Genomic DNA, 144179 nt, shown 5'->3' with positions numbered 1-144179 from the left:
AAGCATTTATGACCACATACAGTAATAAAGTGAATACACTACAAATGGACACGACACAGTAGTATTATAAAAATAAGGATTTTTATATAAGGTTTAGCACAAGACCAAATAACGACAAAAATATACCCCAATCTTAATAAATACTCTTGGAAGGAAAAATAATAGTTCAAGCACGGGTTCTTCTTAGCACAAAAGTCTTTAGTATCAAAAGCAACTCTTCTTCTCTAAAACACAGTTCTTGGCAACAATGTAACCCACACGGGAGTCACACGACGTCGAGGCAAAGTTAATCCAAAGGTTCGGCGTCGACCGCGAGGAGCGCTACGTCGAGCCCGGAGTCGCACAGACCCCAACAACACAGTACCTTGGAAAAGTGAAGCACTCGATGATCAGCGGCGTCGAGATGTCCGGCGTCGCGTCTTTGGCGTCGATCGGGCCTCGGAGTCGGGGCGATCTGCAGCGGCGTCGACCGAAGTCAGGCGGGAGCAGCGCTCACGGGATGAAGCAGGATACGACGTCGTCGATGTCGATGTTGCAAGAGTGAGCAGCGCTCACGGCGTCGAGAGGGCTCGAAGTCGATGCGATCAGCGGCGGTGCAGACACGAGGTCACTTGGAGCTGGAGCCGAACTCACTACTCACTGGCGTTGCTGCTGGCGTCGATCGGGCCCGGCGGCCGGCGTCGAGGAAGCGGGACACTGGAGCCGTTACTCACGATGTCGAGCTGGATTCGGCGGCGTCCGTCGGCGTCGAGATTGCTGGATTCTTTCAGACGTGCTGGATTCACAAACTCCAGCAAATAGCACTTTAAGCAGATGAAGTCCTTTAGCCCTGTGACTTCAACAGGAGACTGGCACTCTTCCAGCCCTTGGAGATTTTCTCAGCAAAGAGTGAGAGTACACACACAGTTCCTCTCTCCTGGTTCCTTGGCAAAATAAAGAAGCAATGCAGGATTCCCCCAACAAACAGCACTCTGGCAGAAGGGGTAGGCAGTCCTTAGATCAGCAGGCTTCTTGTCCTTGGTTCAGGTTTCCTTGTCAGAAGTGATCTGAATTCTTAGTTCAGGGGTCCTTCTCTTATACCCCTTTTTGGCTTTTATCCCTTTGTCCATGCAAGGGAATTTCCCCCCATCCTGGGGTTGTTGTGGGTGTTGCCAGGCCAGAGCACCTGGCCTATTCACTGGGCAGGGCAGAGTCCTCAGCCGCTCAGCAGGAGCGGAGCCAGCATTGTCACTGGCAGGGGCAGGGCCATCAGCTGCCCGGCAGGAGGCGGGCCAGGAAAGTCCCAGGCAAGCACAGAGTCATCAGTCGCCTGGCAGGGGGGCGGAGCCAACATTGTATCAGGCAGGGCAGGCTATCAAGAGCTACTCTCCCCTACTCTCAATGCAAATGCCCCACTCATCCCACACTGACTCATTCAGACTCTCTGGAGCCACCCAGCTCCTGTCACACGCACACCAGAACCAGCAGAGACCGGTAGACAGTTCGACAAGAAAATAGCTACTTTCTAAAAGTGCTATTTTCAAACACAGAGTCCAAAAACCATCCACACAAACGGATGCGTTATTAAACCCTGAGTTCAGGGATACCAAACTCGACATTGCACCATGCTCCCCGAGCCCGCTAGGATTATAGCATTAATAATCCTGGCAGCCCATTCTAACTGATGGAGAGCAGGTTACCTTACAATAGTGAAAAACGACTATGGCTGTAATTCACTATTAGGACATGCCAACCTTGTCAGGCTTGTCCTACCTTATGCTTACAATGCACCCTGCCCGTGGGCCTACCATAGGGGTGACTAACATGAAGTTAAGGGAAGGTTTAGGGACTGGCAAGTAGGTGTACTTGCGCAGTCCTCGTGACAGTCAGACTGCACGTGGTCTGGCAATGGCAGACCTTCAGACATACTTTTACTAGGCCGCTCTTGTGGGTGGCACAACATGTGCTGCAAGCCCACTAGCAGCATTCGTATTTACAAGCCCTGGCACTCCTGGTGCACTCTACTAGGGACTGACAGTAAACCAAATAAGCCAAACATGGAAGTCAATCAATACAGCAATTTCACATAGGGAGCACTTGCACTGTGGCACTGATCAGCAGTGGCACAGTGCCCAAAGCATATACCAGCAAAAACATTGTAAACAGAGGAGGCAAACAGAAAAAACGGAGGAGAGACTCGTGCCAATGATGCCAGGTCTAACACGTGTCCCCTCCAGCTGAAATGTGGGGAGAACTACCCTTACCCTAGGGAGTCCTCATCACTAAGGCGGAAAAATCTGGACAGACCATCAGCATTGGCGTGATCTGTGCCAGGGCGGTGTTCCACCGTGAAGTCCATCCCCTGTAGGGAAATGGACCACCTCAACAGCTTTGGATTCTCACCCCTCATCTGCATCAACCATCTGAGGGGCCTGTGGTCTGTCTGAACCCGGAAGTGAGTCCCAAACAGGTAGGGTCTTAGCTTCTTCAGCGCCCAGACCACAGCAAATGCTTCTCTTTCTATCGCACTCCACCTCTGTTCCCTGGGAAGTAACCTCCTGCTGATGAAGGCTACAGGTAAGTCTCGGCCCTCTTCATTCACCTGAGCTAGAACAGCCCCCACGCCATGCTCTGAAGCGTCCGTCTGGACAACAAATTCTTTCGAAAAGTCGGGTGCCTGGAGTATGGGTGCTGTGCACATTGCAGTTTTCAGGGTGTCAAAGGCCGTCTGACAGGCGTCAGTCCAGTTCACAAGTCGGGGCTGCTTCCTGGAAGTCAGCGAAGTCAAGGGGTGCACAATGTTACCATAATCCTTGACAAACCTCCTGTAATAACCCGTGAGACCCAAGAAGGCTCTCACCTGAGTCTGGGTTTTGGGCGGTGCCCATGCCAGGATGGTATCAATCTTGGGTTGCAGGGGGGCCACCTTGCCGCTCCCTACTTGGTGCCCCCAGTACACCACTGAACCCTGCCCAATCTGGCACTTACTGGCTTTGATTGTGAGGCCTGCTCTGCGCAGGGCCAACAACACTTCCTGGAGGTGGCACAAGTGTTCCTCCCAGCTGGCGCTGAACACTGCGATGTCGTCCAGGTAGGCGGCACTGAAATCCTCCAGTCCAGCCAAGACCTGGTTGACCAACCTCTGGAAGGTGGCAGGGGCATTCTTCATCCCAAAGGGCATAACCCGGAACTGGTAGTGCCCATCTGGTGTGGAGAATGCTGACCTCTCTTTTGCCCCATCGGTCAAGGCGATCTGCCAGTACCCAGACGTTAGATCAAACGTACTAAGGTACCGGGCAGCCCCTAACCGATCGATGAGCTCATCAGCTCTGGGGATGGGGTGCGCGTCAGTCTTGGTGACTGAATTGAGTCCTCGGTAATCCACACAGAACCGAAGTTCCGGTGAAGCACCAGGCGCTGCAGCCTTTGGAACCAAGACCACGGGGCTGGCCCAAGGACTGCTAGAGGACTCAACCACCCCTAGGGCAAACATCTTGGAGACCTCCTCCTTGATGTATGCTCTGACCTTGTCAGTCACTCTGTAAGCCTTGTGCTTGACAGGAGTGCTGTCCCCGGTGTCTACATCATGGACACACCACTGAGTAACACCAGGAATCAAGGAAAACAGATCAGGGAATTGCCCCAACAAATGGCGACAATCCTGCTGCTGTTCAGGGGTCAGTGTGTCAGAGAGGACAACACCATCCACTGACCCATCTTGCTCTTTTGCATACAGGAGGTCAGGAAGAGGCTCACTCTCCTCCTCCATTCCAGCATCTGTAGCTAGGAGCATGCCCACTTCGGACCTTTCTAAGTGGGGCTTCAAACGGTTGACATGCAGGACCCGCAAGGGGTTCCTGGGAGACTTTAAATCCACCAGGTAGGTGACATCGCTCTTCTTCTCCACAACCTCAAATGGTCCAGTCCACCTGTCCTTGAGCGCACAAGGTTCCACAGGGGACATGACCCAAACTTTCTGTCCAGGCTGAAGCTCTACCAGAGTGGCCTTCTGGTCGTACCACCGCTTCATCTCCTCCTGGCTGGCCTCCAGATTTGCCTGAGCAAGATCCCTGAAGCGCCTAGTCTGGTTCCTAAAGGCCAGCATGTAACTGTATACATCCTGGGGAGGTTTCCTGGGAGATTGCTCCCAGCCTTCTTTGACCAGACTTAAAGGTCCTCTTACCGGGTGACCATACAAAAGCTCAAAGGGGCTGAACCCTAGAGACTTCTGTGGCACCTCACGGTAAGCAAACAACAGGCATGGCAAGAGGACGTCCCATTTACGCCTCATTGGTTCTTCAAGACCCATGATCATGCCTTTAAGGGTACGGTTGAATCTTTCAACCAACCCATTACCTTGAGGGTGGTAAGGAGTGGTGAACTTATAAGTTACCCCACACTCCTTCCACAGAGACTTCATATAGTTGGAAATGAAGTTGGTGCCCCGGTCTGACACCACCTCTCTGGGGAACCCCATTCGGGAGAAAACACCCATCAGTGCCCGTCCCACCACGGGGGCAGTCACTGTTCTGAGAGGGATGGCTTCCGGGTACCGTGTGGCATGGTCCACCAAGACCAGGATGAACCTGTTGCCCAGGGCTGTCTTGGGGTCCAGGGGCCCAACAATGTCAATCCCCACCCGGTCAAAGGGGGTACTGACCACGGGAAAAGGTTGGAGGGGAGCCTTCTGCTTCCGCCCGCTTTTCCCACTTGCCTGGCAAGTCTGACAGGTCTTGCAATGGACATCTGTGTCCCTTCGCATCTGAGGCCAATAGAAATGGGTGACAAGCCTGTCATAGGTCTTGTCCTGCCCCAGATGTCCAGCTAAAGGAACGTCGTGAGCCAAACCCAGTAGGAAGGCTCTGAAGCGCTGGGGTACCACCAGCACACGGGCTGACCCAGGCTCAGCAGCCTTAGGCTCGCTATACAGGAGGTCGTTCTCCCAGTAAACAAAATGTGACCCTGGCTGATCACCTGAGGTTTGGGCTGAGGCCTGCTGCCTCATACCCACAAGAGAAGGGCACACTTTCTGTTCTGCACAGAATTCCTCCCTGGAGGGACCACCATCCTGCTGCCAATGGGTCAGCTCGGGCAGGTCTCCCAGTTCAGCAACTTGTTCCCCTGTGGGTTCCAGGGCATACCCCTCAAGGTCTGCCTCCTCCTGGACCACGGGAACTACGGGGGACGGTTTCCCGCGCCCCCTGCCTCTTCTCTTCACAGCTGGGTCCTGGGCCATACTTTCAGGCTCCAGAACCCCATCAACACCCTTACTTGCTGTCATGGATCGAGTGGTTGCACACACCCACTCTGGCACACCCAAAATTTTCAAATGTGTCTCCCTCTCCACCTTAGCCCAAGGGGAGTCTTCTAAATCGTTGCCCAGGAGACAATCAACAGGCATGGCGGGCCTCACAGCAACCTGAAGAGTACCTGAAACTCCCCCCCATTCAAAGGAAACTTGAGCTACCTCACACTCTCTCTGGGAGTTGTCAGCAGCTATCACAGGGTAGAATGCGTGGGGAACAACCTGCTCTCTGGACACCAAGTGACACTTGACAGCTGTCACACTCGCTCCGGTGTCTCTGAGAGCTTCCACTCTATGGCCATTAATGGTCACCCACTGCCTATATTTTTTAGTGTTACTAGGCATAGGGGGTGGCGGGACCAATTCCATGTCTCCTAGAGAGACCAGGGACATCTCTGCGGGACCCTCCCCACCATGGGCAACCATCTCCTCCCCTCCCAGAGCTACACTAGCCAACTGACGGGGGGCGGCACGTGGTGGTGCACCGGGTGGTGCACTAGAGTTCTTCAAGGGACACTGAGGATCATAAAAACGGTGTCCCACCTGCTTACAAGCGAAGCAAGCCATGGGGCCCCTACGACCAGGTTTACCTGTCGGGGCCTCTGATTTCTTATCTGGGGGAGGCTGGGAACCCTTCCCTTGGTTCCCTTGGGGATTACTTTGGGGCCCTTTCTGGAACTCCTTCTGTTTACCCTTGTCCCCCCCACTCTTCTGCTGGGGACCCTGGCCACCTTTGGCTGAGTCTCCCACTGGACCCTTGTGGACCCTGGTACTGACCCAGCGGTCCGCCTCTTCAGCAAGTTTTCTAGGGTTAGATATCTTGCTATCAATAAGGTGCTGGCGCAGCTCTGGAAAACAGTTATTAGACAAGTGCTCCCAAGCAAATAAATCATAAAGAGCATCATAACTTTCCACTTTGCTGCCCTTTACCCAACCATCCATGGCTCTGCAAAAATATGACACATACTCCACCCACGTGGTACCAGGCAACTTCTTACATTCTCTAAAGGCCTGTCTGTACTTTTCTGGGGTGAGGCCATACCTTAACATTAAAGCATCTTTCATATGAGCATAAGACGTCCTATTCTCAACAGGCATGTCTAACAGGGTATCTCTTCCCTCATTCACAAAGCGACCCCACAACCCCGCTCCCCAATCCTTCTCAGGGACCCGGTGGGCCAACAATGCTAACTCATAAGCTTTAAACCATTGACCAATATCCTCATTCTTCTGAAAATCTTTGATCACATCTTTGGGAAAATAAAACCTACTTTCTGCAGGCACAGATGGGATGCTGCCACCAGAAGGATTCAATTCTAACTTTTTAGCTTGGAGCTCCAACTCCCTCAACTTGGTATCACGCTCAACAGCTAACTTCTCTCTTTCAAACTCTAACCTTTTGATCTCCAAATCAGCTTCTCTCCTGCCTCTTGCATTCTCTAACTCCAACTGCCCATTTATCTTAAGTTTTGCCATTTCCATGTTGTATGCTCGCTCCTTCGCCCTTTCTTCTCTTTCTTCAGGAGAAAGACCTTTGGAGGAAACACTGCTGCCAGGAGGGGATACAGGCTCATTCACGGGCACTTCCTCCTCCCCTTCCCCTGTCGGTACCACCACCGGATCAGAGGGATCTCTGGCCTCTAACCAGGCCTGCAATGCTTTGAGAAATTCTGGTTTGTTTTTGCAGCCTGTGGTAGGAACTTTAAATTGCTTGCAAAAGGATTTCAGATCCTGTAACTTGTAATCCTTTATCTTGCTCCTATCAAACTCCTCCACAACAACAACAACAGGGGCAGTGACTCCGGCGTCACTCATGGTCAAAAACTGGCAGCTTCAAAAATCAAGCTTCAGGAAATTGGAGAACAAAAATAGAATATCCAACCAAAACAGATTGTGGCTGCGCTATGGTCTGCTTTCACTATGTAGCGCACACTAATCACTGCACATGGGTCATAAATGCAAAGTTCAAATCCCACCGCTGACCCACCAATGTTAGAAGCGGCTGTCTCTAGTTGGCAGAGGTATACACTTCTGACAAATAGGGACACACCTTTTCTAGTCAGGGCAAGAGGATCACACACTTAGATAACCCCTGCTCACCCCCTTGGTAGCTTGGCAAAGCAGACAGGCTTATCTCAGAGGCAGTGCGTTAAGCATTTATGACCACATACAGTAATAAAGTGAATACACTACAAATGGACACGACACAGTAGTATTATAAAAATAAGGATTTTTATATAAGGTTTAGCACAAGACCAAATAACGACAAAAATATACCCCAATCTTAATAAATACTCTTGGAAGGAAAAATAATAGTTCAAGCACGGGTTCTTCTTAGCACAAAAGTCTTTAGTATCAAAAGCAACTCTTCTTCTCTAAAACACAGTTCTTGGCAACAATGTAACCCACACGGGAGTCACACGACGTCGAGGCAAAGTTAATCCAAAGGTTCGGCGTCGACCGCGAGGAGCGCTACGTCGAGCCCGGAGTCGCACAGACCCCAACAACACAGTACCTTGGAAAAGTGAAGCACTCGATGATCAGCGGCGTCGAGATGTCCGGCGTCGCGTCTTTGGCGTCGATCGGGCCTCGGAGTCGGGGCGATCTGCAGCGGCGTCGACCGAAGTCAGGCGGGAGCAGCGCTCACGGGATGAAGCAGGATACGACGTCGTCGATGTCGATGTTGCAAGAGTGAGCAGCGCTCACGGCGTCGAGAGGGCTCGAAGTCGATGCGATCAGCGGCGGTGCAGACACGAGGTCACTTGGAGCTGGAGCCGAACTCACTACTCACTGGCGTTGCTGCTGGCGTCGATCGGGCCCGGCGGCCGGCGTCGAGGAAGCGGGACACTGGAGCCGTTACTCACGATGTCGAGCTGGATTCGGCGGCGTCCGTCGGCGTCGAGATTGCTGGATTCTTTCAGAGGTGCTGGATTCACAAACTCCAGCAAATAGCACTTTAAGCAGATGAAGTCCTTTAGCCCTGTGACTTCAACAGGAGACTGGCACTCTTCCAGCCCTTGGAGATTTTCTCAGCAAAGAGTGAGAGTACACACACAGTTCCTCTCTCCTGGTACCTTGGCAAAATAAAGAAGCAATGCAGGATTCCCCCAACAAACAGCACTCTGGCAGAAGGGGTAGGCAGTCCTTAGATCAGCAGGCTTCTTGTCCTTGGTTCAGGTTTCCTTGTCAGAAGTGATCTGAATTCTTAGTTCAGGGGTCCTTCTCTTATACCCCTTTTTGGCTTTTATCCCTTTGTCCATGCAGGGGAATTTCCCCCCATCCTGGGGTTGTTGTGGGTGTTGCCAGGCCAGAGCACCTGGCCTATTCACTGGGCAGGGCAGAGTCCTCAGCCGCTCAGCAGGAGCGGAGCCAGCATTGTCACTGGCAGGGGCAGGGCCATCAGCTGCCCGGCAGGAGGCGGGCCAGGAAAGTCCCAGGCAAGCACAGAGTCATCAGTCGCCTGGCAGGGGGGCGGAGCCAACATTGTATCAGGCAGGGCAGGCTATCAAGAGCTACTCTCCCCTACTCTCAATGCAAATGCCCCACTCATCCCACACTGACTCATTCAGACTCTCTGGAGCCACCCAGCTCCTGTCACACGCACACCAGAACCAGCAGAGACCGGTAGACAGTTCGACAAGAAAATAGCTACTTTCTAAAAGTGCTATTTTCAAACACAGAGTCCAAAAACCATCCACACAAACGGATGCGTTATTAAACCCTGAGTTCAGGGATACCAAACTCGACATTGCACCATGCTCCCCGAGCCCGCTAGGATTATAGCATTAATAATCCTGGCAGCCCATTCTAACTGATGGAGAGCAGGTTACCTTACAATAGTGAAAAACGACTATGGCTGTAATTCACTATTAGGACATGCCAACCTTGTCAGGCTTGTCCTACCTTATGCTTACAATGCACCCTGCCCGTGGGCCTACCATAGGGGTGACTAACATGAAGTTAAGGGAAGGTTTAGGGACTGGCAAGTAGGTGTACTTGCGCAGTCCTCGTGACAGTCAGACTGCACGTGGTCTGGCAATGGCAGACCTTCAGACATACTTTTACTAGGCCGCTCTTGTGGGTGGCACAACATGTGCTGCAAGCCCACTAGCAGCATTCGTATTTACAAGCCCTGGCACTCCTGGTGCACTCTACTAGGGACTGACAGTAAACCAAATAAGCCAAACATGGAAGTCAATCAATACAGCAATTTCACATAGGGAGCACTTGCACTGTGGCACTGATCAGCAGTGGCACAGTGCCCAAAGCATATACCAGCAAAAACATTGTAAACAGAGGAGGCAAACAGAAAAAACGGAGGAGAGACTCGTGCCAATGATGCCAGGTCTAACACTCCCTCTGCCCCTTGCTCAAATCAAGACTATGAAGGGTGTCCCCTCCTCACCGGTTATACAGTATTGCACTCTCCCTTGGACAATGTGACCACGCCAAAGACTCTCCTCGGGCTCCACCAGACACGGTCTGAAGCTTCTCCGATCTTGCAGCAAAGCCTCCCGCACAACGCTCCTCCTGAGAGACCAAGAGGGATCGCGAGCACCACAGGATTTTTCCCCTTTGCTCTGGTAAGGCACCTGGGCAATTAGAGGCATATTTTAATGCATTATTGGTTTCATTTAAGCATAGACCACATCGTGTGGACAGCGGAGTGATTTAAAAGTAACAATGGAAAACAAAATCCTTGTAAAAGTAAGAGGAATTTGAGTAACATATTAGTATTTAAGATGGGTCCAGAAAAGATGATTCTTTAGATCTATCCGGAAAGTGGGTTTTAAGTCTGATGTTTTCAGATAGGTGATTTCATAGTCTTGGGGACTTTACCCAAGAATGTTTAATTGAGGGTTATAGTTCACTTTGTAATTTCAGTTTTTAAGAATAGGAAATACCCCCTCCAGTACATCTTTCTCCAGCCCTAGTTCACAGCTTATCCTCCATTGACCTGGGTAAGGCAGTGTATAGTGATTTTTGTGCAACACAGTTTATTTTAAATTCAATTATTACTTAACAAGACAGCCAGTGAACTTTCCTCAGGTTAGGTGTGATATGATGTTTTAAAACCCATGACTAGGGTTAAGGATTAGGAGTGCATTTCCACTGTAGATAAATGATAAAGATGCAAAACCTGAAGTGCTGTCCTGAATTGTGTGGGAGGCATCATAGGTTTTATTGACTTCCAATTGGAACTTCAAAAAAGTTCTGAAACAACCATGCTAAACATAACCGAAGAACTCTGCATGACCCGTGATCATGGTCATACCTGTGCTCTAATACTACTTGATCTCTCTGTCACATTCACTCAATAGACCATAGGCCATAAGGTGCCTGTTGGACCTAGCTCTCTATGTAGAGTCGCACCCAGATGTTAAGCCTTGCTCCCTTCACTTTTTGCAGAATTTGTTTTTGGGGTCTTAGAACTCTGCGCACTTTACCACTGCTAACCAGTACTAAAGTGGTTGTGTACACTTTCCTAAACATGGTTTAATTGGCCTGTACCTAACTGGCATATTTGATTTTATGTTTAAGTCCCTTTTAGAGTGTTATACCGTAATCCCCGGCCTGTAAATTAAATGCTAGCAGCGTAGCACCTATTGTTCTGTTACTTGAATTAGAAATCCTTTAAAAAGAGACATTTGGAAAAACAGGATCAGTTTGTTTAATTAAACATTATGGCCAGATGAACAGTTACAGGCACAGGATCCGAGGAGTGTCTCGATGTACAATCAATCTGTGTCCTTCTTTTATGCACGATGTGATGGGTTATAAACACTTTTGGCGTACAATATATGGTGAGGAATGTTGGTTCCTCACCATATATGGTGGGTCTCGAACTTGCGTGGACACAATGTGGCTAGTGGATAATGTGTCCAGAAGTCCGGCATGGGGAGCTCGTGATCACTGCAAATACTAGGTCCTGATTGGCTATGTGCTCCTAAATCATGTGGCATCTGACCTTTTATGGTGTTTTAGAAGTGTGCATACTCTCCGCCCATGTGTGCTTTATTGGGCCAAGCTCCCTTGACCCTTGCAAAGTTGCTGCGCCTATCCGTGGGATTGTTTAAGAGTTTCCTGCCTGAGAGTTTGCCAGCCAGCTACGCACCCTCCCACCTGTGACCTATCAATAAGCAATTCCGGGCCTTTGTCTCAGGGACTACTTGACTACATAGTTGCGAGTCGAGGTTCATGTGGAGTTCACAAACGGCGATTCTACTAATAAGGATGAGATTTCATTTTGATTGATGAATGCATCAATTTCCATATTAACCGTGCCACCCAACCAAGAAACACTTTAAAACATTGCCATTGCAGCCTGAATGCAGTTTTAAATTGCAATATTGCTTGGTATTTAAACCCCAATGCCAAGCCTTAAATCTCCCTTTTTATTACATATACGTTATCTCTAAAGTAGGTCCTAGGAAGGCCATACGGCAGGGTGTTGTGTAATTAAAAGGTTGCTCATGTACTTTTAAGTTTTACATGTCCTAGTAGTGAAAAACTTCTGAATTAATTTTTTACTGCTATGAGGCCTACCTCTCCCATAGGATAAAATTGGGGATTCCTTATTACATTTAATAAACCGTAATATCCAATTGGGATCTGGTAGCTATGTCATGTTTGTTATCTATCCTTTATAGGTAAAGTTGGATTTTTCATTGTAATTTTGAAAGTGCCACTTTTAGAAAATTTGTATTTTCCTATCCTTAACCCTTTGTTACTGCAGTATATGTATATCTTGTGTCACCACATGACTGTGTGTAGCTGACAGTTAGACTTTGTGAATTCCTCCAAGATAGTCACACAATAGAGGGATTACTTGTGCCTAAATTCCCACATCTGCTGGCAGGACGAGGGCGGAGCTGAGCACAGCACCACTTTCACCTAAATAGCCTGTGCTCAACCTCCACACAAAGGGCATAATAACTCTATATTGTCACTGCAGTCAGGTTGAAGCCAGGGTAGGGTAGTCGTAAAATGCCATGCACTTCCAACGGACCTTTCCAGAATCTTCTCCAACCTTCCAGAAAAATGGCAACAGGGTATAACAATAGGACCTTCAGACCAGCTCTTCAGTCCACTTCTGGACCTGTGGATACTCTGCCAGGAAGAAGAACTGCTGTGATTCTTAAAGGACGCTGCTCTGCTGGACTGCCACTCTGGGAGACTGCTGCTCTGCTGAATTGCTGGCCTTTTTATTTTAAAACTTTTTGAAATCACAGTATACCTGCTCAGGACAATACACAATGTAGGAAATTGCCAATAGGAAAATAGAAAAGGGAGGAAGTAAAGAATAAACCTCATGCTAGAACAAGACCACGCTTCACATGTGCAGGTGGTCAGAGCACCTACTACAAATTAACAACAAAACGGAGATCCAGAGCAGGAAGCAAGACATAATCAACGGTAAATAGGGAAGCTGAAACAACCCACTAGGGAGGTCAGGGAACCCAGCGTGCAATACCCAAGGCGGAGCCGCCAACCAGTAGAGATGCCTCTAAAATGTGCAAAGCGGTACAAAAGGGGGTGGTGATGGACGGAGCAGCTGAGCCAATCAACGATCACACCCAGTCAACAGATCTGGGTTTGATCCATCACCGTTCTTTAGCCCACTCTGCCACCCCAGTTCAGACATGGCCATATGCAAATCAGTCTGACCCTGTGCCTCATGGGAACAGTCCAGCCCGAACTGCCAAGCTATGCCTTCCCTGGACCGGAAACAAGCAACCGAGGACCGGCTTCTGGCATTTCAGGTTTTTTCAGCCCCGCAAGACACAAGGGTGTGGCTGATAGAATGAGCACTGGCTGTGAGTGACCCATGCACCCCAACAGAGGGATCGAGGGAGGGGGCCAGGAAGGGGCATGTAGAATAGGATGGAGACAAGGGACTACTATGGGATAGTGAGAAGGAGTGTCAGAAAAGAACTATGTGGCATGGTACCACAAGAACCAAGTTATCTGGATAAAAAGGGGGGGGGGGGGGAGCTGCTCATGGTCACGCGGGTGAAAAGCAACTCTGTCGTGCAGCAGTGGTGTGCCCTCTAGCAGGTTCAAGAAGGGGGACCAGATGTGTTTAAACATCTCTTCCTACTCCTGGAGCCGGTAAACTACCCTCTTGTAGGATGCTACTATATATATATCTCAGTCAGCCACTCATCATGGGTGGGCAGAGGAATCGTGCACCACTTACACAGTAAACATAGCTTTGCCATGGTCAGGACCATTGAAAGCAACCATCTGCATGCATCAGGAGGTTAGAGAGGTCAGCAAAGTAATGCATCATAATCAAGGTTTTCTGCAGTGGTGGAGGATCAATCATTCACAAGGCCCAGGGTAGCACCTACACAAGCCCAGAGGAGGAAGATGCCCAGAAAATCGCAGAGGATATGCGTGATGGTGCAGTCCAGCTGCTTACACCTCCAGCAGTGTGTAGGGTGGAGTGGGCAGGAGGCCATCAGTTTTTGAGGGTTCAAATACGATTGCTGTACTGTTTTCAAGAGACCGAATTTCATTCGCTCTGCTCATGTTTCACTGCCCAGATCCGCCAGCACCTCCCTCCAGACTTCATCTGTGTACTGAACCTGTAAGATCTGGTGCCAGTTTGTGTTCAGTGGTGCAAGTAGTGGTTGGGAGTGGAGATTATCAGATTATAGAATCCTAACATCACTCCCTTGTATGTTCCCCAGGTCATTAAATAGTGATGTAGGGGAGAGGGAGAAACCTGCCATGATCGGGGTCCAAGATGCTGTGTAGGCAGTGTCGCAGTTGTGTGTAATGCCACATCTGTGATGCAGGCAAGTGGAATTCCCCATGTAGGAAGGAGGGCCAATAAGTATAGTTGGGTAGAAGTATGCAGAATTTTATGGAAATGGCTCCAGGTCCTTACCATTGTTAGAATGACAGATTTAGGGGTCTGGACAGCAGGTGTTTTATTGTGGCACAAACCTGGGCCACAATGGATCATGGCTTACTTCAGTTGGACCCAGAAGGGAAGGACCGTGGATTTCGGGTCCATGTGTACGAGTTGCGGCATATGTAATGTAATGTAATGTGATAGTAATGTTCTATACTGGGTGCCCCAAGTTCACCACACCTCGGTGCCAGCTGTCTTGTTTTTCCAGCTTTCCTGCTCCCTTCTGCCTTGTTACAGGGACTGGATCTTCATCTGTCCCAGGACCTCCAGAGTGCCTCACAAGGGCTATTTTGCTAGTCTCCTATTCAGAGCCACAGTGACACAAAAGGCTCCCTCCATCTTGAACGCACATCTGTACCCAGCCTGAGTATGTCTTAACCCTAGAAGTGGTGCCCCCCAGTTCTAGACCCTTGGAAGTGATGCTAAAGGTGGCCAGCTAGCTAAAATCCAAAAGTGAGGGCACAAAAAATATTGGTTAATAATTGCTTTGAGAACCAGGAGTAGATTGGGACCAACCTGCTCGTCTATCTGCCCAAGGTGCAAGGTCGGATTGACTTTGCAGCTTCTCCCACTATGTTTTTCTCCACAACAGCAGTGGTCCTTCACCAAAGGGTTATCTTACCTCGTTGAACTGTTTTCGGATACAGCCCTCAGCCTCCTCCTGCTGGAGATTTTTAACTTCCATTTCAGAGACTCTGAGGCTCATTTGCGAGATTGTGGCGCAGCGCAGCAAGTCACCATGCTGCACCGCACTGGGAGACAAGGAAAGGGCAATGTGGTGCATTCTTTTTCTTTCCCTTGCACTGGCGCCTTTTTGGCAACCTAGGGCCAATGCAGGTACCCTTGCACCATAGTGCAAAGGTGCCTGTGTTTCAAGCAAGATTGTGGTTTTTTTGCAGAAATACAATTCAGGGAGGCATATTCCTCTTTCTGTGTGTGCTGCAAAATGCCAATTCAGAAACGTATTCCAAAAGTATTCACCTCCGTGGACATTAAGGGTAAGGCACTGCTATTGTTCACAGCCTCCTTATTAAGACAAATGGACTCCTTCATATCAAAAGCAGCCAATATACTTTGCAGTATGCCCTTGAGGATTTCCCTTATCTCCTATACTATTTAACATCTACATGACCTCCCTTATATCCATCTTGCCTTCCTAAAATTAGGTACCAATTGTAGGTGGATGCTATCCAGCTCTATCTAAACATTGGTGATGAACCTGGATAAACTAAACAAGATGTCACGTTGCCTATGCAATATCTGCTGGATGTAGTATAACAGCTGTGTCTTAGTGAAAAAACTGAATTCCTGCACTTTGGTCTGGTAAGCCCATCCGCCTCCCTTTCATGGCCAAAGCATCTGGGTCATCTACCAGCCCCAGTAATCAATGCTGATGATCTAGGTGTGGTTTTAAATAACAATCTTTCATTCTTTTCATAGATAAATGCCCTATGAAAATCAAAATTTTTCAACCCATGATAACTGAAAGGAATTCTGCCATTCCAACATTTTGCCCAGAAAACCACACTGATACTGGCTGTTGTTCTGTCCTTACTGGAGTGCTGCTGTCATGTCCTCTATGCATTCATTCCAAGAGCATCTATTACCAAGCTGCAATGAGTACAGGACCAGGCCGCTTGCATGGCTCTGGGTCTGAAATGCCCTGTTCATATTACCCAGGCGCTCAAAACCCTCTAATAGCTTCCTGTTAAATAAACATTTCCTTTAAAACTCTCTGAATTGTTCATGAGTCTGTACATGACTAAAATCCGAAACACATCCCCAGTGCCATAATACAAAATTATGCCCCTTCTATAGAATGTGAAGTGTGGCCTCTGAGTCTCCTATATCTCACAGATATTCATTGGCCCTGGGCTGAATGGGTCCCTCGTGAATGGTTCAGGCCCCCTGACCAGTTACCCTTTGTTAGACCTGTCCACCTTAGAGCAGTCTTCTCCAAAACCATTTGCCTACTCCCCTCCTGTTTTCTGAAATTTGTTTTTGTTGGCTTTAGGACTTGTGCACTTTACCACTGCTAACCGGTGCTAAAGTGCTCGTGCTCACTCCTTAAAACGCAGTACAATTGGCCCATACTAGATTGCCACATTTAATTTAAGTCCCTAGTAAAGTGGTACAACACATGCCCAGGGCCTGTAAGTTAAATGCTACTAGTAGGCCTGCAGCACTTCTTGTGCCACCCACTTCAGTAACTTTTCAAAACATGTCTCTGGTCGGTCATTGCCGTTGCAATCAGTATTTTCTAAAGCTTTGCGTTGGTGGTCCTCATGGACTGTCACTGCTGTAACATGAAGGGCAGGTCTTGCCGTGCCAGTTGCTTTGGACTGTTGCTGTCCTTGTCGGTGCGGAGAGAAGATTTCACCAGAGCGTTGCGTTAATGGTCGTCGTGGGTGGCAGAGTCTTGGTGCAAATGAGTTTGTTTACAAGGAGCCCAAACTTCAGAATTTTCACCTTTTCCTCAGGAAGAGTACACTCTTCATGCCAGCCAATGGTGCAGGTCCTGAAGAGGTCCCTCTTATGATCATGACTCACTCCAGCAGAGGCCAGCAGGCCCAATTGCAGGTTCAGGTAGGTCCAGTTACAGCAGGTCAGCCTTGCAGTAGCAAGGAGGCCTCTGAAGCCTATAGTGTCCTTTTAGCTTCTCATGAGGTTATCCAACTGACCCTTCGCATTACTCTGGGTAGCCTGGGATCAAGCCAAACAAGTCCACACTTCCTTTTTAAGACAGTAAGGCAGTCCTTAAATCAGCGGGTCGGTCTTTCTTCCAAATCTCCAGAGTGCCAGGAGTATTCTGATAGTGGTTTAAGAGGTCCTCTTTTTATACCTGTTGCCAGCCTTTGTGGGGGAAATTCCCTGACCTACCCACAGAACTGGGGGTCAGTTCTTTCCCTAGTCTAGGCTCCAAATTGTCTGGAATGACAAGCAGGTCAGGTCTGGTGTCAGCTTTCTTTGTGTGTGCTATAGATATGCAGAGTCCTTTGAAGTCTAAGTTAGGCTGGTTACAACTCCTCCCCAGCCATCCTGCCAGGATGACCTATCCTGTCCACACCTAAAACTCCTTTGTCTCCCTGGATGGAATACACAAACCCCAGCAGCAGTTCCATTCACAGTCATGTGACCCAGGACACTGGCTCTTCAGCTGAACTAACCTTGTCCCTGTTTCCGACCCATACTCAATCATGGACGGCCTGAACTTTTGACATTCCCACGGTCTACTGATCACCACTGGGTATGGGCTCCCAAGCAGTAAGGCCAAACCCTGCCTTAAATTGTGTGACACAAAAGATGCCAATACTGCTAATTTTGAGTTCTGAAATGTTATTTCATTCTTTACATACGAACAAAACACTATGTAAGAGGAATTTTTCCATAGAATCAATCTTTGTCATTTTTGCATTTTATTTGCACATTTCTGATCTCATTTATTTTTAGATATTTAATTATTTTAACAAAATATTTCGAAGCACATCACAAAAACAAACATAAAATAAATTCTATCTTCATACCTCATTCATACTCATTCATACTGGGGGACTTATCTATACATACTCGATGCAATCATGCAACTAGCAATCTGAAACAACAAAGTGCTATATTTTTATACAATTTATATACAATTTTTTGAAAAAGAAACCATAGAATCTCATTAAAGATGTAAATCGCTGTAATCAAATTGTTGGTCTGTTTTCTTATGGTTTCAGTGTGACGACGTTACAAAGGAAGGTCTACGCGTTTCGAACTCTTTAAGTGTAGAGTTCTCGTCAGGACCATAGACTGTGAATGGAAAACAGGGGAACCTCTGTTAGAATATGTCATTTATGTCACAGAAGCTAATTTGGGCTCAACACCCGATTCTCTGCTTCTTACCTCTCTGAATGTCAGGTGGGATGTGTTTCCTAGCTTTGTCAACGTCCGCGGAGCGGGACCACCTACATGATAAATGCACACGCTATTTAAAATGTCTAACAGCAAGCGTTCAATGTCAGGCACGCTCTGAGGCATACTTACTTAAAGATGTTGCCTTTTCATTTCTTTCTGTGAACAACAAGGATAAACATGTATGAGGGGGTTGATCTCTATGTTGTTACTCCCTACGTGGTCTAGTGTGGCAAGTTTAGAGTCTTACCGGATTTTTTTTACTTGTTCATTAGACGCTGTACGTGGAGAAATCAGCGGATTGGCTTCCAGATTGGCTTCCAGGGTTCACAGTGCACCTGGGAAAGGGAAATGAACCTCAAGTTATCATCATTGCTTCTTGTTTTGAAAGTTTTGCATCAAGATCCCCTCCTCTTGGATCTTGTTCAACTTTTGTGATCACAGGACCCAGCGAGAACACGCCACAAATGAAAGGTATGACTCACTAGACAGTCGAAAGGGTCTCCAACTCATCTTTAGCCCCCACAATCTCGTAACGGATAACTTGAGGTTCATTTCCCTTTCCCCGGTGCACTGTGAACCCTGGAAGCCAATCCGCTGATTTCTCCACGTACAGCGTCTAAAGAGCAAGTCAAACAAATCCGATAAGACTCTAAACTTGCCACATTAGACCACGTAGGGAGAAACAACATAGAGATCAACCCCCTCAAACATGTTTATCCTTGTTCACAGAAAGAAATGAAAAGGCAACATCTTTAAGTAAGTATGCCTCAGAGCGTGCCTGACATTGAACGCTTGCTGTTAGACATTTTAAATAGCGTGTGCATTTATCATGAAGGTGGTCCCGCTCCGCGGACGTTGACAAAGCTAGGAAACACATCCCACCTGACATTCAGAGAGGTAAGAAGCAGAGAATCGGGTGTTGAGCCCAAATCAGCTTCTGTGACATAAATGACGTATTCTAACAGAGGTTCCCTTGTTTTCCATTCACAGTCTATGGTCCTGACGAGAACTCTACACTTAAAGAGTTCGAAACGTGTAGCCCTTCCTTTGTAACGTCGTCACACTGAAACCATAAGAAAACAGAACAACAATTTGATTACAGCGATTTACATCTTTAATGAGATTCTATGGTTTCTTGTTCAAAAAATTGTATATAAATTGTATAAAAATATAGCACTTTGTTGTTTCAGATTGCTAGTTGGATGATTGCATCGAGTATGTATAGATAAGTCCCCCAGAATGAATGAGTATGAATGAGGTATGAAGATAGAATTTATTTTATGTTTGTTTTTGTGATGTGTTCCGAAATATTTTGTTAAAATAATTAAATGTCTAAAAATAAATGAAATCAGAAATGTGCAAATAAAATGCAAAATTGACAAAGATTGATTCAATGGAAAAATTCCTCTTACATAGTGTTTTGTTCGTATGTAAAGAATGAAATAACATTTCAGAACTCAAAATTAGCAGTATTGGCATGTTTTGTGTGACACAATTCCCACGGTCTAGGCAAGATGATCGTGAGTGGTGATTTGTTGTCCTATTAGGCGCTATTTTCGCTAAGACATTTATAATTCAATATCTCTGGTTGTGCTGGATGGATTTTTGTCATTCAGTTATCATTCTATTTATTACAATTTACTCTATTTTTCTATACTGGTCTAGGATTTTTCTTGTGTTGTGTTTTCACTTTATTTTTGTTTGTGCACTGCATAAATTCCTTAAACATTGCATCTACGTTAAGCCTGACTGCTTTGTGCCAAGCTAGTTCGTTAAGCACAGGTTAATTTAGTGACTTTTGTGGGTCATTCTGATTGTGGCTATTGTCAAGTGAGGTTTCCACCCCTCTCCACTAATAACCACTTTTCATACAATATTATCATTTAATGTGGGTAGTGAAGGAAGTAAGGTGCAGATAATTGTGTAAGTAACATATGTCTTCTAATTTTACTATAATGCAAACATATACCATGTAAAACAAGATGCTCTGGAAATTACTAGCAGACATAGCCACAGTAAGGATTCAGACTAGAACTTACCCATTTGACTTAGTTCTCAATTAAAGAACCAGTGATTGAAAGGCAGATTAGTCTCCCAAAGCGTGTTGGATGAAAGCCTGATGAGGAAGATAGCAAGCTTTACTAATGCCTTTTAAATCTAAAGACTCTCCCCTTTAAATAAAAACTTCATGAATAAGATTGCTTCTCTACTTCCAGCTACCACTGCTTCAATAGTGCTCCCCTGCATGACTCCTTTGTCTATTCTCTATTGTTTTCAGTCTCCTGTTGTGCACCATTCTAAAAACATTGTGCTCTCATTGACTAGTAAAACTCCCTTTAAAATCCCTGCTGTAAATACATATGTATATATGTGTGTGTGTGAGCATCTCTCTCTCTCTCTCTATATATATATATATATATATATATATATATATATATATATATATCTATATATATAAACCGGAACTCCGCATTACCACCTCCGATCACCCAGGACCGGCGAAGCAGGAGACAGACCACAAGTTCTCTCAGGTAGATTTTATTTTCAGTTTTTCGTGAGCCAACTAATCATGACGCGTTTCGGGCTTTACAGCTGTCTATATTGTCACATTGATCTTTAAGGTTGAGCGCTTCAATCGTTAACGGCTCTGAAAGCAGCTTCTATTTACTTGAAGATTGATCAGTGCAATCTGGTAACTCACGCCGCGTCTCTCGATAGAAATCACAGGGGAGTCTTGACAATATAGACAGCAATTGCTGCAGAAATTAATGAAATAACATTTTCCCATGACAGTGATCTACTGTCATCAGACTGGTTTCCTTGTCAGCTTCAAAGCAAATTGTCCTGAAGATGGTCTGAGAGACGAAAGCGGAACAGACCGAAACGTCAACCTCTGCATCTATTTCCAAGTGGAAATCTACTTTCCTGAAAGTTACATATTTTCAGTCCTGAATTTTTGTGACTTTTGTTACTATATGTGGAATAGTTGTTTTATTTATGTACTGTTAGCACAATCTGATTTTGGCCTCCTTACATAATTTTGTTGCTGTGAAAAGCCTTTATCCGTTCGTTTTGTGTACCCTATTTTTATTGAATGCCTAAATAAGATTGATACTCTTTTTCAAAATACCAAAGGTTTCCCGTGTTTCTTTCATTCCTCTGTTTCCATTGTTGTTTTGTTGTCTGCTGACACTAAGAAGTTATCTCCAGTTGGAGTGACATTCCTGACTAAGCCATTTAATTCAGTAGAGTTTTTCTGCTTAAACAAAATCAGGTATTGTTCAAATTGAGCACTGACACAATGAATTAGCACATAAGCCACTTTGATAGGACCGTAGGATGAGCCGGGGTTACTAGTTACCTTTTTAATTTTTTATGTATTAATTGCAGATACTTCCATAGGGTGGGCCTCACATCAGGCCAGTAGAATTCTTCACATGTAACAACAGTGTTTAGCCAAGTAGAGCAACAACAGAATAAAGGAAAATGGGAGGGGTGGGGTCATTCTTTGACCTTCAGAGTTCCTTTTGAAATAACTAGCATGTTGGAACCAAGTTCTTCAGGGAGGAAAGGCTCCGAGTTAGCTTAAGCCACTAATGAACTCGAAGGCTGTTTAACAACACCCAAACTAAAGAATTGTAGACATTTGAACGAGTGGTACTTGCTTGCAAATGTCAAAGAAACTCAGTAAAGCTTTCTTTCCTCTGGATGATTATCTGAGCTGTTGTGTTACAATTGACAGCTTTTAAAATGTGCTCGAAATGCAACACAAATAGTGGGTGAATTAAATGTCTTTCTTTCATCACCTAAATTGTGAATGTAGTGATTCGTCGCACTCCTTTGTTATTGTGATTAATGTTAACCTGAAAGATGAACGGCTGTCCAACTGTGCTGTAAATACTCCCCAGCCTGTCACGTTCAGTACATAATAACCTATTTTTCAGTGTTTGTGTACTTTGTAATGCGCCTTCGCAGGAAGGAACAGTGTGTTCGTGTTATTGACTGGTGTGCAAATACGATGTACGAGGTTTCGACTGCTGGGAGCTGAGGCTGGACGCTTATACCAACAATGGCTAGCAAAATTTGAATGTTGTTAAAAGGCTCAATTTCACAGCTTCTGAAATGTGCAGAGTTGTAACGCCACTGTTGGTAACAGGCACTTATCTGCAAGGCGGGCTGGCTTGGCAATAGCTCGGGCAGGGCAACCATTTTACAAGGCTGAGGGTATGGGGAGGAGGCCCTGTAGCCATAAATGTGTACTAGTAGGTCTATGCACCCTCGCATAGGTGCAATTTTACGACTTCCAGCAAGTCACGGAACTTTACCAAGTTAAACATAGAAAGCTCTGCCAGTTTCACACTGTTTTGCATTGTGAATTCTTAGCTCTGGCTGAGCACTGACATTTCTGCTCGTGTAATTGTGTGCAAGTACATCAGTTGTGGTGCCAGCAGTTTAGCGAAAAAGCGCAGTAGGTTTTTCTTTTCTGATGTGGTAAATCCTCGTGTTTTACACACCATCGATGTTTGTGCGCATTCCGTATCCCGTCCTGCCGTAAAAATGGATTTAGTCTTGCTCTTAACAAAAGTTAACATCTGCGTATTTTCGTGGAGGGAAGAGGTTGAATAGAAGTTTGTGAGAACTCAAAAACTAACGTTTGGATGTACGCACAACTTGACATCAAACTACTCTTGCTTTGGAGTGCCCACTTCTCACAAGCCTTTGCAATATTACACCAATTTGTGGTAACGTTTAGGCTGGGCGGAGTTCCGCTATATGCGGAACTTCGTGAAGTGACCAAAAAGCACCTCCGTGCTACGCGGTGTTCCACAAGCAACGGAATGCATTAGGTCGCACAATTTGCATTGATTTTTTAGCACATGGTGTTTGTCCAGCACAAACGGCACCATACGCAGCGCAAGAGGGTGCTGCTTCTTTCAGCTGCTTGAGTAGATGTACAACTCGAGCGGCTGCTTCCTCAACGCGAACAAAAAAGTTTCTCAACGCGAGCGGTTGCCACCATCCGCGACCGACCGCATTGAGAAATCTCACTGGGAGGTGGTCTAGCGTTAGATCTGCCTCACTTGCCAAACTGACTTTGGAGAGCGAGGAAAAAACTACTGTCCGCGACATGGAGCAGAGGTTTTCGGAACGCTGCTCTCTCTGTGTAACGCGGAGTGCAGAAAACTCTACAAACTCCGTGAACAGAGCGCCTTTCATGACCAGGCCTAGTAAAATTGCATGTAGGTAAAAAAGTTTCTGACTGCAGGGTCACCTTCTGTGAATTGCTCTCAGCCAGAATTGTAAACGTATAATCACAAATAGCTTTGAGAATCAATCGTAAAGGATTTACGATTGAATTGCCTTACATAGTGATTGCAGAGTACAGAACTAGCGTTTCCTACATGGGACAGTTGCACCTCTATGACAATTATCATGAAGACAATCTTATAAGTAGATCAGAAATCAGTGATAACACATTAGGTGTCATTTTAAAAACTGAAAAAATGGTGTAAAAATATCAGGTGGCATTTATAAATAGTATCAAAAACACATTTTAGCCACCATTTAAAGTACAAGTTCAAGCATAAGAAGACAGGTCAGAAAGGAAAATCTAATTTGAGAAACATAATGATGTATATTGAAGTTTCTTGAATATGTTCAAGTGTATTGTTCAATCTTTCTTCCATCAAATCCAATTTCATTCGTCCTCTCAGGAAAGATTGTCCTTTGATAAATACCATGGCTATGAAAGAACAAACTGATCTTTTATTTTTGACACAAATGATCAGTAGAGGCTGCCTCTGAACAGGGGTGGTGGAGAGCGGGGGGACAAGGAATGAAAAAAATAAAAGATAAACGTACCTTCTTTTTCACTGGCGTACGTCTCTCCTCTGTCTTCTTCTCTGCTGCACCTGAAGCACGAGGCTCCAGGACTCTCCCAGACAATTCTGATGCTGCATGAGCAGCGTCGTGATTGGTCTGATTGGCCTGTTTGCCCGCTCAGGCAGTACGTGGGCAGCTGGGCATGTTCTCCACTGGGCTGTGCAACACAGTCTAGTGGAGAACATGCCAGGTGGGCATTACCTGGGGCCGGCCAAGCTGTCACGCGCACTTAGAGAGGAAGTTGAAACTACACCTGCTCCCTCTGATGGTGGGGAGCCCAGCCCGACCGCGCCCCTCCTGACCTGGCTGGATGTTGCAAAGAAAAATAAAATTATAACTTCTTGGTGATCTAATTTTTTTTGATTTTCCACTGCTCAATCAATGAGCAGTGGGACGACGCTCCTCCACCTTAGCGGAGGTGCTGCCACTGGAAATGATGCGACTTATGGCCTGATTGTCATTCATTTTTGCGAGCATGTTTTATTCTGCTAGTATTCTAATGACAGAGATGCAGCATGTCATATTGTTTTGTTTTATTTCAGTGTTTAGCATCAGTACAAGTGATTTCCTAAAACAACATGTATGTACATGGGCTTCAATTGAATGCACATGTCCAATAGTTTGAAACAGTTTATATTTATTTGTGGCTATTTCTGGGTGCAAGTGTGCTGCCAGCTTGCAAGACCAACAACTGTAAATTTGCTAATTATCACTCTGGGACCTAGTTTGCCGTCATTGATGCTCTCAGAGTCCATTCCTAAACAAATTCGTAAATCTGCACCCGGAAGTCGACAATCTTACATAGGTGCAGGTTTTTGAATTTCAGGGGTTTGCACAGTGTTCAGAAGTAAAGCTAGAAAGCTTCCACTGTCATAGAGGTTTGTTGTAAAGTTTTGCATGGGTGGAAATGCTGTCTTCGTCGTGCAGTTATACCGAAAAAAAAGTGTTCTGGGTAATAATAATGATTCACCTTGGTGAATAACCTAAACCCGCTTTGGGAGTACCCCTTTCCCCACGGGAGAGAGATGTACTCGTACTCTTGTCATTCTTTTACAGAGATCATAGAGGTCGACAGAACTTTGTGAATACCCACAAACATACAAGTTTGTGGGTGTAGGCAGCGCATTCCAACCCTCAGATATCCACTCCCTACTACCCCCCATCCTTGGGAGTAGATTTGCGCATTAAAGAACCTTTGTGTAGTGAAGTAAGTGCAAAGCTAACATTTGTGAATTCCAGAAATGGTATTTGCAGTCGTAAATAGGCTATTTGCCTGGTCAAGCCAAAAATACAAATTTTAGTGCCATCAGGAGATCAGCTTTAGTTATTATGTGCGCCTGCTACAGACTGTAGAATCCAGAAACTAAATATTACATCACATGGACACTATTTCTTCTGTGGTCTCGCTGTTTCTCTTCTATACATCCAATGCTTCTTCTGGGAACCAGATCCTCTGGACGGCACATAGGCTTTTTTTTTCTCTGCAGGGTATTAATGCTCTTGTGTTTTGTGGAAGACCTAATGGTTTTGAGCAGTTGCATGAGTTTACCTTCAGTATTGTTTCTAAAATATACAACTACTTAGGAAATATATTTTACAAAATATGTATAAAGAAACACTGTTAAGACATGTTTTCTGTTTCTTCTATCGAAGTTTCTCTTAAGAAGCCTTGATTTGAACACACATGTACTGTACTCTCTGTGGGACACAGTGCTGTCTACTAACTCTTGGATTTCAATGAAGATAGTCTAGTATCCGCAAATGGCTACGTGGGATGAGATAGGACAATGTAGACGTTTTTAAATGTCCCGAGTTAATACAGGTATGGAGAACTATTCATGTTAGAAATCTCTAACGTGGTTCATTGTCGGAATAGCAAGTCTCGCCTTTACAAATAATGTTGAAACGTATACTCAACAAGGAACACACAACGCTCACGTTGGTTTTACAGCCAGAGAAAAGTCACATGGTGCAAAAACAAGCTTTATGTATTTTGAAAATATATTTAGAAACATTAAAAATGTCTATATTTAAACATATATTATATGTTAATTAGTACACTTAAATAGCGTAATTTTATTTACAATATGCTTCAGATGCTTTAAGGAATAAATGCCAGTTTCAATGCGTCAATAACATCATTATATAAATATACTCGAAATACAATAAATATTTATATTACACTTGGTGGATATATATATATATATATATATATATATATATATATATATATATATATATATATATATTCTTTTTCATATTGAGAACAAGGCCACAGACAGTAACTTACATTTTCAGAGAGTCTCACTTTTAACAAAGCAGTAGGCCTGTCGACATGCATGAAGTACCTTTGCCACAAACAGACCACAGCAAGACTTAACAAAAGTGACATGGAGATACCTTTCCTTTATATCTCAGTGGTGCTAAAACTGCTAAGGCTGTAATCAGCAGTGTCCCAGTTTGGGTGTCTGGATGCATTGCACTACACTGTTAGCTTGCTCTCCCGCTTGCAGAAATGTTAAGCTCAACTCAATGAATTACTTTGGGAAATGGTGGACAGAACTAATCTGTCATATGCATCCCTTGAAAAGGACCAGTCCATTTATTGACAGCCCTGAAAAGTAATACAAAATAAGAGTGGAAGTGTTTCCGCTAATGCTTCTTAATGTTAGTGGGGAACAAGTTGTGGTTGAACTTCCATCAATTTTTAACTGGTCTTTGACATTACCAAAAGGGAAAAACCTTGTGCCAATCAGCCCCTTTCCACCTCCAAATGGTGCAGCCTTGCCCAGTCTGATAGGTCACACCCTCTCTCGAAAGAGACAACACAGAACCATTAAGGTGTTTCAACCTAGGTTGCACTTCTATTGGTTAAGATTTAACCAAATCACGGCCTTCCTACTTTTGGTCTCCATAGAGACTTTCTATGTTAAGGTTACTAGAAGTCTTCAAATCACCCTTAATACCTTGTTTTACTTCAGCCTTTTCCTCTACCTTTCCTCAGCATATGGAACATTAGCCCAAATGGTCCAGTTTAGGTGAACCCTCGTTGAAGGTGTCCTGGAGGACATTGCCTCATCTGGTAACCTTACCCTAAGTTAAATAAAATTAGTTAAAATAATTTGTGATGTGTTGTCTGTGTCTCTAGGCACAGAGAGAAGTTAGGTACCTATCCTTCTCTACTAAAAAAGGTACATTGCCTACCAATTCTGGGCAGACTGCTTGTGTTTCTTCTGCAAGATATGCAGATTTGCTCGACCTTTCCTCTAGAAAACATTATAAAATGTAAATGTTGTCCTTTTGGTTCAAGAATGCATTGGGTTATTGGTCTCCTTTAGAGGGTACATGGCCTACCGGTTTAAGATAGACTGCTCCCTTTTTTTCAATGAAGATATGCTGATAGTGGGCCATAATATGGCCAGGAGTAATTTCCATTCGCCGAGATTCATTCAATCATACCACTTATTACTTTTTTTATTTATTTTTTATTGTCACAACCTAGATTGATAGTTATGTTAAGACAGGGGTTATGTTGATCACTTTGACTTGAGATTCAAGTTGGGTTACCTTTGTTATACAGAGGGGACTGGGCCTGAAAGATAGTGCTGCACTGTTCCTATTGGAGAAGGACTGAGGCTGATTTGCATATGATTGTTCCTTGTCCGTAGCACAGATACGAGTCAATGGACTGGGATGCAGCCCAGAGCATTACCAATGGCTTAGATTAATTGTGGGTGAGATCGTCACGTCAATTGTTCGAATTCAAGCAAGATTGATGAGGTCAGTAAGTGAGTACCAATTTTACTTGAGTGAAAATAACTGTATTTTTAAAGTGGTCTATGTGAAGCACGTTCGGTAAAACACTATATAAATAACAAAATCGTATTCAAGAATTCTACCCATCACTTTTTTAATTTTTTTGCATAGAACTAAAGCGGATAACAATGAGCCAAAATACATTTGAGGTTGCCTTATATTGAGCCTAATGAAATCATCACTTGTTTTTCTTGCGGGCAATTGCTGCCTTACGGTCAGTGTGGATTTCATTATTTGTGCCTGGGCTGATGCCACAATTTTATAATCATTACAAAACGAAATTTCCTCTGGGAATCTTTGCTTCCCTTTATTGTTTTCCTGTGAAGTTAAATGTTACCCACTGTTTTCTCCATGTGGTCGCCAGACCAGTGGTGGTACGGTTGCTATGGTCCCAGAGATGGATGGGAGACAAGGCAAGACAGATATAAACATTAAAATATGTCTGAATTTTTTCCTGTTGCTTAAGTTGGTTTTCTAGAATGCGTATCGAAACGCCGTGGTTTTCTGCACTAAAAACATTGAAAAAATAGTTTATCTAAAAAATAACGCAGTGAAACCAGGTGCTTTCTTTATATAATTCTACCTGTAACTCAATAGTAAAGTCTGAACTCTGGGTGTCATTTTTGTGAAACAATCTATTGGGCCACGGGTGTCCAATGTACCACCAAGAGTGCTGGATTCAGGCCAGATTTTCACAATATGTATGTAAAATAAATGTACATACTCTGACTCAAAATCCAACTTATTTACGTAATTAAATGTTAAGCTGTAAATCTGGAATGGATCCAAACTGCCTGTAAATATTTCACACATTATTGGTTTTGATCTTGGATTTGTTGTAAAAGCTTGGATCTAACTTTTGTTCATGGTCCGTCAAGTCAGCTGAGCTATGGTGGGAACTCTAGCACAAGTAACCCCACCTGGCTCACTTTGATACACTGTTGTTGCGACAGTTCTCCCAACTCTTTTCTTCTACACATAACATTTCTCACATTTTTCAGAGACCCATGGGATCATATTTCTAAAGTCCATGATACATACACAGAGGGAACTCTAACTAGTTAATGTACACATCGTACACTACGGCCTCATTTTATGCTCATTGAAGCGCTTGGTTTTGGTCACAGATGACCCACCCTGCCATCTCTGTTGCCGTTTGTTCAATCGCTGCAAACCCCATTGCTAATAAATGCTTTTGGAAGGTGGTATGTAAACTCCACACTAACAGCAGGCCCATTTGTGCTGCCATCTAAGAAGGCACTCTGTGAGTCACCATGGTATTCCAAGGAAACCTAGGGTGCTAATGATTCCAACAGAGTCACATTCTGTCTGGAAGCCATTTTGAAACTGGAAGGCTGAGGCAGATTTGATGCCTTTGGAAGATCATTAGAAGAACAGTATTCTGGTTGCAGAAACCATACATGCTATGGGTCACCAACTGATGAGTCCATTGCGTCAACCTGAATTTCCTGTCCAAACTTGCAAAAGAATTTCAGCGACATACCACCCCCCAGACCCTAAACTATCACAACATGGTTACCAACTAAAACGTAGGGCTGTGCATTGATTTAAAAAGCCCAAGAACATGAAGTTCCTTGTCAAATTGGCCAAGGCCACATCAATCTACTTATTCTTTGCATTTAGTTCACTGTTTTCTTTTAGAGGTCCTTAATCAAAACATTTGACCTGGTCATCCACGCCATTTTGTATTTCTTGCTGCATACACTATAATCATTATCATGCGGTGTTTTCTTCATTTTTTCACAAATTGCTGTGCTTGATTTGGATAACTTGTGCCATATCTTATAAAGCTTCCATAAAATGCTTTCCAACGCAACAAAGGAAACACACATTTTTTTTAAAAAGTTACTCCACAAGAATAAACATAAACAGCGTGATGCATACGCAAACGCGTACAAGAAATGCTGCTTGCAAACCTGTAGGATGCAGGCCGGAACATTTAACATCAGCATTCTTTTTCGGTTGCCTTACTTTTTTTATTATTTTTTTTTCAGTAGTCTGATTTGATATTGCAAACACCTTCACAACATACAAAATGAGTTAATTCTTGTCCAGAACAAATCTCGATGATTGTGTTAACCTTTTGGGAATAAAAAAATAAACAGTAAAGCTATGACAACAGCACCGTGACATTGTTTTAATTCCAACGCTATCCGAAGTTAAAAGCAGTAAACAGATAGACCACTAACAGGAATAAAGATACTGTCTAAAATGTAAACGGAATGTTTTGGTTCAAATTTAGCCTGAAAGAGGACAATTGATCAATTCACAATTGAAGCAGCATGCAATTTAGTCGTTTCACTTTTTTTTTACGCTTTCAATTCTTGGCAACGGCAACAAACCACAATGTAATCGAGGAATGTAATGCGGACTTAATTTTAAGTTGTGCGCAGATGACTTTTGATTCCCTCAAGGTCATGGATATGTTCAATAAATAGAGTGTAGAACCACTGTACTGTATAAACTTCATTTATACATGCAGTCCATAAAATAATTTTCTCGTTCTGAATAATTTACCCTGTTATGTATATGTACAAATAGATATTTTCTGTCTCAATATAATCTATACATCATAAATTCACTATCTTCCCCTTTTAATGGTCAATGTACATACACATGAAGTGTCTATTCTGATGAACCGCCAGCCCACTTTCTTCTTGTTATCCATGGTGAGCGCGCGCACATACGACTGAGTAGTTCGGCACTGGGAGTTCCAGTACCTCTTGTCAATGCCCCTGCAGCCCTCCTTCATGTAACCCATAGGGTTACATTTGGTCTCGTAGAAGTATTGCTTCAGTTGGCCTTTGGGTACTGGGACCTTCTCCAGGACAGTTACCGTCTGCCCTGACATGTCCACGGCAGTCTTTTTGTCAGATGCCGTCACCCACTCGCTAATACTGTCACACACGCTCAGTTCCCCGCGGCGAGCGGGGTCGGAGTGACGCCGGACCCTCATGGACATATTTGCAGCATCCAAGTAGTTTTTGTACTCCTCGAGCAGGAAGAGGAGAGGGGGCTCCAAAGGCACTTGACTGCTCAGCATGACTCGAGATGTAAACATGTCCGCGTCCTTGTTCTCTTCGCTGGGCCTCATGCTCTGCTCATCTTCAAGCATCTCCTCGATGACTTGTTCGAAAGTGTCTGCTAGCGATGGCAGCCCCCCTCTTGAACTGCCTTTGGGCCCACCTATGCTCTCCAGAGTCCCGTGGGTCCTCAGCCCTGGGTACACCAAGCTGCCTTGTCCTCTGATGCCGGCTTCTTTCATGGGGGCAGCTTTCATGCAACTGAAGTATGAAATAACCATAGTCAGGAAAAGGATGGTCATCACTCTTCTCACCTGGTGGAACTGCAGGAGAAGAAAAAGAACAAGTAGTTTTTAGTCCAAAGCATTTGTGAAACATCAGCAAATTTTTATGGCAATAAAGTTCATAAACACAAATATCGCAGATACGAAATGCTGCTGACACGTCAGGGTCTGAGCCCTCCCCTCACCATGCCTTGCTGTACCGCAAATTGCTAGGGTATTTGCAAACACCCGGATTTTTCTGAAACACTTTTGCTAAAAATTCCCAAACCGAACCCCTTTTTTACAACTATGAATTTCTTCAAATTCTAGATCACTTTTTTTGTCGGTGTGTTGTAAAAGCATTTTGCACAGTTCTGCACACAAGATGATATATTTGAAAGTAGGCTTTGAATCATATTTAAGGGTAGGCTGAGGTTTTGGCAAAGCTTGGTAATTAGGGCAATTCAGGAGGTTTAAGCCACCTTCAAGGATCTCGCATTTCCTAAGTGCTTCCCCTGAGCATTGCTGAAATGTCAATATTGGGGTCTGCACACTGCATTTTATAGCATAGGGTGTCCTGTGGGAGGGATATCCTGTTTAAGAAACCCCAATAACAGGTATAGAGTGTGTGGGAGAAACTGACAGTAAGGGTTGGTGATCAGGGCAGCCCGGAGCTCTGGCGATGGTGGGGGAGGGGGAGGGAAACATGGGAGCAGGGATGAGCAATGGAGATGAGGATGATACTTTGTACTTTTTCCAGGGCAGTGGGCATGAGCTGGGGAGGGCGTCCGTGTACTGCAGAGTGGTTGTTTCCAACTTCTATCCTGCACTGTCTTTTGCTACAGCAGGAACGCTTTCCTCATATAAATATGTACCTAGGTTTATATTCTACATCTACTTTTTTATTATAAAAACGCTGCTGCACACAAGTCTTCGGTAGATATTCACTAGTTTATTGCATTCAGCAACCACCAACGCGTTTCAACTCTTACAAGTCTTACTCATGGTATATTCTTCGCTGAAAAAATCAAAGGTTACAGGATCTTTATAGTTAGGCTCAGATTTTACACGCACAAAAACATCGAAATGCAGCAATTATAGTTACCCGAGCTAACTATAACTTATGCACCTGCAATGCACTGCTTATGACCACACATATCACATCACTGATAACATGGTCAGTGACATCCCTGATGACATCTCAAATTACATCACTGATGACAGACATATCTATAAACCTTTTTTTCTTTCATAACTCAAAAAAATACTGAACGGATTTACACCAAATTACAAAAAGGGCTCGTTCTGGACCTAGATCTAGCTTTCTACTAAATTTGGTGTAATTGCATCCATCGGTTTGGGCTATAGTTGTGTTCAAAATCCCTATGGGAAAATGCATTTTAAGACCCCCTTCTTTCTTGGTCCCCACTTCCTTTCCAAGTAGTACTAGGCAAAGAGGACACTTTTTTTTTTTAGAACATTTTGTGAAGATTCGTCAAATGGCGCCAAAGTTATTAGCAAACCAGAAAACGCTTTCTCTATGGAAACTAGGTCCTAACTATAACATAATAATAAAAAACTATTTGACAACATACATATATATATATATATATATATATATATAATATATTATCATCGATATGCTTATTATTATGCTATACATATATATCTATGTGGACTTAATTATTATCAAGTACTTATGAACATATGTGGGGAGTATATGGGAAGTAGTAAAGCTATGCTTATCTTTATAAGATTTATATTTACTTTCACTTTATATTGCTAGGGGATACTGTGGATTGTGGCTACAATAGTTTGGCAGCATGATATTAAAATGCATTCTTTTGTTAGTATACCTAAGGATGATGGTGGGAAGGTCTTGAAAATTGGTAGAAGCTTTAGTGAGAACAGATCATGGCGTTGAAATCGATGCTCATCCTGCCATTCCTATAACACTCATATTGCCAAATTAAGATAAACTGAGCACTTGGACAAATACAGTTACTTCTTGCTATACTAGCTTAACCAAATAATGTTTTATCCCTCCAGTAATTACTCAGTGATATAACAGAACCAGGGCTTAATAGTTCACTGTCATATGACTTTATAAGCTTAGACCCTAAAACCTTGCATCATGATAGCAATATTTGACCACTGTATGGCACTTCCTACTTCATTTTTATGATGTCATAGTACTCCAGAAAACAGTTTTTATTATTGCCTACCTTATTATTAGTTGGCCAGAAAGAGATGCAACACCTAAATCCAGCCATTATGAGTTTACTCCCCAGAATGGGCAATAACTCTGTGTACCCACAAATACCTGATGCAAATCTGCATGTTTTCCCCATTCAGGAGACTTCAAAGGTGACACTTATGCCCTCTTGCATCAGCAGCAGTGATTCAGAGGGCGGGGCAGGCTGTAACCTGGCTTGTGTGGGAGAGAGATTATTCTGCTCCCGGTGGTACTTTGGATTCGGGTATGGGCTGGGCTATGCCTGTGTCGACATTCCTTTTTCTGTGGCTTTACCATATATAGGTCCACAGTCAGTAAACCTCGGCTCAGTGTTCCCGCACAGGGTAATAGCGTTGCAGGAACAACTGGCCAGATGAGCCGGAGCGGTATCCAACAGAGAAACCCCTCCCGACCACTCGGAATGAGGCCCTTAATGGTACATAATCTATTGAAGCGCTACTGCTAGATGCTATCGATATTATAATTATATTCATCATTATTAATGTTAATGTTATGATTGTTATTAATATTAGCATTACTGGTATGGCCATCATCTTTATTACTTTTATCAGTAGCATAGAATGTGTATTATTATCAGTAATAGTATAACAACAATGATGTTGTTCTATAAACGTACACTATTACTATACCACGTTTCTAGTGCAATTTAAACAGCTTCAGCGTCAAAATATGATTTACACATAGCTACTGACTGCAATCACTATCACCAGATAGAAGACTATAGTAGTTGATGGGTAGGTAGCGAGAAACCCATAGCGTGCACCAATGTGATGGAAGGTTTACTTTCTAACAGCATGATTTCTTGGTCATTGCCATGCCTGTGGTGGCTAGCTCTTTCCACTATACACATGCATCCATGATTCCAAGTGTGGAGTCTCGAAAGTGTGCCTAGAGCATTAAGAAGTCTGTGCTTCATTTGAAACAGAACCACAGCAAGTTATTTTAGTGTTGGCTTTGAAATTTCCACAAGCCATACTGCATATGAGTCCATATTATTGCACAGATTCTGAATGCACCCGTTCATAAGCAAGTAACCAAAGTCACTAGTTCTTGTTAAAGGGCTTGTGCTAACTGTGTAGTAAGAAAATTGTATTAAGGAAAGTTGTATTGGAACCTCCTAACGAAATTATGCGGCTGGGCATATTGAAACTTGAAAAATGCCATGGACCAGCTGTTCCCAATCTCAGAGGCACTTGGAGTTTTATCAAAACTTGAGAAAAAATAACTGAGGTGGTATTTCTTCAAAATGGAAAGTGTATGCCATGATACGTCAGCCTCCAATAGAGACTGGTGCCAAGAAAGGTAGAGTTTCAAGTTTTCCTTTAAATCCAAGAAAATATGATCGCATGCACTAGGAATGATAAACTCTAATAGAAAATGTGGCTGTACTTCCCGACCACCCTTTTCTTAAAAGTTGCAAGAGATTGAGATAGAACGTGTGTGTAGCAAAGAATTTCAGAGCGAGTATTACTTCTGCCTGCGCCTTGCAGGAAATGTTGTACTAAAGATACGTTTGGTACAGTGCACATGGTTCAAAATGCTATGTATGGGACACAGTACCTTTACTGTTGCTTGCAGGAGTTGTATTCCTACTTTTAAAATATATGTGGCTATCCAGTACGTGTAAATTATGAGGAACTCGAGAATTAGGAGGCTAGAGAGACAGGAAAACTGACAGACAGGGAAAGTGATAGACTATCAGGCAGACAGGAATTGATATGTACATAGGACACTACACCATTAACTAACAATCTCACCCTTTCTTGTCATCCAGTCCTTTGTGGAAAAAAAATGAATAAATGATATAAATGTTAATGGGATAAACAATTATGCTGCCTGCGCCAAGACGCTTTTCCAAACCCAGCTGCGCTCTTTATAAATGTTATTGTATTGTATAAAAAAGTCTGGCTTGACGCCCTAATTTAAATACATCTCTGCCTTATCCACAATTGCAGTTCCAATGTTGTATGTTACTTTCCAGTGCACTCCCTTGAGCATACCATCAATTGCAAACCATTGATGCAAATATAAACCGTATACGTTGTGGTTGCATGTTTAGATGGTGCCCTTATCTCCCAACAGCACTTATGGCTCCCCAAAGAGTCCCTAAAACTTTTCCTCAGACCCTTGTCATTTGCTTTTCCACCATACAAAAATATAGCACCCATTTTCCTCTTGTGTACCAATTGATGCTACTCCAACTGTAAAAGTAAGAGAATGCATGGACCTTCAGTGGGTTATAATTGACCGGTCTCGTGCCTTCAAGCTTACTCGTTTTAAATATCCTTCATTATGTAGATCCATCCTACATAACTACTTCACTATAGTTGGACTCCCATCATTTTTCAGAAATGGTGAGTGGGTTATTGTGGACTCATATCAATCAGGATTTGCACTCAGACAGCATCAAAGCCGTTCTCTTCTTGGTTTGTGATTACATCCTCACAGACCAGAGCTGCTTTACCATTTATTCCTTCTGGACCTCTCTACTGCTTACCACAATAATACCACCCCAACCACCCAGAGAGACTGCTTAGATGCCCCTAGCTCCATGCTAACATGTTTTCACTCTTTTGTAACATCTGGAAACAACATGCCAATATTTGGTTTTCCTCTATAACCACAACACAGTTACTCATGGCTACTCTTCCTCAACACTACACTACAACACTACTCTTTTACAACTTCAGTCAGCCCTTAGGATTTCTGTCTGACTGATTGATTGATTGACTGACTGACTGATTGATTAATTTCTAACATGCCTAAATCTATTAGGTAGCTTCAAAGGAATCCAGGTGCTCGGCAATGCCATATCTTTAAAAAGTTCAGATCCAAAACCTCACTCCGGCTGGAGTAAATTATTTTCCAGAGTAGGAAGAGGAACGAATCACTCCCAGATTTAGTGGAGATTGGGTTTCGCCATTAGGAAAAAATATGTTCCCTGTGAAGGAAAATAAACAAAATAAATGTACATTTGCACAGGGATCCTATTCCCCTTATGTGGAGGTCTCGGCTATGGAGAACTCTACACAAAGGCTCTCTGGACAGCAGCATCATAGCATGTATATGAAAACATAGACTGCGAATGATTTTTTGGAAACAACAAAGATCTCAAAATTTCGCCCACACATAAATGTATCCGTACGACCGGTACCTAAATTCATTATCCAGACTTTGCCTTATTTGTTAGGCCTGTAGTTACAGAAGTAAATGTATCCAGTCCTAGCGTTTGAGTAAAGTGGGTTTGGAATATTTAGGCATTAAAAAAATGTTGCCTCTTATGTAAGGTCGAAGATTTGCCAATTTTTATTTTGGATGTTTTGCTGAAAGTTCATCCTGTTCCACAAATTCAGCAAGTGTGTACCTTCAGAGAAGGCTAGATCGACAAAGGGACACATTTTGCTGGCTCTGAGCATTTCCCAGATCGGCAGTGACATGTTTTAGATGTTGACATGTCTCTCACTGGCTAACTAATAAAACTTGAATGTTCGTTTCTGATATTCACATTGGAAGTGCATACATTTCGTTAAGCACTACTCCTTTAACTCTTCCCATACTGCCCGTGCTTTTGTGTCTGTTGACATTCTTGCTTTGCATTTTCTTTTTACACTCTCCATCCAACACTTTTGTAGAAGGGAGCAGCCATTTCATTTTTACAGGATTTACTTTCAGGGGACTATTTAGCTACACAGAAGAATGGTTAGCTGTCCTGGGCAGATGGACCTCTGTTTATTTTGCTGCCACATACACATGTTTGTGTTTACCTTCCTCAATGCACAGGCCCCACCCACATGTCTCTACTTGTTTAAAAGCATTAAATATCCAACAGTAAATGTATTAACAAATGCTAAATGTACTGTTTGGATCTAGAATATAGTGAAATGCATTTGTTATTTGGCTTACAGGAGAATTGTAAAATAAAATATTTAAGGAGTGTAATGTTGTAGTCAGGGCATCTAAAAAATTTAAAAGACAAAACAATTCATTAAATTACAGCCACTCTGCAACTATTAAAGCGTTATTGCACTCTGTTCAAGATAGTATTGAATGCCCTCTGTCGAGGGTTTAACTGCTGTTAATTGCTCTCCCTTCAATATGGATCTGGGTGGAAGGCAAGATTTTATTTAATTTTGGTTTATAAAGTGTGTGGTTAACCGGAGTTATCCTGTAGCTAATGAGGTTACATGAAATTACCAGAGACAGACACCTGTAAGATTGAAGCCAGAAAGGATATTGGGCCTTAGCTCCTCCTCCTACACAACATATGCTGACACTCGCCCACTCTTGTCTGCCTCTTGTCTCCGTTCCACATGGGCACTGAAGTCAGAGCGCAGGCGAACAACAGTAGTTGATGTCAGCCTTTTAAGCATTATGATTGGCTGCGTCAATCAGACCTTTCCAAACATGGTGCAGGTCAATGCTTAATTAGCTGCTTGTCGTTCTAACAGGGCGATCAAAGATGTAGACTATGTCTGGAGCTAATGTCCTTCTGTACCAAGATCTGGAATGATATCCACTGCCGCCGCTCATCTGAGAGTGTAATGAGAAATGTTACCTAGCAACCGTGATACAACTGCAAAAACAAGCCAAGAATTTCAAGGGACATCTACTCAATGTAGGAATGCGAGACTGGAACAGTAGCAACATGAATATTTACACAGTGCTCCATTGAAGATAGACACAATATGCGATGCTTGGGCCTCTCGCCTCGTCAAGCGGGCATGCCATGGTGTACACACCGTCAGGTCCACACAGGCCTGTTGAACAGCAGGAGAAGCGTTGGCTTAACTCAAGTAGTTGTTAAAATAACACGCGCTACAGCCTGACTTAGCGGGTCATTATCTGCAGAACACAGACAAAAATGTTAGGTCCACGATTGATGACTGTGTCTGCCTAGAAATTATTCAGTCGCTGGAATATATGTATTTAGCTTTCAATGTTAAAGAAGAGTGCTTTCAGTTGATTTTGTCCTTAGAGGCGTGGTCCCACAATATCATTGTCAGAAATTTGCCTGAAGTAAACATTGTGTTCTAAATATTTTCTACAAAATATAGCCTCTTTGGAGCAAATGACAGAAAATCTACACACAAAAGTGAAACTTTTTGTAAATGTTTAGAATGATGTCATTAATATTGTGTGACCATAAGAAGGCTCAAGTTGTGATGTTTGTACTTTTCACCGTTAAAAACTTTAATAACAATTTACAAAATATAATCACTTTTAGGATACAATATTAGGGCACTATGTTTATATCTGGCGCTATTTCTGTATACCATATTCCCAATGATAAAAAAAGGATATCAAATATTGTGCTCATTGTGGAAAATGACTTAAAGTGGTATTTATTTATTTATTTTGAGAGTTTATATAGCGCTGGCTAGACCCAATGGTATATATTTTTAGAGGACACGTGTTGGGTTTAGATTGCCTGGTTGAATTTGTTGCACCTTGTACACTAAAAAGCAGCACCTCTACTAAAACTAATTTTCTTGACAAGCTGCTCACCAGCCCGACCACTGCTAAGCATTATGAAAGAGTTAAAAACTCTCTTGCGTGGCACTGGAGCTATATCATCATTATTTAGAACTACCAATACTTTCATCCCAAACTATCTCACCCATCCCGATCTGCAAACATAAGTACATCATGCAATTGACCTTTCTTCTCCCAAAAAAACTGCACCAACAAACTGACTAGGAGATGTGGTGAAAAGAGTTCTTGGTTTCGAATCCTAACTTTGCCACTGGATTACGATGTTTGATCCTGAGCAAGTGAATTTAACTCACAGAGTCCTATGCATACAAAGGGTCGGACGGGCACTCGCGTGGCCCTGCGGAATACTGGTCGGCACCTACAGGATTGCATAATGGTAATGATATATACGGCTTTGCACCCGTACACAACCTAGGGGGAAAACATCTATGGTATCAGGGTCATTTTGTTCCATAATTTGGAGGGGGTAGTAATGGCAAACGTATTACACTTCTCATGTATGAGGGTTCAAGGTAAAGTTGGTAGTTATGTTTATCTGCAAATGACGTACCCCTTTTATTTCCCAACTTAATATATCAACTTGAGACCACAGTTCGGCTGAAATGAGCCACGGCACCCGCGATTTATTTCATTTTTGTAATTTATTTGGTGGCAACGTTTTCCACCTCCGTTTCTCCAAGTGAGAGAAGACCCTGACCTTACTCGCCGTGTACAATGTTTTCCTCACAAAAGAGCAGTTTGGGCGAGCATAACAAGCATGAATCAGTAGCACGGCCCCGCGCGCTGCCTCTCCCGCAGCCCCCTCACTTCGTGAAGCAACAATGAGCCCCCATGCTCCCCGGTTAGGGCAGGGGCCTCTGGATGAAAGCGCCGAGCCCGGGCGCCTTTCTGGGGGAATTCCTGCCTCCTGCGTCACGGGGGCGCCCCCTCCGCCTTTATGACTGAACCGCTGGCTGCCTTGTGACACTGTCCTTCGTGAGTAATCGTCCTTTATAAATCAGGAACAACATATTTCTATAACTCTTTGTAATTTCTCCACTGCAGAAACAAATAGCCCGGAGGCACTCGACGCACGCTTCTATTTCATGAATTACCAATAACTTTCACCCACGCGTGTCACGAGTCAATGAAAGCGTCAATCAGCCGAGCTGCGGAGCCCTTCGTAGTGTGCTTGGAAGCGGAGGGCGAACTTACGTGCTCCGCGTTTTATGACTTGAGAATGACTGTCTCTAATCGGGCTTTGTAACAGTTTTAAACCGGAACACTGCGAACCAGATGTTATAGCGCCCTACAGGGAATGGCGTGTCAGGTGCCACAGCCCGTGCAAGAGTCATCGAAAAGGCATCAGACTATTTCAACTACCTTCACTTTAAATGCACACACTGGCTCTGGAATTTGCCAAAGAAATTGTTTTCAGGCACCACTTAATCCAAAAATATTTCTTATTTCTCATTTCTATTGGCTACTTATGTTAATGTATGTATTAGGCGTAGCATGTCAGTCGTTGGAGGCTAATTCATTATTAATGTAATTAATAAAGTATGTAATAACGTATTAGGTAACAGTAATATACGATGAAATGTAATCAAGCACGTCTTCAAAGTACATACATGTATATAAATCTATAGCAATGGCTATAGATATATATGTTTAAAATATAAAAATAAAGAAAAGTGGGCAGGATAGGAATACACTGACCCCCTATGCCTTGTGCTGGGTTCCCCCAGGGACTTTGCCATGGCAAAAAGAGCATTATTAAAAAAAAATATTTAAATTGCAGCAAATTCATGAATATTTGTGAATTCGATACACAATAAAAAAAACAAGTGTCGTCGTCTGTGCATGTTTATACTTTAGCCCTCGGGTGGGCCAGGCCCTGGGGCATGCTTAAAATTGGAATGGGGTGCATGGTGCCCCTCTCCTACAGATGTTTTGGGCCCCGGGGACCAACACCTCCTTGGGGCTTTATGTAAATAATGGAGGGGGGACACCAGGACTTCCCTCTTCCTACTCGTAAGAGCCTTGGGGACCACAGCCGCCCGGGCTTTAAAGCATAATCGGAGGGGGCCGCATGGACTGCCCCTCCTTGCTACATTAGGCCCCCGAGGACCAGGGCTAGATATTGAAACTAAAGAGGGATGTGTGCCACTGGCTATTTATGCTTTATGCGCTATTTTCACTTACATTTTTAAAAATCCATATCTCTGGCACCCCTTATTGGATTTTTATTGTGTTGGTGTATTTTTCATTAATACGTTATTCTTTCATTTTATAAATTAGAGTGGGATTTTTATTGATTTATGTGTTTGACTTTTTAACTATTTTGGTACTTCTAAATGCTTTACACCTTTTCTCTAAATTAAGCCTGGTTTTCTGTGCTATAACGAACAGGTGTTGAGCTCAGGTTTAATTTACTGAAACCTTTGACAGACCTAACAGGTTAGTAACTTTTACTTGTGATAGACTATTGCCTTCCCAATAAAAATGTGCTTTATTGCAACTTATTTTTACGAAGCCATTTTAAATAAATGTGGCACAATAAAACATGATTTTTACAAACACAGATTTACAATTATTATTTATATAGTACCTATCGCAGTGCAATCTGTTTGACCTGACAAAACACTTCTTGCTGCCTCATACAGTAATACATCATATACTGTATTCTTCATTTTCATGCATACTGTACACATACTCTCACATACATGCATGCATGCACTCAGGCACACGTAACCACCCACACAGTTTCGAGTCACAGGGATTTAATAATCAATGTGCAGGTCTGCATGGAGAAAGGTATACTTTTGATTCCTGGTTTGTGCTGGCAGAGTTGCCTTGTTTATAAAACAAATCAGTACAAGAATGGAGGAGCATATACCACGTGTGTACCAGTTTTACCATCAAAACGTATGCAGTATGGTCTTGAATGGCAGTGGCAGGCCTGCTTGTAAGAGCAGGACTCCATTTTACCCTGAAACAAGTAGATTGTGGAAAGGAAAACTTTAAATGACTACTTTTCATGAAATGCGTTCTTACTTAGAGGACCCTTTGCAGATTGTGTCCTTGTTCCAGCCTATGCGCAGTAGTGAGAAGAGATGAAATGACACAGAAATCAGCGTCCATGGTCGGCCATAGTGCACTTTGAGTTTCACCTGCACCAACAAAGCGCGGTGTGCATGAAAGGAGAGTGTAGTCCCTTTGGGTGAGTAGGTGTTGTCCTTCCCTTTTTTGTGCACCTACACTGGTTATATCCAGGGCCAGAGTTGGCATGAGCGAGCTGGGCCCAGGCCCAAGGAGTCAATCTTCAGAGGCACGCAGGAAGCTGCCAGCAGCGCCCCTCGCACACAGTTCTAATGATTTAGACTAAAACACTTTGAATTGTTACTTCTTCACCTGCCACAGGTGACATCCTCAGACCCCATCAACCTACCACCCCACCACCCACGAATAAGCAACCACATATGCCCCACAAACAACTTGTCTAAGTGGTGGGTGAATCAGGCGAGCCGGGGAACGCCACTGAGAGAGACTTGAGGCCAGCCACGGCCTGATGCAGCGACCCACCGACTGACCCGTGAACAAAAAAAGGGCTCATTGATGCCTTACCCCAATCGCCAGCAGCAGTGAGAACATCACATTTCTTTCTGCCAAGGGCGCCACCGAAGCAAGGTCCAGCCCGAGGTACATCTTTAATTCTGGACTCTCACTGATGATCGGAGTGCGCAGCACCAAATCAGGTTTTCAGTATAACCAATGACTATGCAAATATCCCGATTCAGATGATTCAATGTATGCTGATTCATGACATGCATGTTAAATGTAACAAAATGCCTGACTGAATGTAGCTATTGATTATTATCAGCTAGAACTAGTGTCTAGGGGTTGCCTAGGAACTACTGAAGCGACGATCCTTTAGCGAAGCGTAAATGAAAGTTGATAAAACGTTAATTTCATTTAGGTTTCAACAGTTAAGTAAATTCACGCAGTATTTACAACTTGTTTTCAGCTCTCATCAGCACACATTGTCCGGAAACATAGCCTACTTGTGACTGCCCAGAGCACGAGATCGAGCACTTCTTTGATATCCTCACATGTCCATCATTGTGGGAAATTGCTTGAGTGTAGCACCAGCTTTGTGCTGGTATCATCCACATCTCTTCTGTTCAAGCTTTCAACAGAGCTTAGTGATCAGAACTAGCCCTACAGCTTCTCAGACTTAGCATGCGAGATCTCACATAATGACACATCATGCTTTCCTGAGCTTAGTTTAGCCGAACACTCACATTGTGCTGGTATCATCCACATCTTTCCTGTTCAAGCTTTCAACAGAGCTTAGCGACCAGTACTAGGCCTATGGCTTCTCAGGCTTAGCACAACAGATCTCACATAATGACACATCATGCTTTCCTGAGCTTAGTTTAGCCGAACACTCACATTGTGCTGGTATCATCCACATCTTTCCTGTTCAAGCTTTCAACAGAGCTTAGCGACCAGTACTAGGCCTATGGCTTCTCAGGCTTAGCATAACAGATCTCACATAATGACACATCATGCTTTCCTGAGCTTAGTTTAGTCGAGCATCAACAAAATCTTTAATCCCCTTTAAATTTCTTTTATTTTCAGATCCAACATATCACCATTTCTAATTATGTTTTCAAAGCTGTTGAAGCGTCTGTTTTAATTTCAAGAAAAAAGTCAGGAACTTGACCCAGCTCCATCCTTGGAGAAGCAGCCATATGGACCAAGTTCATTTATTAGCTTTTCCCTATGCTGCCTCTATGACAAGATCCTGTGAAGCAGAGGTATCCTCTAAGCTTGCGGCGTCTATAACAAGATCCTGTGAAGCAGAAGGATCCTCTAAGCTTGCGGCGTCTATAACAAGATCCTGTGAAGCAGAAGGATCCTCTAAGCTTGTTGCCTCTATACCAAGATCCTGTGAAGCAGAGGTATCCTCTAAGCTTGCGGCCTCTATAACAAGATCCTGTGCAGCAGAGGGATCCTCTAAGCCTGCTGCCTCTATAACAAGATCCTGTGAAGCAGAGGGATACTCTAAGCCTGCTGCCTCTAAAACAAGATCCTGTGAAGCAGAGGGATCCACTAAGCATGCGGCCTCTGTAACAAGATCCTGTGAAGCAGAGGGATCCTCTAAGCTTGCGGCCTCTGCAACAAGATCCTGAGAAGCAGAGGGATCCTCTAAGCTTGTGGGCTCTGTAACAAGATCCAGTGAAGCAGATGTATCCTCTAAGCCTGCTGCCTCTATAACAAGATCCTGTGCAGCAGAGGGATCCTCTAAGCCTGCTGCCTCTATAACAAGATCCTGTGAAGCAGAGGGATACTCTAAGCCTGCTGCCTCTAAAACAAGATCCTGTGAAGCAGAGGGATCCACTAAGCATGCGGCCTCTGTAACAAGATACTGTGAAGCAGAGGGATCCTCTAAGCTTGCGGCCTCTGCAACAAGATCCTGAGAAGCAGAGGGATCCTCTAAGCTTGTGGGCTCTGTAACAAGATCCAGTGAAGCAGATGTATCCTCTAAGCCTGCTGCCTCTATAACAAGATCCTGTAAAGCAGAGGGATCCCCTAAGCTTGTGGCCTCTGTAACAAGATCATGTGAAGCAGAGGGATCCACTAAGCTTGCAGCCAATGTAACAAGATCCTGTGAAGCAGAGGGATCCTCTAAGCCTGCAGCCTCTGTAACAGGATCCTGTGAAGCAGAGGGATCCTCTAAGCCTGCGACCTCTGTGACAAGATCCTGTGAAGCAGAGGGATCCTCTAAGCCTGCGGCCTCTGTAACAAGATCCTGTGAAGCATAGGGATCCTCTAAGCCTGCGGCCTCTGTAACAAGAGCCTCTGAAGCAGAGGGATCCTCTGAGCTTACGGCCTCTATTACAAGATCCTGTGAAGCAGAGAGATCCTCTAAGCTTGCAGTGTCTATAACAAGATCCTGTGAAGCAGAGGGATCCTCTAAGCATGCGGGTCTGCTGGTCACAATAGCAAACTCACCAGTGATATAGGACAGGGTATGAATGATCCCATGCTTCTTATGACAGATACACTGCATCGAGCAGAATATAGAGATCACATTCAGCTCTAGTTGCTTCTTGGCTCTATAGAACAGATGGTTATTGGTACACAACCGTGCTCATTCTATCAATCTTGGGAGGTTGAAAACCTGAGAGAAATTGCTGGTTTTCGAACCGATTGCCATGGGGGTCAAACACGGGAAACGGCCACTACAACGCAGCCGTTTCCACTGAAGCATTAACCATGCATGCATTACAACGCATGCGTGGTTACCACGAAAGCCTTTACCACTCATACCTTTAATAATAATAAGGGAGTTTTATAGGGCGCGCGGTTACGCTCAACTAGCGTGTCTCTGCGCTAAGACAGAAAAACTCATGCAAGCAGGCCGCAGAGTCAGCTAGAGTTACCGTGTGTAGAGATGTGTTTTTATCTTCTTCCTGAAGCCGGCTTCAGACGATTCTAGTCGAAGGTCCAAGGGTAGGGCGTTCCAGCCCTTCGCCACCAAGTAGCGAAAGGATCTGCCTCCCATGCGAGCCTTTCTTGTCCTAGGGACCTTTAGTAGGCCACCATGGGAGGAGCGCAGCGCTCGCGTAGGTTCGTATTTGGAGACCAGACTCTGGAGTGGTGCTGGTGCCCTCCCATTAAGGATACGATGGCAGGTACAGAGGGCCTTAAACTCGACCCTGCTCTTCACTGGAAGCCAGTGAAGAGTCTGAAGGGCTACTTTGGAGGCCGATCTTTTAGGAAGCTTCAGAATAAGGCGAGCTGCCGCATTCTGCAGTACCTGGAGACGATTTAATACCTTACTGGTTCCTCCTAGGTACAGTAGGTTGCCGTAGTCCAGGCGTGATGTGACGAGGGCATGTACCAGCGTCCTACGGGCAGACATGGGAAGTAGATCTAAGACCTTCCGCAGACTTTTTAGGACGCTGAAACAGACACCCACCACACGGCCTATCTGAGGTCCAAAGGACAAATCAGCATCAAGCCAAACTCCAAGATTCTTGGCTTCCCGACAGGGGGTTGGAACCTCGCCTAGGAAATAGGGCCACCACGCCAACGACCACACAGATGGGCTCCCCCCCACCACGAGCACCTCGGTCTTATTGCCATTTAATTTGAGGCAATTGGTGGACATACAGGTTGCCAACTCCTGCATACAGGTTCTGAATTGGTCCACCGCAAGACCGGGTGCGCGCGATAGGGAGATAGCCAGCTGCGTATCGTCGGCGTAGGATACTATGTGCAGGCCATGACCCTCCACAATAGAGGCCACTGGGGAGACATATAAATTAAACAGGGTGGGGCTCAGGGATGAGCCCTGGGGCACGCCCTGTCCCAAACAGATCTCCCCTGAATAGCATTCACCCTGGCGGACCTGGAAGCCTCTCCCCGTCAGGAAGGACTGGAACCATCTAAGTGCAGTACCCGATATTCCTCCATTATTCAGACACTGTAGCAAGGTGGTATGTGCTAAGTGTCGAATGCCGCACTTAGGTCCAGTAGGATGAGGGCCATGGTCTGCCCTTCATCCACCCCCTGGCGTAGGGTCTCCACTGCCATCAGGAGCGCCGATTCAGTTGAGTGGCGGGGACGTAAACCAAACTGGGTGTCATGCAGGAGAACAGCCTCCTCCACGAAATCCATCAGTTGTACGTTAATAGCTTTTTCTGCCACTTTAGCCAGGTAGGGCAGAAGGGAGATAGGTCGGAGGTTCTCTACTGATTAAGTGTGGTACGTTTCTTTTACATCCTTATTACACAGAAAGCAGTTTGACCAGGAATGGTACTGGACCTTTAGCACTCCAGACTGAATACAGTTTTTCCAGCTGGTGAGCTCCTCACAAACTGAAATAAACTATTTTCATTGTTTTTTTTCAGTAATTTAGCACCGCTGCTATCAAGCGCCGCAAGGCTGCTGCTATTCCTCACCTTATGGAAACGTCGGTCCTGAGTTTGTCAGATCTGCTGTTACCAAGACAATACAGAGGATACGCAGCCTAAATATGCTGTATTAATGCATCATCTGAACAGGATGGTAGTGGTTTAGTTAAGACTCTCACTTCTTCATAATCTCAAGATATCTCTGTACCATGAAACTCCCAACTACTAGCTCCTATGTCCGGCTCCCACCCAAGGAATCTACTTGTTCTTCATTTCACTTGTCATTCTTGACTCTCTGTTTGGTGGTGAAGTCCACCACAAGAGATAGGCAGACCTATGGCTGCTAGTATATTTCAATTCCCATAATTAATGGGCTATCTCTATGAATCTCATAGCTCCTTGTATTCTAAGCAGATCAGTAAAGGCGCAATAAAAGTGTTCTTGGGGATCTTTTGTTCAAATTCTTGCCAAGATCACAGTGGCCAGATCTGTGTGCCATCTTCTTACCTCGCACTGCTCTTTTTTTATGTACAGAACGTCATACGTCAGATGGACATACAAGGAACTAAATCACATCACAGACCAGTGAAGTGGTGGGTATTTTAATTCCCTGGCAGGAATAAAAAGCGAATTCACAAAAAATCCTGCTTCATACACGCTGGGCAGGAAAATGATCCCAGTAGACTGTTGTTTCATTTACCTGCCTCTACTTTCTATGGTGGATGGGGCCTTTGGCAAAAGGGCCCTTCATGCCGAGTCTGTGAGAGAGGGTTTCGGTGCTATAAATGTGGGTGATAGCTCACAGTCCTAGCACTCTAACAGAGTTTAGGAATCAGAGGCATAGCTTTGGGGGGGAAAGGGGTGTTTGAGGTGTGACACCTTCCAAATAGATGCATTATTGGTGTGATAGTTGGCCCTTGGAGGCCAGAGTAAAGTCATCTGTCTCTGTGCCCAAGAGTAAAACATAAAAACATTGAACATTGATGTACAGGCGACAGACAGCGATGCTCATCTGGTGGCTGGATTTAAAAAACAGATAACCTGGAATCAAGACTGGTTTCTCTGCTTGTCTAAATTTTGTGATCCTATGCAAATATTTTATTTCACAGAGCCTCCATTTTTTATTATCACACATGAGAGCACTTTTAAATACTTGAGTTCGGGATGTGCGCTGTACAAGTACCTGTTATTTTTTATTGAATAGACTGTAATCATGCTCCATTTAAAATAAGAATCTCCTCTTCTTTCCCATCTTTTTATATACAAATTTCCTCATTATTAGCTATGTTCTTCACAGCTTATTTCACAGAAACTGCCCCCACTCCTACTAATTTTTCTCCATCTACAACTTGCTTGTTTTGCAATTACCTTTTATAAGTTTTATGCATTTTGTTTACTCTTGTTTTGTAGCTTCTATTATATATTTCTTAGCTCATATTCTATATGCTAATGTTTTATTGTATTGTTCTGGAGATATTGCCTACTATCTTCATTTTTCTGTGAGTATATTCTTAATAAAAATTATTTAACTAAAATAAGAATCTAGGCCATGTTGTGGGTTAACATGATACTGACTTGCCTCTTAGTTCACTCATGGCTTTGACCTTGGAAATCATGTCCATGTGCCAAGGTGCATGGCGGCCTTCTTTGAGGGTTTTTTTTCCCCTCAAAAAGACACATTGTTCCAAGATGGCACACTGCTGCATTTTAAATGTTATTTTAAAATATTTTCACTATGCTTTAAAAATAAGCATTGGTAAAGTCAATAACTTAGTCTTCTGACTAAAAAGGTTTGACCTATAGGCGTTTTAATCTTAATGTCAATGCTTGTAATGTTACTGTAAAATATTACATCTCGTTGTTCTAGAGGAAAGCGCCCTAATACATCTGTTGATGCCGGGATCACTATGTAAAAAGTGCTTAATAAATAAGTTGTGGACAAATATACCCCATCATTAATAACATTCATTTTTTTCTATTTTAATTACATGCCAATGACCCGCATCTACTTTTTCCTGATGTCTTGTTCCATTTGTAAAGTGCTGTGACGCACCCAGTTATGGTACCCCCATGTAAAAGGTATTCATAAATACATCTAGGTTACACTATTGAGAAGCCCCGAGGGGATTTTACTCCGGGTGTAAACCTCTTAAACCCGGTGCACGACCTTTGCAGAGTAAGGCAGCCGCTGCTCAGCCCCCCTTTGTCCCTCGTCTTCAATAGACTCACTGGGCTCAGTCTTCGCCATTCAAGCGGCGGGCCTCGGTAACCTGTTTCACTACTGAGGATTACACGCCATCCACAACAATGGGGCAGGCTAAAAGACCCGTTTATCTCACACTGACAAACAGCGAAATCCGGAGAGTTCAGAGACGGCAAAGGAGCCCATGTTTGAGAAACTGACAAAGGACGCTAATAGCCACGTTCAGTGACATGTTGACACGGCGCTAATCTATTATGAGCAGTCTCGCAGCACCTGATTACATCAGAAACATGCCTTTCATTCATCAGTCAGCGAGCAGGCCGTTCTTACAGAAATCAAACTGGATTCACATTTCAAAAGCACTTGCAAAGCCCACTTTGATCAGGGTTGATATTTTAGCCTTTCGCAGAAGTTAAAAGGGAGGCACAGGGATCCGCGCACTATCAGCTCACTGGGGGCTTTGAACTGATGCACAGAGTATGCACTGAATATGGTTATTTCCTGGGGATTCCTTGAAATTAGTACAGGGATTGAGTGCGAAAGATAAGGTTGGTATCTGAACAGTGGCGTAGCTAGACATTGTGGCACCCATGGCAGCCCCTGTGTTTGCTGCCCCGCGACGGCCGCAGGTAAGAGAGGGGGTGGGGTGCTGGCGATTCCTGCACTGGCCGCAGGTAAGAGCGGGGGCGAAGTGCTGGCGAGTCCTGCACTGGCTGTAGGTAAGAGCGGGGCGAGGTGCTGGCGATTCCTGCACTGGCCGCAGGTAAGAGCGGGGGCGAAGTACTGTACTGGCGAGTCCTGCACTGGCCGCAGGTAAGAGCGGGGCGAAGTACTGGCAATTCTTGCACTGGCCGCAGGTAAGAGCGGGGGCGAGGTCCTGGCAATTCCTGCTCTGGCCGCAGGTAAGAGTGGGGGCGAGGTGCTGGCGATTCCTGCACTGGCCGCAGGTAAGAGAGGGGGCGAGGTGCTGGCGATTCCTGCACTGGCCGCAGGTAAGAGCGGGGGCGAGGTGCTGGCGATGGCCGCAGGTAAGATCGGGGGCGAGGTGCTGGCGATTCCTGCACTGGCCGCAGGTAAGAGCGGGGGCGAGGTGCTGGCGATTCCTGCACTGGCCGCAGGTAAGAGCGGGGGCGAGGTGCTGGCGATTCCTGCACTGGCCGCAGGTAAGAGCGGGGGCGAGGTGCTGGCGATTCCTGCACTGGCCGCAGGTGAGAGCGGGGGCGAGGTGCTGGCGAGTCCTGCACTGGCCGCAGGTAAGAGCGGGGGCGAGGTGCTGGCGATTCCTGCACTGGCCGCAGGTGAGAGCGGGGGCGAGGTGCTGGCGAGTCCTGCACTGGCCGCAGGTAAGATCGGGGGCGAGGTGCTGGCGATTCCTGCACTGGCCGCAGGTACGAGCAGGGGGGCGAGGTGCTGGCGATTTCTGCACTGGCCGCCGGTAAGAGCGGGGGCGAGGTGCTGGCGAGTCTTGCACTGGCCGCAGGTAAGAGCGGGGGCGAGGTGCTGGCGATTCCTGCACTGGCCGCAGGTAAGAGCGGGGGCGAGTTGCTGGCGATTCCTGCAGTGACCGCAGGTGAGAGCGGGGGCGAAGTGCTGGCGATTCCTGCACTGGCCGCAGGTAGGAGCGGGGGCGAGTTGCTGGCGATTCCTGCACTGACCGCAGGTAAGAGCGGGGGCAAAGTGCTGGCGATTCCTGCACTGGCCGCAGGTAAGAGCGGGGGCAAAGTGCTGGCGAGTCCTGCACTGGCCGCAGGTAAGAGCGGGGGCGAGGTGCTGGCGATTCCTGCACTGGCCGCAGGTAAGAGCGGTGGCGAGGTGCTGGCGATTCCTGCACTGGCCGCAAGTAAGAACAGGGGTGGGCGGGCCGGACATCCCTAAGTTTGTAGCGATGGCCGCAGGTAACGGTAGTGGCGGGTGGTACCGCCCCTGAAACTCGTGCCACTCGGTGCGGACCGCCCCCCTTGCTAGGCCACTGAATTTGGACCACACATGTGACTGTGTGCTTCATTTCTATTGCACTAGTGAATATCGACACCAACAATATCGATATGCAGGAATATTGAGAACAGAACATGGAGGGACAAATATCGGACAGTAAATACATAAACGTAAGCATAGATTTAATCTTCCTAACTCCTCATCCACCGACCTGGAAGATGTATGTCCTGTGTAGGTACATAAACATGGAGCTAGGGATAGAAAATCTAGACTTACTTACCTATCAATATTGTTTTCAATATTTGCTCCTCGGTGTTCCATTGATATTGTGGGTTCAATATTCAAGAAGCACACCATGCGTTTCCCATTATGAGCTACTTTCAGTGAATTGCAACAGTCAATTACTCCATCAGACTTTTCTTCCCCACTTTAAGTCCACTCACTTACACCCTTGTTGAGTATTGTTGTTCTACAGTATTATTTTTTTTATTTCTAAGTATTACTCAAAAGGGTACATGTCTCTCTCCGAAAAAGGTGCATAGTATGCCTGAGTAGGAAACACGCCAGTGCAAGTGTGCAACCTCCAAGTTCATTCAGAAAATGCATTTTGATCTAACGTATTTCAGGTCATAAATGCTTGCATTGGTCTTTTGCATTGGATGGGATTGTTGCCATCACTGGTGAGCTGTTTTTGCCATTTTCATTCTAGGCCTCACCTTTTTGAAGGACACGGAGTGGGTAATTTGAGCTGGTGGTTTCCGGTGATCAGCACTGGAAACTTAATCGTCAACACTGGGGCTTATACCATGAAGTCGACCCAAAGGTATTGGAGTGCTTTTCATGAGCACCAGTTAAGGACACATTCATTTTTGGTAGTCACTGGGAGATTAAGTGACACCGAGACTCGATAGGCACTTGACATTAAGTGTTTTGCCAAGAATCACAGAATGTTGCGCATATGCCGAGACTCAAAACTGGTTCCCCAGCTCCAAAGTCAACAGCTCTGGCCATTATGACACATCCTTTCCCCACTTGTAGGGTTTCATGGTTAGTAGTTGGTTCTGTTATAGGCAGCACTAATCGCTGCTATGAGCAGGCGCAAGCTGGGTCCTCTTGAGAGCCCTGGCACTTATTTTTTTACTCATGAACCGCTGCACTGACTGCACCTCTGCTATTATTAGTTGATTCTGGGTGTACCGTTGTAAAAACCTCCATACATTTTCAAGCTGATATTACCAATTTATTGATATGGTATTATCAAATTAGTTTGCTTAATTATTTCAGGCAAGCGTCATATGGAACATCAAGATTATCACACTAGCCTACAATGTTCTGTAACTCACAGCAAACTTTCTTGATTCAGTTTATTGTACTTTTTAGCTAATCAATCTTTAGGAAGTTCAACTTGTGTCTTGTGTGAGTCAACACCTGATGTGGAATTGTCTTGGTAATGTTTCCCATTACAGCCTCTAAATCCAATCATCAGAACATGTTCCATCCCTTCTATCTATCGATGTCAGTATGTGAATCTGCTCATCTCATCATATTATCCATCCTCAACCGATGACTCTTCTTGGCAACGCTTCTGAAAAGGACAACAAAGTGGGTCATTACCGACTGTCTCTGGGGCAGATGAAGCGTGAGAGAGCCTCGCATTCTGACAGGTTCGATTTAGAAGGCACTTAAAGAACTAAAGTTCATCTGCCATTTTAAACGTTGACTGTCCTTCTTCTGAAACAAAATGCCTAGTGTTAGGTCACAGTCAAAATGGAGGTAAATCACACCTTGACGCCAAACCATGAAACATCCCTGAAAAATGGGTTGTGTTGAAGCTCATTGATGTGTCAGTTCCACAGATGTTTGAAAGATTCTGTACTTCAGTCATTCCAAGAATTCAGCAAACTCCACCCATATGGATGGAGTAATGTTAAGAATCAGGAAATTTGATTGGTTGCGCATGGGAAGACGAGGCCACGGTGATTCATTCGGCCAGACATGCTGCTTCTTACTGTGCTATCTTGCATGAGAAGATGGGGAAACCGATGCCAGCAAAAGGATTAGGAGCACAATGACCCTGTGTATAATTTACGCCTGACTAGAACAACATGCAGCAACTTGGCAAGGATCAATGGCATTAACTCCAAAGCCAAATTGTGTCGCAATATTGAAAACTAAATATTATTCTGCATTCCATCCTCTTATCTCGCAAATTTGGCATAGTTGAATCTCCCATTTATGTCACTCATTCCATTCTAAAAGAATTTTAATATGTTTGTAGAATTCTTAAGTTTCTGACAGCTTATCCATAATTACTTACCACTAATGCGGAGACTTGGCAAGTCATGTTATTGTGTTGGCTAGTAATTTTATGACTGCCTTGCTTCAAAAGCTACACTGAACAACATTGTAATGCTTAACAAGATGCAGGTAAATTTAGGGTCACAGATTAATATGGAAATTACCCTTTGCCTCTATCACTAATTTTCTAGACTGGAATTTAAGTGTCTTTCATCCGCCTAGATGTTTCAAGTGTAAGATTGTGTTAAACTGACATAGATACACACAACAATATCTTTATTTATTAAATATTCAAATACAAATACTTCTTTGGCTTTCTACAATGCCAACCATATAACAGTGTGGTCACTTCAGGATGTTTATTACAAGTAGTACAATTAAAAGTAAATAGTGGAGTAGTGAATGCCATTTGTGTTTGGGTGGCATAGTGAGATCACTTCCAGTTCAGAGGTTTCTGTGGAGTAGCTGGTTACTAACAGAGCAAACATTTATTCCTTTGAGGATTGACCACCCACCCTCTATTACTAGTGCCTACTGTGTACACCAATTACAATTTAAAGACGTGCTTGCTATAACAGCCCTCAGTAGTTTCCAGCTGAAAAAAAGGTTTGCATTAGGCCAGAAACATGACTCAAAAGCATTCTAGGACTTTGAGCCCTATATCAAAAAAGAACCTTCTGCTGTGTTTTTGTGTAGTTCAACTCTGCTGGGAATGGTGATCCAAACAATTATGGTCTTCAGTGGGGTATAGAAGAACCAGAACCTTGCCTTTTAAACCGGGCAGAGAACTTAAAACTTCGCTGAACATGAAGTTGTTGGTACATTTTAAGGTGGGCTACATTTGGTCTTATTGAGGTTCATATGAAGTCTTGCAATTTCCTTTGATATTCGTTGTAACCTCTCATTATGTTTTTTGGGGTGCCCCTTGTGCTTAGATGCACTAGTGTAAAAAGCCTTAACTAAGAACCTGACAGGTTTCAGGTGGAGACTGATTCGTGGGCTTGATATAACTTTTCTGATGGTGGACAGTTACAAATCCTCTGCCTTTATATGGGGAAGAGAAATCCAATTACTAGGCAAAAATTATAGAACCGCGACCATGTAAAAATAGGTTATCTATATCTACTCTTTTTCTTCTTCTGCATTTTATAGCATAAGCAATCTCGGTAATTGTGATGTTCAACTGACTTTCTGACTTGTTTGCGGGTGGACCTGAATCTGAGTGTGTTACACCTTAACCGTCTCTACCTGGAGATGCGCATACTTTTGAAGCATGAGTAAGAAGGACAATCCCAGAGGCATTGAAAGAAACATCTTTATCTTGGAGGATACAGGGAGGGCCTAGTTGTAATTTGTTGAATTCCTATTTGTGTGCACATAATGCTGGAGAGCTGATTGGACCCACTTTAAGGGACTGCCAGAAATGTCTAACAGTCCTCAGTCATATGTTGTGGTCTACTATGTCCTACGAAGACTGATTGGACAGTTCTGCACTGTCTAGTGGTCTTTGAGAAGCAAGTCATTGGTGGGGATAAGTCATTATTGTCAATGCTTGCACCATTTTTGTAGTTACATTTCCAAATCAATGCGGTCAACTCTAAATAAATGGAATCCATTTGCATTGGTGGTTGATACTTATCAGGGGTGGCGGGGCAGGGGCTGTCGCCTCAGGATACTCCTCGGCTCTTCGGCCAACTCCAGGATTTCAGGAAGCACACAGGCTCCCAGACTCCCCTAACTAATCATGACACTGAGTGACAGCAGCGTTGTGATTGGTCTAAGCGCAGTGTATCGTCTTTCAGACAGGAACTGGGAGCCTGTGCATGTTCTCCACCCAGGCTGTGCAATAGAGCTGGGCGGAGAACATGCTATGTGCACATCACTGTTTGGCTGGCCTAAGACAGCTGGCCAAACCATCATGCACACTTAAGAGAGTGCTCACCACTTCTCCCCCTGCTCCAGTGACAGCCCAGCCCTGCCCAGGGACATCTTAAGGATGTTGGGGGCCCTGGGCAAACATATGTTTGGGTCCCCTGTTCGGAAAAGCTCTGACTTCATGATCGAATTTCAGCTTTTGCATGCCCTCTTTGGCCAGGTCATTGACACTGCACAGGCAGACTGGTCCAAATTCTGAAATATGTTTCCATCTAAGGGATAGAGAAGTGTGTTTTGAATAGTGCAATATAGCAGCAGCCTACTAACATTATTGCAAATAAGACCCCCACTGCCATTTCTCATATCTGAGGTCCTGTTTTGATCTAAAAGAAACTTTTTTACAGCTGCTGCATGGTGTTGAAAAATAAAAGTACAAAAATGTTCTGGAAAATGTCTGTAATGGACTCCCAAGCATTAGCCACATTAAAAACAAAATTGAAGGAAAATGTTATTTAAAATTTGAACAGCTCACAAAGCAGTGGGGCGACGTTCCTTCACCTTAGCGGAGGAGATGCCGCTGTCTATTTTTCTTTTCAGATCCAAAGATCGCAGGCCGACAGAGGGGCAAAGAAAACGTTGCTTATGATTACATTCAACACGTTTGTTTTTTGTAGAGCAGTTATATATTCCCTGTTGGGATTGTGTAGTTCATCTCTACTTTAAATGGATATTAAAGTATAATATAATGAAAAAGTAACTCCATAAACAGGCTCAACATCAGCGTAGACAAGGCAGGTCACATGAGAATACATGCGCAAGATGAGCAAAAGGTACTAGGATCCTAAAGTTGAACTCATCACAAGACACGATTGAAGAGGCAGACAAGCCAGGATAGAAAGGACAAGAGACAACAAAAAAATACAAACAGTTCCTTTACCTCAAATGTACGACTCAATAAAAGCAGAGCACATAGACTCTTGGGGTTGTGTGCTCCACTATTATAGTGTTATTGTGACAGACTTCTCACAATGACACGAGCACATTATGACATTCAGAGCAGGATGCTGTCTATTATAGATCCTGTATCTGCTGAGAGCCAGTCTTTCAATTATCCATGAATAATTCAGTTCCCCGGACAATTAATTATCAACACTGTCTTCAAAATCAAATGATCATTACCATGTGTTAATCTAATGAGGCTCTCTCTGTGTACAGCGTGTCTGACCTAAAAAACCTACTTAACTGAAATCATTTCAAATGACTAATCATTCTGGTGTCTAAGTAAATGTGTCCAATGGCTATATGCGCAACCTTGACGCAAAATAATACATTCGTCCTAAGTAAGTTATATCATATGTAAATGAAATAACAAAAATAATAAAAATAAAATGTAATAATGTTTTGTGGTGTTAATCAGTGTTTTGTTTTTGTTTTTATTACAATTATAGGCATAGTTGTCAATAACTAGGCTGATTTTCAATGAGAAGTGTAGCAGAGTAGGATCTGCTTCCTATGGGTACCCCCACTTTTTGCTGTGTTTAACTGGTTTTTTGACTTTAGTCTGGCTGTGGCCCTGCTAATCAGGACCACAGCCTATCTGTTCTCTCTCTAAATTGATTACATGTACTTTATGTACATACCAGATTGGTTACTGGGTCACCCTTATGAGTCCCTAGTATATGGTACCTTAGGTACCAAGGGCATAGGTACACCAGAGGCCTATCAGGGGCTGAAGCATGTATTATGCCACCCCTGAGAAGCCTTTCAAAATGGCACTTTTCAAAATGGCAGCTTTCAGAATCCCTTCCTTATAGCTGTTCTGTGATATGGCCATACCATATACTCTTAAGAGCATTATATTCCTCATGGTTAATGCTAACTTTGGTTTGGCTTTATCAAAACATGTTGTGTTTGGTGTCAAACACTTTGGAATACTACCCTCCCTGCCAGTTCTGGCGGCGGGGGTAGCATTCCACTCTTCTAGAGGGAGAAGACATGTACACACTGGTATACCCGGTAAATGTTTAAAAGAGACTCAGCATCACAAAATGGATGCTGCTGCCACAGACACGAGTCTGACCTCCTGCTGCTGGACGAAACTCCGGCAGGGAATGCCTGGACAATAGGTTTCCTGTCCAGGGAGGTGCCAGCACCTCCCCAGAAAGGCTTTAGTGTATTGGGGCAGGGTGGGTTACATTCAGTGAATGCTTTTCAGACACTGCCTGGGGCACACAAAGTGCTCCATGCATTTCCCAGTTCAAACCGGTTGCTAGGACACTCAGCAACCAGCTCTTGCTCGAAACTAAGGGGAAGGGGTGTAACCACCCCCGCCCCAGGTCCTCCCATAGGTGGGACGCTAGAGTTAGTCCAACCCCTAAACTTAGTGTAAGTATAGGAACCCACTCACTAGAACTTTAGATTACCCTGGACGAATCTCTGAAGAAGAAATCTTGGACCTACGAAATTCCATATCGACTGGAAGACGGAAGAAATTTCCCTTGGGGTCAAGGATTGACTTCCCTGTTCAAACAGGCACCAAAGAAGCCTCTTGCCGGTCTAGATTTTCGAGGCTCCCGCCGGATCCTGAAGAATCTGTGACACAGGACACAGACCTCCAGACATTTCCGAGGCTGACACGAGTCCCCAGCGAAGCTGAGACCTGTAGCGATCACGAGAGACGTGGACATCCTGCAAGTTTGCAAGTGCACCTAGTTCCCGAAGTTTCCCGCAGTTGTGCATTGGGCTATTTGTTGCCCTTGCCCCGAGGACCTTTTGCACCGAAGCTGAGAGGCGTACACTCCATGAGTGTTCCGTGGGCCCACTTTCTTCACCACAGCATGAGGCTCCTTCGCGATCTCTAGTCCGTTGGCTAGTGGGTCCCCACGAAGGACAATCCTTTGTTTCTTGGGCTTTCCTGGTTGCGCCAGACATGCCCTGATTCCCCTCCAAAGGGTGAGTTCCTCAGACCTTGCTGGTCTGCAACGAAGCCAATCTTGTCATCTTGCGTGGGTTGCTGTTGCCAAGGCTTGTTGGGTCCAATCCGGATATCGATGCTGCAGCACTCGACATCTGACGTGGGACAGCTCAAATCCAGCTCCTGGTTGTCCTCGACACCTCCTGGTCCTCGTGGCTGAAGAGTCAAGCTTCACCTACTTTACCTTAAAGCACCCGACATCGGCAGGCATCTTCTTGTCGCCATCCTGGTCACTGGCTAGTGACCCAGACTCTGTCCCCTCTGCTTTCAGGTTCTTCTGATCTCTGATCCACCCTTGGATCCATCCGGACACTTTTCCTCTGGTCGCCTGCAGCATTTCTTCGCAGCTCTCCATTGGAATTGACGACAAAACCTGACACGAAAAGACACATATGCACCCGGCTTCAATGGGTGAGGTAACACGAGTACTTTGGTGCTCCCATGGGTCTTGACTCTCGAAGTGTCTAGTTCTAAAGGGGTTTCACCGCAGTACACTCCTAAGTGTCCTAAAATGTTAAAACTGTAACTTGAATTTTGTCCATAGAAGTCACTGGATATTTGTGGCTGTGTTTAGACACTGCACGTGTCCCCCGTGAGTCTCCTGCGTCCCTACCTTGGGTGGGTCCTGGTTGCCCCAGCGGTTCTACAGGCCCTAGGCCTAACTTCTATCCCTCCCGTGGTTCTTATACCACTATTTTTGTATATGGTTTGTGAGGCCCCTACGGTAAAACGTATACTGTGCTATTTACTGTGTGCTATTTAAGTTCTTGTATTGTACTTTTGCCTCTAGCCTCATAAAGAGACTAGAGGGGTGTTTTTTAGAATAAATACATATATTTTATATATATACCTTGTGTAGTGTACTTTCATTTGATTATTCAAGAGATTATAGACTGGTAAATCAAGCTGCTTTACATTCCTTCAAGACTTAGCCTGAATGCTGCTCTCCACAGCTACCACTAGGATAGCTTTCTATAAGGTTGTCTTTAACCTACCATCAATAAAGGTCGTTTGGACTGGTGCAAGGTGCCCACTAGAATAGTGGACATCATATGCCAGGCCAACTTCTCACAAGAAGGTCCGCCTGATATGAGATAGACTAGAGTGCAGCTCCGGTTGTCTAAGATGTCACTTAGAACCCCAGGTGGGAAACAACCATATTATTGTCAGTTTCTGATCTTCAATTGTATGTTGCATATGGCTGAATCTATACCTTTTAGCTGTTCATATCACTAGTGCAGCGGTAGAGGAGCATGGGGGAAGCCAAGCACAAAATTGCCTGAAAGGGTCTTACCATCCTTGTCAGTCACACTCTGGAGAACCCTATTCTCTCTAGCCCAATCCCCCCAAAAAAATACAGGACATAAACATTTGACAGTCCACTGTCCTCATCCTCATCTACACCTGATAAAACAAAAACACCTGGCATACCCACATCCTCCCAGGGAGAGGTCACAGAGCGTGGGGCTCACAGTTTGATCCACGGTACTGGCGGCAGCTCAGCCCAGCATCATGGGACTTAAGGCAATAGCTCACTTAATTTCCCCGATTGGCCCCCAGCGCCTGGATACCCTTAGGGGTGATAAGTCGCACTTTACAAATCTAGAATTTACTCCTTCCCCCACCCTTTGCGAGCCACTTCCCTGACCTTCACCACCAAGTACCAAACTTTCTGCACCACCTCACAAGCAACACGCTAGCTCCCCCACACTCAAATCCACACTCTCCACTTTCACAGTAAGGGTGGAGATCAAGCGCAGCACTGGCAGTGGTTCTGTGAGAGCCGCTCTTAAGTCCACTCTGCTTTCCCCTGCTGGAGTGGGTCTGCGGAGATATGACAGTTGGTCTAGCAGGAGCACTACTCACATCCTCTCTCCTCCTTTGGGTGTCCAGATGCTGGGAAGATGTAGAACCTTGCCATCAGTCAGTGTTTTGGTTTTGGGGCTCAACACTTCTATGCACTGATATTAGAGTAGTGGAAAAATTGAACAAGCAAGACTCATTTCACTACTATGATGTGATGGCAGTGAAAAATTTGATTGCAAAACCACAGATCTAGAAAATTGATTCCCATGAACAACTTACAGAATTATATAAAAATAGCTGTCATGAATAAGGTTTTTTCCAACAAGGTGTTCCAAGGGGTTCTGGTCCATGATATTATTTGGAATACAGTCTTGGAAACTCTATGTTACATCCAGCTATCCATCTGCAATTTTAGGTTGCATGTGTCCTCCCATGATTGCCTCACTCATATCGCTGATCAGCTACGCAGATAGATAGGAGTCATGGTAACATGACCATGCCTAATCAATCAGTTTAATCAGCTACCATACCCCCATCCAGTACATTAAAACAAATTCACCTCACATTATGCCTAACACACCACTATCCAGCCAATAATCAGCTCTTTTTAGGAACAGGAACTACTGGGCATCCTGCCACCATCGCGAATCACTCTCTTGGCCATCCTCCCCATCACAACGCTAGTGCCATGTCCTTCAATTTCACGTCTTCACTCTCAGTTTCAACTGCGGCTCCTCCGCTAAGGCAGAGCAGCGTCACCCCACTATTCTTGGAGCAGTGCAAAGGAAAACTAAAATGCTAATTACAGAATGTTATTATCATGTTATTTTTAGTGAAGCTTGAAGGCAGGTTAGGGTGGGGGGGGCTAGATTCTCCACATCAGAGGGAGAAGTGGTATGATGTGCACCTTAAGTGCGTTTGACGATTTGGCCGGCCGTATTGGTCCGGCCATACTGTCATGCACACTTAGCATGTTGTCCACGCTATATTGCACAGCCTGGGTGGAGAACATGTACAGGCTCCCAGTCCCTGACTGAGCACTGAACTAGGGTGCTCAGACCAATCACGACGCTAGTGTCATACTGGTGACAGCAGTGTTGTGATTGTCTAGGGGAGTCTGGGAGCCTGGGTGCTGATGGATGAACAGCGAGGATGGAGGAGCGGCGATGGCTGCATAGAGGCGACGAGCAGGGAAGTGTTCTTTTTTTTTTCTTCAGTTTTCTAATGCCCCGCCATCGTTCACTACCAGCCGCCCCTGCTCGATAAGAGACCTTCAGCAGAGACTACACAGAGGTGGAAGAAATGGAAGATGCGGTGTGATCCATTGCAATTCCATGGCACACGTCCTATCTCCGATGACCCGGTGTCCATGACAGATCAGTGTCTGTACAAGCCCAAGCTTCGGAGCTAGGTTTTACTCTGTTATGATAGAGCAGTGAATAAGTGGGTTTCAATTTTCTGTCATTGATAATGTCTCACAGAGAGTGCCACACAACACAACAAACCAACAACAGATTGAATTATAGGTGTGGAATTGTGGATAACTGATGTTTATCACCAAGAGAGCTTTAGCAACAGGTGGCAGAAGGTGGACTAGACAGATATCCATGTCTTCGTTCCACTCCTTTTCAGGAGTCCATGGAAATCCAGACAAGGTGTGGGTACACATGGGTAGCAAGCATTTCTCGTGGCAATACATATAACAGCAGTGGGAAAAATAACTTTAATGTTTCCACAGTTATAGAATAGCAGGGATTAGCCAGATTTAGAATCATAATATTCAGGCTAATGGCTCTCGACGTAAGCCATTATTGATAATTAAAAAAAATAATCAGCAATAACATCATTGACAACAGTACTAATTCAGTTTTATTCATGGTTCATCATGTTTTCATTTATAAAAACAAAGGGTCGACGTGTTTGCGCACATTGGACTCCATTAAGGGTGACACGGATGCTCTAAAGACATATAGTATGTAAAGGTCCTCACTTGTGGACACATGATTTCATTCTGTGCCGCCATGCCTTACACGGGCTGTCCCTGCTGAGAAAGATTAGCCAGAACTCGCCATCTTGTAATCAGCTGCTTAGGGGTGTGTCCAGCCTGCCTCGAGGTCACGTGACTTCAAGCGATCAACGCTCTTCTCTGACTGTGCCCTAAATGGAGGGGCTCGTGCGGCTCTCCCGAGACACGTGCTGTTTTATGCAAGGAGGCCCAGTTTATTGGTCCCTGTGGCCCTGTGCTCGTTCGCCCTGCACACCCTACTAAGAGAACTATCCAAGGGCACTTTCATGCATAACATTCGGGCACCATCCCGGGGATTTGAAGAGCGAGGCTCGATGCAATTTCAAATGACTGGCATCAGCTGTTCCTGGAAGGCTTTTCTCGAAAGGTGCAAGAATACATTACTGCGCGTGACGAGCAGCAGCCATCACGTTTACAATGAAGGGAATGTGTTACTTTACGCCACAAACGGTCAGGCGCACACACACCTAAAAGAATAAATCGCCATGGCCGCTTGGCCATAGAGCTTTAGATTGTATTTTCTTGCCGTAAAAAGTATGGAGTGCCTATTTAAGAAATCAACCCAGTCTCTGGGGACACTCGACAGGAGCGTGCAAAACGAATATTTTATAGAAACATTAAAGCAGGGCCGCTGGAATTATGCAGCACGGGAGGACCAAATTATGCAGCATGGTTGACAAAATTCTGCGGCAAGAAAAAACACTGTGTGCAGCACAATCTGCAGCAGCACTATTTTGTCATTTTTAGAACTATTATTTCTGTCTTGGCATTAACCCCGTTTTAACACTTTAGTGATGCAATCAGCAACTGAAAAGCGACCAGTTACCCTTTAAAATGGGTTGCCACTGCGCGGAACGACACGTGGCACTTTTGGTTCAGTAACTTTTGATCCGTTTGAGGTAGATACGTTTTTTGTTAAGTCTGTAAATTTTGCAGGGGTTAATTAATTATATGGCAAATGAGGCAAATCCATAACGGTAGGGCATGTTCAGTGGTCACAGAATTACATAATTCCAGTGCCTTGAAGTAAGGGAGTATACATGCTAGTTTTCTCTTTAATATGAATTGGGACCATCGGATAGTAGTGAGAACTCTTTGTGCTTCTGGAGTAAAAAAGTGGTTTGGTGCAGCCAGGGGTACAATCGCAAATGAACTCTGTTTGATATAAAAAAAAAAGAGAAATGCTGAATTTTTCTAGTGGGCTGGCTTCTTAACGTGGGATGAAAAAGGTTGGGCGTCTCAAAAAATAGCCTGGCTAAGTAAGCAGCTTTAATTCTGATGGGGGCGAAAATCCCCCTTTAAGTGCAAACTTCCATTTGCACCCAAAATGTAATATCATTTTGGCATAGTGGGCTTTTGTTCTTGTGATCTATGCTAAATTTACAAGAGAACATAGTGAAAATGTGCTCTTATCAGCCTAGTGATGGGAAATTAAATGAACCATTAATGCTTTATGTCACATCTCTTGGAGCATAGTTAGTACTTGGGAGCAAATTGTGCATATGATAATCTGTGCACCCCATGCTATCGCAAATGTGTACCCTAAGAACAGAAGGGTGAAAAGGATGACATGCTTGCTAATGAATACTGTGAAGTTGAGTGAATGAAGAGTTATCGTCTCTTCTGTTCACTATTAATTTAGAAGGAAGGAAAATGCTACTTACCAGTATGCATCTGTTCTTGGCATGTAGAGCTGCAAAGTTACATACTGTGCATAGATCGCCACCTAGTGTTGGGCCGGATGTTTGCAGTTTGTTGTTGTCCTGAAAAGTTCTTTGGAAGTCACGAGATAGGTGACTCCTCCTTTGGACCACATTGCGCATGGGCATCGGCTCCATCCACAAATAGTTTTTAGCAATTAGGGAAATGATGGAGCTTTGCAAGAAAAGGAAGGATGTCCATGTAAGCTGTATCTAATTAAGATAATACTGGAACAGACAAGGGTAGCCGGGGAAGCGGGTGGGCGTGTGTAACTCTGCAGCTCTACATGCCAAGAACAGATGCATACTGGTAAGTAGCATTTTCCGTTTGAGGCATATGAGCTGCAGATTACAAACCTTGCAAAGATTATATAGGACTACCCACTCTTAGCGGCGACCACCCCTATCTGATGCAGTAGTTTGAAATAATGTTTTGAGAACAGCCTGGCCCACATTAGCTTGTTGTTTGGTTTGCACATCTACACAATAGTGTTTTGTGAATGTGTGTGGTGTAGACCATGTAGCTGCTCTGCAGATGTCATCTAGGGGAATGTTCCCAAAAAATGCCATTGAAGCCCCTATTTTCCTTGTAGAGTGGGCTTTAGGGGGAACAGATAACTTATGTTTAGCTTTGTGGTAACAAAACTGTATGCATTTGACAATCCATCTAGCTATCCCAAATTTTGAAATGGGATTACCCTTATGTGGTGGTGAGTAAGACACAAAAAGTTGTTTGGACTTACGAAACGGTTGTGTTCTCTCGATGTAGTATAGCAATGCCCTTTTGACATCTAGGATATGAAGAGCTCTTTCTGCTACTGTCTGTGGCTGCGAGATGAAAACGGGCAGTTCCACAGATTGATTGAGGTGGAAGGGAGAAATTACTTTGGGCAGGAATTTTGGATTAGTACGGAGAACGACCTTATTATGATGCATTTGCAAGAAGGGTTCTTGAATGGTTAGTGCTTGTAGTACACTAACTCTCCTCAGAGAAGTAATAGCTACTAGGAACGCAACCTTCCATGTTAAAAATTGTAGTTCACATTTATGTAAGGGTTCGAAGGGAGGTCCCATTAGTCGTGTGAGAACAATGTTTAAATTCCACACAGGGGAAGGTGGTACTCTTGGATGAATTATTCTCTTAAGGCCTTCCATAAAGGCTTTAATAGCAGGCACTCTGAACAGAGATAGATGCTGTCTGTTTTGCAGATATGCTGCTATTGCAGCAAGATGCAGTCTAATAGACGTGTAGGCTAAGTTACATCTTTGGAGGTACAGTAAGTATCCTATGATGTGTTGAATAGACACGTCTAGGGGATTAATATTGTTGTTGTGACAATATATTACAAAGCGTTTCCACTTAGCTGCATAACATGCTCTAGTGGTTGGACCTCTAGCTTCTTTTATGACATTCATGGAGTCTGGAGGAAGGTTAAGATTTCCAAATTCTAGGATTTCAAGAGCCAGATCGCAAGGTTGAGCTGAGCTGGGTCCGGGTGCCTGATCTCTCCACGGTTCTGTGTTAAAAGGCGTGGAGACAGGTATAGTGTGCTTCTGACCCTGCACAGCTGTGGGAACACTCCCACTGCAGCACAGAACCTTTGTAGGGTTTTGTAATTTTTCACACCCCTAACAAGAGAGGTCATTAATGATTATTTCGTCTATATAAGTGGTATTTGGACTTTGACATGTGTTGCAAAAACTCTTCTGCTTTTGTGAGGAATGCAGTTTTGTGCATGGTGCTTTCAAAAGGAGGCTACCGTTCCTATGGCAGTTCTAGGGACTTCATAGGTCGTAGTACCCACGCTTTCTAGGAGGAATCTTTATCCAACACCACTCCACAACATGAGTTCTGCCATTGATTTCTGTAAAGTGTGAGACCCTCATTATTCTCATTTTATTTCCCAGTGCAAGTATTCAACTTCCAGTTTCAGTCCATCAACCGCCTCTGCTACTACAACGCTTAAAAACCCTGTTTTATTAAGGCTTCTACTCATTCGGCTGTGCTGTATAGTGTCTACGCGCTGTTACCCTGACACCCACTCACAATCAACCACCTGCAAGTCATGCTGCCCTACTTTTATTTTTTAATTCGGATGATTTGTATAGCACTTACATGTCGCCATGGGCTCTTTGCAGCGCTAGGTACAGATGAAGGTCCAGTTACTGATTCCAAAGGGATTTGGTGAATGTTTGCGGGCAAAATCGGCCAGACAGAGAAAGTCTCCGTTGTCCTGAAGGGGTCCTACAATTTTGCACCACATACAACTAATAAATATGGAAGAAATACATATATTGGAATTACGTGCCTTAACATGGACTCTTTTTTCGCCCTCTGTGGTTTTTTTGCTTATGCTTTTTACTGTTCTTTGCCCTGCACCGGTTTGGAATGCAGGCCTGCCTCGACAAGAGTACTACATTGTTACCAGATGGGCAGGTGAAGACGGCTTGATCCAGAAAACAATATGTAAACAAAACAAGGACATATTATGTGGTTCGTCTGGCATACTGAAGTCCACACTGACAGCATTGAGGGCATTCCCTCTCCTGCGACCCCAGCATGGCAACTTGTACCTAAGAAGATGCGCGCCTGTCTCTTGTTTGGCACGCTGACTGCCACTCTATCAGGATCAGACACTTTGGACTATTCTACAGTACTGCTGCCAGGGATTTTTCACAATCCGCAGCAGGTGATAACATAACATGTGTATTTGTAAAGCGCACGTTCATCCAGAAGGTATCATCAAACAAAGCTGTATAATCTAAAGTAGAAATACATTAAGATTTCTAAATATTACAATTGTGTATGAAGGGAAGAAAAACGTGCATCTTATGGTTAATTGGGGTGTCCCTGAGGGAGTATGTTTACTCTTCAGTAGGGGAGGGTGCCTTGGTATACCCCTTAAATAAATAATGTATGTGTCATTTGTTCGATTGTTAGAGTTTGCAGCATCCTATGGAACCAGAGTGCACTGAGGGTGGGGGTGGAAGTGCGGGAGAGGCTCCCTCTTCCAGTATAGGGGGAATAAGTTGTTTGGCCATCCTGTCATATGTTGAATGAGTAGCAAGTCTTACGGCTTTATTCCCCTAATCAATAGAGTAGGGTCGGAGGGTATCGGGTGTCCCACTGATGTGTCCCAGTATTTCTTTCCAAAATGTTTGCATAAGTGCACAAGCCCACCATATGTGAAGGAAAGTACCAGATTCTTGTTTGCATCTCCAGCAAGTAGCTCCTGTTGATGGAAATGAATGATTAATTCTCTCTCGGGTCATGTACCATTGGTTGATCACTTTATATGCAGATTCCCTTTCAGAAATGCTTTTAAGCATCTTGGGGATATCTCACCACTCGTGGTCCCAAGTTTTGTTTGGTATTTGCAGCTGTCAGTCTCCCTCCCAACTGTTTTTAACCCGGTGTAGCGAATTTGCTTTGCAGGTTTGTAGGACATGGTACTTTCGTGAAATCGGCCCTTCTCTGCCAGTGGATATGCAGACCAGGGTGCAACACCCAATGCCTTACTTGGTGGTAGCCAGGGAAGTTGTGCAGAAATATCCAGCAGAAGCACAGTTTCTTACCATTATTCAGAAAAACTCCTGGATAAGTTTAAGGTATTGAACAACTTGCAGCGCGAAATGCGATTTCTCCCACTTGCATTTTCTGTTATATTTTACCGCATCAGGGCCCCGGTTGCGATTGGTGGGCGGGATCTCATGAGGGGAATCGGGAACATTTTACAGACCTTAAAACAGTGCAAACTGTACAAGCTATATATCATGAAATGCCATCAGAATTCCTTGGAAACATCTCCATTTTTAAAAAGACCTTTCGGTAAGTGACGTCACAATAGATGTCAAAACCTCAGCTCTGTCACCGAAAAAAGAAATATTAGAATTCCTATTGTAGTGTAGAGGTGCAGGACTGGAACTAGAAAATGGTGTTTTTGTTTTGGTCCACATTGATTGGCCCTTTTATAGTAGTAAAAATGTTTTTTTAATTTAGGCTAGGAACTTAGCACCTGTCACAACCAAATTCTGACATTGGTTAGCTTTGGTTATTTTATCAATTTTAGTAGAAAATGCCCAGAAAAAAGTATTTTCAGCTACACAGGCAAAATGCTAAATTACCTCTGATGCCTCTTCAAGTGAGATTACATCGGGCCTTTTGCTGTTTTTTTGGCACTTCCGTTAGGTGGCGATCCAAGGCCACTATTTTACTTAAGCACTGGTCCCGACTACAATGTCTTGTACTGACTACTTGGATTTTTTTTCAGTTTAAATCCATGAAAAGAAACCAAATCTTATGTAATCATACCGTCACATTTTGTTGGGCTAGTCGTGCCAGAAACATTTCCGAAGCAAGAAGCAGCATATCCATAATGTTTTATTTGGATCTTTATGTATTTTTTTCAACAAGACAATTAAGACAGTCTGAAAGGTGATGCATGAAAACTGGTGAACTGCTGCCCCAGCACATGGCTGAGCTGGTTCCAGAGGGCAATTTACTGGGGAAGTATTTTCCATTCTCAAGCCAACAAATTCTCAACTGCGCTGTTCATATTTTTTTACAGTAGGTTAATCATAGGGCATGTCCGCCAAACACCCCCTACCAGGTGGCTAAATATTGCCCCTGCTGTTTCCGTATGGTTTCAATGAACCATACAGTGTTCTAGTCCTAGCAGCCCACAGACCACATTATACCAGAGAGCTTGCATAGGAGATAACCACAAACATATGCCTTAGATATTTTGCCTAAAATGCAGCCATACTGTTCAAAGTAAAAGTGCAGAAACTACTTGACCAAGTCAGACAAATGGGCACTCTGCCGTGGCTGAACAACACGTCATAGAAGCTTTTCTGAACTATCAGGGTTCTTACTGTTTGAATTTAAGCTAGCTCTAAATTCAGTTTTGATGCTTGGTCCCATCTACTGTTCTATAGTGGTGCATATGCGCCTTCACTGGCGGCTGAAGTGATCTCCAAAAAAATGGATTATACTTTGATTCTTATGTTAGAACCTGTATTGTACCCCTGAGCCCTATGCTTGTTTTCCTGACATACTCTCCAATTGGATCCATTTCACATTTGAACCAGAGGTTTAGTTCTGTCTAATGGTTGCTACCTGGAATCTTTATGCACTTTTTTAGGAAGAGAGAGAGGAAGGAGGACAAAGGAGTCTGTGTCATGTCTATCAGAGGTTTCGAAGCGGGAGAGTACCCTTTCAGACAAAATAATTTGCCCAGAAAAACTTTCAAACTTTTTCCATCTTGGATGTGCACTATACTGTGAAGCAAACAAGCAAATCCAGTAAAGTTTGGAGAAAAAACAACACTTCTTTAAGGAATGCCAAAGAGGCATTCATTTTTGTCACAACGCCTTATTAATCATGGTCAGTTAAATACGGCTTTGCTTCAAACATCCATTTGCCACCCATGGAATACTTAATTTGAGGCAAAGTTGCTTTAAATAAAAAACGTGCATGGCTCCGTATTGCCTTTGTTTAACATCCTAGTCATTCTGCCCCAAGGAATTCCAATAGTTTATGTTGAAACACTTTTGGGATGTGCCTTCCCCACCGCAGCAGGTTTCATCTCATGGAGAGCAGTGAGATATGATCCTGGGAGGCTGACCATTTGAATGTCCACAGGACAAAGAGGCACAATCCAGCCACCTGTTTAACCTGTTTCCTATTTCATATACTAGGGAATAAAACTCTTCTTCAAACGTCCATATGATAAAAACTCCTGCACCTTCGCACAAAGAGTGAAAGGATTTAAATAGGCCATGTCCTATCGTCACAGCCTTCCTCTGCCTTCCGGTGTATTAGCAGTATCCGCGAAGGTGCGGGAGTTTTTATCATGGCATTTTATATGGTGGTGCTTATATAAGATAACCTGATCAGGTTCTGAAACCACACCGATCTTCCCTCATTTATAGGGACTTGTGAATGTGAAACACCTTAAGGTTTTTATCCATAGTGAAAAAGTAAATACGGTGGAACACTAAGTATGTTACGAAGGTCCCATGAGATCCCCCATTTATTGTGACATTATTCGCTATCGGTGGTTCGAAAGGATCCGATATGTGTGCCCAGTTATTCTGAAGAAATTTTTCATCCTCAGTGAGATTCGTACAAGGTCTATGAACTGTGTGCCAATTATTTGCGAGACAAATAGTGTTAAAGTCCTGATGAAGGTGGTACATCGATAAGTCCAGACCACCGAAACGTGTTGACGCCCTTTTTGTGTAATATGTTACATCCAAGGAACCTTGTTGATGTCTAAAATTATCATGAGCGTTTAGACTGATGTCCACGAATATATGGATTCCATTTGGAGTAACTACAGTATGATGATTTAATTTGTTCACATTTAGCTTGTCTCTCCTTATTTGTTTTTATTTATTGTGAATTATGTTTTATTTATTGCACAAATATCATGCTTTTAAATTGTATTTTATTGAAGCTAACCATTTGAATAAATATGTCCCTTTTTAACATTGAGAAATAGCTCTTTATCATTGTGTATATCACAGTTGATTTCTGGGTTCAAATCTATATGGTTGCATTGAATCTATGTGGACGTTTGAATGTATGAATATATGTATGATTGATTCTATTAATTGAATAGAGGTAATTCTAGTTATTCCAAGAGAACCTAGTCGTTTCTGTACTTGTGGCACCCTGACTCTTGGCAAGTGTGGTCGCTCCCTCGTTCTTTATACATATGCAGTGGTGGCTGACGCCTATCTAGGGTTTTGGGGCGCGTGGGAGGGTGGATGTGGGGGGGGGGGAGAAGGGTTGGGTAATAAAATGAAAATTAAAAAAAGACTTACCCTCCCCTCCTCTCCCGCTGACGCTCCTGGCTGCTTCGTTGCTCCTCTAGTCCGCCCTGGATGAGGATGGGGCTTAAGGCTCCGGCTCTCCAGCCAATCCAGATGCCGCTCTGATAGCATGAGAGCGGCGCCAGGATTGGTCTTACCAGCTTCGTTTGCCACTCAGACAGTGCCTTGAAGCCTGTGGCTTTTCTCCAACCCGACTGTGTAACACAAAGTTGGATAAACATAAGTGTGCATGTCTGTTTGGCTGGCCTAAGATGGCTGGCCAAACAGACATGCACACTTATAAGTTCACACTACTCCTCCTTCCTGCCTAGCCCGGCCCCACCCTATACTTATTGCGCATCTCAGACACCAATAAATTAAAGTACATTAACATTGTGCTATTATCATTTTATTTATCATCTGCTGGCTCTGGGCGGTTGGTCAATGCTCCTATGCCACTATGGAGGAGCCACCCCATAATATATGGCTACAAAGTGCCTGCAAAGCCAGGTCCTTAAGTAAACAAAACGGACACAATAGCTTCGGGTTTGCTGTCAGGAAAGAAGTTTTCCAGATTTTCATCTCTGTAGCAAAACACCTTTGAAAAAAAAAGTGACTTGTGAACTCAACAGGCAATTTGAAATCCATCCAAGCCTGGGCCGCTGTACGTCCAGGAAACAGGAGGGAAGGAGGGAGTCCCTCTGCTGTATCCCACCTAAAGCAGCTTTTAAGAACTTTGCAGCTGAGCCCAAGGGAGACGCTTAGAAGCGTAGAACTTTCACGGTTTTTGCAAAGCTGTGAATAAGGGAGACATGCCATATTTTGAAGAGATTCCATAGACTATTAAAATATTTTTTACAATGTATTCTACACTCATGTTTCCTACTGCTACAATTGTATTGCTGCATGGCTAATGGAATCACACACTTCTTCCACCTAAATGCACAGAGGCAACCGCGGCTGCTGCAGGTAAGAGCGGTGGGCGGTGGTGCCTGGGGTACGGGGGGGGGGGGGTTTGAGGGACGACTACAAGGGAAAATGTATTATTTATTTAATTTTCCCTCACGGTCATCTCTCGCAATCCCCCCAACCGGCTCCACCGCCCCACCGCTCTTACCTGCAGCGGCCGCAGCTGCACAGAGGATGTAATGGGAAGAGAGTAATTGTATTATGAGCACAACAAAAATGGCAAAGATGGCAACAATGGCAAAATATCACAGAAGAAAGAATAAACAAATACATGAATAAACGTGGGCACAAACTGAAATGTTTGCTGACAGCCTTTGTAGACAAAGACTGAAACTGAAGTGAGTGTTAAGTCTGTAGTGCCATTTTGAGCAGTTAATGCACAATTTTAGACACTGACAGAATGACGGCATTGACGCACAGGCTTTTAGTACATAGTGATTTCAAATGATCACGTATTCCCAAAACACAAGCATCTTCCACACCTCACAAGATATTCAATGTATATTGTGAACTATAACAAAAGTCCACCCACAAAGACAGAGAGAGAATTACATAATCAGAGAGGTACTTATCTCTCAAGGCCAACCACCAGCAATTTTGAATATAAATCCTGTGTTTTGCTATTTTCCCCTTTTGAAACTATGATTACTAGTCTAGCATCAGATGGCGTTTCCACTGTAGATTCTTAACGCATATGTCAGTATGCACAGTACAGTCGAAGTAACTCAGATTTGCATTGGATGACAGCACTTGATCTTCCAGAGAGACATGTTCTAGTCAAATCTCTTGCTCACACTCATAAAGTGGACAGGTGCACTCCAGTTTACCTCAAGGCATTGTAGTTGTTTTGCAGGACATCATAGACACATGCAGTTGTTATACATTAATTTGGGTGACACTACAATGTTTAGCCGTTTCTTCCTCCAGATGTTGTTCAAATGTTATAGTCAGTTTATGATGTAGCTTGAGTCCCCCCTTTAAATTCTCCTTTATACAGTAGTGTAGGAAAATGAGTTATTAGTTGGGTAGGATATGAGCCCTTCCCAAGTTGTAAGTCTAAAACCCTGTTACGCTCAACAGACAAGTTCATTAAACAATCGGGCTGTTGGCTTGTTTTTTTTTTTCTTTTTTATTCTTCTGAGTCCACAGACTGATGGAGCCCTGGCTGCATGGTGTGCTAAGAACCACTGGAGATGGTGAGAGTGTTTGCGTGATAAGCAAGGGTGCTGGTCGTGATGACTTTGTAAATGGTGCAGCTTGTTTTTAAGAAGGCGCAGGCCATCACGGGGAGTCAGTGGAATTCCTATAGGATGGGGATCACATGTCTTCAGGTCCTGGCTGAGACATGCTGCAGCATGCCCTTAAGGGGTACCAGGGTGGAGTCTAGGAGGTCATTGAACAAGGTGTTACCATAATCCAGACACAAGAGTATGGTTGTTTGAAAAGCAGTTCTGAAGTCGCTTTCTGGAAGAAATGGTTTCACTTTCTTTAAAAGAGAGATCTTGTAGCAGGATATCTTTGTGGTTTTTTTTTAGAAATGTGCTGGATGAGGTTGAGGTTGGTGTTGAGGGTGAATCCAAGTGACTTGCCATTTGGTTACATTTAAGTTTCAAACTGTCAATGTCAATGGTAATGTCATTGAGCCAAGTTTTTACTATTTCTTGTTTGCTCTTCCTGGCAAAAAATGTGTGCCTTAGTTGGGCTGAGCTTAAGGTAGAAGTTGGACATCCAGATCTGAGTGGTGTGCAGGCAGTGTTTGATCCGATGGATGTGTGAAACAGGAGACTTTCATGTAGAATTGTATCTTATTGGTGAATCTTGATGCTTTTGTCTGTGTGGACTCGGTAGGTGATTTTGAGACTGGGAGTTCACATGTTAAACAACTGGTGTCAGTTGGAATGGTAGAAGGAGACCTAATTAAGGAGTCTCCCATGATGACCATTCCAGACTCCATGGTGCATGATCAAAGGCAATCAAGAGGTCCAGCAATATCAGGAGGCAGGGGTCATCTTCATATGTGGTTGAGGACATTATCTATTATCTGTACGGTTGCAGTCTCCATGTTGCAGAGTAATCTCAACACAGACTAATATGTGGGTAGAATATGAGTAGCATTAATGTGATTTTGGAGTTGAACATAGACTGCTTTTCCAGTGATCTTGCTCATGAATGGTAGGTGAGTGATGGGTTGGTAGTTAGCAAGGTCAGCAGGGTCTAATGTTGGGAGGATCTGGCCAGTCATGAGAACTTCTGGGAAGATTCCTTGAGTGAGGGATGCATTGACAATAGTGAGGAGAGAGAGAACACCCAGAGAAATATTTGATGAAGGACAAGTGTAAAATGTCATCCTCATAAGATGTGGCTTTGAGGGAGTTGAGTATGTCGGCAAGATCTGTGAGAGATAGGGCATTGGAGGATGACCATTGTGAGATTCTACAGGAAGGGGCAGGTGTCAGATGAAGCAGGTTTGGTGTTGTTGATGGGCTGTCTGATCGTTTGTATTTTTTTTTTATTGAAGTAGAGATGGATGGCCTTGCAGTTTTCTGTTGCGTGAGGAACAGTGGGTCTGGTAAGGAGTTGATGCAGAGCTTGATGGTCTTGAAAAGCATTCTCCTTCTGTTGGTGGCTTCACTGATGATGTTTCTATGGTACTTTGGTTTGGCTGATGTGATAAGCTGTCTGCATGTTGCACAGAGGGATTTTAGTATCCTGAGACCCTCATTAGTTCTTTTTATTCCTGGGTACTCCACTTGTAGATTTCACCTGCTTGAAGCAAGTAACCTCTCTGGGTGGAATACCACTAACCAATGGTGTTGCCACTATACTCATGTTTCTAATCAGTCTTGCAGACTGCCATTGAAACTAATGAGACACTCATTATGAGAGCCAAAGTCATTACAAAGTGTACCTAGACAAAAAACCTAAGATTGCTGCATTGTGGGGACAAAAACTGCATCACACATATGGCATCCAACATTGCAGACTTTGCCAAGGGTTGCTTATGTTCCAAAATAGAGGAAGTGTGCCCTTTCCATTTAAGATGTCCTGCCCCTTGTGGGGAGGTGCCAATACAAATTGCCATCCCGATTGGTTCCCATCTGTAATGGGACCATTGTCCCAAATTACACTGGAATCCAGTGATACCCAGAAAATTCCTAGTGAGTTTTATTAATGCAAGCATTCATACCCATCCCCTTTTTCAATGTTAAATAGGAAGTCATGACCTCAGTTTGTTAGCAAACTTATATTGGTCCTTATTCAAAAACGGATATGCACACCGAAGTGGCACATAAGAATTCCTGTGTGAATAAATCTACTCACACCGACGAGTTGTGTGAGGGTTCTGGTGTATTACAGCTGGGATATTTAAGTGAACGCGCACAACGTGTGAGTTTGTGGGTATTGACAATCTCTAGATAACCACATTCCCACCATGGATGCTGTCAGAAATGTATTCATGTCACAGGTGGTAAAATATTTGTATCATGGTTGGGACTGAGAGTGTTTCTCCTCAGGGAAAAGGTGTTCCCCTATGGGGAAAAATACATTTTGCAGTTCCACTTAAGCATGACTTTTGGCGTTGGAAATGTGTACAGAATTGATTTCGGCATGTGTAAATAATTATTTTAGGCATGTTTTGGGGGAATCTGGGAATGCCACTGGTTCAAGGACTCCTCCTGTACTTCTCTGTGAATGCCAATGTGTAATGTATGCAAGTTATATGCTTAACCCATTGCATGCTCGTGACGGAACCATTCCGTCACGAGCCACAGTGGTGCTGTGCTGGTGACGGAATGGTTCTGTCACGGCCCGGCCGCCACGCCTGCACGGCGCTGATTTCACACCTGCGCTGAGCGTTCTATTAGGTGGGCGGGGCCGTGACGGAACTATTCCGTCACAAGCACAGCGCCACTGCGGCTCGTGACGGAGTGGTTCCGTCACGAGCATGGCGGCGCCGCGGCTCCCGCTCCCCCCTAGCGCCGCGGCGGAATTACCGCCGCAGCCAAGGGGTTAAACCTACAAATATATATTTTAGACTTTACAACCATGTCTTTTCTGACTCAGGCCCTGAATATAGTCTGGTTTGAGTGTAAATTCTTAGTTTATCTTTTATACATGCAGTGTTCCACTTGTTAAGATTGTGGTTTAGGAAAACTGAAACAAAAGACTCAAAATGATGGGGGATCAGAGTTATAGTCAGTGAATTTGGGTAATTTATTTAATTGATTTAGTATAGCACATACTTGAATTAGTATCGCTTTTTTAATCAACGTCATCAAATATTCATTTCATTATTGCAAGGTCTGAATAATTCTTCAATAATGTGAGTTAAACAGTGATCATTTACAGCACTTTTAAAAGCAAAAACATAAATGCAACACCCATATACCTCTCATTTAAGCAATTTTTTACATAACGGAATATTTAATGATATCTTGATATTTTAACAAAAATGATGGCGATTGCCTGACGCCCAGAATCTATTTTTAGTTGCTAGTTCAGGTCAAATTAATTTCCAGTATAAAAGACTCTGGCTCCTCATTAATTTAATGAAGACAGGGAAGGGCTGTTTCTTGAGTTTAATGAGACACCTATGGGGGGGCTCATGTGAGCTTTCTTTAAGGGAAGCCCTTTGAAAAGAGCAATAAATGATGTGTCGCAGGAGTCTGGATCATGGCCACTCAGACGACTGTTGCATGTTTGTGGCCCTGTTCAGAGACCAGAAAGAGGATTACCCGCATCACTGGACCACATTAGGCCCTTGTTGAACTGTCCTTCAGTTCTGTTACCCTCTTTCCACTATGGCACTCATTCCCCAGTTACTTGGATCACCATTACGAGCGCATTAGGAATTCTGGTGCAGTAATTCTGCATACGATATTATGGATAGCATGTGCATCTGTGATGTCAGATGTATTTTTACCTAGGGATTTAGATTTGTACACTATGGAATGGGAAATTACTATGAAAATTAGTGTTACCATACTGATGTATATTACCTAGTGGCAGTTGCCAATAGATAATTATAGTTAGCCCTGCTTTTCCAAATGAAAAGTGTTTATTATGTTGCTAATAACTTTGGCACCGTTTGACAAATCTGTACAAAACTTTCCAAACAGGTGCTACTTTGTGACTAGTATGTTTGGGAGTGAGCCATCAAGCGGGGCCTGAGAAAAAAAAAAGGGGTCCTACAATGCAAAATCCCCATGCATTTTTTATAGACTTCTTTAAGATGTGCTACTGTTAAAACAGCTGAATGGAATTACGCCAAATTTGGCCGGAAACTAGATCCTGGGCTGCAGATTGTGTTTTTTGTGATTTGGTGTAAATTATTTCAGCCGTTTTTGAAGAAATTAAGGGTAAAAAATAATTGTATATCTGATTGGTTGAGTCTACGAGAGTCTCGCGGGCGCGTCAATTTAAAAATGGAGTGTTCTGATTGGCCAGGGAGCTTTATTTCTGTGTCCGTATGTATGTGTGTGTGTATGTATGTGCCTGTTCTCTGTCACCACTGTTTTTCCCCATACATTCATGTACCTGCACCCCTCTTTATCCATATGTTAAACATGGGATCTCATCATTTTCTTTCAATGTACCTACATTTTGGATTTCCCTATTTGTTTCTTGTGCTAAATCAATGTTGCCTTGCTTCAATTCCACTTAACTAATAACTTCCCCTCATACCTTTCATGACCAATTTAACTTTTTGTTGGTGATGACTAATAATTTCACTGTATACTGTGTGTTTATCAAAATCTCAATCGTGCTATAGAAATAATATGAAAATATAAATAATATGCACTAAGGTGTTATTTAAAGAGTTACCCCCAGATTCATCATTGTCCTCTTTTGCGAGTCCTTAATAGCGATTATTAAGGAATCGCTATTAAAGACTCGCAAAACGGGATTCATGTAGAAATGGCAATATTATTTGCGATTTCTACAGCTTCCTTATTTGCGATTAGCAAATTGCTAATCGCAAATAAGGAATGACTCCCCATTCATTCCTATGGGCCGCCTAAAGGCCCATAGGAATGCATGGTTAGTCATTCCTTATTTGCGATTAGCAATTTGCTAATCGCAAATAAGGATGCGATTTCAAGGGTGCCAGGGGTGTCCAAAGGACACCCTGTAGCACCCCTGCAATGTAAATGTAGACTGATGTTGCGCACACACATGTCCAAAGGACATGTGTGTGTGTGTAACATACAACTTAGAAAAAGGCACTAAAGTGCATTTTTCAAAGTTTTTGCTATTTACCACGAAGTCAGACTTCGCGGTAAATAGCGGCCAAAAATAGCGATTTCGCAATTCAAAAATGGTTCATGAATTGCATTTAAGGAATCTCAAATAGAGATTCCTTAAATGCAATTCCTCGCAATTTAGCGATTTCGCAATTTGCGATTTTTGCATTTGGGGTGATGAATCCCAAATGCAAAAATTGCGCTCGCAAAGGGCCAGAACCTCAGAATCTGGCCCTTTGCGAGCCGATTTTCCGTTGATGAATCTGGCTGATGGTTCTTCTGGTCCAAGTCCAGCTGACAGATTCTTTGTTTCTGCCACTGAGCACCTCAGTAGACACTGGTCCAGTTCATGCGCAGATTCGATATTGCACATGTGTTAACCACACTCCAGTCTGCAATTTACCAGCCAAAGGGACCCGGTTAATTAATATGGACTCTCACCTATAACCAAGACAGGTACAAACAATTTGCATGGCACACATGCAGTGGCTAATCAAGGGGTCTGCTCCTGGTGCAAATTCTAAGGGCCTTATTTATGAGAAGTGACGCATCGCTGTGTACCCTTGTGACATGATGGCTGTGTCATATACTATATGACGTATCCTGTTGCATGGAATGACAAATACATCAGTATTACTGACGTATCTGTCGGCGCAAAATTGACGCATTGCTAGAGTTGTGTCGGAAGCGTGACGCAACTCCAGCAATGCAGGGGGGATGGCTTTGTATGTAGCACTGCGTCACCCTTACGCCTGCTATGAGGCAGGCGTAAGGATTGGACGTTATGGTGTCCTAGAAGTGGCGCACTGAAATCTTAAAGATTTCAATACACCACTTCTATGAGGCTTGGATGTGGGGGGAACACCTACCTTGCATACATTATACCTGACACAGGTATAATGTGGCGCAGGGCTTAACAAAGTGACACATCTACCTAGATGCGTCAGTTTGTAAATAGGGTGCACCGAGGCGCATATTTTACGCCACCGCTGCGTCACAAAAAGTGGCGCAACGGTGGCGCAAAAGTGACGCAGGGGCTGATAAATAAGCCCCTAAATTGCAAGTTAAAAATTATTCCTACTGGACCACTCTGCTCCACAATAGACTCCAATGGCCCAGTAAGAAACAAAAGTATTTTCTAGTAGTTAAATAAAAATACTCAAAGAAGACAATAGACTATATTACAAACTAAACCCAGTATAGCAGGGGGCACATGGCACTTGTAAAACCATCTGTAACTTTTTAACTGGAATTTCCACCTGGGGGAGTAGCTAGTCACCAATCCACCATGATGCTTTGCATTGAGCATTTATTCAATTAATCAGGAATTTATATAGCACGGCTACTCACCCGTAAGGGCCTCAAGGCGCTGAGGGGGGGAAAGGAGGGGGTGGGGCTGCGGCTCCATCTGGGCATATAAGTCCAGTTGAAGAGCCAGGCCTTGAGATCCTTCCTAAATTGGTTCAGCGATGGTGATTGCCTGAGATGGATGGGCAGGGTGTTCCAGGTCTTGGCGGCGAGGTAGGAGAAGGATCATCCTCCTGTTCTGGTCTTGTTGATCAGTGGGAAGGTGATCAGGGCTAGTTGGACGCAGCGGAGTTGTCTGGCGGGTGTGTGTAAAGAGAGGCGGTGGTTCAGATATGCTAGTCCTGCATCATGTAGAGCCTTGTAGGTTTGTGTGACGACCTTGAAGGTGATTCTCTTATTACCTGGAGCCAGTGGAGTTGACAGAGGTATTGAGTGATGAGGCTGCGGCACGGGATGTCGAGGACCTGTTTGGCTGCAGCATTTTGAACGTTCTGAAGTTTCTTGAGCTGTTTCTGGGTAATGCCGGCATAGAGCTCGGTGCCATAGTCTAGTCTGCTGTTGATGAGTGCATGGGTGACTGTCTTTCTTGATTCTGTGGGGATCCATCCTAATGTCTTTTGAAGTAGGCGCAGCGTGTGGAAAAAGGATGAGGATACAGCGTTGATCTGGCAGCTCATTGAGAGTGAGCAGTGCAGTACGATACAAAGGTTGCATGCATGGTCTGTAGGGGTGGGAGGGGTTCCCAGAGCGGTGGGCCACCAAGTGTCATCCCAGGCTGAGGTAGTGGGTCCTAGGATGAGTACTTGGGCTTGTTTGAGTGGAGCTAGAGGCAGCTATCTTTCATCCAGGTGGTCACAGCCTTCATCCCGCTGTGGAAGTTGGTTCTGGCAGTTGTTGGTTCGTTGGTGAGGGAAAGGATCAGCTGGGAGTCGTCGGCGTGGGAGATGTTTTTAAGTCTGTGGCTTCTTTGGATGGCCGCGAGAGGGGTCTTGTAGATGCTGAAGAGATTATGGCTCAGTGAGAAACCTTGGGGCACTCCGCAGCTGATCACTGTGGGTTCTGATAGGAATGGAGACGGTTTCAAAGGCAGCCGAGAGGTCCAGTAGGATGAGGGCTGCGGTTTCACCATGGTCAAGGAGTGTGCGAATGTCGTTTATGGCAGTGAGGAGAGCAGTTTTGGTGCTGTGTTTGCTTCGGAAGCCAGATTGAGAGTTGACGTGGTTTTCCTCAATGAACTTCAAGACCTGGGTGTTGATGGACTTCTTCATGACCTTGGCTGGGAAGCGGAGGAGGGAAATGTGACTGAAGTTCTTGAGGTCTGTCGGGTCAGCGGATGGCTTCTTCAGCAGCAAGTTGATTTGGGGATTTTTCCAGTCATCAGGGAAGGGGGTGGTTTCGATGGAGCAGTTGATGATATGGCGAAGCTCTGGGGCGATGGCGGTGGCTGCTCTATGGAAGATGTGATACGAGCAAGGGTCTGATTGGGCTCCGGAGTTGATGCTCTTCATGGTCTTGAGTTTTTCTTCTGTGATGAGTGGGATCCAGTTAAGCAGGGTCTGTTGAGGTGAGGTGTGGTTGCATGCAGTGGTGACAGGTGTTGAGGCAGGGTCTTGGGTGTCGAAGCTGTCGTAGATCTACCTGATCTTGTAGTGGAAGAAGGTGCTGAGTTTGTTGCAGAGGTCTTGTGAGGGTGGAACGTCTGTGGTCTTGCTGTTGGGCCTAGCAAACTCCTTGACGTTGGGTAAGAGTTCATTGGTGTTGTGTGCGTTGGCGTGGATTCTGTCCTGGAGCGCTTCTTTGTGGTTTTGAGAAAGTGGTGGTGTGCGTTGATGGTAGTTTTGAATGCTGCATGGGTTTCTTGGGTTTTATTGTTCCTCCATCTCTTCTTGAGTGTTGCTTGCTTGGGGCCCTCTTGAGGGGGGCCGGAGTGTTGGCGAAGTTGTAGATCCATCGGTGGAGGTTCTGTGCTTAGGTGTTGGTGTCAGTGATATGGTAGTGCTGAGGAAAGCGGTGAGGTGGGCCTCGGTGACCTTGCTCCAGCTGCGATGGGGAGGCGGTGAGGGCAGGGGTGGATGGTGGGGGTGGCGATGGTGAAGTGCACGCAGTGGTGGTAGGTCCAGAGGAGTTTGGTGGTGGGGCTGTAGGTGTTGTTCCCACTGGCAGTGAAGACGGCGTCGAGCATTTGTCCGGCTGCGTGGTTTGGGGCAGTGACTAGCTGCTTGAGTCCGATGTTGGCGAGGTTGTCCTGTGGGGATGTGGTATTCTAGCTGCTGGGGTTGTCCAGGTGAAAGTTGAGTTCGCCGAGATGGATGTAGTTGATGGATGCAAGAGCGTGAGCCGTGATGTGGTTTGCGATGGCGTAGGTGAAGAGCGGGTGGGCTCTGGGTGGCCTGTAGATGAGGGTTCCAAGAGGGTGGTGTTGGGGTTGTTCTGGATTTGGAAATGAGAGTGTTCCATGGTTTTCCTAGGGTCATTAGAGTGGGTGGTCAGATGGAGGGTGTCCTTGTGAACGATGGCAATGCTTCCTCCTGGTTGGTCTGTGCGGTCCTTGTGGGTGATTTTGTAGCCATCAGGGATGGTGGTGGCAATGTCAGGGCCGGAGCAGTTGTTGGTCCACGTTTCCATGAAGAAGGCGAAGTCTGGAGATGCAGCATCGAGACGGTCTCAGATTTCAGTGACGTGTTTTTGGGGGGATGGTACGTTGTGGAGGATGTAGTTGAGCCAGTTGGGTGCGCGGTTGGGTGGCAAGGGGATCAGGAGTGTTGGCATGGGTGAAGGTGTGGCTACACCCATTGGGTGACAGTTCGCGCTATAAAAATATGTCTTACATTACATTACATTACAGTACCAGCAGGAGAAGTGTCCTTGTATCTCCTTAGGTGGCGTGGCAGGCAGCACGGCGTCCTGAGTTGAGGGCGAGGAGGGTGCTGGAGTCGTTGCGGTGGTAGGACCGAAAACCAGGGTTCCTGATACAGGACGCGGTCCAAGCGTGGACGGGCACTGACAGGCTTGCCTGTGCATGCCTTCAGTGCGCCAGCAGCGCGGACGCCCAGCGAACCATTAAATAGTGCTGGGAGGGGGCTGGACAGCTGGGAGGCGGGAAACGTGGGAAGGGTGACTGGAGGGGGCGGGCCACGGGGGATCTCCGGGGCGAGGGTAGCAGAAGAAAAAAGGGAAGAAAGGGGAAAAAAGCTGAATAAAGGAAGAAAAAGAGAGACATAGGGGGCATCCCAGAGCAGTGACGCTCTACCACTAGTCCACCAGTGATGAGCTGCAGGTAGGAGCCTGCGGGTGAAGGGGTGCCTCGAACTCCGGACCAGGGGTCAGCAGCAGCAACAGGGGCAGCAGCATATACCAGGCGGAGCTGCGCGCCGTGAAGGTCTTCTCTGCCCATCTGGCCCTACTTTCTTATCTGATAGCACTTTCACGTGTTCTTTGTAGAGTCTTTTTGTCCGCTCGTGTATGACGTCTATGTTAATCTGTACCTCCACATTTGAATATATACTTTGCCGTAAAATGATGACATTGAATACCAAACGCTGAATGAACACCTCGAAGCTGTTCGAACATTCCATTTTCTTTCCTTTTCTGAGAATGCATAATGAGATTTAGACAACAGCTGCCACTGGAGCATGAAAGCTTTCACTTGCAAATACCCTCGGCGAAGAGAATAAACACGGCGCAGCGTACATGCGGCTCGGCAGCAGGTAATATTAGCAGGGGCGGCGTAGTCCCCTGGTTCACGAGGCTTCGTCGCCAGATAATCTATTTTAATACTTCAGCTGGAGATTACTTTCTTCTTAACTATAAATCTCGTCTAAAACCTATTCACTTGAGAAACACAGGAAAAGGTGCCGCGCAGTACCCACCAGCAGACAATCTCTAGGTGGCGCTAGCGGCTCATATTTTGAGAGTCTTTGGAATCATAGTCGACCATGGGACCTGCTCTTCTGTTATCATCGCCTAATTGCCGGCACAACAGCATGCGTAACTTTGTAAAGCTCAAAGCACGCCACGGATCAAATACACCGACCAACAATAAAAAAAATAAAAAGAAAGCCAGACAGACTGAAATGTAATGCTACAAGCGAACTCCATCACAGGCCTTAAAAACATATCAACGTTATCCAAGATGAGATTTCTGGCGCCGAAGGCTTGCAAGAGAATCATTTCCCACTTCAGATCCGAAAAGGGATTTTCTTAATAAACTAAAGCCTTTATAACAAGCGCTTAAAAGCGCGTTTGCTATCCTTTCCTAGCCGCAGTTAGGTGGGGTATGAAACAGAAGACCTCCCCTGCAATATCTGGCCGATTAGGTACCGACCCCGAGCAGAGGTGGCAATTTATTTGCAACAGGGAAGGGTTTCCCTTTTTTTTTAATAGCAGCCTGCGCCTTTAATCGACATGGCTGCTTTAAAAAAAGATATGTTTCCCGTTTTGGAAAGCAAATGCAGGGACGGATGCCTAATGTACCTGGCTGGCCTCCATCTCTGCATTGTAAATAAAACACAGGAGGTCATACCTGCGGCCTGCCTCATTAATATTCATTAGAAAGATCATTTTGAGAGCCCCTGAGAATGCACACCTGGGGATATAACCTATTAGCGCCTACGTTGCATCACAATTTGCATTCCCGTTTAACAAACTAGTTAGAGTCTAAATTGTTCATCCCTGGTTTGTGAACGGGAATGATACAACGAGCCCATAGTGCCTAAAGGCCTAGCAATACTGATGTGTGTCAGGTAAGATTATAGGATGACTGAACCATATTCCAGTCCAGGATTTTCGGTTGAAGGCCATTGTAATTTAACTCTTTTATCCCAAAAGCTTGATTTGCAGAAGGCCAGAAGTATGTAGCTCCTAGAAACGAATTTGGTTGCCAAATAAAAGTCTAGGGCCGGAACATGTCGCCATGTGATCAGATTGACTATTAAAGGTGCGTACATCAGTGCATTTGTTAAAACAAGGTGAATCCTTCGCCCCATAAACCAGTTTTTACCCTGGACTGACAAGAATAGAGGGAATGTCCAGAAAATTTCCTGTCTGTAACAAAATGCATATGTCCCTTACATGCATGTTCTCTGTTTTTTGGCGTTTAAGACCATGAAAAACTCATGTATCACTAGTATAAATAAATTAATGAAGCTAAATAAAAAAATCAGAACATAACCAAGCACTTTATGCCTTGCACCTTTTGCTAGCGCAGACTGCAGCATGCAATATCACGCAGCTGGCCATCTATTGCATATGCACGTTTCTGCATATTTCATGGTCCTTCCGCACAAGTTGCAAATGTGTTGTGGCCTGCTGTTGAGCTAATCCTTCATTTCCTTTTTAGAGAAGTGTTCTTCAATAGGGCAAGAATCAAAATCCCATCCTTAGCATTGTAGAATTAGCCCTGTTGGGCTGTGCATTTCACCAGCTTAGAGTCGTGTATCTACCCATCCATTAGTGTGTAGCTCGCTGACATCAGCGTGGAGTTGTGGCCACTGAACTTTATCTATACGGCTGTGTAATGTCTACCCATCCCTTAGTGTGCAGCTCGCTGGCATCAGCGTGGAGTTGCGGCCACTGAACATTATAGGCCCGTGTAAAGTCCACCCATCCATTAGTGTGCAGCTCACTGGCATCAGCGTGGAGTTGTGGCCACTGAACTTTATCTATAGGTCTGTGTAATGTCTACCCATCCCTTAGTATGCAGCTCGCTGGCATCAACATGGAGTTGTGGCCACTGAACTTGATCTATAGGGCCGAGTAAAATCTACCCATCCCTTAGTGTGCAGCTCACTGGCATCAGCGTGGAGTTGTGGCCAAACTTTATCTATAGGTCTGTGTAATGTCTACCCATCCCTTAGTGTGCAGCTCGCTGGCATCAGCGTGGAGTTGTGGCCACTGAACTTGATCTATAGGGCCGAGTAAAGTCTACCCATCCATTAGTGTGCAGCTCGCTGGCATCAGCGTGGAGTTGTGGCCAAACTTTATCTATAGGTCTGTGTAATGTCTACCCATCCCTTAGTGTGCAGCTCGCTGGCATCAGCGTGGAGTTGTGGCCACTGAACTTGATCTATAGGGCCGAGTAAAGTCTACCCATCCCTTAGTGTGCAGCTCACTGGCATCAGCGTGGAGTTGTGGCCACTGAACTTTATCTATAGGTCTGTGTAATGTCTACCCATCCCTTAGTATGCAGCTCGCTGGCATCAACATGGAGTTGTGGCCACTGAACTTGATCTATAGGGCCGAGTAAAATCTACCCATCCCTTAGTGTGCAGCTCACTGGCATCAGCGTGGAGTTGTGGCCAAACTTTATCTATAGGTCTGTGTAATGTCTACCCATCCCTTAGTGTGCAGCTCGCTGGCATCAGCGTGGAGTTGTGGCCACTGAACTTGATCTATAGGGCCGAGTAAAGTCTACATATCCATTAGTGTGCAGCTCGCTGGCATCAGCGTGGAGTTGTTGCCGAACTTTATCTATAGGTCTGTGTAGTGTCTACCCATCCCTTAGTGTGCAGCTCGCTGGCATCAGCGTGGAGTTGTGGCCACTGAACTTGATCTATAGAGCCGAGTAAAGTCTACATTTCCATTACTGTGCAGCTCGCTGACACCAGCGTGGAGTTGTGGCCGAACTTTATCTATAGGTCTGTGTAATGTCTACCCATCCCTTAGTGTGCAGCTCGCTGACATCAGCGTGGAGTTGTGGCCGTACTTTATCTATAGGTCTGTGTAGTGTCTACCCATCCCTTAGTGTGCAGCTCGCTGGCATCAGCGTGGAGTTGTGGCGACTGAACTTGATCTATAGGGCCGAGTAAAGTCCACCCATCCCTTAGTGTGCAGCTCACTTGAAGAAACATGTTATTGTGGCCAATTAACATCAGATATGAGGATGTGAAAAGTCTATCTATCCCTTAGTGTGCAGCACTTGCAGCAACCTGAAGTTATAGCCAATTGAGACATGGGGATGTGCAACGTCCACCCATCTTTTAGTGTGCAGCTCACTTGCAGCAGCCTGGAGATTCGACTAGTGAAGTAGAAATGGGGATGTGAAAACGTTACCTACCCCTGAGGGTGCAGCTCTCTCATAGGAGCCGGCAGATGTGGTAGGTGAATGTGAGATACTGGAACGTTCAAAGCCCACCCATCCATTAGTGTGCAGCTCACTTGCAGCAGTTTGGAGTTATAGCCGAAGGACATGAGAAATGGCGATGTGTAAAGCCTACTCGTCACTCAGTGAGCAAGACATATTCTCCTACTGGCTCACTCCACCCCCACAGCTTTTTTTTGGAGGCCCGGCGACATATTTCCACCTTTCTGTGTTCTATCTCCCGTATAAGGGCCATATTTTGAGCTTTTAGTTGAAATCTGGGGCCCAAAGACTGTGGCTAACTAATGCCTAACAGTAGTGACATCACATCATGTCAGTACTTTGCAACTTACTAGGAGACGAGCAGTGCTTAATTTGTAGGGCCCCTGTCAGGAGTCCACCACAGCTTGCACCACCCACTGCCCCTGTCAGTGCAGCCATCACTGTACCTACACAACTACTAATTATCACACTGCTACAAGTGTGACAATTCTGACTGTTAGAAGCCCCAAAGCTATACGAATGGCTTGGGTGGCAGGTATGAATTATTTGTAATGTATATTGAATTAATAAAACAAGTGTTGTGTTCCGCATATCCCTAAATCACCTAAACAGCGTCACCTTGTGGCAGTTGTCATAAGTGCCAGCGTTGACAATTAAGTGCGTGCGACAAGCACCGGAAACCACCGGCTCAAATTAGAATACCCAACATGTGCAACTGAGCCTACAGATGTACTCCCATGCCTCTGCAGGGGGTCTGTTGTGACACAACCCGAATTCTCTGCCTTCTCAGTGCACAAAACATGCCATTAATGGTACAGCTCGACATTACTAAACTTTTTCGCGCGGTTACAGCTGCCATGAAAGCATGGAAATGTAGTTATCACTCTCACGTCCAGCGAGCCGCCCAATATACCTCATTTCCTGACAGCTGTCTCAATTAGCAATGGCTGGTTTACACTTTCATGTCATGCACTCCTAATGTCGGCGCGGCCAGAGGACGCGATCACAATTCATCAGCGTGACAGAAGCGAAGTCATCTGCTCTGAATTAGAAAACACTTAAAGGGGTGTCGGTTCCCTCCGTATCCTGCTCGTGCTGGAACTGCTTCTGAAAAGTGCAGGTTCGCTCCAATCTTTTATAAACCGAACTAAAAGCTGTCCCCGTTGTCCATTTATTTTTATAGGGCTTGGTAGAATCTGCAAATGCAGGGAAGGAAATGGCTTCCAGATTTACACGAAATGAATATGTGATAAACCACCGACACTTTCTATAAGAAACAAACTCTATGTTGAAGAAGGCTATCGAAATGTGGTTGTTTGCCTAACTCTTAGCAGTTTACTCCTGTTCCCTGGGTATCTTGGACACAAGTAGACAAATGTACAACTGGTGTGGCAACTGTCATGAATGCCACCGTGTGTCACTCGATATTGGCTCACTTCACAGTTTTAACTGGTGAATATCACACAGCGAGCCCCTGGTGAGCTGGGAACCCTTTCACAGTGGGTTTCCAGCTCGTGTGTGGAGGTCTTGAAGTGCTGAAATCCATTACAGGTTTCACATCTTCCAAGGGCTCGAGTCGGGGTACCACGCGGGTGGACGGCGCCCCCCACTTATTTTACCGGGGGGGACGCCGTCCCCCCTGCCAAACAGCTGGACTTCACTCTTTGGCCACTTTGGGACGAGGAGCTTGGCACCTTCCGTGACGTCACTTCCTGTCGTGACGTCACTTTCGGTGACCGCGTCCTCCCACTTCTTTTTTTTACGACTTGTGCCCTGCATCTTCCCTGGTACACACATGGACCTTTTGTCTTTTGGGCTCGGGTAAAGGGGGGGTACACCCCTTCACCAGACTCTGCCCCTCCCATGTTTTTCCAAAGCAGCTCAAGCTGTAGAATAGTAATAATAATAATTTGTATTTGTAAAGTGCAAACATTTCACCCCCTCAAGGGTTTCAATGCGTCGGGGGCCATCGGGGAGCCTACGTGAGCTATTGCTCAGTCACATGCAGGACACAAGTCTTAAAAAAAGAAGTGGGGGGACGCGGACGGCACGACAGGAAGTGACGTCACGAAAGGTGTCTTGCACCATCAGACTCATTGCATCCCCTCACTCGCCCCTTAGATGCGATTGCCTCAGAGAAGCCAGAGCGTGAGCAGCCTTCTGAATGGGCTCCAATCTCGCCTCAGAAAGGCCAAAGAGTGAATGTGTGGCTCCATTTGCTCCAGTTATCGAGCTCCTGGTAAAATAAGTGGGGGGACGCCGTCCACCCGCGTGGTACCCCGACTCGAACCCTGGTCACATGATGCTGAGCCCAGCTGCCGCCGGGGATCGAACTGTGGGCCCTGTGCTCCTGAGTCAGCCACTCTGGCCTCTGCACCACACCTCTCCTGTAAAGCTTTACAGTTTTAAGCCCTGCCCCCATGTCTAGGCATTGTCAGTGTCCCTTCAAAGTACACCTGTCTGTGTCAGCCCATAAGTCCCACCCCATACCCAGGTTCCTCCCTGTTAGAAGTCCATCCTCCACACTCATATGGTGAAAAAATGTTTCCAAGTTGGCAAGTCTGATACTAGGTCGAACAATTTTTTCTTTTACACCAAAGTTCCAACCCGTAATAGTCAGTTCAACCTTCAAAATATAACCTAGCATATTATGAATATTTGTTGAGTCTTCAAAGTTTTAAAAAAATGCTTTGAACTGTGAATTCAAAAGCAATGGGAGGCAGGGGTCGGGATGACAATGGGGGTAGAGTCAGTGTGTTGGGGTGGAGCCAGAGGCGTGGCTAAAAAGAGCAAAATATTCTGTAACTACGATGTTGGCTTTTCGACTTCAAGTAGCTGTGCATCAAATATTTCATCCTATTACACACAAAACTGATAAACATGCTCACACTGGATTTCTAATGCACGATTGTTGACATTTGAACCCCTTTGCAGACGGTGAGTAATTTGTAATGTTTATCTACTCGTCAGCACATTACTAGAAGTACTTCACTTACTGTATGAGCCTGTAACACAAGATACATACAGATCTCTCCTCTTATACCTTTGTTGTAGGCACATCAACCCACTGATCTAGCTCACTATGACTGGAAACTGTGAATAGTATGCCTTTCATATCTCCTTAATAGGTGCATTATCCCATGATCTTTACTATTTGGATCAGAATTTCTGAATTGTGTGATATATACATAGATCTCTGTAATAGGGGAATTCACGTATGGAGCTTTCTTGCTGGATGTAGAATATGTGACCTGCAGGTTATACAGGGTTTCTTGTGGTTAGTCTGTTAACCTACTGAGCTATCTTACACTGGTTGCAGCCATTGCCCAGCAGATTAGATTTCCGGTGAAAAAAGACTCTGCCTCGTCATTTTTCTGAAGTTTTCCCTTCATTTCCATTACTTTCCTTTTTAGATCCTTTGATCTCTTTTCACTAGTTTTGGTGTGCTAATTTCTCTCTTTTATCCTTTTTCTCTTACACTCTTTCTTTCTGTTCCATTTTTCAAGCAGTTTCCTTCCTTTTACCTTCTGTATCTTCTTTAATCTCTCAACCCCTGGATATTTCTCTGCTTTTTTCTGTTTGTATTTTATTTTACTATTCTGTCCCATTTTTCTAGCTCATCTTCATTGCAAAGTGTTCTATTTCAACACTTTGTCTTGGACACACTTGAATTGAAAGGATATACCCAGGAAGAGAATGGAATAGATTTAAAATTTGATTTGAATGAAGAGAGAGATTCTTTGCAAAGCAAAGTTCTGAAAGCCCTTCAGTGGGTTGTATGCCCGAATATTGTATATAGAAATATTGTTTAACATACGCATCTTTAGTCTAGATTTTCTATTATTAACTCTAATGAGACAATATATTTGTAAATTATATTTAAGCCACAATATTTATGTCAAAGGATAGTATTACAATATTCTAGTATTATGCTGTCAGAAGATATTCTGATAACTATATTCTGTGTATGACACACTTTTCAGAACCATAATGAGGTTCTGGCTACACCACTCACAATCTTATGACTTGAAGGGGACAAGCCCTAAATCAGTGTTTCCCAAATTCTGGGTCAGCCGATTTTGTGCGTTGTGAAAATCCGAGTGACAAATAAAGATGCCTTTAAATTCAGTAGTTATTTTGTCATATTGTATACACTTCAAAGACAGAGGTCAAATGCCAGGCTATGTTTTCTGACAAATTGCTGCTTTTTTAACATGGAGATGGTGCTTACAAACTCCTCTCACTTTGCAGTCAGAGAAAGAAAGTAAAGTGAACTATGTGGCAATCTTGCTGGGGTACAGGGAGTGTGAAATGAAAGGTTGTAGGATTCAACAGTTAGGGAAGCAAAAATTAAGCACATGTTCTGGTAGTTCGGAAGTATAATGGAAACAAAGATTTTAATAGTCTTTACTTGGTGATGCAAAAATTATAACTATTCGCCGACACCTGATTTCCAAACATTATCATTTATGTTCAATATCATTTTATCAGGAAAATAGCATGTCTGCAAATTTAGTGGCCATCTCAATGGAAAATTTGCTGTCTGTAAATGACAGTGCCCTCCTACATCACTGCTTTAGTTACATTTAAAAAATCACCCTCCTCATGTTCATTAAAGCTAGGTGGGCTGTGAATGTTTGTCCTTCTAAAAAGTGGATTCAGAAAAGGGGGTGGTGATGAACAGAGTGTCTGAATTAAGCAGACCACTCTTACCCAGTCCAAAGATCAGGGCTTGATCCATCACCGTTATTTAGCTCACTGCCCCATCCCAGCTCAGAACCTGGCTATATGCAAATTAGTCTGTCCCTGGCCCAGTGCATCATGGGAACAGGGCAGACCAAACTACCAAGCCAATTCTTCACCAGAAAGGAGACAAGCTACCGGGGACCGGTTTCTGGCATTTCAGCCTCATCGGCCCGGCTTGCTTGAATCCTGATGGAGCAGTGAGCAAGGGACTCATGTCTGAGTATACCCTGCCACACCTATAGTGGCCAAAAACGATTCAGAAAAGGGGGTGGTGATGCACTGGGCCAGGGACAGACTAATTTGCATACAGCCAGGTTCTGAAACTGGGATGGTGCAATGAGCTAAAAAACGGTGTTGGATCTAGCCCTGATCTCTTGACTGGGTGAGAGTACTCTGCTTAATTCAGAGACTCTGTCCATCACCACCCCTTGTTGTAAATTATTTTGTCCACCCCAAGCGTGGAAGGGTATACTCAGATGTGAGTCCCTTGCTCATTGCACCATCAGGATTCAAGCAAGCCGGGCCGAAGACGCCTGGAATGGCAGAAACCGGTCCCCGGAAGCTTGTTTCCTTCCCAGTGTAAGAATTGGCTTTTGTAGTCTGGTCTGCCCTGTTCCCATGATGCACTGGGCCAGGGACAGACTAATTTGCATACAGCCAGGTTCTGAAACTGGGATGGTGCAATGAGCTAAAAAACGGTGTTGGATCTAGCCCTGATCTCTTGACTGGGTGAGAGTACTCTGCTTAATTCAGAGACTCTGTCCATCACCACCCCTTGTTGTAAATTATTTTGTCCACCCCAAGCGTGGAAGGGTATACTCAGATGTGAGTCCCTTGCTCATTGCACCATCAGGATTCAAGCAAGCCGGGCCGAAGACGCCTGGAATGGCAGAAACCGGTCCCCGGAAGCTTGTTTCCTTCCCAGTGTAAGAATTGGCTTTTGTAGTCTGGTCTGCCCTGTTCCCATGATGCACTGGGCCAGGGACAGACTAATTTGCATACAGCCAGGTTCTGAAACTGGGATGGTGCAATGAGCTAAAAAACGGTGTTGGATCTAGCCCTGATCTCTTGACTGGGTGAGAGTACTCTGCTTAATTCAGAGACTCTGTCCATCACCACCCCTTGTTGTAAATTCTTCTAAAAAGTGGGTCATAGTTCTAAAAGGTGTGGGAAGCACTGCATTAGATAATTGTTGGATGCATTTATGTGCAGAAAGAAGTGCATCATAAAAATGATTGGTAAAAATTGGATATCCCGTTAATATAGCAGAACACAACTGGTATAATTAACTGCATACAATTTTCTATAGAATATGACCATCATTTTTTTTTTTGCAGTTTTATATAGCGCAAACTCGATCCAAACGTATTGGAGCACTTTACATGAGTATCATTTACATAAGTCATGGACACATTCATTTTGGTAGGCACAAGAAGTTGAAGTGTTTTGCCCAGAATCACAGGATGTTGAGCAGGGCCGGACTGGGAACCACAACCGGCCCTGGCAAAGTGCTCGGCCTGCTCCCCCCCCCCTCCCCTCCCCACTCGGTGTGGGGGGGTAGGGGAGGAGGGAGGGGGTTGCTGCAAAAATGGCCCTGTGACAAAAACGGCCCCCAGGGTACCAAAACCGGCCCCCACCCGTGCGGCGCACCGGGGGATTACCCGGTGCCCACTATGGCCAGTCCGGGCCTGATGTTGAGCCAAAGCAGAGACTTGAACCTTGTTCTCCAGCTCGAAAGTCGGCAGCACTGGCCGTTAGTCCACAGAACTAAAAGAAAGGATTGCTACCTAGTGCACACTTACTTCACAGGCTCGCCACGGAATGGTCTTAGGTCACCATTCCTGCAGTAGTCAATGACGTAAAGCTTCAGAGGAACCAGTCTGAGAATGTCTGCTCTGCTGCTGAAGCCTGCATTACAGGACAGAACATCTCATGGGACACAGCGTCCCACGGGGCACAGACAGAGTAGTATCCTGTTGAAGGATTAAAATGCCTAGACAACTACACGTGTGGTATTTCAGAAACGTTCAGTCTGTATCACCACAGCAGGATCCCACAGCATGCCGCCTAAACAGCGAACAGAACTCTGAAAGACTGGAGGATGTCTTCTTCTAGGAAATCCAGAGTGAGGGTCCCAACTGAAAAAACTGCGCAACTAGGGTGGGGCGGGCATAAAATGAGTGAAACCCGCAGGTTACATACTTCATTCCATACTAAGCACTTCAGGAGGTACTGTGTTATTTCCAATGTTTTGTGTATAATCCGCGGTCAGATGTCCCATTGCCCATAAAAAAGGCTGGTGGATTAATGCACCCGCTGAACAAGTGCGGGTGTGTCTCATCAAGGCTATTTTTATTTCATGTTATGTGCTTGATATAGCATGATCCTACCTCCTAAGAGCACTTTACAGAGACATTTTTATTTCAGCAGGATTAACTGTTCTGTAATAGGGACTTGGAATAATTCAACGAATGCTTGGTCTATGAAGAGAAACTGACCTTTCTGTGTAGGAGGGGCGTTTCCATTACATTGTGTGTCTAGTTGGCTACATTGAACTCTCTTTCACCTTTCTTCTCAGAATTCTGCATTCTATTACTGTCTCGTCATCCACATTACCAAAAATGTGCTACATTGTACCATCATTTGCCTTTTCATGCCATAATTTAGTCAACCCAGCCATATAATTTGGTGCACCCCAGCCACATAATTCTAGAGCCCATGAATATAGGTAATTTATTAACATATCTTGCCTTTCGCCTCCACTATACCATTAGATGTTGTATTTGTTTCAATGTTCTCTCCTTGTGTTTGAAAAGCATCCCTAATTAGGATAGTCCGAATTCGTACTCTGTTCTATCCTTCACTCACATACTTGTGTCAAAATTTTGCTTTTTTTCCCCCACCCCTATACGCTAAAATACTATATTCTATAACAAAGCTTGTCTTCTACCTAAAATCCCAAATATATTTTTCCATCAGTAATTGTGACTTACCTCTGGAAAGTTGGAAAATAAGCCACAAGTAACTCCTTTCAGGCACACCATCCCGAATCCCAAAGATATATTTTTACATCAGTAGGTGTGACCTAATACTGGAAGCTTAGAAATAAGTCACAAGAAACTCATTTCAGCCACACCATCGCCTTAAAATCGATGTAAATTGACTATACATTCTTTATTCATCTAAATTATTCTACATTTTTACAGTGTCTCGCATACAAAATAGACAATAATGCGCGCTGTCCTCGTTTTATCGTGTGTTTTAAACGGTTGTTGTACTTTTGAACGTGCGGCACTTTACAGCAAATTGTTCTGTGTATGAAATAAATGATTGCGTTAAACCATTTTACGGTAAACGTGTGTAGGCTATGGTCTAAAAATGTAGTATAAATTGTAAATGGAATGCAAGCATGCAAATGCATAATACATCTGTCATTTCTAAAACCATTTGAACTAACAGTGAATGGCGTGCAGTTCATTTACTCCAAATGGGTTTGTTTAACGTCACATGTTGCCAGCTCGCCCCTTTCACAGCATCCCCATCACTTCCTGCCTGCTCCGTAATGTGCGTGGCTTCCAACCTCCTGGCATGTTTTGAAGGGAATTTCAAATAATTCAACTCTTTATTTTTCCATCCCGAATTCCCTCCACCTCATGACTGTTTGATGACTGTTGTTCTCTTTGTCGTAAATTATGGACAGACATAGTTGTCGTTTCGTGGTGCGAGTGATGTGGTCTACCAGCATGCTGTGTAGAAACAATGCTACTTCCTTCCAGAGGCTTCGGGAATGTGGCGTGGTGGCTGCCGAGGGTCGAGCCAGGCGCCTCGAGGACAGGGGCTTTGGTGGACTCCTAGACGTCGGAATTAACGGTTAGTGCTTAATTTGTTAAAAAAAAAATCGTGCCAGGGCCTTTGTCCGGAGGGTGCTGCAGCTTGAGCCACCCACTGCCCCTGCCAGCGCCGCGGCGCTGCCAATGACAGAACCAACACAATTACTAACCTCACACTCCTAAAAGTGTGATAATTCAGACTAGTCCAGTTTTTAAAAGCTTTAAGGATGGCTTGGGTGGCAGTTATTAGTCATTGTTATTGTATACTGAACTAAATAAGCTCCTGTTGTTGTGCTGATCTCTAAATTAGACACTCAGCACCACCACGTGGCAGTCTGTCACAAGCGCCAGTGATGGCAATTAAGTGCCGGGGATGAGCACAGGGAACCACCAGCCCAAATAAGCACTGCAGCAGGTGTGTCCTGTATGGAGGTGCCCACAACTGAAGCTGCCAGATCATGCCTGCCACTTGGTTAGAGTTCATTTCCCAAACGCCTTACTGATATGCTGCCGCTGATGTCACATGTTTGAGGAGTCCATTCCCGACTCATGCTCGCAGTCTAATATGGAGCTCACGCTGGCAGAGACAGCACAAGTTGCCGAGTCTTCCGCTGGAACCACGTGTTACAAAAATATTATACATATTACTACTTTGAACTTAGAAAAGGTAATGACCTCCATTTAACATACACATTAAATGAAATATGATCAAATGGAAGAGAAAGTCAGCTCAATTCCTAACAATGCAGTGATTCAGATGTGGGAGAAACGCATATTGGCATTCAGAGGGGGATAATAAAGGTCTGTGGGTATTCAGGTCCCACGGCTAGCTCTCAGCTGCACTTCCTAAGCATCCTCCAAGGGAAGTAATGTGCAGAGGCTGAAGTGGCCCTCGTTTGAAAATGTTGTTAAAGCTCATTTCGCCACAATGATCAAGAAATCATTCTTCAGGAAGCTACCTGCCTACCGTGGATCCCTGCTCAGGCCTTCCCAAGCTGCCGTAAATGTACAACTTAGTTATTTGAGGAAACAAAGAGAACACTGATATACAGAACAAATGATGACAGCACACCGAGACATATTTAGTCTTTCGGATATTGGCAGGATGGTAAGTGTTACACCTGTCATCCTTAAGGTGGTCTTCCTCCCAGCTTTCTACCTTTCTGACTTCCTCCTCTATTTTTCTGACCTCGTTTTTGCTGGCTTTAGGACTCTGAACACTTTACCACTGCGAACCAGTGCTAAAGTGCATGTGCTCTCTCCTCTAAACATAGTAATATGGCTCAAAATCAATTTGCATATTTAATGTACTTATAAGTCCCTAGTAAAGTGCACTACATTTTCCCTGCAGTACTGATTGTGCCACCCTTTAAACATGTTCCAGGCCTACCATTGCAGAGCCATTGGGCCAATTCGCAAAAGGGCCTCTGCACTTGTGACAGAGGCCCCACAGTCATGGCAGGGGTTCTACACTCGGGGTGGGACTTTTGCAATGGGTAACTGCAGTACGGAGGTTCTGCCACATGTGCGGGCCCCCCACCATGACTATACAGCCTCTGCAGGAGTTTGGAACCCCTTTGTGAATCGGCCGCTTAGTATGAAGTTTAAAATGCAATTGGAAACTAGTTAAATAAAGCTTTTAAATTACAAAAGGTGGTAGTTATACACATTTACTCCGATTTCACATTGAGAATCAAAACAATTCTATTCAAAATCTTAGTGTGCAATGCCAGAGTGAGTCCTACCCAAACCCACAAACAAATTCAGAACAGCTAGACCTCAGTGTGCTAGACCCAGGATGCACTGCCATCTGCCCAAGGATTACCAGTAAACAAGGCGCATGAAATATTATTCAAATATGAAAACACATATGAACTTGAACATGAGCTTCTAGTTTCGTTATACAATCTTTAATGAACCGATTCCAGGTTTGTGATGTTGCCATCACCTTCACACCCCGGAAAAGTCTTTAAACCTTCCTTGACCATAGTAAATCTCCCATCTCTTTGAAAGTGGCGATAGGTCAGACAGAAGTCTGTGAATATACTCAAACATGTGCATTTGTGCATCTTCATGAACTCACAGCACATTTGTACCCTGTAATATGCTCTTCCACCTTCTCCCTACCCTTGGACTTAGATTTACTTATGTGAAAAGCTTGGTGTGAGTAAATGCAAGTGTGACTGGGAAACCAACTTATCTGAATTAGAAAAGTAGCATGGTAGTTCTAACTAAGACTATAAGACCATAAGCTGCATGCACAAATATGTTTGAGAATTGGCCCCATTCTGCTTTTTAGGTCTCGCCTAGCGTTGCAGTGCATGAGCTGCTCGCTTGCGAGATCTATTGTCGTTGGTTTTCTGTAGGGTTTCTTTGGAAGTAGGGTGGAAGCTCCACCCATGCTTTTGATTGGCGCGCGTCATAAATACTCGCTTTTCATTGCAAGTGAGACTTGTTTGTTCCCTCCCCGTCTCCCTTTTGCCTTGCCCACCCGGACTGGAGATTTTGCACGGCGTTATATGCTTTCATGTTTCAATTTGGGCCTGCATGTTACACGCCGTTGTAATTGTGCACGTCTGTGCTTGTTTGCAGGTACGTGCACACACCGACGCAGGAACAGGATGTGGCTCTGTGATGCTTTTGTGCTACTTTGTTTCCACGCTCCCGCACATATATGTCGAGTCCATGAAGCGGTCATTAGCACGATGTCTTTCACGGATCTGTGGGAACTCGAGGGCCTGCCTTGGCACCCCTCTTCAGCGTTGCCGCACCCTGGAAATGAAATATGTCACGTGATGTGAGATTTCAGGCCTGTCCATGCACACCCCTCACCCGTACACTATCCACAGCACAGAGGTCAGGCACCCCCTCATGTAAAGCGTACTCCAGTCCTGCATGCCAGAAATCTTCCAGGCCGGGACAGCCTGTTTATTCTTAATATCAGCACTACTGCACCCATGCAGGGGCAACAGTCAACATGTCACAGAGACATTCAACATGTCACAGAGACAGGCAAAATGTCATGGGTTCCGAGACAGCTGGCAAATCAGAAGTGCAGACACACACCTCTTCTCACAAGTCGATTGAAAGCCGAGATTCAGGGGTGCAAGGACAACCAGCAGCATGTGCAGAACTAGATAGCATCTCGCAAGTGCCACAAAGGCAGCAACCCACAAGTGCCGCGAAGCTAGCATCTCATAATTGCAGCGAAGCCAGTATCTCACAACTGCCGCGAAGCCAGCATCTCACAACTGCCGCGAAGCCAGCATCTCACAACTGCCGCGAAGCCAGCATCTCACAAGTGCCGCGAAGCCAGCATCTCACAAGTGCTGCGTAGCCAGCATCTCACAAGTACCGCAAAGCCAGCATCTCACAAGTGTTGCAAAGCTAGTATCTCACAAGTGCCACAAAGCTAGCCTCTCACAAGTGCCTGAAGCTAGCATCTTACAACTTCCACGAAGCCAGCATCTAACAACTGCCACAAAGCTAGCATCTCACAAGTGCCTGAGCTAGCATCTCACAAGTGCCGCGAAGCCAGCATCTCACAAGTGCCGCAAAGCTATCATCTCACAAGTGCCGCAAACCTATCATCTCACAATTGCCGCAAAGCTAGCATTTCACAAGTGAAGCATAGCTAGCATCTCACAAGGGCAGCGAAGCCAGCAACTCACAAGTGTCGTGAAGCCAGCAACTACAAAGTGGCATCTGACAGGTGCAGAGACAGCTGGCATCGGACAGGCGCAGAGACAGCGCATACCATAATTGCAGAGAAAGATGGCATTTCCCAAGTACAGGGAAATCAGGCCCTCACTAGTACAGGAACTGCTGCATTTCATGTGAAGGGAAAGCATTCCCTCACTAGTGCAAAGGCAAGCTACAGTACAAGGATATGTCGCCAGCGATTCAGTAGCACTCATAACACTCATAACCACAGCGACAGGCGATGCAACAGCACATCCCACAACACATGCCGAACCATCACGCCCAATACCGCACATTTTCCAACTTGGTTTCCTACGGTGGGCGCGGCGTTTCCCACATAATTATACATTTGCCACACTTGCCTCATAGCCATCATCTCCTGCAGAATTTTCCTTTTCTTCTCGCTTAATGTAGGCAACCCTGCCAATTTCATCCCATCTCCTATGTGTAAGAGAAACTGTGGCTGCACAAGGAGAAAGAACCTGACTGAAAACGTTGTGATGTTACACCTATATTAACTGTGCCAGATTGCACGATCACCTGCCACTTGTGTTAATTCTAGTATGGAAGATTAGTTTGCAGCTTTATTTCGATTCCACTTTCACAACCTGCGTTGCTGCGTTATCCTCTAGATCATAGCGTCTATGCAGTGGTATACCAGTTGTTACCTCTCCATGGCGCATGTCGGTAACACAACCTGAGCGTTTCATTTTTTTGTAGATAAGTGCAAAATTGTAATTGCAATGTCTCTAACTCTAACTGATGCGACACCTGTTGCATTGCAAATGCATGTTGTAATCTGTGTTCAACTAGACCACAGGCACACCAACCCTAATACTCACCATGCACTTATGTGTGCAGCACTTTAATCACGAGATGCTCCGGCTCACGGAAATATGCTTTCTGTAAGCACGCACATACACACACACACGCATGCCCACAAGTACCAAGACACCATGGTGCTTGGGCTGCTAGATTCTCATTGGGGAACTCCCCGCCCCCTTGGCGTAAAGCTTTGTTCCTCCAAAGTCAAAATTCGGACAGGACATTTAGTGGACTATTTAATTTATCAGCTATTCCTACAGCACACAGATACATCAGTATTCGAACAGCCTTAAAGGTCCTTCAAGGAAGTTTGCCTTTTAAAATATTCTCTTACGTCCATTGACAACTCTTGCAAGTCCCTAATCCTTTATGCTTCCCAAACCTCTAAAGCCCCCTACTTCTGCTAATTGTACCAGGTTTTTAGTATTTTTGGGGCAGTTTAATATAACCCAATCTCAACTCGAAGGTATTGGAGAGTTGTATATGAGCACCAGTTACATCACACAAGGACACATTATTGTTTGGTAGGCACGGGGAGGTTAAGCAATTTACCAAGAATCACAGGATGTTGAGTCGACACCGTGACTCAAACTTGGTGGCTCTGTCCGTTATGCCACATCCTCCTCCCCTGTTGTGTAATTGGGTAGACCATGGTCACTGTCCAATATATACATCCAAGTTTGTGGCACTGTTGACTCTCATGTTTTGAGTTTTCGATGCTGTGAGGTTTTGTTTGCAAAGAGAAAACGTGTTGCTTTTTTTCAGCTGTGAAAAGATCATGTGAGACAAGTGCCACAAATAATCATTTTCCTTATTTTCACAATTTCTTCTTAATTATTTGTCCAATTCAATGCTCCGTACCTATGTAAATGCCCAGTATTTGTAAAGCGGGAACAAGTACCCGAGGGCGTCAAGGCACTGGGGGCCGTCGGGCAGATTAAGTGAGCTATTGGCCAGAGTCACAAGGTGCTGGACTGATCTGCGGCCGGGGATCGAACCATGAGCCCCGGGGTTCCGGAGGCAGCCACCCTTGCTGCTGCGCTACACCACTTCTAAGTTACTCAATAAAGCATAACAGAACGTGACTCCACATCTGATCTGATACCTAAAGTGTCATGATGTACAAACTAATCACTCCATGTTTCATTTATCCTGCAGGCAAAGGGAAAAACAAGTACAATTTCGATAAAAAAGTTAAAGTGTGGTGGATGCAAAAGAAAAAGTATATAGTGGGATACGATTTATATCATGCTTTCCTTCTCCATAAAATAGCATGTTTGTGTCCGGCATAACACAGTGGGACTATACTTTTCAGCATGTCTAATACAAGTTAACCCTATCCATGCTGATGACGGAACCGCTCCGTCATCAGCCGCGGTGGCGCTGTGCTGATGACGGACCGGTTCCGTCATGGCCCGGCCACCGCGTCTGCGCAGCACTGATTTCGCGCCTGCGCGGCGCGTTCTATTAAGCGGGCGGGGCCATGACGGAACCGCTCCGTCATGAGCACAGCTCAACCGCGGCTGGTGACGGAGCGGTTCCGTCACCAGCATGCGCCTGCCGCGCGGCCCCCCGCCCCCTTAGCGCTGCGGCGGAATAGCCGCCGCAGAGATGTGGTTAAAAGTAAATAAGCATTGGCAAAGGGAACATAATTAGCTTTAGTATGCTATCAACCAATTAATCAGTATTTGTAGAGCACGCTAATCACCAGAAGGGTATCCAGGCACTGCTAGTGTGTGTAAACCAAGGCATACACCAAATGTGTACATTCTACTTGGGCCATGGCTCTGCACATATTACCTTTTTCTGTCCTTCCTATGTTCGTGTCGTGTTACTTATTACCAAGATTGTGGTGCCAACCAGCAGGTACAAACGGTATGTGTGCATTTGTGTGTGCCTGTGTTTGCATCCATTAGCACAATAAAGTCAGACCTATTGGCTTTGCCACTATTGGTTTCTTAAGGATGTCTAGAAACCAATGAGTTCTTTCTTCTGCCCCTTTTTTTCTGTAGCTCGTGTTTTATAAATGAAGGATATGATATTGACCTTTTAAAGGTTTCATTCTACACTCCAACTCATAATAGCTTTCCGTCTCCTTCTCTCTTGGGACCATGCCGCTGCAGTTTACGAAGTTAATCAGTGCTACCCTAATCTCAGTCTCTCTCTTGTGTGGCTTCACCAACCACCACTCGGCTAACTTTCTTTTTATTACCGAACACCTTGCTCCTCTCCCATATCTCTGGCGGTTTGAAAATAGGGAAGTGCAGCACTTGGCAAATATGCAAAAACAATTATATCTTTCAGTTAAAAATAATTGTAAAATTTATAGGGAGAGGGTGTTGACACTGAAAGCCAAAACTCACCAACAACATCTCAATACCCCAAATAAAATTTAAAAGAAGAATTTAACTTACATTTTAGCTGTACTGTAATATTTTTACGGTTTGGCTTGAGAGTGCAGCTGTCACCAGACAATTTACGTGATCATCACTTGAGGGGAGTCTTTGGCTCTGCACACAGGTTGGAAGCCAGGAGTACATGTTATGATTGGGTAGAAGGTGTGTGCTTCCACAAAAATAGTGCTTGTCCTCCACACAGCTGTGATCCTTTTGTTTATTTATCCTTCTGCCTGAGGTTCAACTTTTAGGGTAAGACACATGTCACCATAATACTATTAAAGTGTCTTAGATATCTGGATAATTGATTGTGTTTTTTACAGGCAGCAGCACAGATGAGAGGAGGGCATTCATTAACCTGGGGAGAGGATGTAGCCTAACGGCTAGGGCGGTCAACCGTGAAGTTGGGGAACGGGGTTCGAGTCTTGGCAGGGACGCTAGACATCCTGTGATTCTGGGCAAATCACTTAATCTCTCTGTGCCTAACAACCAAAATGAATGTGTCTGTCTGTAACGCAAGTGGTGCTCATGCAAAGAGCTCTGATACCCTCTGTTCTAGTTTGCGCTATATAACTAAAAAAAAAAACCTACATGGATTTTAAGGTCTGGCTTGACAGTTCAACTGCCACCTGATCTTTTAACCTACAGCAAATATTATTCAACCGCTCTTTGCTTCTACACAAAAACATATCTATTCCCATGCTATTACCTTGTGATGCTTCACATTACCATACAAAATTCCTTTAAAGCCAGACCTGTGGGCATTAACAATGCTTGTTTTCTTTATTAGCATGAAGTTTAAGGCAATCTTTGCACCTCATATTATTTGACTCCCAAGACACCACCAACTTCTCAGCATTACCCAATTGCAGCTTTTTGAAGCATCTTTTTCTGCATTTTATGCTACATTTCTGAACCATGAATAGTGGATCTATGCCTACAAGCCATGAAGTGGTACTGATATTAGGATGTTGTGTCTCACTCTTCCTTGAGCAAGAGAGAAACAATTCAATTCAGATGATGAACTGATGATGAAATTGCCATTATTGTGCAGGTCTGGACTACAGTCAGCTAAAGCTATCTCACATACTCATGTGATGAAAAACACACAACAAATACAGACATACATATTAGGACTAGGGTCAGTCCTCCTCATTCATTTGTATGTTGAACTGTCATTAACATTGTAAATCAACTCATCGCAGCATACAGCATGGGGCGAATTCGTCTGCTACCCTCAGTCACTGATTTACTTGCACTGGAGTGATGGCATTTTGTGCTAATAACATGTGCATAATTGCCTAAAATGTAGTGCCCTTCAGTGCCAGGGTTGGTAGGTGAATACTATACTTTGCTAATTCTGTTTGCTTTCCCTTCTTTATCCTTTTTATGATCTGGCTTGACAGTGCAACTGTCACTTGACTATTTTGGGAGAATCGCCTGGAGTGGGTCTTCGGCCCCGCCTACATGTTGGGAGCAAGGAGTACATTTTTTAATTTGTCAGATGTTGTGTGCTGCCACTAAAAAAGGCCTTGCCCTCCACACAGCTGTGATCATTTTGTTTATTGATTGAGCTGCCTGAGCTTGAGCTTTCAGGAGCACACACATGACATTATAATGCTATTTTTTAAAAGTGTCTTAGATAACTAGTTAATGTATGGTGTTTTTCTCAGGCAAGCAGCACAGATGGAACGAGGTCAGTCATTAACCTACATAGATTTTTTCAGGTATGGTTTGACAATGCACCTGTCACCCGACCTTTTCACCTACAACAATATTATTTTACAATTCTCTGTTCCCATACAAAAACATATATATTCCCATGCTATCTACTTGTAATGCATCACATTACCATACAATATTTGTTTAAACCCAGACCTTAAGGCATTGCCAATTTTTTTAAAATTTATTTAGCCATGTGTACTTAACCCGTTGGCCGCTGCCGCGATTTCGCGGCAGTTCGGCCGTTTTAAAAAACGGACGGGCTGCTTCGGCCGTTGAACGTGCGCAGCACCAGCCAGGTAGTGCTCCGAACGTTCAACGGCCGACGGCAGCACTTAACAGGTTAAACTGTGTATTCAGGTTAAAGTAATTTGAAGTCACTAGCCCTTTTCCTTTAAGCCAATAAGAATCATACTTTCTTGTGGCGTGCATTAAAATCAAACAGGATTTTAATAGTGTTCTAAGTACCCCTGCCGACTAGTAAGCGCTCGTACCAGTCTATTAAAATTATATGCAATAGTTATTTTTCAAATGCAAATTTTTATTGCACACATATAACTGACATTGGCAATACAAATGTGCAACCACATTGCACCTGCTCATTCCTGCACAACCGCTCCCAGAGAATCAAAATCAGAAGCTTTGAATCCGACCTTCAGTCAGTCAAGAGGGGAGTCCCACATGGATCAGTGCTCTTCCCTCTACTTTTCAACATTCACATGGAACCCCTCGCCACACTACTCAGAAAAGCTAACATCCCCTTCCACCTATATGCTGATGATACCCAAATCTAATTGGAAATCTCCTTTGCTAAAGACATTCAAAGACTCAATGAAACACTAAGGGAAGTGCAACTTTGGCTGTCAAGCAACCATTTAAAATTGAACCCAGACAAAACCGAACTACTCCTCATCTCAAACAAAGAAGAGAACCCACAAATGGTCGAGTGGTTAAAAGATATCGATGCTATCAACGGGAACCTCACCCTGGCCAACTCTGTTAAATCATTAGGCATCACGCTAGACTCGAAACTAGACATGACCAAACACATTAAGATTTCGGCTAAGAGCGCCTTCCTTAACCTGAAGCTACTAAACAAAATAAAACCTTTCATTCCACCCAAAGATCTCAAACAAGCCACTCAAGCTTTGGTGCTGTCAAGACTGGACTATGGAAACGCAGTCCTCTCGGGAATAGTTAAAACACACCTTGCTCCTCTAAAAAACAACTTTCAATGCGGCTGCCAGAATGGTCACTGGTATAAAGAAATTTGACCACATCATTCCTGTACTCAAAGAACTCAATTGGCTACCAATAGAAATGCAGGCGAACTTCAGAACAGCCTGCCTCACCCACAAAGCCCTCCACACAGGCAAACACGAATATCTGGCGTCCAAACTCAAAAAAGCAGGTCAGAACAGGAACCTCAGAAGCTCTAATACCTTACTTCTTATCCCGCTAAAATCACGAAAACAAAAATCCACGGCCAGGTCCTTCGCCGGAAATGCGCCCAAAATATGGAACTCTATTCCCCCCCACATCAGAACTATTCCCTCCTTTGCTAAATTCAAAAGTCAGCTCAAAATCCTTTTCCTCGATCAATCCCTTGCGAACAGATAGGAGGAGTAGGAGTGCTGAAAGTGACACTGCACTTCTCTCAGATACGGGTTGTAACGGAACTCTTCAACATTCTCTTTACTACGACTCTTATCCGGAATGTCTCGCTTTATTGTAATATGTTCGGCTCTCTTTTGTTTTTACTGTATGTATGTAAAAATTACTGGCAAAATGCGACTGGTATCTCAAAATACCTGAGTGAGAGCACCTATACCAAACTATTTATCAGGAAATGCTTTTATTAGGGTGGTGGGGAGGGGGTGTAACACCACAAGCACCCCCTGAAGCCCCGCTCCTGGATATGATCCCCTGTAGTGATATGAAAGCGCACCCCAGAGGAATTGCAGGCCAGAAGAGGTAGTGGTAAAAGCCAAGGCTCTAAATGTAACACCTAGGCAGTTATTACCTGCAGGAGTCCGTTAAAGCTGCTGCACGGACTGCTGCTGCGCAGTACTAGCAGCTGGTAGACTCTACTCAAGCACACAATAAATGAAAGTAAGTTATATACTAGGAGTGTGGTTTCATGTTCCTAATAGAGGGTATAGGGATTTCACAGACTCATAATTTCAGAATTGAAGCACTTTCAATATTATTTACAAAATGGTCATGGTTGTTACTCATTTATCTTGTGCAGTTAAGAACCCATGACAACGCCAATAGTGCTGGCTTGTTTTGGGTGTGATGCCAGTTGTTGTATTATATATCTGGATGCAATAACGAAAGAGGCAGCAAAACAGTTGGGCTGCGTGCAGAATTTTAGGGGCATATCATCAAAACCCTTATCGCCGCGTCATTGGCACTTTTCTGCCGATAACGCGGTGATATTTGCATCGCCCTATTATCAAGGCAGCGTTAAGTCAATTAACGTGGCTTTAAGCCACGTTAATTGACTTAACGCTGCCTTGTCAATTAATGTGGCTTAAAGCCACGTTAATTGACTTAACGCTGCCTTGGTAAATGGGCCCCTTTCATGATAAACTCATCGTGAACGGGGGCGTGCAGTGGGTGTTGCGGTGGGCGTTCCACCGCAACACCAATTCACTTTGACGCTGCCACCTATTATCAAGAGAGGCGATAATAGGTGGCAGCGCCGAATTTAAGAACAGGAAAGACCTGTTCTTAAGGTGGTGAAACGAGGAGAAATGCTTAATTTCTCCTCTTTTGTGCTTTTTCCATGTGTGCTGCCTTGTGCAGCACACATGGAAAAAGCAAAATGCCATGGTTTGTTTATGTACTGGAAAGTATCCCTTCCTGTACATAAATACCCTCTTTTAAAAATGCCAATTTGTAACTTACATGTGTGCTGCTTGAAGCAGCACACATGTAAGTTACAAAATGGCATTTAAGCTTTTTTTATGTGCAGGAAGGAACACCTTCCTGTACATAAACAAACCTTCCCTGCCTGTGCTGGCTTTAAGTTGTAAAACTTATCGCCATCGCAGGGGGAAAACGCTAGGCTGCACCATATCCTTGGTAATATGGTGCAGCCTAGCGTTTCCGAAGTGGCGAAGAGTGGCGTTAAGCCAAGGCGGCTAACACCTCTCTTCGCCACTTTGTTGGTAATATGCCCCTAAGTATATATGTTTAAGTCACGCCTTTAATCACACTGGCCACGCCCCTTTGAGAAACCCCGCCCAGTTTTGTCATCCCACTTAAATCCCTGATGGATTCTATTAAGGGTGGCACGGCTTCTTTGGTCGTCATACGCAGGCGTTAAAATAATTGTTAGACATTAAACGCTCTTACAGAACAGTTCCACTCCATCTTCTATTATGCTGACACTGCAGGTTTTAGTAGGTGATTGAGAAACTCCTAAATCTCCTCTCCCCCACCTCCGCCCCTCCTGGAAGTGTAGCCTAGCCACTTTACAAATCCGCCACCCGCACTGGTAGTAGGGAGGGAATCCCCCTCTCTGTGACTGGCGCGCGCGCCACTCATTCGCCACTTAAAGAGACGGCATCGCTTATTTCCCCGCAGTTACTAATTTTCAGTAATTTGCCCACGAAGAAGGGCAGAAAAAAAACACAACTCTGAAATTCATCTGCCTCCCTTTCCCCTGCTTTAGATGCGGCACGCAGTTGGAAATCACAGAGCGTGCCGGAGTAGGGATTGCTGCATTAGAGGATCGAGGGTCTCGCAATTAGGCAGCAATTTTGCAATTAGGCGGAAGAGGAGTCCTCATAACAATGATTTGAAAACAAGTCAAGGCAAGTTAGTAATTATCCCATTGAAAGGAGAGCTCCGCTTACACCGAGCCCAGACTACTCGGAATCCGCATAAATTGAGCTCCACTGAGCAGACAGAAAATGTGGGCGGAAAACTGCATTTCAGCCATTTACATAAATCAATAATTCAGACACATTTCAAACGGGGGGAACCTTTTACTGTAAAAGACAAATACTGCAGTAAGTAATGTGTAATCCGACTGAGCTCCGCTTTCATTGTTTATACACACACACACTACAGATAGGCATGTTTTCCTCTCTACAAATTTCCCTCCTACGCTCTCCTTTCCCCACGAGATTTCAGATGCTGTTAAAAACCTTGCACGAGCTATAAACGGGCACCGACTCAAGTGCATATCATCTTTGTACCAAAGGCGTGGAAAGCTTTTTAAAAAACTCTAGTCGGTGTAATGCCGAACGTTGAAGGTCTGTCAGCTGAAACAGGGAGACTTTCTTAACCCTTCCCCCTGACTTTGAGCCCTTCACCTCCTCTTTATTCACCCCAAACCTCCTCCTATTGCTATGACCCATTTCTAGACACTTCCCAATTCTATCCCTCTCTTCTATCCCTTCACTATTCCTTTTCAATGCAAATATCTGACTAACATATTCACGTCTCAAATTAATTTCATATTTCCCTATACTAACTCCCCAATAATCCTGTTTGGGTTCTAGCATAGCATGCTACTCAGCCAAAAAAGGATTCAACACCTCATCAGGGGTAGCAAGCGCTATATAAATGCAAACCTTTTCCCTCATCTAACCATCCACTATCCTTCTCAATCCAAATAACAGACTAACATATCCACCACTCTAATTATGTTCATATTTCACTATACTAATTCACCATTAATCCTTAATGGGTTCCGGAGTAGCGTGCTACTCGCTGAATAAGCGTTTCAACGCCTCGTCAGGGGTAGTAAGCGCTATATAAATGCAATTACAATACAATACAATGTATTCTATGGAAAATGGCCCCTTTAGCTGGAGCTTTTCTAACTTATTGTGCATACTTGGGGCCCGATGTACAAAGCATTTTTATATTCACAAAAACTTTGATTCGAAGTGTACTACTGCAAAAAAAAACCTCTTATATGTACTGGCCACATTTTAAAAATCTATAAACTTTTTCCAATTTCTACAATTCAAGTGTAACCTCAAAACCGATTGGCTATTTGGAAGGGATATGAAACATATCAATATTTTGCAAAATAAATCTAGTTGCAAAACCATTGAAAAATTATTTCTTCATGAGCTGGAGAGGTTATGCTTTCACAAAAGTTAATGGATCTATTTGGGAATTCTTTCCCTTTTGTGAATATAAAAAAAAGTTAGATGGGAGATTGCGGTGGTCAACGATGGTCCACGGTGGGTAAACAAACTTTAAACAAAATGAAAACTTTTCTTTTTAAACGCAGCTCCACTTCCCTTTAGAAAAATGGACTGCATTTAAAAAAAAAAAAAGTTGACTTTATTGAAAGGCAATCACATACCTGGTGGTCTGTGGAGCCTAGCAGACCACCATCCCTGCGTTGAAGTGGAGTGAATGACAAATTGTAATATACCTCATTTCTATTCATGAAGAAGGTTGGTTTGCGACATATTCCGAATAAATGTAGCAATCGATTTACTAGTACAAAGGTTGGTTCATTAAATTCTTTAATGGTCACAAAAATACCAGTTGCAAACTGCAAATAGATTTTTTTCGACCGCACATTAGGCTCTATTTTAAATTGACATTTTAAATAGACATTGTAATAAAACTAGATATTGTCATTGATAAGAAAAGACAATTGAACAGAAATATTTTTCTCCCAATTTTGTTATATTGGGGTGCCAATATGGTTAGCGTCTCAACATCACCAATTTCGAAACAGTGGATGTTAATGAGGAATCAGAAACATGGTCAGTTGTGGAACTTATTTATGCATTTGTTTTGTGCACAATGAGAATAGGATGGTGGATTGGTAAGAAACATAACAATAATTCCATTGAATAGAATTGTGAATGAGGATTAGATTACGGGCCGTTACTTGTTTTTAAAAAAAATGTAAAAATATTTTTATTGGTATTTACATGTTACAAAAATGTGCTTTGACATATAACAAATACCAGGTTTCGTGGACATTCACATTAGGGCATGTTTCTTGCTGTGACGGCTTTAATCGAATGTTCGAATGTGGACGAGCATTTGGTTTTACCGGTCTACGCTTGTCCGCCCTATAAGCTTGCGTACATGCAACATCGAACATATGAGTCTATTGCTTTCGGTCGCGTTTCTAGTTGTAACATATCACATAAGACAAAACATATATGTGTTTGGCTGTTGTTTTGGGGTTAGACCGCCGGCCTCTGGGGGTGTTTCCTGCTGGTGTAGCGTTGTTACACTGTTTTATGGGGGTTTGTATGGGTTTAGGAATTTGTCTAAAGTTGACCACATCCCTCTGTTGGGATTTGTCCAAGGTAAGTGTCTTAGTGCAGTGTTGTCCGCCCCTCTGAGATATGTCACCCAATTCAGCCACCCTTTGAATGTGGCTTTGGTAGTGTCTTTCCGTTTGGCATGCACCGTTTTGGCTGCAGTCGTCAGGAGGAAGTCTAGAAGGTTTCTGTCTTGGTGTGTGGCAATGTCTGTTGTGATGTGTGCTGTGGTAATAGTAGCAAATTCTTGTTTAAGGGTGCAGCCTAGGGCTTTGTTAACGAAGTCGAACACCTTTCCCCAGAATTTGCTGACCTTACTGCAGTGGAAGATGAGGTGTGCGAGTCTCCCTTTACTGTGCCACAATTCCAGAAGCAGTTGTTGTCCCTTAGGCCTATCGATGCTAGACGAGCTGGTGTCCAGTATGCTTGGTGTAATAGCCTGAATTCGTCTGAGCTAGCACCGGTGATATCATGTTTTTTGATGGGGCCGCCCACACGGTTTGTAGTTCTTGTTCAGTGAGTGAGCTCCATTGAAAACAATGGAGTGCTCCTGGCTTCTAACGGCTGATAGAAGCCCAGAGCTCCAACATTCCAATCACAGCTGTTGCTGTGTACAAAACGCCTCACGGCGCACAAGGGGATTTCAATCCCATCAGGCTCCATGAGGCCTTTTGTTTACAAATTAGAACATTCTGCCCTTTAGGGGCAGAATATTCTAATAGTCTTGGAGCACTCCGTAGCAGGCTCCACTGGCCATTAAAGGCCCCCTCTCTTTAACGCTGGAGCGGGCCTTTATTGGCTGGTAGAGCCTTCTACACTGGGCTATAAGTCTATAATAGGCACTGACACCAAGACTGTACTGAGCACAGCACATACTGCCAAGTGGTCAGCATTATCCAGCGGCATGAACTGTATCATGAAACGTATAACCTAAGAAAGGACAGAATCGAAGTCCGGTGTGTCCTTTCCTAGCCCAGAAGCAAATTAACAGAGGTGTGGTATCACTTACACCTCCGTCACTGTGAATTATCCAGGCTCCATATCCTTTGTGTGGGAGAAAAGTTCTGGGAGAAAAGGTCTCCTGCAAGTGCTGGTGGACCCCTTTTGCAGAGCAGGTAATATTCTATCTACATCATTTTGGCTGCAAGCCGAGAGCCTTCCCCAACAGCCAACACAATGGATTACTGGATAGCCTATGGAACACTTATAAATTTTAAGCCTCCCACAGGAAGTGGATATTTTAGACTATATTTGGAGGTATCGTGTTCTTTAAGAAATGACAGCCCAAAAGAATCTTCTACTACTCTCTTCCACGTCAAGTTTCCTCACCAATCCCTAAAATATACTGTCAGCTACTGTTCTCCTTAGGCATTTCCCACCAACTTGGCCTTTAATCACCATAATGGTTCGGCTTCCATTGTGTTAAGCCTTGTGTTAAGCTTTGTACCTGCACTCCTTCTATACTCTCGCTGTTAACCATCCTGTGTCTGAAGATATGGTTTAAACTATTGTCCAGAGTACGGTTACATGACACCCAAGTTAATTTTGAATAACATTACAGCATATATCAATAAACATTTAATAAACTTCAATTTTTTGGTATAGCTCATTTATATCACACACCAATTGGCACACTCCATTAATTATTATAGAAAACAATGCACGCCCCTTCCCTTCCTTCCATTCTAGGCTATGACAACATACTCCTACCACGTGGCACTTTCCTGCCTTTTCATTTTTTTGTACTTGACTTAATTACAGCCTGCAGCTTCATTTTAAAATCCACAGGTTTTTATTATTTATTGACTCATGGGTGCTCATGCTTTCACCTCAGAAGAATGAAAAACGGAGACAGCCAAAACAGTGCAATATGCAAGATGCACACAGCTCTCTAGTGCTTTGGGTCACGACCAAGCAATATAGTTACCTTATTGGCTCATAAAAGAAACATTGTGGTGCAAAATGTCTCCCTACTTGTATTGAAGAATCTGTTTAACTTATACTGACCTACAGTCAAGGTAAAAACCAATAGGCAGTTGGACTTTATTCATCGTTGCAAACAGGATCTGGAACAACATCTCCGTGTCCATCACCATCATGACCACCCCAACACTGCTCCAGTTTAGGAATGAGTTTGAAGACACACCTCTTTAGGGAACACTAAATCACAATGCATTAACCATCCACAATCCAGCTAGCTCGCCTGTCACTCGAAGACTTTATGCTTGTGTTTGACTCTGTAAAATGTGTTGCTGCCTTTTGGCTAGGTTTGCGCTTTAGAAACACCACATAAATAAACACCTACAGTTATAGCTGATTCAAGTTCATTTCTGTTGATAAAGCCAAGGGTAGAGGTTGGGACCCACCCACTCTTCCCAAGAGGGTATATTAATCAATTATAGCTTTATTAACCATATGCTGTATGCCTTGATGAGACGTGTTAAAAACTATTCTACAATGAATTACACCACATACAATCAGTCACCTATGTTGGCGGTGCCGTTCCTGCACCGCCAAAGTCGTAATCAGGCCTCACGTTCAGAATATCGAATTTCATATGCTATTATGAGTTTGTCCTCTTTGTATGACACTGCTTCAATCCAGAGATTTTTTGGATGAGCTATTAAAAATAAATGACCTTTTTTTCTTCAATATGTGTTACGTTGGTGTTTATCTTCCATGAACTCAGGTGCCTTTGTTTTATCAATGGTGTATCAGATTACTCAAATGAAGTTTCATTAAAAACCGAAAATTATATTATGCAGTCTAAAATCTGGACCCACAAGATATTTGGATCCAGAAGGATCGCAAGGAGGGCAGGTAAAATTTAAAATAACAATCTCTTATCCCTCCCCCTCCTCTCAAGCAGTCTGACCTCTTACAAGGGAGAGCCAGTGACGTCGAGCAGGTCCATTACAGAGCTATGTATATCTCCAAGCTTTCCCACTGAGGAGGATCTGCAATGGATTGCTTCATCAGCTGCTCTCTCGCTCTACACCATGTCACGGGCTCCCTAGAGGATCTACTAAAGAGTCTCAGGGCACTCACCTTCAATGTCCAGGTCACGCCTCATTTGTTTATCATTTTATTTCATTGCCAGAAATAGATTAATTTACATGTGTCTCTGTCAAAATGAGAATGGGAGCTGGACCAGGAGCTGCTGAAAAGAGAAAGCTGTGCTCTCAAGATAGGTTCCCCTGAATACATTAAAACTCAGTTACTAGAAGTGTAAATAAATAATGACTATTGATCACAAAATGGTAATAACCTGAAAACTGCCAACAATAATAACGAAGGAAGGCTGTACGCTAGATTTTTTTTTACTTTGAATGGCAAAGTGAAAAGTCTAATTGCATATCAGCTGAATTTCTGCTACAATAATACGCATTTTCCCAGCCTGGCGCAAATTATAAAGAAGTGAACTGTTGGCAACTCATCACAATGTGGCAACTGTGAATATTATTTTATTTTTCTTCAGGCAAGGTAGGGAGGATCATTAAGTAATTATTGAATGAGCTATAATTTATTTTATTTTTATTTAATTTTGTCTACACGAGAATACAGCAAATATATCAGAAATTAAATTACACCTCACCGTGAACAGACACCGGACAGCTACGCAGCCCAAAAGAACGCCATCCGCAGACACCATCACCTCATCAGATCCGCCAAAAGGGCCTCTTTCAAGGACCCACTAGACAACAACGCACACAACAGCAAAGAGCTCTTCAACATTGTAAAGGAACTCTCCACCCCAGCTCCAACACCAACGGCATCCCATCATCGCAAGACCTGTTCGACTCCCTTGCAACCATCAACCATCGCAAGATCGCAGACATCCACGACAGCTTCAACAACCTGACCGCCCGAGAGTCACCGAGACCTCTGGCCCCATGGCCACCACCCACATTGATCCCCTGCTCACCTGGACCAACATAAACAACGACAACACCATCCAAATCATGAACACCATCCACTCCGCATCTCCGTCAGACCCATGCCCACACCACATCTTCAACAAAGCCAGAGCCACCATCGCACCCCATCTCCGCTAGGCCATCAACATCCCCTTCGAGACCACAACCTTCCCGGAGAGCTGGAAGCATGCCGAGATTAACACCTTACTCAAAAAACCCAAGGCTGACCCAAAGGACCTCAAGAACTTCCGTCCCATCTCCCTGCTCTCGATCCCGGCGAAGGTCATCGAGAAGACAGTCAACTGACCCGCTACCTTGAGGAGAACAGCATCCTACACCCATCCCAGTCCTGTTTCCGCAGCAACCACAGTACCAAAACTTCCCTCATCGCCGCCACCGATGACATCAGGGCCTTGCTGGACAACGGCGAGACCGCGGCCCTCATCCTCCTGGACCTTTCAGCCGCCTTCGATACTGTCTGCCCCCGCACCTTAGGCACCCGCCCCCACAACGCAGGGATCCGAGACATGGCTCTGGAATGGACCACCCCCTTCCTCTCCGGCAGAACCCAGAGCGTCGCCGAGTGGATGAAAAACAGTCGTCTGAAGCTGAACTCTGACAAGACGGAGGTTCTCATCCCCGGCTCCACTCCCTCAGCCTGGGACAACTCCTGGTGGCCGACCTCTTTGGGAGCAGCACCAACACCCACCGACCACACACGCAACCTGGAGTTCATCCTGGACTCAACACTCTCCATGACCAAGCAAGTCAACGCTGTCTCGTCCTCCTGCTTCAACACCCTCCGCAAGATCTACAGGTGGATCCCCACGAAACTAGAAGAACAGTCACCCAGGCCCTCGTCAGTAACAGGTTGGACCAGGGCCGGCGCTAGGCATGGGCAGTATGGGCAGCCGCCCAGGGCCTCGCGCTCGGCTCAAACGCATGGGGCCTCGCTGGGGCCTCGCTTCCACGTGAAAGGCTTCATTAAAGTCAGGCCCCCCCTCCCCTCCGATCACTGCAATTTTACATTTTGCTAGTGAGGTGCCTAAACGTGAGCAGTTATAAAGGCGTGGTGTCAGTCCTGGGATCACGGGCATGGAGGGATGGAAAGAATGACCAGGGGTCTTGGAACAGCAGGGAAGACTATTGTGTGTGAGCAGGTCAAGGGCCAGGCTGTGCTCTGTTGAAAAGGTGCCATTTGCGTTTCCAAGCAACAAATGGCCCTTTTGTTTTCAGGATCGGCTGAACTGTAATAGGTGCGGAGAGGCGGCGCAGTAGAAGAGGGAGAAGCCGTGGCTGGGCAAAGTTTATAGTAAAAGCACCACACCTCTTTTAAGCCCGGGGGAGGTGGCCCCCACTTCCCTGGGCTTCCATGCACTGGATCAGGGCCCAAGTGCGGGGCCCCTATCTCTCGGCCTCACATCCCTTATCCAGCGCAAAGAGGCCCAGGGTAGGAGAGGCCCCTTGTGCCCTGCAGCAATGGATCAGACCTCTAAGCCCAAGTTTGGGGGGCCCTGCCCTGGGACATACAGTCATTATTCAGAACTGTGACACCCAGGGTTGGGCCGCCCCCCCCCCGCCCCCCCCACCCCATCTCCTGAACTTTGTAGCACTAAAGTATGGCTCTGAAGCCCATGGGACAAACGCTTTCTTCTGGGCTTTATGCGCATTGAGCAGCCTAATAGAACTGAAGAACTAGGTTAGAGTCCCAGCGTCTGCTGAACATCCTGTGATTCTGGGCATATCACTATTTCCACACGCCCCTAAAAAATGAAAATATCCTTTTGTAACGTAACTGGCGATCATGTAAAGCTCTCTAATGCCTTAGAGCTGAGTTCACATAATATAAGACTGCAAATATCCTCACGTTCTGGAACTGAGTCATGCCTGACTTTACTGCCACAGTCCATGTAACACAGCAGAGTTTTACATTTGTAGGTGCATTTGCTGTGTGGGCAGTCCAGAGAATTTTCACATGCGCTGGAAATAGGGGTGAGTGGGGTGCTACAGCACCCCCTAAATAACCCTGCTGTTTTCCAAAGGTAAATAAGCAATAAAGATGCTTTTGAATTATTGCTTTTATATTGTCACATTTGTTGTGTGTGTTAACATCTGGGTCTGTGGTGTACCCTGCCCTTTAGGAGATAAGTGGATGGGAGCGTGCGGAGCGAAAGTGTGAAGATAACATATAGCAATAGAGGGGAAATGGGAAGACTTCAAACGTGAGACAGTTTGTGTTAGGACGAGAAAGGTGATCAAGAGACAAGATGCTGGAGGGAGGCTGAGAGAGGAAAGCAAAGGGGATACTTGAGAGAAGTAAATAGCAGCAACACACTCTGACTATGGGGAAACAGTGTGCTTAGACCAGGAGGAGGTAAGGAAAAGTGTAAAGAAATAAGATACATGCCGTATAGGAGACAAAGAAGGCTATAGGTGCTGGAAGTAGGAGTGCGGGGGGGGGAGGGGGCAGCTGCAGGACCCCTAACTTTAAAATGCTGGGGCCTTATTTATGAAGGCCTTGCGCTACCGGTGCGTCACTTTTTCCCATTTTAAAAGTGACGCACCGGCGGCGCAAGGCCTTCATAAATAAGGCCCCTGGAGTTTGGAAGGTGAATGAGCAATAAAGATGCCTGTAAATTTCAAAGACAGACATCAAATATCAGGGGATGTGTTCTGACAAATTGCTGCCTATTCTTTTAACATAGAGTTTTCTTTTCTTTGAGTGCAAAGTGAGAGGACTTTACAAATTGATCTATGTGACAATCTTGCTGATGTAAAAGGAAAGGCTATAGGATGTAATTTTTTTCTAATACACATATAATGGTGTCGGGCGAGAACAGGCTGGCTTGGAGATTGGTTGTATGTCACTAAGGGGCCACCTGTTAAATTTCCCTGGTCCATGCAAGATGTCCTACTACATCCCAAGTTTTTATTTTGATTTCTGGTGCTTGTAGTTTTGTTCATGCCATTATAAAGCAAGACAACAAGCCCCAGAAATCAAAGAAAAAACCTGGACTGGAACAGCACTTCATGCAGTGGCACCATTTCAGTTGCCAGGTCTGAAGTATATAGACCTCCGGGCCAGAACAGAGGGGTGGCATGTGCCAAAAATAACTGGGCTGCCACATATCACTACCGGGCAGAGCTTTTTAAATTACCTTTAATATCAGGTTAGCAAACGCAGTTGTCGTCATTAGAGGGGATTGTAACACCCGCTTCTAAGTATTGATCGCAGGGCAGTTTCCTGACATGAAGTCATTGATTTTTAATATCTGACTGTGGAATATATGCTCATGCGCTAGGCTGTGAAGAAAAATCTCTAAATAATGAAAATGATTGTAATCTTTTGACGCCAAGCTGTTCCTTGAGCCTTCCAACTAAACAGTGGAATGTAATGCTGGGCTTTGTTGAATGAGTAGTGTGGGGTTCCGTGGGGCTTTGCATTGAGGCCTACCCCTTTCAACATTTATTTAAGTCCATTGGCAGACATCGTCAAGGAATTTTAGGAGTTGATGGTCTCCTTTGCCGACAACACCCAACTGCCAGTCTCCCTTTACCTGGGAAAAGGTTTGCAACAACTAGTCCCTTTTTTAGAGAAAGTTGCATAATGGATGGCTAACTGCTCACTTAAATTGAAGGGAAACAAAGCCAAGCTGATGATTTTAAGAAACAAGCCAACACCGCAAACAACCCTCGGATGGCCAGAGTGTCTGGGGGCACTACCAATCTCTCCCCCTCCCCATTACGATCTTAGGTATGTAGTTGGATAGCTCCCTATCTATGGAGGCCTAAGTAAAAACGTTTACAGCATCTTGCTTTGGCTTTATCAGAACCCTACGGAAAATCCTAGACCTCCTACCTACACAATCTAGGAGAATAGTGGCCCAAGTGCTGATTCTTTTCCTGCTTGGACTATGGAAATTCCCTGTATATGGGCTCACCCAAATATATCACCAAGAGACTCCAGTTAGCCCAAAGTGTGGCAGCAAGAACTATCCTCAAGCTTCCCAAACATACCTCAGCAAACATTTCACTGGCTTCAAGTGAAGGAAAGGGTAGAATTTAAGACACTTTACTTGGTGCATAGGGGAATCAACTACAATGGACCCTCCTGGTACCTTACAATCCTAGCAGTACCTTAACATCCTCCAATGCTTGATTGCTACAGGTCCAAAGATCAGATTGGGGTGTGTGTATCCTTCTCGCATTTGACCCCTAAGCTCTGGAATGCTATGCCCACTGATCTCAGAAACTAAATGGACCAGATTAAGAAAATGCTTAAAACATGGCTTTGCCCCACTTGCTCTAGACATGTACCGCCTCAGAATCACGCTAGTATACACGGCGATCGACTCACGCAGCACTGGGAAGCCCTCAGGCGGCTAACTACTTTATAAATCTGCATAGAATAAATCTACATAGCATAACTTGAGGAGCACTGTTACAGGGTGGTAGTGAGGGAATTCATAGCGAAGGAGCTCATTGGCGAGGCGACCAACTGACATTGTCGCACCAACGCCCACCAGCACTAACGCCGGCACTGAATGTCCCAAATTAGAGGGGCCTCACATCTTCCCTTTCGCCCAGGGCCCCAAAAGTCCTAGGACCGGCCCTGGGTTGGACTACAGAAACACCCTCTACGCAGGATCCTTGGCCAAACTCCTGAAACGACTGCAACACATACAGAACGTCTCTGCACTCCTGATTCTCAACATTCCTTGCCACAGTCACATCACACCCCACCTGAGAGACCTGCACTGGCTTCCCGTCAACAAGAGAATCACCTTCAAGCTCCTCACCCACCCACACAAGGCACTCCACAACACCGGACCGGCATACCTCAACGGACTACTCACCTTCTACATCCCGAACCGCCTGCTCCTCTTCGCCGACCTCGCCCTCCCCACCATCCCCCTCTTCCGAATAGCAACCACCGGAGGCAGATTGTTCTCCCACCTCGCCGCAAAAACCTGGAACACCCTCCCCATCCTTCTATGGCAGACTCAGGATCTACTAACCTTCAGGAGGCTACTCAAGACCTGGCTATACGAGCAGTAGCAGCACACCTCCCCCAGCGCCTGGAGACCCTCAGGGGTGAGTAGTGCACTTTACAAATATTCTGATTGATTGATTATTATATTTTCTACAAGAGCTATACATCAGTTGGGAACTGTCCTTTCTAGGACTGAGCCTTACACAACTGCAGAATGGTAATGCACGCCTCTTTGTGCCCATCGCTGCCAGGGGAAATAAATGATGTTGACGGCCACCCTCCCATTAGATAAGAAAAAGTCGACATAAGTGACACACATGAAAACATACAAACACACGCGCACACACACTGAGGCGTGGGACACTGATACATCGTTAAACGTATAACAATGTCATCTAAATATGAAGCTGGTTTTGAAAATTTGCATGAATCTGACTCATGACACCCACTTTCACCTGTCCCTCAGGACCACAGATTATTGTATTGGTGGCAAGATCTTGAATGGACTGTAGGCCCCCCGAACACATGTGTGTGCGAGTGTGTGTGCGTGCATGTGTGTGTGTGTGTGTGTGTGTGTGTGTGTGTGTGTGTGTGTGTGTGTGTGTGTGTTATATTTATTAAGGGACAGCTAATATTTGGTTTAGATGTCTGTTCTGTCCCCTTCCTTTGTCATTAGCTCAAGCATCCAGACTTCAACACTATCATTACTGAGTCACCTGAGTGCTCAATACACGATTCACTTGGGTTTCCTACATTTGAGTAATTCATGCATATTCTCTCCCCTTTTACTGTTGGTACCCTGTAACCTACACCGCAGTAGTTGAGTAGTGCAGAATTTGTAGATCTCATGTACCACTGGTGATAATGAGCCTCCAGTCTCCAATTTGGGATGTAAGAATGATGATGTGAACACAGTGGTCAAATGAAACAGAAACCATGGACTGGAGTGAGTAATAAGAGGTACTGAGAGCCAAAAACTACTCAAACAGGCTGTTGCCTGGATTTACAACATTTAACCATTTTAAAGAGTTAAACGATAGAACCTTCAGTGTGTTTGCACTGAATGGTGGCTTCGACATGGGCAATATATCACTTTAACGCCAGGAGTACCTGAAGTAACATTATGTACCATTTTACATTTAATACACAATATTAAAACTCAAGCGAACCCCGGAGACGATGGAAAGCAGCAGTATCAGTAATATTAACACAACATCAAAGATGTCTTGCCCACCTTTCACCTAACATCTGCAATACATCAACACAATTTGATCACTGCTGTATTGTATTATCAAAAATATGTGCAAACATATAATGCATCAAAAAAGTTCATCAGTATGAGATCCCACTCTTCATACCCACTAATTTACAATCTAATTTCTAGAATATATGGGATCCTCTTCTGTAGATAGTTCATAGTTTGAGAATTCAAATGTACTGTGATCGCCAACCAGTATATCAAGTTAAAAAAAAATTCACATATGTTTTGGTGGGCTTCAATGACTCCTTACCACCTTCTTTAGGACACGTCCAAAAATGCAATCAAATCAAGCACAGGAAAAGACTCAGTCATTTGTAAGAGGTTTATTTACAGCTAAAATATATATATTAAAATCATTTGATATACGTTTAGCAAATTGACCCACCACGAAACAATTCAATATAACTCAATACACAACAAATATTATGAGTACCATAATTATTAGTCAAAGCATCACATTAAATGAAAGTCAGAAAAATCATTCTAAAAATGTTCTCAAATCGAAAATGTTAGTGTAGATCAGCAAAGAAAAGAGACGGAAGACCACAGCAAAGTGTTACACCTAAAATGCGATACTACTGCACAGAAAAGTACTTCTCTCTTCCGTTTTAATATGATGTAAAACACATAATCTCTCCACAATGGTTATCCTTGGTATATAGGGTTCACCTAGTAATCACCCTGTAATTTTTTGGAGCATACGAGGAACCTCAGCTAAATGTATATGTCTAAGATATTGGCATGGTATAATTCAAATTCACTGAAGTCTTCACTGTCTTTTTCCTCATTTTAAGTTAGTCAAACTCGATCCTTCTTGGGTATGTCTCAGGGTCTTCAAAATGTGCATAAGGTATATTGTATGCAAGATGACTGTTCCCTATTTTACACAACCAGATCTACAAAACGTAGTTTGGAAAGACATCAATCAGAAGAGTAGCCAGCTCTCTCTCTTTATATGCCCCAAGCTCTAATCTATACATCTCACTAAACCACAATATTATAAAAGCAACAAAGAAGAAAGAAAAAACATCAGTCACCAGGCATAATGTAATGCAAAGATGTTTGTAAAGTCATTGTATTAGAATCAGTGTCCCATTAATGCGGTACAGAAGGCACCTTGCTGGTGCCTGAAGTAACACAAAACAGGGAATTATACAGTCTCAATAGTAATTCCTCTTAAAATATTAGATTTTCAGTTGCAAAACTGTTGGCTAGCTAACACTTGCCAAATAGAGAAACCAAACTGCATAACACGGCACAGGCGTGTACCAAAGTTCCTGACAGGAAAAACATTTTCCTTACAAAAATATACTCGGTGTGCCTGTAAAAAATTGGGTAATTAGTTAAGGAGGTTGAGAGCGGGTCACCACTGGAGCATCTTGTTGGTGCTAGATGCAGTCAGTCACTGGCGTGCCGAGCAGGACACTGTTGGAACTTCGCATTGGTGGGAGACGCTGCGATAATTGCTGATGCTATGAGCCCACAGGTCAGCCGCGGCCCGTGGAGGGAGTTACGGTGGGGCAGAGAGGCGGGGAGGGGTGGGGTGGAGGGTGCTAAAAACCGGCATATGGATAGTTGCAGGTAAGTAAACAATTTAATTAATAAAATGAATTTTGTAGCGCGCCTTGCATCTACACGGACCGCTGCTGCCACAGGTGTCTACAAAGACCTCCTAATGTCAGAAATTTCCCTTGCAGCTTAATTGTAACTTAGGCGGAGTATAATGCCAGCCAAGGGTCCAAGACCTAGTGGGCACCTCTTGGAGATGGGGATTCAATCCTGCAGAGGTCCGCAGCAGGGTGCAGACATGTCTTGTTTTTGCTAGTCACCTGGGAAGTTGCAGGGAAAGCCTATTGAAGCGTGTTATTTCCATGTAGTTCAAGCAGGTCAGCCAACTGACCCATGGAGTCACTTCAGGGGGTCTTGAGTTAAATGTAAGAAAGCAGTATTCCTTTTTCAAGCTGCACGTCAGTCCTTCTTCTGAGGTCTATGAGTGTTCTGATAAGAGGTTCCCAGTGGCAGCTTGTAGGTAGTGGTGCACACTTTGTCTAACCTTCCTCCTTTTCCTAGGCTTGGCTTCAATCTGTCTTGGGGAACAATAGCAGGCAGGCCTAGGTATGAGGTGCATTTGTCAGTAGCAGGGCAAGCAGCCTTTGAAGTCAGGAAGTGGGTAAGTACATCCCTCAGGCTTCCCTTCGAAACTCGGGAAGAGAGGAGTAGTACCCCCCACAAGCCATTCTGCTCAGGAGAAGAACACCCTTCCCAACACCCAAGGCCCTTTTGTCCCCATGTCTAAAATATATACACATCAAACCACAGGAGGGCTATAACAGTCATATGACCCTGGAAACTGGCAGAAGGCCACATTTGATTTAAGCATAAAAAAGCCACATTTTAGAAAGATATTTTCAGAATAGTAACTAAAAATACGACTTTACCATTAAAGACGACTTTCAATTTCAATTCAAGAAGAGGTGTGGTGCTGCGGCATGGGTGGCTGACTCCGGAACACGGGGGCTCACAGTTCGATCCCAGGTGCCGGCGGCAGGTTAGCCCAGCGCCTTGGGACTCTGGGTAATAGCTTGCTTATTCTTCCTAACGACCCACAGCGCCGGGACACCTCTCTGGAGGTAGTTGTGCGCATAAATACTGGTATTATTATTATTACAAATGAGTGGAAGAAGCATTTGTCTATCTCTTCTCAAACTGAAGTTATCACTTATTAAGTGTAATAAAGTAACCCTGTGTTAGTCTATGGGACATATTGCCTTGATAAAGTGAAAAATTAGATTTACCCTGTAAGGACATGTAAAACTTAAGTTCACATGTCCTACTTTTTAAATACCCGGCACCCCTGCCCTGTGAATCTTTAGGGCCTACCTTAGGGGTAACTTATAAGTATTAAAAAGGAAGAGTTACAACTGGCAAAAGTTTTATTTTGTTCAACACCAATGGGGCCGCTCCCAGCATAGTGACCAAAAGTGCTCAAGGATTGAATTGTGAGTGTGGACATCCCACAAAAAGTGAAGTCCTTCACTTTTTGTGAGATGTCCACACTCACAATGTAACCCTTGAGCACCTTTGGTCATTATACTGGGAGCTGCCCCATTTGTGTTGAACATTTTATGTTGGAGGCTGACCTGCTCCTATCGCCTGTGCCTCTAGTTCCCTCCTCCAGTATTTCCCTGGGGTCAGTGTGGTTTCAAAAGTTTTATTTTGCAAGGTCGAGATGACAGTTTAAAATTGCCCTAAAGCAGCAGTGACAGGCTGAGACAAGCTTTACAGTGCTACTTAAGTGGGAGGGACAATGAGTGCTGTTGTCCACTAGTAGCATTCAATTATTAGGCTTTGGGTACACCTAGTGCGATTTACTGGGGACTTTTCAGTAAATTAAAGTTGCCAACTAGGTATCTACCAATTCTACCATGTTTAAGGGAGAGAGCTCAGGCACTTTACCTCTGGTTAGTTGAGGAAAAAGAGGGGAGGGAAGGATAAATATTCAGGGGGATCCCACGTCAAGTATGTCAGGTCTAATAGTGCCTCTAGAGTCTGACGTCCTCATGCTGTGTATGGAGAATAATATAATTACACTGTTGGCTGAACTCCAGAGCCACAAAGAAGAAAAGTTATTTTCCAAGAAAAAGCTGGAATACCAACCTATATGACCCTAAACATAGTCAAATAAATGATATATTGCAAAACTGTAATAACAATAAGGTGTTAATCTCATGATCTGGAAATGGTCTCTCCTAATGTCCTATTTTATCAAGTGATAGAGAATTAAAATGAGGATTCAATGAGTAGAAATCCACATAATCACAAACTATACCACTGATCTATTTCTACACCAGCCATACAAACAAATATAAATTATTCAACCTTCTATACCACATAGCTAGTGAATAGATAGATCCAAAATTGTTCTCACAATCTCTAAAATCTAAGAAAAAAACATTATATGTGAATGGGGCTCAATCATTTGCTTTTTAAAAGCGATCCTAGTATAGTAAATGGCATTGAAACAGTTGGTAGAAATAGGTCAAATCTATCTACAATATCACATAACTGTCAATAATCCAAGACTGTTCACAGACCAAAGCCAGAAACATTAACATACTAGTGACTTATATCTTCTTTGGGCAAAAATAATGTTTACAAGGCATTGGTAAAAAAAGAAATAGCACAGTATCCACAGGGGTTACACTGTCTCATGGAATTGTTTTATTAAGGCCTGATTCATGGGTGTAGCTAGGCTGATCTTTAGGCCCCCAAGACGGGCACATGCTACTTCCTTACTGCAGCAGCTGCACTTGCTTCCCATTAAACAGAGAGCCAGGTACAAAGGCTTCTGCATCGCTCACAAAGCCATCCATGGCCAGGCATGGCCCCAATATATATCAAGGAGCACCTAGGGAACTATGTGCCAGGACGTACCCTAAGGTCATCCGAGGCAGGCCTACTAGCCTGCCCGCGATTCAAAACAACCTCAAAAGGTGGCAGAGCCTTTTCTGTATTGATCCCCAACTTTGGAATAGTCTACCAGAGAGCCTACGTACGAATCCACACTCCTCCCATTTAGGAAAAGACTCAAGACTCTTCTATGTATAGAGGCTTTGGGCACATCATAGGCCCTGACTGGGAGCTGGTACATTCAACTTTTGGCAGGGTTTTAGCTACTCTCTCGCAGTGCTGAGAGACCTGTTGGTGATTATGCGCTCTATAAATCCCAGTTAACATAACATAACATTCCGTTGTATACTTCTAATTCCTGATCAGAAAGGAGTAATTCTGTCATCTTTGGTATGGTTGGAATATTAATGATAAATCCAGCTTTACTATTAAAGAGAGTTATCACTACAATTTTAGAAATGCTACTTTTAGAAAGTGAAAAATACTCTGCTATTCCCTTTGCTCAGTGTGCCTACAGCCTGTCTCCAATCCATGTCTTGCCTGGGTCACAGCTACACTTTTGTGCATACACCTTCTAAAATATTAAATGTGACTAATAAGTCGAAAGAAATTTTCAGGATTGTGACTGAGCTGTGTAATGATGATAGAACTTCTCCCCCGGTTGTCCCCTCACAACTACTCTGCAACTCGCTGAACGACTTTTTTTATGACAAGATATTACTGATCAAGGATACTCTATCCAAACTTCCAGTTTGTGCCCCGATAGATGATATCTTTTTTAATCCTCTTACTTTGCACTCTTTTCCATTAATTAATGATCAAATTCTTTTAGATTTGCTCATTAGAGTTAAATCAGGATCGCCTGAGGATGTCTGCCCCCCCCCAAGTAATGAGAGAAATTGGTCGGGCGATCCCAGATAGTTTGATCCCTTTGCTTAATAATTCCCTTATGTCAGGCACAGTTCCCAATAGTTTCAAACAGGCCCTACTGATTCCCTTAAAAAAGAAACCTGGCATCGACTCCTCAGACCTCTCTAATTACCGGCCAATATCACTTCTGCCTTATCTGTCTAAGATTCTGGAGGCTCATGTCACCAACAGCCTCTCAAACTTTGTGGAAGCCTCTGGCTACCTACAACCTAACCAGGCAGGCTTTCGGCCTGGTCATTCCACTGAGGCAGTCATACTGGCCGTTCAGAACACCTTAAGGTCTAATGCCAATGAGGACTTGCACCAGGCCTTGGTGCTACTGGATCTGTCTGCTGCATTCGACACGGTTGACTATACCATCTTGGTCAACCGTGTCGAACAGGCCGGTCTTCGAGACTCGGCCTTGGCCTGGCTCAAGTCTTTCATCTCAGAACGCACCCAGTCGGTTCGGCTGGGTTCCTTTACAGCCCCAAAAAACATTTCCCTCTGTGGGGTCCCCCAAGGATCCTCCTTGTCCCCCCTATTATTTAATTTATATATGCGGCCTCTTTTGTTCTCCTTAAGAGAGCATAAGGTTACTGTATATAATTATGCAGACGACCTGCATTGGTTTTTGTGCTAAACTCACTGAATGCGGCCGAGGACTTTCAAGCAACCATGTCTTTTATTCAAAGGTGGATGTCTTTAAATCACCTTAAACTTAACCCGGGAAAAACCGAACTCATCCGGCCTGGGAAGAGTGAGATTAGTTGGAGTCCACGTTTTTGGCCGTCGGACATGGGTTCTCCTCCAAAAAAATCCCTAACAGTAAAAAGCCTGGGAGTGACTCTTAATGAGGACCTTACCTTGAAAAGCCAAATCGGAACGGTGGTTTCCTCTGGCTTTTTTCAATTGAGGAAGATTAAGAAAATTGCACACCTCCTCACTGATTTGGCTTTAATTCAGGCAGTCAGTGCCCTGGTCCTGTCTCATATCGATTTCTCAAATGGCCTCTATTTGGGCGCGCCTATTGGCCAACTTAGAAGATTGCAATACCTGCAAAATCAAGCTGCTAGACTCATCTGCAAGGTACCTAAGTGGGAATCGATCAGACATGGACTAGAGACCTTGCACTGGCTGCCTGTGGAACAGAGAGCCACATTCAAGGTGGGTTGCATTGTGTTTAAGGCCTTGGAGGGTAAGGGCCCAACGTTCCTTAGACAACTGCTGAGTAGATACAGACCCCTACGCAGCTTGAGATCAGCTCACAAAGACCTACTTGTGGTCCCTCGTTTTAAAAAGAAACGACAAGGAGGTAGCAGCTTTCAATTTTTAGCTGCTTCCTTGTGGAATTCCCTTCCTTTGACTCTGCGACACAGCAGGGACCTTCTTGCCTTTAGAAAGGCATTTAAAACTTTTCTTTTCACTCAGGCCTATTTGAAATAGTGATTTTATGTTTTTTTATGCACTGTTATGTTTTGATTCTCTCCTCAGCGCCAAGAAGCTCCTGGGCGTATGCGCGCTTAACAAGTAATAAATAACATAACATAACATAACATAACACCCTAGACAGCCACAAACACAGGAAGGGCTGGGTGATAGCCTCCCTAATCTGGGAGAGGGAGAGGCGGTTCACACTTACATCTGATTGGGCTGTGTCCTGCTCTCACACAATGGGCTAATCTGCCACCCACCAGTAGTCTGGAGCTAGGACTGGGCTGAAAGGGACCCTTTATCACTCCTGAAGGCCACTTTTAAGTCACTCCTGCATCAAAGGCATTTTGGGGTATAGGTATGAAGGCCCTAGCCTTATCAAAGTAGTACATTGCTGGACCGGCAAGAAACTCTGCTGGAGTAAATGCTGCTGCGCTGGAAGGATTGCCTCTTTGCTGTGCCTCACTGTTCCCAGGAACTGCTGCCCAGCTTTTTTGAGCTTCCCTGCTGCCTGCTGACCTCTACCCGGCTACAAGAACTAAGGTTTCAGCCCAGGGTGACTCCAAGGGCTTGCTGACTTGCCTCCTGTTCTCCACAAGGTCTCAGAGATAGCAAAGACCTTGTGATCAGCTTGTTTACAACTCACCATACCGTTCTCCTCTTGCCAGTACATGGTCTTGTGAGAGCGCGCTGGAGTGATAGCTGGTGCTGCTCAGAATTGAGTGTGGTATTACAGTCTGCATTTTCACGCTTCTACAAGCCTCCATTCATTTGTGCCTGGTGACGGAGTTACTGGCACCCAGGACTTTTGAGCTGACTAGAGTCGCCACCTCTCTTCGTGTGGGGCAGAAGTTCATCGAGGGGAAAGCCCGAGGTCGAAAGGAACCATCACCTGTCCAGCAATTTCCCCAGGCTGCACCTCAGGAACCTCCCTCAGAGTGGCCTCCCCTTCTAGTAAGCGGTTGTACCTGCACCAAAGCTGCACCGAAACAAACCTTCAGTGTGGCCCCATGCGGCCGCGTGTTGCCAAGTGAAGCCAGCGAGACCTGCGACCCTTAACTGCAGCGCAACAATACAGCTCTGAGAGCAATCTCCCTAAGGTCCCCGGAGCCAAACTGCTGTACGTGTGTCTCTTTTCCCACCCCGGGGCCTTGGCTGCAACGAGACTCGCCGCATGGTGGCTACAGGATCATTACAAAGGTATGGTACATACAGAGTCGGTGCAGTCTCGACTGCCGGCCTGGCTATGTCAAAGATAGCTTGGGGGCCGTAACTGGGTGACTCCTTTTGATTTCCCAAGACTGCCCAACGTAACCGCAAAGATGCATTCTTGAAAGCAGGACCCGGTCACTGTACTAACTCTGCAACATTACCGTAAAGGCTCTAAAGCAAGTTCAGCCAAATTCAAAGCACTGCTTTTTGCCTCGTATTCGCAATTTCAGTACCTTTGAATCCAGAGGTTGAATTTTTATCAGTGCGGCCAAATTCTGATAACCCAAAGCTTTTCACTGTTTTTGCCTTATATGTACAAATTTGAAACCTTTGAACCCAGTAATTGGGTTTTTATCATTTTGACCATATCCTAGTAATAAAAAGATTCTCAATTTTTTTTATAAATCTGTGTAGAGTCTTTTTGTGGTGCTTTACTGTGTTTTGGGTGTGTGTGTTACACAAATACTTTACACATTGCCTCTAAGGGAAGCCTGCCTGCTCTGCGCCAAGCTACCTAAAGGTGAACACAGCTTATCCTGGTGTGCTTCTGACTTTCTCTGATTAGAGTGGTGCTCCCTACTTGGACAAGGTGCTTACCTCTGCCAACTAGAGACCCCATTTCTAACACACTCTATAACTCGAAACCAATTTGATATCTGAGACGCCACAAATGGACGTCCTTTACTTATAACCCTCAATTCATTCCAATGGCAGGCTTAAGAGGTTAGTTTGAAGACAGCTATTCTGGACTTATCTTCTGTTGTTTCCAATACTTTTGCAGTACTGTTGTCTACTTCTCTTTAAATAATCCTGGGAAGAGAACTTTCAGTGGTACCTGCCTATGCATAAGTCTCTCTCGACCACTGCGGTACTCCAAAAACTGAGGGTAAGAAGCACATATATTATTCATTTAGTCCAAGATTATTGCGAGCCTCACAATCTAGCATCAACCCAGAAGGACCTTAGCCATCTGCATCTGAAGAAAAAGTGCTAGAGCAAGTCACCACGTTTTTCTGTCTAAAATCCCGAACCTGGTAGTTATCAGAGCTTGATGTTGTGTATAATCCAGAAGAAAGATAAGGGTCGTTGTTTCTATAGAGTAATTCCTAGTATCTTTTCTTAAATAGACCTTTTCATCAGATAGTCATCAAGTTTTTTCATTTGACCATTTATTTCTTCATCTTTTTTCTTAGCATCCATTAAACTATTGGAACGTTTTAGTTTTTCTTCCTATTGTTCAATTTCTTTATTTTAATATAATTACTATCTCCTTTGCTGTATCAATAGGTAACATCATCCATTCTCTAAAACATCTGTTCATAATCAGGAGCATTTTTCCAGAAACAACTTCTTTTCTGGAAAGAGACTTGGTAGATTCTTGACTTAAAGACCTGCCAGAATAATTCCATCTACATCATTCTAACAAAAAATGTGCATATGATTCTGTTTTTCTTTGTCTTTTAGAATGTGTGACTTGAGACACTATTCTTTATCAGTAGTCTTGTGTTCTACCACCTTATCCAGGACAGAGGGATAACTAATCAATTTGGTAAATTCCTCTTCTGAAAAACAGTCTTCCAAAATTGAAACATAAACCAGGCACTATACAGGAGAGTGAAATGACAATGAAAAATAGACCAAAGTAAAAATAAAAGCCAAATAGGGTGCAATTCTGAAGCCAAACGCACAGGGTTGCCCCTCCCCCTTTTTTCCAATTTTGTAGTAAACAGCCTCCTATATTCAACCAAAGGACCATAAAATTAACAGCTTGGGGGCCGATTACGATCTCTCTATGAAAGTCCTCCATACGACTCGGATCCGGAGGGCTTTCCTAGCGAATTACGCTCCGCGAATCCGACCGACCGATTTCGATGCACCCGTATGGTGACGCACTCGGTTTGCTTGGACTCCCATTGAACTCTATGGGAACCTGTATAACGAACGTGTACACAGGCTCCCATAGCAAAAAGGGGTGGGTGCCACACTGTGTATGCATGGAAAGGGGGGACCCAAGGGTACCCCCACAGGACCGATTCGGAGGGCCCTGGGTGAAGGGGGGCCTGCTAAAGCCCCCCGAAGTCCGATTCCCACAGCTGTTTTGTCTCGCTGATACAGAGTCAATACAGCTGTCTGAATCATGCATCGTACTCGCTCATTCGGAAGCTGTGAGATTCGGCTGTGAACGAGTCGGGCTGACAGGATCGGGTTCAGAAACTATTCAGTTGATGCAGACGAGATCTTCGCATCGTACTTGGTGATTCAGAACGGGGGGAAAGATTCGGTCGGAGACATAGGCACCGAATCAGATTTGCTCGTTCCGGAACCTGTCTGGAGGCATTCCTAGCGAGAGAGCAATCAGCTCCTAAGTGTACAATCTACTTCATACAGTATGCGAAACTCTCATCCATGTATGTGGCCCGTTGGTAGGAAAACCCTCTAGTCCCCATGCTGCAGAACTCAAATTTCAAATCTTTGGCTTAGCTCTAAATTTTTTATTCTCTAATCACTGAGTCACGAGTTTGACGGTGAACCCTAAAAAACGGTCACATTTAAGAACTACTTGTCAAGTCAATTGCGCTTTGAAACTCTGAATAGACCATATTTCTGGCTTGCAGTTCCTTGAAGATTTCACCTGATACTGAAATATGGCAGACATATTTCAGAGGGCCCCACCCGTCTGACTTGCTTTCCACATACTCCAACCATCAAATCTTTTGATCTATTGTCACCTGGCTGTGATTTTTTTAAGCCATGCTCCCGTCTCATTCCCGCTTCGAGGCGCTTCTCTGGGAGCCTATCAATCAATAAAGACTCAATCCCTCTCTTCACTGCTGAACCCTACCCCGGTGGGCTGCAAGTCAGTCCCGGCACATGTACATTTAGAAATGTTTGCACTCGTGAAAGCTTTGCATCTTGCTGAGCACATGGACTCTATCATCACAAATCCAATTATTTACCCAGGGTTCTCCTGTTTACTCTTCAATGTCATATGAAGCAGAAGAAAAGAAGAAAGATTATTTGGCGCTGGAATTCGAGTTATGGTAGCCAACGTGTTTAAAATTCCAGTAAAGGTTACATTTGAACAGGAGAATCTTTTTTTAATTAAAGGAACAGCCTGTTGCTTTTGTAAACAGGCTATTCTAGCGCTGGGGCAATCTTCAACAGCAGTCAAGTATTTTAGTGTTTCCAACCAACGCGGTTTCAGAATCAAAACCTCTTTCTAAACACAGATACACTTTCCTTCTGTTGTTTTTACGAGTTTTACATAGACTAAAGAATGTTATTAAGAGGCAGGCTACAGCTATTGTGAAACTCGCCTCGGGCGAGGCAGGCATGTTGCTAAACACATGGCAGCGATAAGTTTATTCAGAATCACAAACGCTTTTCATTACGTTTAAGGACCCATAATGTCTGTAATTGTAAAATGTGACTCCACGCAATACTACAGGGCTGCACACATGAAAGAAACACTAAAATAAAGCTTGCGCGCTGTTTTCATGAAACATATTGCAGTCTGTTCCTTCTCAGCATGATAAATATATATATTTATCTTGAACACTAGAATGGGGCTCCCTCGATAATTCGGAGCCCCAAACCAGAACATACCTTTTCGTCCTTGTCGGCGTGTTGTAGATGTAGAGTAACATGTTATCGTGATATATAATCCCTGTATAGACATTATTTTTCCTGGTTTGGTTGTTTGGCACCAAACATATCCTCATGGGTAGTTGGCGCTATATAAAATAAATGATATTACATTTAAACAAAACCTCTTTAAAATTAGCCAAAATATTGTTTAGTAAGCCGAAGTTCTCTTGTAACCAAGTGACACTGAACTCCTCTAAGTGAGTTGAGTTTGACAGCAGTCAATTGCCGGCACCCTCAATTAAGTGCAGATGGCAGGGGAACTTAATTTGGTGAAAGGGCAATTAAGAGCTATAAATGCCTAGCATGAGGCCATTATTCCATAGTGGGAGTTAAGATAGCATTAATGGATGATCTGGAGGGCAATTTCACCAGGTAATTGCCAGCTCATCACCCAGGTTACACATATGAGCTAAATAAATGTGAGGGAACATAACCAGTCTGAGATCCAATTATCTCACTCATAATGCCCTCTCGACTGTTCATTAATGCTATTAGTGCATTTCCACATGGAAGAAAAGCTCTAGACAAACCTTTCTTCTTTAAAGTTTTTTAAAAAGATCACATATAGCTTGTTGTATCGTCTTATGTATTTGCCATGAAATATCAATTCCCGGGCTAGTTTGACATCTTAATCAGTACCTGGAGATGAGAGCTGCAGAATCTGTAGGAGCTGGATTTTGATTGGTTGTTGGATTATGATTGCATCACATGATACTGTGTTATAGAACGCATCCTTCAATTGCCATTAGTGCTTGAACAGTCCACTACATGTTCTAATGTGCATTATAGTATCAGTCTAGGGATAGGTCTACAATCAGTTACCTGGGATCATGCCAGGACATTCTTTTCTTCTAATACCTTCCATACGCAAGTACTCTGTCCAGGAGACGAACTACGTTTATTGTGTCCCCACACCATCTTAACCGATGCTTGAACAGTGTACATCTCTTGTCCAACGGCTGCATTTGTCCTGGTCACCACTACCAATGCAATAGGTTTGAACGTAATTATTGTAACTGTTACTTGCTGTACCTTTGTATCATGTATCAGAGCTTTGATGCCTTCCGGCCATAATGGAAAAAAAAGTCCTCCCCGAAGGAAACTCATTTGACTACTGGTAGCCAACTGAAATAGATGCTGACAGAAACTGAAATGTCACAGTTCACATACCAGACCCTAGAAGGTATGCACACATTTGGAACAGTTTGGCATCAAAGAATGTTCTATTTCAGTTAACTTGTCCAAAGTCATGACAACAAGCAGAGACCATGCTCAGTGCAATACAAATGTCAAGGGGTTACAAGCCTTTTACCTCTAGACTATACACCTGTTCCATCCCCACCTCTGACGATTCCACTTCAGTGTAGATGTATGAAATTGACTTGTTGCTATCAGACCACCTCTGGGGCCCTAATGCTAAGTTAGGCAAGGGGAATTCCTGGCCTAGATTTGTGAAACAGCGTGTGTTACCCTCTTGATACTTCAGGGCGCTGAAGGGCGCTGACGAGAAGGCAAAAATATAGGTTAATGAGGAGGAGGGGAGAGGAAGTTAGAATCTAATTGGGAAAGGGGAGTGACTGTGTTCGATGTTCTTCAGTCACAACCCCTATTCTGTTTGAATTTCAGCTGAAGGCAAGCCTAATAGCTCAGCTGTCAGAAGTTTCCTGAATCCTGCATTCCTGGCATGTTTATATATCATAATAGTGCCAGATGGGTTCTGAGTCTGGCCCTTGTGTACACATTGATAGGCCACAACGTTCCATCCTCTTGAAAAGAGAGTTGGTTGCTCACCTGTGGCATTCTGTTGCACCACAGCTGCAACCTTGCCACATTCGCAATCCAGCTGCACGTCTCAACTCTGGCAATCTTTTGCACCCGGCAGAAGCTATCCTGCTGTATGGATGAACTGAGAAACATCTGCCACACTCTGTGCTAGGCAACCTGTACCACGGATCCCACACTGTGTGTGGGACCCTGGCACAAAGTGGGGCAATCTGCACACACCGCATTAGCTAACCCATAGCATGGTACACCTAGGACAGGCTAGTAAACACTGCACTGCTGAATGGCTCAACTGAGAAAGCTCTGCTGCCTACTGCTGTAGTTATCCTGTTGCTCAGAGTACTCCTGTTAGTTTGCAGAAGCTATCCTGATGAATGTTTGAACTAAGGAAATCTGTAGCCCCGTTGTATGGCTGGAGTTAGCTTTAGCTGCTCTGTTACATGGCAGCGCTGTAGCTAAGCTGCTGCCTGCTGGAATTGAAGCAATCTGTTATCAACTATAATGGCTATCCCAAAGCTTGGCTGAACTGCAGAAACGTTTCACACACCACAGTGGATTTGCCGCTACATGCATAAAATGAGGGAAACAGCTACAAACTGCACTATCCATGACACTGCATGGATAAACTGAGGCAGTATGATACACACTGAAGTAGCTATTCCACTGCATAACTGAGGTTAGGCAATCTTACACTGCAGTAGCTATTGTGCTGCATGACTAAGATAAGGCAGTCTTACATGGGGAACAAGCAACATGGAAAAACTGAAGCAAGCTGTTACTGCATGAGCTACACGACGCGTGGCTGAACTGCAGCACTATGATACACACTGCAGTAAATATAGCACTGCATGACTATACTAAGGCAATTTTACACTGCAGTAGCTGTTCTTCTACATGGCTAAACTCAATCATTCAGTCATTTGTAAAGCGCTGCACTGTCACCCCTCAGGGTATCTGGGCGCTGAGGGTCCTAGGTCTCCATTGAAGAGCCAGGTCTTGAGTCTCTTTCTGAAGTTCTCCAGAGACAGTGCTGTTCAGAGGTGATGGGGCAGGTCGTCCCAGGTTTTGGCGGCGATGTAGGCAAAGGAGCAGCCCCAGCTGCGTCGGATGCGTGGAATATGTGCGAGGGCAAGTGAAGCGGAGTGCAGGTGTCTTGGGGCAAATGGACGTTTAGTTGATGATTTATGTAGGATGGTCCTTTGTGGTCCTGTGTGAGTATCTTGAACTGGCATCTTTTCTGTGTGGGGAGCTAGAGGAGGTTGCTGAGGTGAAGGGTGATGTGGGTCTATTTTGGGAGGTCAAGGATGAGTCTGCTTACAGGGTTCTGTATGGTCTGGTGTCTTCTGAGGAGTGAGGTGGGGATTCTAGTGTAGAGGGCATTGCTGTAGTCAAGGCGACGGCTGACAAGGGCCTATGTGGCGTTTTTCAGTTGTTAACTGGGATCCATTTAAAGAATCTGTGGAGCATGCGGAAGGTGGGAAAGCAGGAGTCGACGCATTGATAAGTCGCTTCTTGATCAGGTGGTTGTCGAGGATGATACTGAGCTTGCATGCATAGTCCGTCGGGGGGAGTGTGGGTCCGAGTTCTTTTGGTCACCAGCTGTGGTCCTGTTCGGAGGTGTTGTTACCGAGGCTCAGCACTTCTGTTCTGTCACAGGTAAGTTTGTGGCAGTGGTCTCTCATCCAATGGGCTACGTTGGTCATTGAGTTGCAGAAGTTGGTTTTGGTGTCGAATGGGTCCTCGGTAGATCACGCGTGGTGAAACGGAGGCACTATGATGCTCGCTGCAGGAGGTGTCACGCTGCATGAGTGAGCTAAGGCAATCTGATACATGGCGCCTAGACTATCCCGCTGCATGGGTGGATTGAGGCACTGCGTCACACCTTGCAGAAGCTGTACGGGCTGATTGGGGGTGAGAAGCACAAAGTCGCTCGTTCCACGGTGGTGGAATAGTGTCTAGCTGGTGACACACCTGGAACACGCAGTGCTAAATGACTGGTAACCGTCGGGACACATAGTAGCAGCAGGCCATGGTGTGAGTCAACTGGAAACCAGTGTGGGCAGACGTGTTTGAGCACTATGCGCTGGGTGAATGAACACAAGTGCCCGGCGAGAGGAGGGTTAACAACAGTGGGAGTGAAAGTCACACTGTACATCTTAAAGCGGCGTGTGCATCTTGATTTATCATGGGAGGGGGGGGTCGTGTATTTTGAAGTATGTTTAGTACAACACACGTACGTTTCGTCCATAAATGGAAGTGTTATTGTGGAAGGAACGCTTGAAGTGCGTGGATATGTGAGGTTGCTTGTCTGTTCTGCTCTGTTTTTGATGGAGGCTTGCACTTGCAGCTGAATGGCCGGCAGATGCCGGGGTACTGCCTTACTGGCACGACGCCCCCGTGCTCCGGCTGCCTACATTAATCCGTCCCTCATGGGGACGAGAGTGGAAACCTGGGTCGCCCGGCCCTGCGGGTGAGTGGGTGGGTGCGCCGGGAGGTAGCGTCCGCGGCGCTCTGGGACTTCTTGAACCCCCAGGGCCGTCTCTTCTGACAGAAACGATGCATCATGCGGGCCTCGCACCCGCCCCTCACAGGCTCCCTCGTTCAATGGCAGCCGCGACCAGCCTCCTGCACGCCTGCATAACCACCAATGCCATGTTTTCGGCGGTGGCCCGTGCCTGCTGGCGAGTAGGACTTTTTAATTGAAAGAAAAGGGCGCGTAGGCAACTCCCAGAGAAAGGACAAACTTCTTGGAGAAAGCACACGCCAGCCCTGCTTCTGCTGCTGCTCTGAAACACACCCCTCCCAAACATTCTTAAAAAGACACCACCCGTAGAAATGACCAAACACGTCTGCGATGCCCCCGCCCGTTCAGCGCAGTATCTTGCCCCTCTACCAGCCTGTGGTTGGAATGGATCAGTGTCGCCACCTGCCGGTATCTTCGTCTCCTGGTTCTCTCAGTCTGTGTGGCTGATGTCTGTCTGTCTACCAGCCTCTTTGTCTATGCCTCTCTCTGCATACCCTCTTTATACCCATCTCTGTCTCTGCCTGGCATTTCTCACACTCCTGATCTCACCGCTGTCTTCGTCTGTCTGTCTGAACCTGTCTGCTCGTCTCTCTGTCCACCTCCCTCTCACTTCACGTCTTCGTTCTACGCACATCTGTGCCCCCCTGTCTTTGCTTCACCCTTCTGACCAGACCACGATGTATCTCTGATCGCCTGTCTGATCATCTCTGTCTGCCCATCTTCTTGTCGTTCTTTCTTTCCTTATGATTGACATTTCCACCTGTCTCTGTGCATGCAATAGCTTCACTCCGTGGCCCTATCTCTGCCTCACCCGCTTTCTATCCCCGTCTGTTCTCTACACGTGTCTGTCTGTCTGCGTCTCATTGCTCCCTCTGCCCCTGGTGCCACTCTTCTCCCTTCCCCCAACGCCCCCGCTAGTTGTCCTGCTAAGCAGAGGGGCGTGCTGAGTGAAGAGTTCCGAGAGTCACCAGCAGAAGGCGCTCTTACCCTACGCTCCGGCGCGCACACTCACCCCCTCGAGGCTTCCTCTCAGTTTGTTTCCTGCGGTGCATTCTTGTTCCTACAGGGCTCGGGGAGCCTCGCGTGCAAGAGTAGAGATGCATGTGTGTGCCAGCTTTACACGTCCCCCTCACCCCAGGCCCGGCTCTGCGGGTCCGGGGAACCCCCGCGGCCGAGGCGAGGCTGGAAGCGGAGACTGCTCCACACACACTCCCTCACACACACAACACTCTCTCAGATCAACATCTGCGGCGGCCGAGGGAAGGCTAGCCCAACCCAAACACTTCACCCTCTCCAACAGAAAACAGCATCCCGCGCCCACCCCGCATTGCATAACAATCCCACCCGTTCCTCACGAAACGTGCGCTCAAAAAGTTGTTACGTTGCGGGGGCTGACTTGGGCGTGCGGGGAGTAGTCCTATTCATGACAAGGGTCCACTGGTAAGCGTCAAGAAAAACAAATATATCGCCTTCATATAGACGCGCTGAGCGCGGGTATGCAGACTCTAGCTTAGACACAAGACTTTCTTGCGGGTCAGCTCCTTGAAGCGCTGGCGTTGCGCTCTACAAACACAGCAAACAGAAACAAAGAGGCTATAAACAAGGGCGCGGAGACGAGGGGACATTGGGGCTGGGGATTGATGACTGTGTCCGAAGCCCAGGGGCGGGTCTCGGGCCACGAAGGTCCCGTTGATACGTGAATCAGCTTGGGCCACCTGCTGAAATAGTGTACAATCTGCATTTAAGCGTGGCTGGAGAACGAATATGAGCCACCCTTCTATTTTACTGCACTAGGAATCAGGGGTTGGGGGGCGCTATTAACATCACCACCACACACTTCTGAATGTTGGGCAGGGTCCGGCGGGGGTGGGGAAGTCGACCTTCGACGTCTGCCCCGCACATAAACCTGCGGACTATTTATTGGTTTGAGCTCAGAACTCACAAGAAGCGAGGCGGGACCCAGCCGGGCTCTCCCGGTGGTCAGAGCTCGTTGTTAGTCCTGGGTGCCACAGCCCACCGTGGGAATCAACGTCAAGAGTAGTCCCCTCTCTGCCACAGCACTAATGATAGTGAGAGCAAGGAGCGGGAGTCACAGCATCCAGTGGGAGTCACAGGCAGGGCCCCCCGTCTGCGCCACCCACCTTGCCAGAACCAGTGACAGGTGTTGACCCATGTGCCAATATAACCCGTAGGGGGCAGAGGCCGCCAGTGTGCCACAGCACCCCAAGTGAGCCAAGGCCAGGAGCCGTCCCGCGTGTGTAACAACACCCGACTATAGTCCGAGCCAGAAGTTAGCCCGTGTGCGCCACAACACCCTACTATGGTCAGAGCCAGGAGTTATGCCCTGTGTGCCACGACACCCTATGAGAGCCAGGAGTTGTGCCGTGTGTGCCACGACGCCGTATGGAAGTCAGAGCCAGGAGTTGTCTCGTGTGTGCCACTCACATTACAGTACACGGAGCCCGGAATTATCCCGTGTGCGCCACAACACCCTGCAAAAGTCAGAGCCAGAAGTTATGCCCAGTGTGCCACGACATCGGATGGAAGTCAGAGCCAGGGGTTATGCCGTGTGTGCCACAACAGCCTAGGGGAGTCAAAGCCAGTAGTTATCCCTTGTGTGCCAGAATATCCAGAGCACAAAGTTATGCCGTGTGTGCCACTACACCCTATGGAGGTCAGAGCCACGAGTAGCCCAGTGTGTGCCACAAACCCTCCTGGCTTTGAGTCACACCCAGAGGCTGCCCTGTATGCCTCCGCCACCAGCTCTCTATCCCGTGTGTGCCACAGCACCTTATGGGTCTCAAGTCTGGGAGCGCCCCTATGTGTGCCACATGTGAACCCCTCGCATACACAGTAAGGGGTCTCCTGTTCTGCTCCGGCGGTCCATGCAGAACTCCACCCCCAAAACACCACCCTGTTCCAACCCGCCCTGCCTGGATACACTGGCTGACCTGTGTGCGCCTCGATCCACGCTGCAGGGCCCGGCTCCTCTCCAGGGAGCGCCAGGGACACGGCATGCCTGGGGTGCAGCCCCCGGGGGTCACATCTGAGCTCCGGTCCAGTTCCCGCTCCCCCAGCTGCTACTCCCGTGGTGCGCACTTCCAGAGGGGGTCTTTATGTTCCGGGGCGCGCTATCCTCCACAGGGTCATGGTCCCGTCCAGGGCAGCCTCTCTCCAGGCTCTCACGGTGAGGCTCCCGCACTCCCGGGACTGCGCAGCCCGTCTCGGATCCTCCTAGAGCGGCCTCTCGGGGCTTCTGAGCCCGGTCTTCCTCCCTCCGAGTTCCTATTGGTCCGGTCTCCAACTTCTCGAAACTTAAAGGGGCCGTGGCAAGCTACCCCTTGTACCCTCCCCCTTCACCTCCAGCACACTCCCTGCACACTGCACTCCCTGGGGCGGGAGCCAGGGGGTGGAGCCCTGCGGTGCCTTGTGCGCATCAGCGTGAAATTAGGACCCGCGCCCCTTGAACTTCAAGACATGTTTTCATCTGGGCAGTAGCAATAATTACGCAAATGATACTCTCAATAAATAATATATAAATATAAATATATATATATATATATATATATTTAAAATATATATATTATATATATATATATATATATATATACACACACACACACACACACACACACACACAGACACACACGTTGAGAAAGAGAAATACTCGTACAATAACGCCTCTACATGCTGCATGTGTATAACATGCAAGAAGAGCAAATACCGCTCAGAAGACATGTACAAATCTAAACAAACATAACACCGAATATGTACACATGCCTATATATGTATGCCTGTCCATATATGGATATATGGAATATATATGTTTATATACACATATATTATAAGGTATATATATATATATATATATATACACACACACACATTGCTGTCTGGAAGGTTTCATAGCATAATTAACGAAATTTCTCGTTAGCGCCTCGCGCAACTTTTGTTGCGCTTTTCCACTTGTAAAACAAAGTTGTTGCAAAGCGCTTGGGGGGCGATAGCCGGTGCTGGGAGAGTCAGGTGCGTGGAGGGAGTTGTGTGACAGCCCCTCTCGCACTCTCATTAGCCGTAAGAGAAGCTGCGGCTTTGGAAGCCGGAGCCGAGCGCGGCAGGTAACGCAGCCCCTGACCCCGCGCAGCTCGCCCATTAAGAATTCAATCGAGGTAATGTCAGCATGCCTTATTCATGCCCGGCTCACTTTCTGCAGCAGCCGGGCCGGGGCAGCGCCAGGACGCACACACAGACCCACCTGCTCAGTGACTGCTGGTAAACATCAAGCCCGTGGCATGGGTGGCACGGGCAGGGGCTGCCGGGCTGGGGGGTGGGTACTCCTGGCGGGGCGGCTCTGCTGGGCGCTCCCTCTCTGCCCGGATGCGCCCCTCTGGCAGGCACCGGCGGCGGCGGCAGCAGCAGCACTTAAATTATTGATAGCGGAAACTGCATGGCGGAGCAGGTAATGGCATCCCCCGCTGGAGCGCCTGCTCCATCCGGACGAGGAGGGGAGGGGGTGGCATGCTCCGGAGCGGACTCGTGTCTGGACGGCGCTCGGAGATGTGAATGGAGCTGTGGGTGGGAATCCACACTAGAGCCGCTGGCTCCGGCTCTGACGTGCGGCCCACGTGACCCGCCTCTAAATAGACTCCCCGTGTGCTGCCTGCATTACCGGCAGCCTCTTGTCCCAGGGTGATGCGTCCCTCGCTGACAGCTCGGCTCGTCAGCCTCTCACTGCCGTCATCCCGGTGACTCCTCCGCCCCCGAACTCGGGTGGGCTTTTCTTGCAGATTCAATCAGCTCTAGGACCCCTCCAATTATCTTACCAAGTGTGCGCCTTTCATTAAGTGGGACACTCTGTGTGTGTCAGTCCACAGCGGGTGCCTGGCAGCTTGTGTTGGTCTACCTGTGTCGTTGTGTTTGCTGAAATGTATGTGAGAGGGATGCTGCTTGTGTGTCTGTGTATCACTGGCTGCATGTGTCTGCATGTGTGGGCTTTGTATGTTTGCGTCTGTATGTCTATCTCTGTGTATCAGTGTGCAAATGGCTCTGCGGGTCTGTGCTTGTGTGACAATTTGTCAGTGCCCACCTGTGCGCCAGTACGTGCCTACCGACGTGAGCCTATGTGCGCGCGTGGCGGCCTATGCGCCTGCCTTTGTTTGCCTATTTCTATGCAACAATTAGTGTGTGTGTGACAGTGTCTGCCGGTAGGCGTGTCTGTGACAATCTCTGTGTGTCTTACTAAGTCTTTGTGTGCTTTCTGACATAGCTTTGAGGGGACGTGCGTATGTTTGTGTGCGCATGGACATTTGCGTCGAGGCGTGGATGTGTACATGCGTGTGGTAAACTATTTGTCTGCATTTGCCAGTGTCTGAGGCTGCATATCTGTGTAACGGTGTCTGCTTTCTTGTCTGTCTTTGTGTATCTGTTTTAGCGTGTCTGTCTCAGTATGTGTGTAGCTTCGCATGTGTGTGTGCTAGATTGTATATTGATGTCTGTGTGTACGAGTCTGTGTTCGTGTCTGTTTGCCGCAATTATTGTGAACTGTTGCTAACAGCTCGATTTTATCAACATCTTGGTTTTAATTTGAATAGGAGCATGTGTTTTTTGCATGAGTGTCTGTGTGATTGTATGTGTGACTGATCTCTTTGTGAAGTGCCTTTACGTGAGTCTCTTTTTTGTATCTGTCAGTGTCTCTAGATGTGTGTTTTAGACTGCGCTTTTGCTAGTCTCTTTGAGATGTGTCCGTTTTTGTGTTGTAAAAACTCGTTATACACGCCAATCATGTGTGTTTTCGTGTGTATGTGCGCGTGGTGCCCATTAGCCGCATGTGTGTGTTTCAGCTGTTCGAAGCTGGCCGGTAATAATAACAGGATTGCCGTTATCAGCGTTATTTTCAAGGGTTGGTGTTATTAATATTCCAGCAAATCCGCCGGCACTCTCTGGTTTCTGTTCACGCTTGTTTTGTTCTCAGCCACACACTCGCGAGACGGATCAAGCCGTGTACCCCCCTAGCCCCCCTTCCTCTCTCTGACACCTCTGGCGCGCATACATTTTGGGCCCGGTAATGAGGGCTGTGATCTGCTGTCAGGCGTGTTGTTCCCCATGAGGAGTGGCCCGCACCCCTCCCCCTCCTGGGGATTCCCCGCGCTGCGGGATCCTCGCCACGCACGTGCCCGCGTCCAATGGACTCGTCGCCACTGTGGTAGCCCCGCGGCTAACGGCGACGAGGAGCTGACGCACGGAGTTGAGAAGCGCTGGCCGTCTGCGGAGCTGCCTTTTTGCGGTTTGAAATGCGGCAAATAAACGGCGCTCCCCGGGGGGTTAGAATCAAACGTCACGGAGCGCCGACACCCAGCGCCGAGGGCGCGGGACCAACAGTTGAGTCAGCTTTTGTCGTGTGCGGCCCTCCTGCCCCCCCTCATCTCTTCTTGCTGCCCCCAGGAGCGGAGGACAAGGGGGCACGACGAGTCGCGGTGCCCACGCCGAGCCTGCGGAGGGCACTCTGGTAGAGGGGCTATTGAGCGTCTGGGAGGACACATCTGGCGGGGGTGGAAGGACAGCCTTACAGAGTGGGCACTGGGGGCCCGAGGGGGGGGGTTATCTTCAGAGGGGTCCCGAGGTGGGGGGATATCTTCAGAGTGGCACTGGGGGCCCGGGGTGGGGGGATATCTTCAGAGTGAGCACTGGGGCCCCTGGTGGGGAGGGGGATATCTTCAGAGTGAGCCCTGGGGCCCCGGGTGGGGAGGGGGATATCTTCAGAGCAGGCACTGGGGGCCCGAGCTGGGGGGATATCTTCAGAGTGGGCACTGGGGCCCCGGGTGGGGAGGGGTATATCTTCAGAGTGGGCCCGAGGTGGCGGGATATCTTCAGAGTGGGCACTGGGGGCCCGGGGTGGGGGGATATCTTCAGAGTGGGCACTGGGGGCCCGGGGTGGGGGGATATCTTCAGAGTGAGCACTGGGGGCCCGGGGTGGGGGGATATCTTCAGAGTGAGCACTGGGGCCCCTGGTGGGGAGGGGGATATCTTCAGAGTGGGCCCTGGGGGCCCGAGGGGGGGGGGGGTATCTTCAGAGGGGGCCCGAGGTGGGGGGGATATCTTCAGAGTGGGCACTGGGGGCCCGGGGTGGGGGGATATCTTCAGAGTGAGCACTGGGGCCCCTGGTGGGGAGGGGGATATCTTCAGAGTGGGCCCTGGGGGCCCGAGGGGGGGGGGTATCTTCAGAGGGGGCCCGAGGTGGGGGGGATATCTTCAGAGTGGGCACTGGGGGCCCGGGGTGGGAGGATATTTTCAGAGTGAGCACTGGGGGCCGGGGGTGGGGGGGTATCTTCAGAGGGGGCCCGAGGTGGGGGGGATATCTTCAGAGTGGGCACTGGGGGCCCTGGTGGGGAGGGGGATATCTTCAGAGTGAGCCCTGGGGCCCCGGGTGGGGAGGGGGATATCTTCAGAGCTGGCACTGGGGGCCCGAGCTGGGGGGATATCTTCATAGTGAGCCCTGGGGCCCCGGGTGGGGAGGGGGATATCTTCAGAGCGGGCACTGGGGGCCCGAGCTGGGGGGATATCTTCAGAGTGAGCCCTGGGGCCCCGGGTGGGGAGGGGGATATCTTCAGAGCGGGCACTGGGGGCCCGAGCTGGGGGGATATCTTCAGAGTGAGCACTGGGGCCCCTGGTGGGGAGGGGGATATCTTCAGAGTGAGCCCTGGGGCCCCGGGTGGGGAGGGGGATATCTTCAGAGCAGGCACTGGGGGCCCGAGCTGGGGGGATATCTTCAGAGTGGGCACTGGGGCCCCGGGTGGGGAGGGGTATATCTTCAGAGTGGGCCCGAGGTGGCGGGATATCTTCAGAGTGGGCACTGGGGGCCCGGGGTGGGGGGATATCTTCAGAGTGAGCACTGGGGCCCCGGGTGGGGAGGGGGATATCTTCAGAGTGGGCACTGGGGGCCCAAGGTGGAAGAGGGATATCTTCAGAGGGGGCACCAGGTGGGGGGATATCTTCAGAGGGGGCACTGGCAGCAGAGCAGAGGGGGCGCACTAGCCGGCCTAGAAGGGTGGCTGAAAGGACAGACTTCAGGAGGTCGCATTCACAGAAAGGGCGGGGGGGGGGGGTGGGAGGTGGCACTGGGCACCCTAGGTGTTGGCGACCGGTGACAGGAGCTCAGTTGGTTCGGTTGGGGGAGGGGACAGCATTTGAAAGCACGGGACCGGGGTGAGGGGCACCAGGCCTGGTAGGTGACTGGGAGGGCAGCCCGTGTGCATTGGCACTGGGGCGGGCCTTAGATGGGCGAAGCAGGTGCGGGAAGAGCAGACCATGAGAAGGTACTCTAGGAGTGAGATGTGGGGGTGGGGGCACTAGGAAGGCTCTGAAGACAGGGCACGGGGAACCAGACTGCTATGAGGGCTGCCTGGTCTGAGGGCATCGGGTGACCCGAGGTTAGTCTGGGAGAATGGGGGGGGGCATGAAGAACTGCTTGATGCCAGCAACCTTGAGCGTGGAGGGGCATAGAGTGTCCTGATGAGAAAGCACCAGCCAGCTTGAGAGGGGCGAGCTTGTCCTGAGGGGAACAGAGGCGGGCAGTTAGAGCAGCACGTGCACTGTGCAGTCTGAG

General features: G+C 45.3%; 1 protein-coding gene across 2 annotated transcripts; it reads right to left on the bottom strand.

Annotated features, from left to right (window-relative positions):
- Positions 1 to 26268: 26268 nt before the first annotated feature.
- On the bottom strand, positions 26269 to 140077 carry BDNF (brain derived neurotrophic factor). Of its 2 annotated transcripts, none has more exons than XM_078684204.1 (2): positions 139833 to 140077; positions 26269 to 31170 (listed from the first exon to the last, which is right to left on the bottom strand). In XM_078684204.1, exon 2 carries the CDS (start codon positions 31147 to 31149, stop codon positions 30406 to 30408), a length of 744 nt encoding a protein of 247 aa, XP_078540330.1. In that variant the 5' UTR covers positions 31150 to 31170; positions 139833 to 140077; the 3' UTR covers positions 26269 to 30405. The 2 variants fall into 2 exon arrangements, with proteins under 2 accessions (XP_078540330.1, XP_078540329.1); XM_078684203.1 differs by lacking the exon at positions 139833 to 140077 and adding an exon at positions 138529 to 138843.
- Between the last annotated feature and the right edge of the window lie 4102 nt (positions 140078 to 144179).

This window comes from Lissotriton helveticus, chromosome 3_2 (genome assembly GCF_964261635.1).
Source record: "Lissotriton helveticus chromosome 3_2, aLisHel1.1, whole genome shotgun sequence".
Lineage (NCBI taxonomy): Eukaryota > Metazoa > Chordata > Amphibia > Caudata > Salamandridae > Lissotriton > Lissotriton helveticus.
The sequence above is the reverse complement of the archived record's forward strand: the minus strand, read 5'-3'. Positions and strand labels throughout refer to the sequence as shown.

Excerpts from the sequence above, each read along its gene's own strand:
- BDNF (XM_078684203.1), bottom strand. The coding sequence starts at position 138,594 with ATGCCGTGTCCCTGGCGCTCCCTGGAGAGGAGCCGGGCCCTGCAGCGT. Across the intron at positions 31,171-138,528 it reads GTGGATCGAGGCGCACACAG|TTCCACCAGGTGAGAAGAGT; the intron begins GTCAGCCAGTGT and ends CTTCTCCTGCAG.